Source organism: Aplidium turbinatum, chromosome 13 (assembly GCF_918807975.1).
Source record: "Aplidium turbinatum chromosome 13, kaAplTurb1.1, whole genome shotgun sequence".
In the NCBI taxonomy this organism is placed as follows: Eukaryota; Metazoa; Chordata; class Ascidiacea; order Aplousobranchia; family Polyclinidae; genus Aplidium; species Aplidium turbinatum.
The window spans coordinates 10,746,579-10,885,787 of NC_137484.1; the positions used below are offsets into that span (position 1 = coordinate 10,746,579).

General features: G+C 36.9%; 5 protein-coding genes, 1 non-coding gene and 2 pseudogenes across 9 annotated transcripts; 4 read left to right on the forward strand and 4 right to left on the reverse strand.

The window, feature by feature from the left end:
* Nucleotides 1–9,162: 9,162 nt before the first annotated feature.
* On the reverse strand, nucleotides 9,163–9,268 carry LOC145782652 (U6 spliceosomal RNA). Its single transcript, XR_014290877.1, has one exon. It is a non-coding gene; the product is annotated as a U6 spliceosomal RNA (small nuclear RNA).
* Nucleotides 9,269–22,528: 13,260 nt separating this feature from the next.
* Nucleotides 22,529–35,740, forward strand: LOC145782128 (MAM and LDL-receptor class A domain-containing protein 1-like). The gene is made up of 31 exons (XM_082593880.1): nucleotides 22,529–22,719; nucleotides 24,311–24,551; nucleotides 24,859–25,055; nucleotides 25,135–25,178; nucleotides 25,514–25,610; nucleotides 25,704–25,821; nucleotides 25,990–26,171; nucleotides 26,276–26,400; nucleotides 26,597–26,690; nucleotides 27,135–27,305; nucleotides 27,398–27,592; nucleotides 27,792–27,998; nucleotides 28,148–28,419; nucleotides 28,503–28,749; nucleotides 28,837–28,971; nucleotides 29,186–29,325; nucleotides 29,466–29,609; nucleotides 29,719–29,772; nucleotides 30,063–30,099; nucleotides 30,287–30,409; nucleotides 30,494–30,669; nucleotides 30,816–30,968; nucleotides 31,125–31,947; nucleotides 32,101–32,275; nucleotides 32,386–32,603; nucleotides 32,731–32,970; nucleotides 33,102–33,338; nucleotides 33,608–33,726; nucleotides 33,883–34,029; nucleotides 34,143–34,233; nucleotides 34,514–35,740. Exons 1-31 carry the CDS (start codon nucleotides 22,662–22,664, stop codon nucleotides 34,714–34,716), a joined length of 5,463 nt encoding a protein of 1,820 aa, XP_082450006.1. The 5' UTR covers nucleotides 22,529–22,661; the 3' UTR covers nucleotides 34,717–35,740.
* A 29,430-nt stretch (nucleotides 35,741–65,170) lies between these two features.
* Nucleotides 65,171–76,254, forward strand: LOC145782106 (uncharacterized). Its single transcript, XM_082593852.1, has 13 exons — nucleotides 65,171–65,274; nucleotides 66,146–66,309; nucleotides 66,614–66,688; nucleotides 67,786–67,873; nucleotides 68,236–68,357; nucleotides 68,609–68,705; nucleotides 69,134–69,261; nucleotides 69,509–69,643; nucleotides 70,210–70,337; nucleotides 70,606–70,811; nucleotides 70,922–71,287; nucleotides 71,559–71,644; nucleotides 72,742–76,254. The coding sequence occupies exons 1-13, from the start codon at nucleotides 65,172–65,174 to the stop codon at nucleotides 73,054–73,056; spliced, it is 2,013 nt and encodes a 670-aa protein (XP_082449978.1). The 5' UTR covers nucleotide 65,171; the 3' UTR covers nucleotides 73,057–76,254.
* A 1,470-nt stretch (nucleotides 76,255–77,724) lies between these two features.
* LOC145782245 (transmembrane protein 26-like) lies at nucleotides 77,725–86,530 on the reverse strand. Of its 2 annotated transcripts, none has more exons than XM_082594028.1 (6): nucleotides 86,118–86,530; nucleotides 83,248–83,389; nucleotides 81,007–81,204; nucleotides 79,307–79,452; nucleotides 78,771–78,886; nucleotides 77,725–78,624 (listed from the first exon to the last, which is right to left on the reverse strand). In XM_082594028.1, exons 1-6 carry the CDS (start codon nucleotides 86,324–86,326, stop codon nucleotides 78,179–78,181), a joined length of 1,257 nt encoding a protein of 418 aa, XP_082450154.1. In that variant the 5' UTR covers nucleotides 86,327–86,530; the 3' UTR covers nucleotides 77,725–78,178. The 2 variants fall into 2 exon arrangements, with proteins under 2 accessions (XP_082450154.1, XP_082450153.1); XM_082594027.1 differs by having other exon boundaries at nucleotides 78,771–78,889.
* A 2,039-nt stretch (nucleotides 86,531–88,569) lies between these two features.
* LOC145782503 (uncharacterized) lies at nucleotides 88,570–100,507 on the reverse strand. 3 transcript variants are annotated; one of them, XM_082594302.1, is made up of 6 exons: nucleotides 100,293–100,507; nucleotides 94,655–94,786; nucleotides 93,184–93,368; nucleotides 90,433–90,622; nucleotides 89,836–89,976; nucleotides 88,570–89,482 (listed from the first exon to the last, which is right to left on the reverse strand). In XM_082594302.1, the coding sequence occupies exons 2-6, from the start codon at nucleotides 94,761–94,763 to the stop codon at nucleotides 89,076–89,078; spliced, it is 1,032 nt and encodes a 343-aa protein (XP_082450428.1). In that variant the 5' UTR covers nucleotides 94,764–94,786; nucleotides 100,293–100,507; the 3' UTR covers nucleotides 88,570–89,075. The 3 variants fall into 3 exon arrangements, with proteins under 3 accessions (XP_082450428.1, XP_082450429.1, XP_082450427.1); XM_082594303.1 differs by lacking the exon at nucleotides 100,293–100,507 and adding an exon at nucleotides 96,530–96,623; XM_082594301.1 differs by lacking the exon at nucleotides 100,293–100,507 and adding an exon at nucleotides 95,085–95,342.
* Nucleotides 100,508–115,867: 15,360 nt separating this feature from the next.
* LOC145781594 (uncharacterized) lies at nucleotides 115,868–137,268 on the reverse strand. The gene is made up of 5 exons (XM_082593265.1): nucleotides 137,144–137,268; nucleotides 134,338–134,531; nucleotides 124,419–124,608; nucleotides 123,522–123,662; nucleotides 115,868–116,313 (listed from the first exon to the last, which is right to left on the reverse strand). The coding sequence occupies exons 1-5, from the start codon at nucleotides 137,241–137,243 to the stop codon at nucleotides 116,012–116,014; spliced, it is 927 nt and encodes a 308-aa protein (XP_082449391.1). The 5' UTR covers nucleotides 137,244–137,268; the 3' UTR covers nucleotides 115,868–116,011.
* On the forward strand, nucleotides 116,341–119,730 carry LOC145782339 (uncharacterized; annotated as a pseudogene).
* On the forward strand, nucleotides 131,214–132,748 carry LOC145782664 (large subunit ribosomal RNA; annotated as a pseudogene).
* Nucleotides 137,269–139,209: the final 1,941 nt, after the last annotated feature.

The window sequence follows — 139,209 nt, forward strand, 5'->3', positions numbered from 1 at the left end:
TGCTACAACTTTGCAAACAATTTACCTTCTTCTTTAAACTGCTTTATGGCTTTAGCAATTTTTAAACTCAAGTCTTCTATTGCTGTCTACAGTAGTTGAAATCACAAAAATATTTAGATTGATCAAAATCATACAGCAATTTCAATGTGTCCCTAATCAAACACTTTCTGAATATTTCGGGTTGCTTCTTTGAGGTTTTCAAATAAGAACTCTTACATGACAGGGAGCTAATGTTAAAAAGATGCCTGGAATAAAATAAGTTACGCTTATAATGGTATGATACCATTGTTGTAATTATATGGCCCTAACTTCCAAAAGCTGGGCTTAGTGATACTTTACGTTCCTTGTTTTTGTTTTTTTTGCATAAATTGACAAAAATTCATGAAATCTTGGCTGGAATTTAGGAAAGGTGACAATTCGGTTACATTTTTCTGGAACTTCTAAGTCATAACAACCTCTAAAAAAACAAAGAAACAACAACAACTAAGAAGAGGCAAACAATTAAGTTGACGATTCAACCTTGCAGCAGAGCATGTAAGGGTCGCCAGAAGAACGTCAGTTTAGAGCAGTGTTTCCCAAACTTTTTTTTAATAGCGCCCCCCTGGACAACAAACAGAGTATCAAACGCCTCCTCGACAAAAAAGTAAAACCAAAGTTATTTTCCATTCAAGTCCAACTCTAATGAGACAGATGAGGTTGGTGCAATGTCATCAGCCTCTTGACATCGGGCTCCAGTTTGGATAGGAACAATCTTAAGTCTCCCTCTATCTAAGTATGTCAAGACGGTTTCTTTTATTATCCAGAAGCGTTGTCACGGCACTGAAAGCACGCTCCACCAAGTATGAGCCGGGAAAGACTATGATAAAAAATTTGACCCGATTTCACACGTGAGGGTATTTCTCTTTGATTTGGTTCTGTAACCAGAACGATTGGTGCGAGATATTGAACTTCGGTTTGAGTGCAAAATCGCCTTGCAATGTTATCAGTTCCTTCTCAAGAATTCCATGTTCGGAAAGGTGCACGGTCGTTTGGTCGACAGACATTTGGTTGACAGGACGTTTGGTCGACAAGACATTTGGTCGACAGGACGTTAGGTCGACAGAACGATTCATTTTTGGGTTAGGGTTAGTGTCACGGTTAGATTAGGGTTATGGTTAGTTAACTAACCATAACCCTAAAATAAATCGTTCTGTCGACCTAACGTCCTGTCGACCAAACGTCCTGTCGACCAAATGTCTGTCGACCAAACGTCCTGTCGACCAAATGACCGGGTACCGTTCGGAAATATCACAGAATGGGTCGATTATCCAGTCAGAGATTATCCAGTCAGACTCACCAGCAGTGGCCGAGTGGTTAGCGTGTTGGGCTCGCAGTCGAGAGCCTGCATGTTCGACTCCAGCCAGTGCCGGTCTTTGGGATGTGCAAACCGTGCGATCGCACAGGGCCCGCAAATTAGGGGGCCCGCACTTTACTCAGAAAATGCAGTAATTTTGTCATTTTCAAAGGAAAAATTCAACAAGTGAATTCAGCAAAGGAATTAGCAACAAGAAAACATAGAGACTCAACGAATACAACCTATTTCGTCACCTGAATATTTCGTACCTTGAAAAGATCGAGAAAAAAAAACGACATAGCCGAAGTCGCTGATCGGAGTTGCTGCAAACATTTCAAAATATCTCGATCTTTTCAGGGGACGAAATAGGTCGAAATTTAATTTTGTTGCACGATTTCAGGGGACGAAACAGGTTGTATCCAGACTCAACATACTGTAGAGACTTAGCTTTATTTCCGAAAAATGCCAAAGAAAGCATGATCTTATCCTTTTGCTATGCCACCAGACAGCACCATTTCACAGTAATATTTATACTGTACCTAAATTTTTGTTGAACATGCTCTCAGAATGTCCCAAATTCAAAGTAATTTTTCAAAATTTTTTGGGGGAGACCCCCACCGCTGGTTGTCGTTTTTGGCGATCACGCTGCCACCGCCGCCCCCTTTCAAAGTACCTAGCTACGCCACTGAATTGGATTATTGTCATTGGGGCCCGCAAAGCATATTCCGCACAGGGCCCGAAATACCCTAAGACCGGCACTGCTCCAGCCACCCGCACTTGCTGTTGTTTCTCTGGGCAAGAAACTTTACGATAATTGCCTCTACCCAGTGATCGATTTCGAGTAATGGGTAGTACCAAATTTAAGTCATAAGTAGAGTAGACAACCGGAAACAGACATTGCCGTCGGCTGCAGCGTGGGTCAGGTGTACGTCGGAAGGCGTACACCGATGCATAGCGCTCAAGTCCGCTTTCCCGCAATGCAGGATAAAGATCAAACAAACAACTGAAATACATCATGGAATCGAACTCCCATGTCTTTGTGTACTTCTTGAAGATGATTGCTGTACGTCTCTTCATCAACATCAGATATGCCTCTATCACTGGTATCAAGTTGATGCAAGCTTGAGATTTGGAAAAATTCTCGTCTAGCTAAATTTCGCTGATAGAACGCGAGCTTATCACTGAACCCAGACAGTGCCGATTTCACCTTGATTAGATTTACTTCGTTACCGTGAAGGGATAGACTCATTAAATTTGGAAAATATGTCTGACAAGTAGGCGATATCATTTCTCACAACCAAGACGTCATTCGCAAGGCCAGGGTCACAACTCTATGGAAATTCCACGACAGTTTCAAACAGCGATTAAAATCGTGCAAGGCAATTTCCCTTGGAAAGCCATCGTACTTCGGTGTGGAGCAGTAAGCGCTCAAAAGATCGGGTTTGCATATTCGCAGTGCTTCAAAGTAAGTCATGCGTTACGACCTCAACAAACTTGTAAGGCACTGCAAAGCGACGTTGCCAACATGATTGCATGACAAAAAATCCTTTGCAAACTTTTTCTTGTAACTGCCCTGATTTACTCCCAGCGCCCCCCAATCGCCCAATTTATAGCCAGCGCCCCCTTCATGGTCACCAACGCCCCCAGGGGGGCGCTGGCGCCCACTTTGGGAACCACTGGTTTAGAGCAAGATTGCCAGATGTTTTTAAAAATTTCCAGCCCAATTGCTACTGAACAGTAGCCCAGTCGTCACAACTAATGAAACAAGCTCAAAACATAACAAATTCGTGCAAAATCGAAAGAAATTGTGTGAAAATGGAACGAAACCAAACCAAATAAAACGCTACAGCTAACATTCTCGCGAAACGTCAAAACAAAACTATAGCCCAATTTCGAGGGGAAAACCGCAGAACTGACAACCCTGGAAGCAATTGGTAGCCACTGATTTACTGTATGAAAACAGAGCATAAGAAACAAGACAAAATGAAACATGGGTTTTCATTTTTCTCTAAAATATTTTTCAAAACAACAAAAAGGATGTGGCGACTGTTCAGCTATTAAGTTTGCTGGATGTAGGCTACTTTATAACGGCATTGCTTTAGATTCAGTTCGCTTCAATTTTAGTTTTATTGAGTAGGCTATATCTTTATTTTAGCTTCAGACAAAAATAAAAAATTGGTTATGTAAAAATCGCATAGGCAAAGGATGAAATTTACAGTAGCATGTCCATAAAAATGAAATTTTATAAACTATCGAAATGTCAAGATGATCATCAATGAAACAAAATGCTTTTAATTTCTTAGTTTAGAAATCTCCCAGACAATAGCTCTTGAGATCTGTCAGACAGCGTGCTGTTTATTTTGATGCAGTCGTAGGCCTAATGATTTGCTAGCAACAGTATTGCTTTATAAGCAGTTTCATTTAAAGGCATCCCAGCCGACAAGGCCGCTGTTTTTTACAATTACTTTAACATCTGTAAGCGTTGTATCAATGTAAAAAGAATAATTATATCGGCAATGTTCATGCCTAAAACCCCAAACCAAACAATTTCATAGAAATTGGCAAACTTGATATTTGGTTTGAAAATCGTTTTTGTCAGATGACATTCCAGCCGTTTCAGACGACCAATACCAAGCCAAAACAAAAATAACAAAAATTGCTAAGATTTTTAAAGGCATGAAACATTCGTGATTCTTCAACCGTTCATTAAACATCACAAAAATACACACAAAAACGTCTTCCTCTCTTAATCCAACTGTCTGACGCAGATCGCGTAACAACATTTCACGTCGCTAAAATTTAAACACGTTTTACGTTAATTTTTGATAAAAAAAAAGTCTAGTGAGTAGCCAAAGTTATATAGAACGATAAAGATTTGGCAATGATATCTGAATTTCAGCCAAGTCCAAATAACGACTCAATTTGTTCTTATTTTGAGATAAGATTTGAACGGATAATAGAACTGCTGCATAGAATGAGAATGAATAAACGAATGATTATTGTGATTTTTTGCTTCGATCATATTCATTAGGAGATATCCGCTATCTGCTTGTGCGTTTGAGTAGGAAAGAGTTAATAAATACTTCCTTTCAAATACCATTGGATTGAGCATTATAGCTGCAATGCGTTTGTTTCAATTTAGTGCTTTTATTATTTCTTAACATCTTTTAAAGTCCAATTGCTCTAGCCTTTAAACTGCACAGGGGTCAAACTTGTGTGATGCAGTAGGCTACCTGTCTTTAGACTTGATGCATTGCGGCAACTATACAGCGTAAAATGTAATCAAAGAATTCGAAAAAAACTTTTTGCAGAGTATCGATTTACAGTAATTTCTTTGAAGACGATAAGCAGGCCATCAAATAATAACCAAAACATTCTTCCCAACACATTGATATATTGAATATTTTGAAATAAAGCAAACCACGCTGCTGATAAAAAAAAAAAGAAAGAAAAAAGGATACTGCTGAAATAAAGCAAACCACGCTGCTATACGAGGTGCAGGAGTTGTAATAGACATTAGTTTTTAGGCAATGTACTGTGTAGTTTTTAGGCAATGTACAATGTAGTTTTTAGGCAATGTACTGTGGTGCTGCAAAGTTCAAACTTTCAGAAATAAGATCACCAACTCACTGGCCGAGTGGTTTCGCCTTCGGCTCTGGAGCTGGTAGATCTGAGATCGATTCCAGGTCGGGTCAAACCGTAGACTTTAAAAACGGTACCGACTGTGTCCTTTCTTGTATAAAGCATTGAGAATAAGTCGGGCAATAACGTGATGACATCGTAAATCTGACATAAAATTAAAATGAACGCTGTGATAAAAAGACCTTAGCTGTTGTAAAGCGACAATAAATAAAAACCATAACATTATTATTAAAAGTAATATCCATAACAAATTTCCATAGCCTAATGTATAGCCTTCTCACTGTATGCATCTGCATTATGTTACATAAATTTTTCAATGCAATAAAGTAAACAACTGCTACGGTTTCGTTTTTTGCTGTTCAAAACGTTTGAAAGGATTTTGTAGAGGTAGAAGCTTATGAATAGATTTGCGTGACTTTAATTATTATATAGAGCTGAACCACTCTTTTAAATCCAATTAAGATACTTTTATGCACATTGCACACATATCACTATTTTGTTTTCACAAAAACCTAAGTTGCACGAAAACGTGTTCTTTGTTGAGTAACAACTCTTTGATAGATTTTATTCATACGAAAAGTGCCAAAAGATATGTCTGTTGAAATGGCAGCAAAAAGTAAAATTGCCCCACTTTTTTTGCTTTTAACCCTCGTGCAACGCAAATAGGCTCAACCGTGTCCTGTGTCTTAATTTGATCTAAACAACTGGAATCGTTTTTTGCAATACCCTTTTACACTTTATCCTTGCATATCCTTTTAAATTCCAACTAGAAGAAAACACTTGACAATTTTGTCATTACTGTGAACCATATCCCACAGTGACGTAGTTGTCCTAGTAAGTCATGTTTGTTGATCGAAAGAAATGAGCAACTTCTTCCGTTGACGTAAAAGGGTAAGGAAAGCATAACTTGTTTTGATTTCCTTCCTTAAGAAAAGCGATCAAATGTCGATCAAAGAGTAGAGGAAGAAATTGCTCAACGATGTTTCAACCTACTGCATGTCGTCAGCTCATAACACTAATTTCGTTTGTTAATTTAAATTTCACTAACTAAAGTCATCAGAGTCTGAAGTAGATTTTTCAGAAAAAAAGCGCGTAATAAAGTGGATTAGTTCCTTTATTTCCTGGATCAATATCAGGCGGAGAAAGGCAATCGAATATCTCAAACAGTTTTATGTAGTTTTAACCTTTTTTTTTCATTTCCCCTTGTTTCATCGTCGCATTACTGACACCTATTCCATGATCACGCTGTTTAGAATCAATCTAAGAGCACCAATCAGCGTGAAAATAAAAACCAATATGGCTTAAAAGTGATAACGACATGAAGGAAAGAAGCATGCCAATTATTTCCACTTGCCTCAGTGTTGTAAACCGAATCACAGCAACATTTTTCCCCGTCGCAGCGATCTGTAACCTGAGGCACATGGCATTACCCGTAATGAGATCGCATCAACCTACAATTTAGCGAAAATTGCTGTAGTCTAATCTTGATCAAATCATTTCCTTGCAAGTTCTCTTATCAATATACTTTCGTGCAAGGTTGATCGTGTTGCAAATTTCAATCCCACATTTTTGAATTTATTCTGCTTCAACAAGTCGAAGCAAAACGTGTTGGTGAACAGGGCCATAATGATCATGTTTGGAAAAGAAGAGAATGTCAAATTGAAGTGGTTCTTCACAAACACTCAAATAACAAAAGAAAGATGTTTGGCGTTTTGACATATCAGATTAACAAAAATTAAAAAATAATTTTAATTAAAGATTTTTTTTAATCAATTGAAAGGACTTCTTGTGTAGCAACGATTTTTATTTCTTCATTATCATTTTGCTAGAAAAAAGTGGGAGGTTGTCGTAATAAGATTGACTCAAAGTATGACTTGCATAACTGTACGAACGTCAATTAGCTGAGGTCTTGGTGTCACTTAATCACACTAAAAACGTAGCGTAGTTTAAGATAAGCAATATGCTCACTGCAGTTTTAGTTAAAAAGCAAAACTTTTGTAGCATTATTATGTTTATGATTGACAAAAACAACGCACTATAATTGTTCAAAAAATGTAAGTGCTTACATGCAGCGGTGTGACGTCAGAGTCGTTGAGACGTTTGCATCTCTTGTGTCGGGGTCAATCATTAAACTTTGCAGAATTGGAGCTAAGTACTTCTGATGAGCTTTCCCAGCATTCTTTATCACTATTGAAGTTACGTGGCACAATGAACAGGCGTGAAGCCAGCACGGATATCCAGACAATTATTAAATGCATATTTTATTGGATTTACGAGTTGCGACCACTTTTTTTGCGTCCTTTTAGCTGCCAACAACTGAATTTCTTCAAAACAATTTCATGATTGAAGTGGTTCTCATTAGGGCTGGGCTAAATAGCACAAACAATGTTGTTGAAACCAGAATTGCTGCAAGGAAATTGCAAGTTGTAACGGACAGTGCCTCTTCAAACACACATTTCGGGAAGATGTCCCATTTCCTATCAAACAAGTTTTTTGTTGATTTAACCTTACGAAATGTTAAGCAGAGGTAATAATATACCACTTCTCGGAAATCTCGTTACCGGTTTTTAAGCATCGATACCAAATTTTGGTTTGCAGGAGATGCTTTCAATTGGAATAGGTATTTGCCATTTCTGCAAAAACACTAATTAATCTGAATTTGAAAACAACTTAAGAAACATTTTGTGGAAATTAATTTATCTCCAAAAAATGTTGTACAACGCTCAATGCATGTCCCATGCAAAACTTGATTTAAAAAGCAGCTTAACTTTGCTACAACACACGTTAGTGTTTACATAAAAACAAAAGATTTAGCAACTTTGAAAAACTTTGACTTGCTTTTCTCAAAAGTTGTATTTTGTGACTTTAATTAATTTTTTAACTCAGATCTTCAATTTATCAGCGTTTTACTGCTTCTCACCTGATGCCATTTAAGACAAAGTGTTTCAAAAAAGACACGTTGCATACAATGTAGCCTACAAAGCAACTTAGTCTCAATGGGACTTGAGATAATGCATGTATGCATTTTAAATAGCCTAATACCTTCCAAATATCGCTCTTAAAAGATTGTGTTGCGATACGCAAAAAATTAACCATGTCACACACATGAAGCAGTGGCGGATTCAGAACGTAATTTATGGGTGGGCCTAGGAAATATCTTGGTGGGCCTTCACCAATAATGCCACGGCGGGCCAGCATTCAAAAACTTACTGTTACCGGAGCTTCTACAGTCTACACAAGGCGGAATCTCCTAGGTTTCGAGTTAAAAAAACTTGATTATGTCATCATAATCTGAACTGTCAATGAGTTAGATGTCTTTCGTTATGGCGTTAGAAAACGTTATGAAACTAAACTAAAAAAAAAACTGAAAACTAAGCACAGCAGTTTACTGAAACTACAGTAATAAGTAAACTGCTGTACTGGCTTAGGTAGGCGCGTAGGCCTACTGGTATCCAAAATTTATAAATATGCTGACTAGGATGCTAACTACACGTTCGAAATTCAAAACCACGGAATACAAATTTCGACTGAGCTAAAACTGACTGAAATGGAACACTATACAGGCTACACAAAAACTGTTTTTATGAATGAAAAGGAATGAACGAGCCGTTTGTAAAACAAGTTCGTCTATCTATGATGTAGACCAGGGGTCACCAAATGGCGGCCCGCGGGCCGCATGCGGCCCGCCACGCTGCATCGCTGCGGCCCGCGGAAGGTATCAGCGTACAAGTATAACAAAAAATAATTTTCTTGAGGAGTTAATGAGCACGAAGGCAAAAAATACTTTCCGGGAAGCATATTTTCGCTTTGCATACGATTCCACCGACCGACCAATCAGATTATAGTTTTAGGTGGGGGTTGCTTAAAGTTATTCCAATGCGATGTCCAGCCACACTGTCCCAGTGGTTGATTAAAACGTTTTTTTTCGAATTTCGAAATTGTCTGTGAGCATAGGGTTGCTTATTTTAAGTTTGCAAATGTCATGTAAACACTAGTGTGCGTTTCACCGTTATTGTGTTTCATGAGCAGTATTCCCTGTATGCAAGTTTTTGTTGGCAAAATAGGTCGGTGTGCCAACTCAATTTATAATAAATTGGCAAAATATTATATATACTGTAGATTTAAAGACTTTTTCTGATTGTATTATAAAAATATTTAGCTTAGTACTGCAAAACGTTTTTTTTTGAAGAAATATGGAACGTTTCACGATTTTGCGTGTCACCCTTGCGCGGGGCCATGCTAATTTTCTCTGTATCGTTCCAATTTTAGTATATGTTCTGCCGAAGCAAGTACTGCAAAATGTTGTTAATCAACAATTCTTGCCATGCTGATAAGCACCGTAAGTGAGAGTTGTCAATAATAAAATAAAGACGGTTTTTATTGACTCTCACAAAAAGGATGAAAAACTAACTTATTGCTTTTTTAGAGGGAAGACTGTTCATGAATTACGATAAAATTACGATTTTTTGGTGATTTCCACAAGCGTTTGTTTCATGGTACATGGTTTCTTTTTCCCTGTTATTGGAGCCTATTTTTCGCTGATATGTTTGCAGGTCACTATTGTTGCCTGTATTGCGATGTGTCAAACATTTCCTTTTTCACTGAAAGTCTGAAACTGTTAATTGCAAGATATCTTTTGCGAAGTAAAGTAACAACACCACTCTTGCTTGGCGATGAATATTCTGATGAAACCGCTCGCCTCGCTATAAGTGCACAAAACAGGTGGCCTCGTTTATTAGGCATTGTTAAAAAAGTCAAAAGTGTTGTAAAAGGAGCTTGGCCTGGCAGTAGCGTTGTTCGATTAATTTTGTTGCTGCGGTATTCGAACATAAGTATGAACAACATGTAACGCTGGATACTGGGAACAAAGTGCGTTCTTTTCTAGCATAAGAGTCAACCTACCTATCATTTTATTAGTGCGGCCCGCCACAGCTCTCCTTAGTACCAAAGTGGCCCGCATGCAAAAAAGGTTGGTGACCCCTGATGTAGACTAACAATGCATGGCAATTGAGCTAGCGTGATAAAGATGTGGCAAGTTTGTGAATGTTTATGGGCTGTTAATATCATGCTGTAAAATATTGATGCCACAGACAATTCAGTGCCACTTGGTTGTTCTAGTGTTAAACATTAATATGTTTTTTTTTAATTAATCTGATTTTGGGTGGGCCCACTGTCAATCTGGGTGAGCCTGTGCTAATCTGGCCCACCCGGTAGATCCACCCCTGACATGAAGTGCAAGATTTTTTATTAAAACAAAAATTAAAGTCGGCTATAATTTAAAAGCACGAGCGCCTAATTTCTCACTCCGCTTTTTTTCCTGAATCAACCAGTTTCCTTTTATTTTCAAAGTTGTCAACAATAATAACACAGCTTTAATTAGTAGTTGTAGCAACTGAACAAAAAAAGGAAAATTTTCTAATGCCGGAGATATCTCAACGGTTTTGAAATATTTCGGGGGCACTGAATCCGAATCACTGACCAGTGTAACCAGTGTAATCACTTTTATCAAAGGTATTTGGGAAATGAGAATTTAAAGCTACAATGCAATCTAATCACAGCAAAATTTTGTTTAAAGAGTTGAAGATGAGTTATACATGCAACAGGTTTTGGATTTCGCTATAAGCAAATCATCTTTTTCTTTCTCAGACGCAAGAGGAAGATGGTGTACGAGAGGTGTGCAAAAGGAAGATGAAGATGATGGTAGTCACTCTATAACTACTAAGGTCTTTTAGCGATAGAGCTCATTTTTAATGTTTGTATCGTATTGTCATCACATTGTCACCCTACTTATTTTCACGGCATTATGCAAGATAAAACACGATCGGTAGCGTTTTGAAAGTCTTCAGTTTGGTCCGACCTGGAATCGATCTCAGATTTACCAGCACGAGAGCCGAAGATGAAACCACTCGGCCACTGAACTGCTTTGGGTTTCACAATTGGATTACTTGAAAATGTCAGCATGTCGTAAATTAAAGGTGGGATGTAGACTGAGGGCATAGCTTTTAGATAAGCAGTTGTGCGTAATTACTTGCATTGTTCCTCTAATTACCATCGTTTCAAGGATAATAATACAATGCAATATTGATACAAAACACTTTACAAAAAGAAAAGCGTGTGCATGAAAGCAATTTTAACACAACATTTTTCACTGAGGTTTGAAAGGTATCCATTTTCATTTGCCAGCTAAGAAACAAGCTATTGAAGTAATTTTGAAAATACGTTTAAACATATCTAGGCTAGGTGTATACTGTATAGTCGTAGGCAGGCCCGGATTAAGGTCAAATGGGGCCCCTGTGCTAATGCATTTTATGGGGGCCCTTACCAGCTTACGTGGAGCGTAATGGAAGTAGCCTAAGCTGGTTTCGCTTGCAGAGGAAACCGAGCCTTGCTTAGGTACAAGTTAGATAACTTTGAAATAGCACGTGATCGATGATTAAATAAGCATATGTGCAAATTAAGTCAACAATGTTTACGGTATAATGGATGCAAAATCACACACATTAAATCAACGAAACCGTGCAAGGGAAAACATTGTGGCAAGGGACCACTGTTAGTACTGCACACTACACTGCAAATTGCAATGAAAGGTTATTCTGAATTTTTATTCTAAAGTGCTCTTTCATTCACTACTAACTACCAATAGGATTTAGAAAACTAACATGAAATTCAGCCGAATGACTTTTTTCTGGCTTTCTTTGCTGCAAAGTCTGTAAGGATAGCATCAAAATTGAGAAGTCGCAGTTTATCACACTCTATGCTGAGAAGGCTCAGATTAGCCAACCGCTTTTGTGTCATTGTAGACCGATGTACGTTTTTGATTCTTTTCAGCTTAGAGAATGATCTTTCTCCAGAACAGTTAGTGACCATCATACAAAGAAACAATCTAAGAATTGTTTCTACATTAGGGAAAGCAGCTTCAACTTTATTATTCTCTATTATCTGGTACATGGTTTCATGACTAAAACTTGCTTCATTTCCATAAGCCTTTTTGAGATAATATTTTAAGTATAATATTTTTAGATTAATATTTTATTTTATTTATTTCATTTTCAGGAAAAGTGGGGCCCTCTGTCTGCGGGGCCCCTGTGCTTTAGCACACCCTAGCACAATGGTTAATCCAGGCCTGGTCGTAGGCTATCAGTTTTACTGATTTTGAAGCTTAATTAATGAAGAAAGTGCAGTGGGTGCTGTATTGAATGAGCTATCCGCTCATACCAGGCATCGAAGTTGAGAGAAAGGAATAAATAACATGCAGTTTGATAAAGATTTCAAACTTTTCTGTTTATAAGTTTCAGTTTTCATCTGATTATTGTTTCGGCAAGAATCCGAAGCTAAAGCGTTACTTTTCTGCGTTTGACTTTTAATACTGCTGTGGCATGCAGTTTTGCACTCATGCATTGTAAATAATTGTTGAACTGGTTTAGGCTAAGAGCAACATCTGATGCTAGAACACCACCAAATATTTTTCGATTACCACACAAGAAAGTTGTTTAAAGTATTTTTTTTTTTTGTTAAACTGAAGTATTTCTGTTATAGATTTGATAGATTTCAATAGAATCATAAATTTTGGGAAAGAAAATACATTTTTTATCTACTGTATCGTAGCGAGGGTACAGTTATTGTTAGGCTATTGTTTGGTTTTTGCTTGATTAATTATCAGACAGCCAGTGCTAATTTACAAAACTGAGTCAATAGACTTAGATTAGTTTTTAATGGATATCAAAATTTGCGAAATTTTGTGATTGTTGTTTTTGTTGTCAAAAACTCATAAATACACGAAAAAAAATCAAGTTTTGGAAACTTTATGGTATCCTCAGTGAAGCTTGCTAAAAAAAGTTCTTTTGTTTTATAAGAATAGTTCTATTCTAATAGTCTACCGAAATGTGTCAAATACTTTTTTAATTTTTACTTTAAAAAATGCAAACAAGATCGCCATTGTCTTTGCTCTTCCATTTCTTTCATCGTCATGTCATGTACATTTTACAGTGCAATTACGTAATGCTAACTTGCAATGTGTAGCCTATTAGTCATTGGAAAACTCATAGATCTAAATATATTCCATGAAGATTTATGGCCATTTATAGAATACATTCTCAACCATGAAGGAGGAAGCCATAATATCACTGTTGTCGTCGCACGAACAGCAATCACATGTTTAGGAACAAGAATTTTGCTAGAATTGTAAAGGGAATATTACAGGATACTTGGTATCCGAATACCTAAAGGTCACTATATGCCATATCGCATTCACACGGTCAATTCATTGGTTGCTTTCGGTATTATTTGACCTTTATTCGCTTTTCGTAGCAAAATTCAGGCCTTATATGTTTGCATTTTCACGTGTAGCACTATAGAGGTCTGCACAGTTATTTCATGTTATAGATTCTTGTTCTATGGTAGGAAAAATTGAAAAGGAAATTTGACTCAATAGTTGATTATGACCGGTGCAAGTCAGGCCAAATCGGAATTCGATGAAACACACTTGATTTCTGGTTAAAATTAGGACAAGTAGGAATTTTCGGAAAGTTCTAAGCTATGCCGGCTATTAAGCCATAAAAGTAAACCTGCCGGATAAAATTGTACAGAAATACCGGGAAGCGCAGTAGTTTTAAGCCATATGCAGGCCATTAAACTAAAAAAATAAATGTGACGGATGAAATTTTACAAAAGCACCGGGCAGCGCTGGAGAGGTCATCCAGGTGAAAACCAAGCTGATGGCTTGCTGAGGTCACGTCACTGGCTGGTGGCCATGTCGAGGCATGATGACAAAAATTGTTTATTGCGTTGTTTTTTTAAGTAGTTATTCATGCAGACCAAGGTAATCCCCATCATGCTGCATACAGCCATTTCATCAAGTGTTCCTCTGCACAAAGACCATTAATGTGCCACTGTTTATTTTGTGCGTGATCGAGTGTTCAAAATCTCCTAGACAATGAAGTCATTGTAGTCATGTCCTGTCGATGCAATTAGTGGGCGTCGTGCAGTGTATCACGTGACCAGGTTCACCACATCAACTGCATCCTTTTCTCTAGTTCAGTGGTTCCCAATCTTTTTGTTGTCACAGACCCCTTTAGACAAATTATTAATTCTGCGGACCCCTACCTAAATTTTGTCTGAAACTCAATTAACATACTATTGACTATTGCAAAGAAATTTATTTTCACACGAGTCAGTTCAATCACAGTAGGCTACTATTGACTATTGTAATAATTATGCTACTCAACTAGTCTACTGTACGGTGTCATATTGCATTGCCGCTGTGACTCCTGCGGCAAGTATCAGGTTAAACAGTTGCTCAAATAAGAAAATGAATGGATTGTTCAAGAAATGTCAGCAGCATTTGAATATTAAGGTGACCCTAAGTGCCATGCCGAAACTTTTTCAACGTAAGCAATTTTAATGAAATGGTTGTTGTTGCCTTTCTTGAACTAAACGACTGAACTGCGGTTGAGTTTTTGACAATGCAACACGCATGTCATCTTCAACGTCCACTGTCCAGGCGATTTCGATGTTGTTATTGTAACAAGAGCTGAGAACCCTGCCTCGCAAAGGTAAGTGGTTATGAATGGTAACAAAACAATATTCGCTTGCTTTGCCAAGAATGGGTAGGTTTACAGTTGTGAGCACCGAAATTCTTCCGCAGTTTTTGAATGAAATTCAATGCGTAATAACTCTTTTGATCTCAAATCAATTAGGTCATCTTTACTGAGGTCGTCATCGTTAATGCTGTTCAAGTCAAAAAGAAAAGGATTTCGAATCCATGTTTCAACTTCGTTCGGCAGGTGTTCTAAATTAAAATAACGTTGAAATGAGATTTGCAGTGTTTCAATTGTGCGCAAAATTTTTCTTTCATAGAAATCAAAAGAGTACATTCTCTTTGAGCTTCATCCATCAAGATAAGATCTTCTAACATTGGAAAGTTAGCGTAATTACCTGCTTCCAATGTGCGTTTCCAACCCGACAACTTGGCTAAAAACGCTTTCAGCTGCATCAATTATTGTCATACCTGGTCCTTAAATGCCATGAGTAACATTGTTAATATGACCGAAAATATCGGCTAAGTAGGCCATGCCGTATAGAAAACTTTTACTTTCGAACAATTTTTAAGAGGGAACCTTCTTTTGCTTTCAAATGAGTTGATACCTCATTTTTTAGCTGCTGCAGTCGTTTTAAAACTTCTCTAGATAACCAACGTACCTCAGAATGATACAAAAGTACTCCGTCATCTGACCCTACTTCTTGACAGAGCGCTTTAAAAGTACGGTGGTTTACAGCTCTGCTTTTGATGAAATTAACGACTTTCACGCAATTCGTCAGAATTTCTTTGAGACTTGCCAGTAAAGTTTTTGCTGCTAAGGCGTACCTGTACAAGAAGCAATGAGTAACAACTACACGAGGAGCTTCGTTTTTTACTAAAGCAGCAAATCCGGATTTGTTCCCGAGCATAGCTCGTGCTCCATCCATGCATATAGAACAAAGTTGTTTTATTTCCAAATTTCATCAAGGTAATCACGGACCCCCAAATGCTTTCTCACGAACCCCCAAGGCAGTAGCGTAGCCAGGAATTTTGAAAGGGGGGTTTTGACCACCCAGCGGTGGGGGGTCTGGGGGGCCTCCCCCAGAAAATTTTGAAAAATTACTTTAAATTTGGTGCATTTTCAGAGCATTTTCAACAAAAATGTGGGTACGAATATTCCTGTAAAATGGTGCTGTCCGGTAGCATAGCAAAAGGATAAGATCATGTTTTCTTCGGCATTTTTCGGAAATGAAGCTAAGTCTCTATGTTTTCTTGTTGCTAATTCCTGGCTGTGATGTTTGGTATTGGCAAAGCTCGCTCTTTTAATGCAATTTTTTTTTAAATTGGGCAATTTTTTTTTAGACTGAAAGCATCATTCTCAATATCGTGACGTCACAGGCGTGCCAAAGGGGGGGGTTGTAACCCCCAAAACCCCCCCCTTGGCTACGCCACTGCCCCAAGGGGTCCGAGAACTCCAGGTTGGGAACCACTGCTCTAGTTGTTCGGTAAGAACACGAGACTGATAAAAGAAGAGGAAAACTGCCAAGAAGTTTGATGAATTGAATGAACACAAGCTCAAGTTAAGAAAAAAAGTTAAGTTTTTTGCTTGAAAACAATAAGAGTGTTTTTGCACGGTATAAAAGTACAGGAATACACCTTTGAAACTCAAACTAATTTGACTTCGTTTGTTTATGTCCAAAGCTCAAGCCTCAATTGAATATAAACGTAAATCCAGTGTAGCCTACTTTTCTTTCAACTGCAGAGCTTTCAGATGAAACGAAACAATTGCACGTATGTAAATACGAAGACTATCCAGGCTTCATTCTCACTCCCATTGTTTGCCTTATTTGTAGTTGGAAAGATGATGAAAACGGCATATCAATTTCAGGTAATATGTTCGTGTTATGTTGTGAGCAGTTTATTCACAAAAAAATAAGTTGAATCATGTTTGTCGTACACGAAAGCAAGTTATCACAGACACCAGACAATCAATAAGTCTTTGAACGTTCATTTGTGGAATGAAGCATTGTGTCTACTTGTCGACATCAGGCCTACTTTTCAGACTTGTCGTAATGTATACAGACACGAGCGTTAACGTTGCTTACAACACTCAAGCTTGTTGTTTGATTCATAAATTGTGACAATGTTTATATCCATGCACATGACGCGTTTTTGACGTGATAACTTACAACGTCACAAGTCGTTCAATCAACGTCATTTTTATGGTGTAGTCTGTTTGTATCCATTCCTTAATTGGCCCACTTTACTTGTTTACTTACAAAGTAAGTATTGATCCTTTTTTACAGTTGTTTTATTTTTACAAATGTAACTTATTTTTTATACTTTAAATTTATTGTTTGATTGTTCCAGCTAGTTGGTTGAGTGATGCTACGAAGCGAATAGACATGAAACCAGGAATCTCAAAATTGTGTTCTTAGAAGGGATCTACAGAGCTCTGACAGTCCTGCAAAAGAGGACTAAAACGAGTAGAGGTTGAACTCGGTACAGAGTCTAAGTTCAGAAGGCCTGACTCAAAACTCTTTCTGAAGGGTTCCTCTCACTTATGGAAAATTGTTATCACGACCGCGAAGCTATTTTTCCTCAGCAAGAAATTGTGAAAAAAAGTATGTTTTTTTAAAGGTATAAACAAGAAACTTGCAAGTCTTGAAAAGCTGTATGAAGCTTTGTTTACAATCTAGCCCACTTCAGTGATGCAAAAGATCTTTTTCAGCCATTAGACTATTTGTCACGAAACCGATAAAGTGCATGCTGAAGTTTTTCACGCTTGCATTTTCATGAGCTTATAAAAATTACTGATAAAACGTGTTTTGCGAGTAACGTTTAGTAAAAGTGTAATTGCTGTTGTCTTAGTAGTTTTTGCTCAACCAGTTTTGTAGTTTTACTTTTTATTGTCTGTGTCTACTTTGGTGTCGCCTACATTATTTATATTTTGTATGTGGTTATTTTGCAGCAGGCATTCAAATTAGCCAGCTTGCCATATGCCACTGATGATCTAGAACAGCCTGGTCCAATTTCTTTTCATCGCAGCCCAAAAAATTTTTTTTATCTTGCGGCCCAATTTTTTAAATAGCGATTCATAGGCTTATTGGTGGCAAATTATGCATAGCCTATGGCAATAGCTACTCCTCTCTAAAACCTCTCCAGCTTGTTTCACCCTAAAAGGGGGATCATCTTGAACTTTATCAACTTTAGATTTTAATTTTAGACAATAGCGTTGGTATCCACGAGAATCGTAGTTGTGGCCATGCGAACACAAGCGTAAAGAGCCTCGTTTCCAAGTTGATTTCGATTTTTGGTTTTAATATTGTTCATTGCCAAAAACGTACATTTGCAAATGTAGGCTATACTTCCCAACATCGAGTGGCATACAGGTTCAGAACATCTTTTAAAAGGGGAAACTTCTCCTTTGACACTAACTTCCAAAAGCTTGCAGGATTTTCCATTTACTTTGACAACAAAAACGGATCGTTCCGAAGTTCACATAATTGGAGTTGAAGCTCTGGGGGCTGTGTACTAACTCTCATGCCCATGTGAACATTTTTTGAACAAAGTGGTATTGTTATACATCACAAAGGATCATTTACAAAGTTTTTTTGTCAATTACAATAACAAAGAAACAAAAATTGAAGTGATATTGCTAGAATAAAGCAAAGATGACTATCAGTTCGTGCGCCAAAAAACGGAGCTCGCGGCCAGGTTCGGACCGCGGGCCTGCAGTTGGAACACGCTGATCTAGAAGGCCGTTTCGCGTCTACTTGTTTTGTGCTTCCCGCAATTATAAAGAACTAAAAATGTATAATCATTAGACGATTAGACATTTACGATTAGACGATTAGACGATTACGACATTAGACTTCATACACTGAAATGAAGATCCCACCATCAGAGTCCCTCCCCCCAGGAGCAAACGCTCCTTGGGCAAAGTGGAAAACATTAAATCGACTCCGAACCGGTGTTGGACGTACTAAGTCTGCAATGGTGGAGTGGGGCTACGACACGGGCCCTGCTGTATGTATCTGTGGCACCGAGCCCCAAACAGCGGACCACCTTCTTGTTTGCCCTCGGCTTGCCACCCGGTGCAGTAGGTGGGACCTGTCAGTGTACAACTCCGTTGCGGAAGAATGTGTCAATCTGTGGTGTATCAACAAACTTTAGAAGACTCGATAGAAGAAGAAGATTAGACGATTGAATAGTAAAAGTATTTTTAACGTAATAAAAAGTTTAATATCGTGCCAAATTGCATGTTTTTCAAAACACTGAAAATCCTAGGTCTTGCGGGTTTTTTGTTCTTCAAGTACTCAAAACCAGAATTTTTTTAACATTATTTTTATTTGATTTGTTTCATAGACAATACAATAATTTTTAGTTTCGTTAACCAAAATTGTAGTTTTTTTGTCATAAGTTTATTACATTCAACGCGTTTATAAAATTTTGAAAAGCTTCCAAATTTTTTCATTTTTTTTTGTATTATTTATATCATACATAGAGAACACAATAAATTTGAGTTTTGTAAACAAATCGTCATAAATAAGAATTCTTAGAATTTTTATTCCGTCATATTAAAAACAGCTATAAATTTAATGTATTTAGATGCATTTAGCTTCTTCGATGCACTCCCACTTTCTATAGTATAGTCTATATAGCCAATAAAAGCTTAATATTGATAAAAAAAATGTTTTTTTAGGTCTTGTTCGGACGCTCTATTTTGTCACTGCACAATAAAACTGACGAAAGCTTAAACCAAAGTCTAACTTTCTTAGTTTATCTTCATAAACGAAAGTAAATTTTCACAACAGACTATATTTTAGAATGGTCATGTCTGAGCTGTTTCTGCACGAAAGTATAAATAGAAAATAAAATATAATCTTTCGTGTTTTAGAGTTTTAAAATTATATGGTAGAGTTTTGAAAAGGGGTTTACTTTGTTATGGCACAAAATAGAAAAATATATCACACGATTAGTGCAATTATTGGCTTCCTGACGAAGGCTCTGTGAGTTGCCGAAAACGTTCGATTTACTTCTTTATTTTTGCATATGTAAATAAAATAATGTTAGATCTAGTTGATTGCTTATTTTTACATGTTTGCGCTACAAACAAAGCTATGCATGAATAAAAGACTTCTTCAAATATTTTTAAATTACGCCTCTGATTACCCTGTGGAAAGAGGTTAATTGAGTATAATTGTTTTCACGCATTCTTGGAAAAACAAACTTTAGACACCGTTTTCTCATTTTATAGATTTTTTGAAAAGTATTGCCGATTAAACTTTACAACTAAAATTTTTTACTGCACGTTTTTTTGACGCTTTGGCCGAGTTAAAAACACAGTTCCGCTACAGTAGCAATTCCGAAATGTTTGCGCCTCTTTTGCCCTTTTAAGGCATTACAGTCTTGACTGGAATTTCGACATCATTAAGAACTAGTCCTCAGCCGGAGAACCAGCCAAAAATTCCTATTTTTCTTGTAAAACGGATATTGCGTATCACCTATCATAAAATTGAAACCCATGTTTTGAAACTTAGCCTTCGTATCTCGTACGTTCGAAACGCTGAGCAAGGCTCGTCGAAACAAATGTCCAATTCAGCCACGATTATCCATAAAGTATTGTCGAGCAGGCGAGGACAGATTTCAGCTCCAAATATGTCTATAAAAAAGAAGAGAATAAAGTTTTTCGTTAATGTTTTAGTATTTCTGTCTGTACAGCTTCCGAAAGGACCATGCTTTAAAGTTACAACTGACAGCGTTTTCTATTCGTTGTTTCGTGGCTAATTGTTCATTCATTTTGAGAAGGCAATCATGCTAAACCGACATTTAACATCAGACAATGCCAAATAGTTTGATCGATGTCATCGTGACAATACAGTGGGCTTAATTCATCAAATGCAGAGCTACAAATCCTTGTTTGTGCTTTTTTGTAACTTAACGACTTGTTACAGGTCTCTTGCAAGTTTTGTATGCAAATTTACTCATTCACTACCAAGATGAGATTAAAGTTGCTGTCAATATCGGCAGATGTCGATCGCCTATGACCACTTGCAATGCGTTGTACATTTTACAGTATAGGAATACACAAATATTATAAAATTAAGTTCTTGCTATGGCGATTTGTAGCAAAAAACAAAGCACTAAACTTTTCAACCTGGTTTATGAAGATTTTCTGATTAATTGGTTGTAGCTGTCGCATGCTGCTCTCTGACTGTCACTTTCAAGATCCATCATATTTTGTCATCTGATCATGACAATTTCTTTTTCCTGAATTTTTAATTTGCCTTTGGCAAATTTTTTGGAATCCGCATCCTTGAAAAACTAGTTTATTGATATGAGGTTCACACAGCTTACAATAGATCACATCACGACTGAATTTAATCAGCTCACATAAACTACTAAGCATGATGAACCTCGTTGTCTTCGAAATCACCTATCAGACATGTTAGTTTTTCTAAAGCCGATGTCTTATCAGCTCCATTCATATTTGTTTGCAGCTTTCAAAGGCAAAACAGTTCTGTTTTTGAACTTTTCTGATTTGTAAGCGCTCGTCTTTGTTTAGGCAATAACTTTAATTAATCTCATGTCAAGAGGAATTGATCAGTTTCAAATGTACAGCGTTGTTTACGCTTTCTAGTATGATCGCTTTTATCCAATGGTAGCTTTCAACGTACCATTTTTACAAAATGTATTTAGATCACATCAGATTTACCGAAAGACGTTGTTGTTTTCTGTATTTATGGTACAATTTTAGTATATTTTGTTCTGGTCACCATGCTGGAACCACTCTCAAGCCAGAGACGTAGGCCTGAGATATGCACACGTTTGTACAAGCGCGGAAACAAGTTCTGACATGTTGTCGTTTTTGTTCGTGTGTTTCTTCATAGTTGCTCAATTTCAAATCATAACAGTTTAAACAAATAGCAAATTTTATTCACGAATACTCAGTTAAAAAAAACTTCCGTAACTTCGACAGTGCGTGATGGTGGTCATTCGATTTTCAACAGCACAGTCGTTTTGTTAGTGAAGTAGTAACACGCACATCACTTGGTACAATCGATGAATGACCGATACCGTTACAAACAATGCGCTTAATCACAAAACGCTCTAAGCTACGTTGATTTTTATTGTTCTGAAAACAGTTGCTTTTTTGTAAACTTTATGATTTTATTCACGTTTGTTGGAATAGCATTTCACAATAGTGGAATCAATCAAACTGTGGTCGTTAAGACAATAAGACAATGCTTAATCAAGGCATATATTCTATGATCACAAACTTTCATCAGACCAAGATCAATTTCTCGATACGTTTTTAGGATGGTATACGTCTATTCTATAAGTTACGTTTTTTCATCATTGGTGATAAAGATAGTTAAAGACCAAAGAAACACACATTGCCACATTTCTTCATTTTGTCAGGTGCAACGACAAAGCAATGCTGTACAACGGATGAGCAAAAAAAAGACAAAACTTTAATTAATACAGTAATTGTTACCATCATGTAGCTCGAGTTTGCCCGGCACCAATCTCCCAAACGCCACTGAAAATTTAAAACGTGTTTATATCACCGGGTAGTCTATCTAGAGTAAACAGCCGATGTACAAAGAATTCAAAAGCAAACAACGAGATAAAAGTTTTGAGTGTTTTTGCAAAGAAAAACGCTTCTCAGAGCAATACTAAAAACTACGTTTTAGCTCCAGGCAGGGCTGAGAATCCTTTTTTCTTTTTCCTTTTTTCCTTTTTTTTTTTGGTTTCATCTTTTTTTGTTCGCTTCATATATATGGAGTATAAAAAGGAAACGGTCCCATTGAGATCAAACAAAACGCTTACTTGCTTTAGAAAAGGCCCAGAGTGAAATAAAGGAATATCAACCAGAAGACATCTGTTTTAAAAGTTATCTGCATCAAGAAAATAAATGAAATCTTGCTGTGATAAGATTTTGAAAACTTTTTGCATTCAAACAAAATGCAGATAATGTTTTGAGCATTCGAGATCAGTGTAAAACAAACGTTCTGTTTTTACAGGCGAACTTGGATATTAATATAGGCTGATTATTAAAAGTTTAAAAACATTTCTTACCCCGTTCGCCAGTGATAAAGATTTTATATTTGCTCTAAAAGAAAGGAATTTATTTATTCATCTATATATTTAATAGAAGCAAAAATGCTTCTAAAACGACATGTTCTTGCTTTTGCACTTTTTACTATTTTGATCCCTACAGGTAAGCAAATTTATATTGTTGTAGATTGTTTAGTTATTTATCTTCTTGTAGATTACTTTGGCATATTTTGTGTTTTCATGTAGGCAATGTATTGGCAGTTTCAATAACAAAAGGTCTTCTTAGGTTGTTTTTGCTTTTGTGAATGATTAGCCTACTCATTTTTGGCTAATTGTAATGTACACTCATGTTTTGATCCTATTTTCAGTAAACCTTATAAACTCATCTGTCAACAAGAAGTGGTTGAAACTGAGTTTGGATTAGCTTCTTCCTTTAATTTTCCATTGGTGAAAACAGCTAGCAATCTTTGTGCTTGTTGTTGAACTAGATTTGCACCCACTGCCGACATGTTTATATCAGGAAGAGCATTCTTTTAAGCGATTATTCATTAAAAACGAAAAGTGTAAGCAAATAAGATTAGGACGCACCCCTCCACGTTTTCAAGAGACTGGTTTGACAAGCTTAACTTTTTTAAAAAGGAAGTTCATTTTTTCTCGAAAACAGTTACAAAAAAATGATAAGCTACTATTAGACTTCATCATGTCCATATCAGTTTAAACAGCAAACTAAAAGGAGGAAAGCATTAGCTGATTCTTTGAATGACTGTTGAGAGATTATAGTTCCGTTGCAGATTATCATGTAAAAACGTGAAACGTATAAAGCTGCTATAGAATTTGTTGAGCGATTTTCGTCTGCAAACCCAAAGCACGGTCTAACTTTGTGAAAACTTGTGACGCATGTGTCAAGCAAGTGCGTAAAAACACTGATTTTAATCACAAAATCTGCCGCTTTTTGCAAGCAGCAGCAATTAATTGATAAGATAGTTTTGTCCACGTAAAAAGTTTTCGTTAGTGTGAGCACGTACACGTTTGTGAGAGCTTAGCCCTTAACTCCATCGTTCATCGTTTATCTATCGTAATCACATGTCCTGACAGAATATTGTTTGTAAAAAAAAATTGGAGTTGATTCAGCGTTCACAAAGCTGATGAAGTAAAGTTAGAAAAAAATGGCGTTGCTACATTTGAAGTCTCTAAAAAATTAAATCCTTTACTCGATTTAGCAAAGGTTGTTTTTCGAATACAACGGTATTCAAAAAGAAAAAGTTAAATAGAGAATTGCATAACACGTCTAGCATGTAATGTTATGGAAAAAGCTCGTGAAGAGGCTACGTTTGATTTTAATTATCTTCATTGAATTATTGCTTCAGTACGGCGTTTGTCAATTGCCAAACATCCATTTTTGGTAGCGCTACCACTCTTGCGGGACTTTTACATAAAGAGTGAACTTTTAAAGAAAAATATTTTGCACGATTGGAAGGACTGTAACTAATTGAGACTAAATGATTGGCAAATTAGTTAGTGGCACAAAAATCTGTCCGGAAAATAACCAAAATTGTTAAATCAGTCTGGTACAGCAACCTTTTAAGATAATTGGCAATAAAGGATTGATACCAATACTCCAAAAACCAAGTTGAAAAATTTTGAATACCCAGCAACTTTGTGTCTGCTATTTCAAAGTTTAAATCAATGTATAGGGACTAACCTTGTCAATCATCAAAAATTATGTCTTCCAATTATCAAAAACTTTTTTACAGTGTTATCGTTGATCCACAATGATCCACTAAAAATAAGAAATGAATTGGATCTTGAAAGGGATCTGGAAGCCAACATTATAAAACCAGGTTCCAGAGGGAGGTATAACACTCGTGACATCTTCAACGCAATTGCACGTAAACCTATCGTAGTAGTAAAGAAATCTCCTGACCATAATAACTCTGAAAAGGAAACGGAAACGGGTATACAAGTGACAACACCCCAATTACCAGTCTCAGAAACGTGAGTTACTAAAGTTTACGTTCTTATTAAAGATTTAAACAGATGCTGTGTTTTCTTAAACTTTCAAAAAGCGATCTTGTGTAGTTTTGCATTCCCTGCCTATACGTTTTTATGTGATCACGTGTTTTGTAGGACTAATAGTATTTGATTAATTTCTGCGCTGTACAGTATGTTTGAGTACTGTATATAAGTATTGTCTCAAGTTTTGCTATACAAGATTAAAGACACGACCTTACTACAATAAATTTCAAGGCAGGTTCATGCCTATATTGTTATGACCATGGTATTAACTTCACATTTTTTACAGAACTATTGCTTCAGAAGCAGGAAATGAGACCGATGATATTTTTGTGGACACAAGTGTTGGAGTACATATCGATTCCGTAGAAAAAGCTGAAAATACATCAGATGAGGTCGATTCTAATGATCCTGAAGAAATATCTCGCCGAGAATTTTACGAAAATCACAAAGAGACTTTTCAAACAATTCTTGGCATAAACGAAAGTAAGAATTTAATTTCTTTGCATTTTTGTCGGCTTCAAGTTCATGCACCAAACATAAACGATTTGTTTGTGTTTTGCAGATGTACACCCTGATGGAATGGTGGAAGGAGACATAAAGCCTCTCGTGAGTAAAATTTGCTGTGTGACTTGTTTTTAATATATCACTAACAGTGATGGATTACTATAAATGTAGCAACTGCGTTTTTACTCTTTTCAATAGTGATTTTGTCATGTGAGTTGTGTTCTGGGCAAACGCCAAACGCTTATAAGGCAAAAAGCCGCAAGTTGGCACCAAAATGTTTCCCTGTTCATTATACGAACGATGATATTTAGAATAAGCAATTCTCAAGTCGCTTCATGCCCATGTTAGGTTGATCCTGTTATTAGCATAATTTTATTCTAAAAAGTTTAATTACTTCTCCAGTACAGATAATTATTAATATTATTTTGTTGTTGCAGCATTTAAGAAATGCAGGGGGCTCGAAATGGCCAAAAACCACCTCGGGAATCCACAGAGGGCTCGTCCGTATTCCTTACAAAATTTCCAGCAAATACAGTAAGTAGGCTACTGTAACTTAGTCTAATAAGCTTGTTTAAATATCAACAATAATGCTCGGATGTGATGTTAATGCTGTTTCCATTTACTTAGATGGAACACACAGGCGAACTATCAGAAATGCGATGGCTGCCTATGCAAAATACACTTGCATCCGATTTGTCCCAAGACGAACAGAAATTTCTTATCTTTTCATCAATGATGCCAAGGGGTATGTTTATAATAAATGTCAATTTTAATTTAATGCCACATTGATCATAATTGTTTGAAGAAAATAAATAAGCAATCGGCTGCATGTTTTTTAAACTTATTAGCTCATGAAGATCTTGAGTTGTACAACATTAAAAGTAATGTCTGACACGATGTGTATCATCCACAGATGCTGGGCTTATGTTGGAAAAACCGGATTTTCTGCACAAACTGTTTCCCTTGGAATCCCAGGGTGCGTTTCAAAAGGAATCGCTATGCACGAGCTTATGCATGCCGTGGGATTCCAACACGAACATTCGAGAAGCGACAGAGACCAATACGTGGAAATTCTTCAAGACAATATTGCTGGAGGTAGGTTTGTTGAAAAAATATTGTTGCTATTTTTGAAGTACAATTTTCTGTCTGTTGTACAAAATGAACAGAAAAAAGTAAACTAAATGATTATTTTCATTCAGATGGAACTAATTCCAATTTCGACAAGCTGGATCACACAAACAATCTTGTCGTTTATGACTACAACAGCATAATGCATTACAGCAAAAACTCCTTTGCAAAAAAGCCTTACCTTCCATCAATCTTGGTAAGAAGCTTTGCACTTTGAAAAATGTTTTCTATGGCCTTAGGACAAGACATAATTTAGATTGATCTGCAAACTTGCAAGTCTAATATTCCTACTCCACTTTACTTAAACCAAAATTTGAAGCAGGAGATCGCTATCTTGTTTGCTAAATTACCAACCCCCACATGGAATTTGTGATGACCTTTATTATCCTCAGGTTACACCCCGGCGCAAACCGGAACCATACATAGGACAACGAAGACGTTTGAGCCCTTACGATATTGAAGAACTTAAATATCTTTATGAATGTGGTAAGTCAACTAAATCAAACGTTTTTCAATTGATAAGTTCTACATTTTATTTTAAATCTGCTTGACATCTTATATAAATTCGCCATCGAAAGGTCAACGATATACATTATAAAATATTTTTTTGCCCATACTGAAACATGATTTTACTTCGCTTTTTCATTTTTTAAGTAAGGTAATCTGACATTACCAATTCAAGATATTTTTAAACATTGGTGTTTTTATGACTCATCCCCTTTAAGGTCAATGCCATTAGTGCAGTAGAAAAAGTGTATTGTTGCAGCTTTCTTGTCGGTGTTTGAACCCAAAATAATTTTGCGACTTCCTGTCAGTTACGTGACAAGGTCTTTGCAAAGTATCACTACGTTTTTTTAAAGCAAAATATCTTGCTTCATTTTTTCAACCATCTTCAACAGTATGATTGATTTATGTCGTTCTGTTGTTAAGGTGATGGCAGTTTCAAGAGATGTGGTCGGGATTTTGTCCGACAAAGAAGAGGCTCCTTTGAAAGTCCTTCGTTTCCAAAACCTTATCCGAAAGAAGCTCATTGTACTTGGAGTATAACTGTCAAACGCGGAAAATATGTGAAAGTTACATTTAAGGATATTGATCTTAAAGGTAAAAAGTTGTGGTAAATAAGCGATCTAAAACAGCTTGAGGTTTGCATAAAATAGGAGAAACCTGTTTACGACAATGTGTTGTTTTTACAGACTCAAATGTCTGCCAAGATGATGCGATTTACATTCATGATGGAAAAAACGCGGCAGCACCTGTTTTGAAAACTATATGCGGAAAACACAGAAGAGACATTGAAATAACTTCCACTGGAAGCAGATTATTCGTCATATTTTCATCTGATTCAGCCAAAGGCACAAACAAAGGGTTTCGTGCCGTTTTTGCAGAAGGTAAGTGTCCTTTATTTGCATGTTATCAAATGCAGTGTTTATTTCAAAATATATGATGTGTCCATTATTGGATCCTTTTTGCGTCGTGCATCAATCTGACTAATCTAAGAAGACACAGTGTACGTTTTATCTTGATTTTTTCGGAAGTTCTTTTGCTCATTTTAAATCAGAAATAAAATCTAAAAAACATTTTTTTTAGCAACCACAAAGGGATCTCCCGCTCCTCGCTTGGTGACTCCCCAGCTGCCTCCAATAAAGCAAACTGCCAAGAGATTTTCATGCGATTTTGATACTGACATGTGCAACATGGAACAAGATGATTTGGACTCTACTGATTGGATTCGCATACAAGGTGCCACTCCTAGCCGTGATACAGGACCCGTTGCTGATCACACCACTGGCAGAGGTATTAGAGTTAATAATATATCAATTTCATTACTCAGTACGTAGCCTATGCAACATTGTGTTTATTTCGGACTTACACTATTGGAGTACTTAGGCTACCTCGTTTATCATAAAGTATAATTCTTAAAATCATCTCTTGTATTTTAACAGGACACTACATATTTGTTGAATCTTCCTTACCAGCAGTGGCTGGAGATAATGCCATCATCAAATCTCCATGGTTCGTTCGCAAGTATAGATTCTGTGTCTCCTTCAGTTATCACATGCGTGGATTTTACATGGGTGGTTTGCGATTATATGCATACGAGAAGAGACGTGGAAGTAAATACGGCCATGAAGTTTTACTGTGGGAAAAGTTTGGAAATCAAGGAAGAAGTTGGAAAACAAAAGAACTTTCTTACGCTCCTAAACCAAATGTCGAGGTAAGTTGGGTGGAGATTTATCCCTCACGAAATGTGTTAACAAACCGAAGTAAAAGACTAAGAAAGGCCATTATTTGTTGCAGCATGTACAATTTTATTGGGAAACATATATTTTCTACTACCAATCGGACTGTGCTTTGGATGACCTTCTCATCACGCCTGGAACTTGTAATGCCCAAAAAAGGCCTGCTACTACCCGTAAACCACGTAGACCAACATCAACAACAGCAAGACCAGGAACTAGACGTCCTGTTCGACGAACTACTACTCCCAAGATCACAACTACCCAAACAACTTCGACAGCTCCTCCAGTTGTTGCTCCGATTCCAAGTAAGTACTTCATCAAAAACTTTCATAAATTTTGCGAAAAGTCGTACGCTTAACATGTTGTGCTAAGACGTTTTTTATTTTCGTTAGGGTTAAACTGCACATTTGACAACGATCTATGCGGATTTCAACAATCCACTGATGACAACTTTGATTGGATCCGTCACACAGGCGAAACACCCAGTGCATCCACTGGACCATCTGGGGATCACACTACTGGAAATGGTATGCAAACTATCTTGTTAGTTATAGTTTATAATTTTTTTACTGATTAAAGCTATCTATTTTTTTTATTTAAAAAAAAAAATTACTGATTAAAGCGTACTGATTAAAGCACTATAGCATCAAGCTATGCGATGTAATGATGAGCCAAATTGTTGTCTACTCTAGAACATCAAATTTCTCTAAAGCTTATCGCATATTCTTGTTTCTGTTCCAGGTCATTACATGTTCATTGAAGCCTCTTCCCCTCGACGGGAAGGCCACAATGCTCTCTTGCTATCACCTCCACTAACCCCCACTAAACATTGCCTTCGAATGTGGTACAACATGTATGGAAAGCAAACTGGAAAACTGACGGTAAGTGGCTACGTTGAATTTCACCTTTAAGGTTATATGGTTAGAGAAATGCTAAAAATTAAAAAAATTCAAGTTTTGTCTTTTGAAGTTCGTCCTCAAACATGTACAGTATCTCACGCAAGAAATATTTTGACTTACAGATCACTCAAGTTGTCAATGGAGTTTCTGTCATACTTGCCGAGAAACTGGGAGACAGTGGTACAAGATGGCTCCCACTGACAGTGGAAGTCAACTCTGGAAATGTGCGAAAATCTATCCGAACTAGACAAGACGCGGTTCCACAGGTATATACCCAAACCTACATTGTGCGTTGTTTATTCTATTTCATGTTCACTTGCATTCGTGCAATAAGTATAGAGCTTGGATTAAAATTTGTATTTTTATCATTTTCAGCCGACACCATCAAGACCTCCAATTGAAGATGAGGAAGAAACAGAAGAAGAAGAGGTAATAACATCGTCATATTCTTCAGTTATTATCAGAAACATTTAATTACATCATTCTTGCATATAAAATCAATTTACTTGTGCATTATCATATGCTTTTGGTTTCATACATCGCCAACCAGTATTAGATAGTTGCTTCAAAAGCTTTTTTGAGCTGCTTAAATAATTAAAATTGGCGTTTTGAAAAAGATTTCTGCAAGAATTTTCATTTATATAAATTAAATAAACTGTATTGCAATTGTATTAGTATCTAACAACTATCTAAACATGTACCGTATGTTAATTTGCCAGGGTGGACAGCAAACAGCTGATGATTTCCTAATAATGGGTAAGTAGACATGTGGCTACAGTTTTTGTGAATAAAAACTTGCGTTGGCTTACAATAGTCTTTTCACACCTAATAAATGTGCTCAACGTATTATAGAATGAATGCGGTTTGTTAAAAATTTCATATTGTAATGCACCACACCTAAACAAGAATTGCTAAAAAACATTTTTTTTATGTTCGTATGAAGGTAACCCTGTTCAAGCTGCCCAATCATCTATTAATCCGCAAATCATAATCGAAGCTACAACTGGAAAAGGCTATGCCGGCGATATTGCGATTGATGACGTCGTGATAACTGACTCAGCATGTGGTAAGCATAATGTTCTTTTAATGTTTTTGTGAGATTTTGGTTTGATTATGATGTTTAAACGACATTTTCTTTTTTTATACACAGAACAAGCAGTGACACCACCGGTCAGTACTTCGCTGGAAGACCATTTTTCGTGCGATTTCGAAATACAACGTGATCTTTGTGGTTTTCTGCAATCTGATAGTGACGATTTTGATTGGCTACCAAACAGTGGCGTCACTGGAAGTTCGGGTACAGGCCCATCTGCAGATAATACCAAGGTAAAAGTTGTAATGACTTAAAAATATTTCTTTTTTTCTACAGTAGCCTATATACTTGTACTTCAAAAAGTGGTGAAAATCTGCAATTACTGTAGGTCGATGAATTTTTTATTACTTTATATTAAACTATTTTTTATACTTTTCAGAAAACTGAAGAAGGAATTTATATGTACGTTGAATCTTCATCACCTCGCCGGGTCAATGATATTGCTGAATTGGTTACTCCTAAGCTTTCACCAGGACGTTATTGCGTTCGTTTTGCTTCTCATTTGTACGGGACTGCAACAGGCGAATTGAAGGTAAGACAACTCTGTAAATCATGTAGTTATCGGTCAAGGTGATTGGTTATTGGTTAACTATGTCTACTGATCCATGTAATTGATAAACTGTTTACTTGCATATGTTCTAAACTCTAAATCTTTGTACAAGCACTAATGTTTTTTTTATTTAATTAGGTATTCTCGTTAGAAGAACCCAGTGATTCAAGTCCTGCTGCTCCTGTCAGAAGATGGAGAGAGTTTGGAGATCAAGGAGATCAATGGCAGAGTCAATCCTTTGAATTTGAATCGGACAGAAGCTCTCGATCAGTGATGTTCATATTTCAAGGCATGATTGGTTCTAGTTTCACCAGCGATATTGCCATTGATGATGTCGAAATTACACAAGGTGGCTGCTCGTCTGTTGTTACGCCTCCAAACACTACTCCAAGGACTACTACACAAAGCTCAACAACTACTACTACAACTACTACTCGAAAGCCTAGGACTACAAGACCCCCTACCACTACTCGAAAACCTAGGACTACAAGACCCCCTACCACTACTCGAAAACCTAAAACTACAAAACCTCCCACCACTACTAGAAAGCCTAGAACTACAAGACCAACTACCACTACACGAAGACCTAAAACTACTCGAAAGCCAAGAACCACAAGACCAACTACTACTACTAAAAGGCCCAGAACAACTAGGCGCCCGAGAACAACTCGACGCCCAACAACTCGTAGGACCACTACTACACGTGCAACTACTACACAAAAGAAAATAACCACGACCTCAAGCACTTCAGCACCAACAACCAAAACAATTCGTCCAACAACTATTCATTTGCCAACATCTGATTTTCCCGAAGCATTTGCTTGTGACTTTGAGGATGGTACTCTTTGTGGCATTACTCAGGAACAGAGTGACGATTTTGACTGGATACGCGGTAAAGATAACACACCGAGTGGAGGAACTGGTCCAACTCATGATCATACAACCGGCTTAAGTGGCAAAGGTATGATGATTTAAATAGTGCTCATTTAACACAGTAGTCTAAATGTTTCTGTTAGTTATGTTGTTGTAGTAGCCTACTGCTTAAAAGACCAACCTAAACTTCGATTAAGTTTTCTTTTGAATCACAACATCAAAAAATGTTTGATTTGTTTAGGTTATTACTTGTTCTTGGAATCCAGCAGTCCAAGAAAGCGAGGAGATGTTGCAGAACTGACAACTCCAAAGCTGGCTCTTGAATCTCCACAACGATGCGTGACTTTCTGGTACCACATGTGGGGAAGCGGAATTGGTACATTGCGAGTGTTTGCCGATATGAACCCATCAGACAGGTTAATAATTTTACAATATGTTTTATGTGTGTTAATTCTGTTAATGCTTGCAATAAAGACTACAATCTTATTTCTGTGTTATTTATTCAAAAACTTTACTTCATTTGCAGAGTTAGAAAAACTGACGGAAGTCTATCACCAAAAAGCCCCATGGTTTTCCAAGAACGTCAAAACCAGGGACAAGGTTGGAAAATGGCCAGATTTGTGGTCAACCAAGATGCTGATTTTTATGGCGGATACATACAGTTTAAGATAGCTGGTGTAAGAGGCCAGACATTCCAAGGAGACATAGCTATTGATGACCTATGCATTGCTGATGGACCTTGCGGTAAATATCCACTTATTTGAAAATTGATTTTGGTAAAACTTGTAATTCAGTTTTCTTGTTAAGTACTATGTGATCTGCTTACATATCGTGTTAACATAAAGTAATTTTGTTTGTTTATTTTCAATAGACGCTGGAAGTCAATGCAGCCCATCTGGTGTGTTAAGCGGAACGACATCTCCTCCTCCAGTAACCCCACGAACACGACGACCGCCACCACCAGTAACGACTACAACACAAAAACCAACCACACGACCGAGACCCATCAGAACAAAACCAGTTAAAGTAACAACTACCACTCCTCCAGCAACCACTGTCAGGCCTGCACCTTCCCGGACATCAGGACCAGCTCTCTGGTCTGGCATGCCTTGTAAGTATGAACACTTGTTTGTGACAGTACAGCGCTTTTTGACTTTACCAGATAAAGTCTCAGACATTGAACCTGTGTTGCTTCTTTTAAGAGAATGTGCTTTTTATTCACATTCTGCCTTGTCTCAACAGTGTGCACTTTTGAAAGCAACAGAAGAAACCGAAATCCAAATCCTACTCCTGCAAACATTCCTGGCGATTCTTCTCAAGATCTTGGTGATTACACATATCCTAACAATATCGCCAATGGCCGAATGTGTGGCTGGAGACAATTAGCTCGATCTCAAGACCAGTTTGACTGGGCCCGACAGTCCGGTCCCACAAAAAGTTCTGGAACGGGACCATCAGGAGACCATACCACAAAGACCGGTACGTTGCAAAACAATCTCTATGCTGCAACTGCTTCACATATAGTCTACATTCATTAAATTCAATAAGTTTTCCCAAAGAAATGAATAATTTTCAGACAAAAATAAACGCAGACAAAATTATGTCAGTTAACGATCTTTTTCAGTTTAGTTAATCTGCTTAAATAATATCAAGATATTTATTCGAAAACGAGCCAAACAAACAGATGTGATGTTAGGTGAGCAAGAAATCGCTTAAAATAAATTTAAATCATGTTTTTGTTTTTCCAGGTAACTACATGTACATTGAAGCTTCTGCGCCACAAAAGCTCAATGACATTGCATTGCTACAAACCTACCCTATGCCACCAACGGATTATTGCGTGGACTTTTATTACCACATGTATGGGGTAAGTAAGATGAACAACATTGTGAAAAACTAAAAAGTTGAATCATTTTAATGATCTAACAGGAAGTTGTCAAAAGACAAAAAAAGAAAAAAACTACTCATTCTACCGTAGATGATGTGTATTGCGTGTATTTTATAAGTGTATTTATTTGTACAGGCTTTTGTTGGTCGTTTATCGGTTCGGGCTGTTCAAAAGCTAACCAACGGAAGACACTTACTTTCTACTTTAAGCGTCAAAGCTGGTAATCAAAGAAACGTTTGGAAAAATCAAAGAGTCGACTATAGACCTCGCAATAACGCCATGGTAAGTCTTAAAGAAAACTTGTCTTAAAGTGTTAGGAATTTCAACAGAACGGATGAATGTAACTTAATTGCGATTCTTAGCAATATGTACATAACCTCTCGTTTATTTCACAGCATGTTTCATTCCGATTGGAAGGAGCGATTGGTAAAGATTACCGGGGAGATATTGCTGTCGATGATATTGCAATACTTCCAGGGAACTGCGGTAAGTGAAAACCTATTCACTGAATGGTGGTTTAGCGTCATAAACACAGATGACTGTCTCAAGACTGTAATCATAGCAATAAGAAATAATCAATAAAAAATCAACCAGGTTTGGTAACTACAAAAATTTATTGGTAGAGCTTTCGCTGCCGTAAAGGCGGCTTCATCAGTACTCTTGATTACAAATAGAAACTGAGGTTAAGAGTCTGCAGAAACCTTTTATTACCAATAAGAAATAACTTTGTTTATTAGTTTTTTTAATGTCTTGTTTTCTTTTGCAGATGCCTGCAGAAACCCAACAAAACGTTACACAAATGAGCTAAACCAAAGACAAACATTTACAACTGGGTGTGTCAATACGAAACTATTCTGGGTCAGATGCTGCAGCCTAAACAAAGAAAAGGCTATTTATCGTCGTGTATCGCGCTGTGACGCAAACATGTTTAGTCCTGCGCGCTTAAACTGGTACTGTAAACACTTGTAAGACTGGTCTAGTCGGTTTTACGCCGTAGGTGCATGCACTTCTTTGTTTTCTGAGCTATCTTCCGTCTCAATGCAACAAAACAAGAAGCAGTAAAAGAGTAGCACAAGTTTCTGTTCTTGTTTTCGGTTTGCTGTTGGGGTCTTGTCCAATTCATTCCAATGACAAATCAATTCCGATTTCTTTCTTTCGAGCACGAGAAAGTCACAATTATAATAATGTCGACAAAAACGTGCTAAGATTACGGTTTTGATATTTTTACTGTGACGTGTGTAGAAAATAATGGTTTTTAGTCTGCACTTAGATATTAAAGCGGGGAAAGTACCAGTTAATAAAAATAGTTATTACTACGTCATTTGGTGCACCCTGCTGTAATTACTAGGTAACGAACCGTCCGTGAAAGCACTTTATTTGGTACGTTTCCTACTAAGTTTGATTTATATGGTATAAACAGATAAAAGTTCTATTACAGTTTGCACAGAGTTACCGAATTTTCGTATTTATTACATATTACTGAAACAGCCATAGATCGAAAAAGCATGCAATGTTGGTATTACTAAAAACAACTAGGCTTTTGTTTTGCAGTTTGCAGTGTTGGGTGTAACATACAGAATTACTAACCACAAGTTAGTTCAGCCGTTAAAGAGATTATTATTACGTGTTATTTTCTTTTCTCTATCTCATATGTGACAGCTTACTTATTTATGACCAAACTCAACTTAAATATTTTCGTTCTGTTACTTGGTTTATTGTCGAATGACTTTAAATTGAAGTTCAATAAAAAGATATACGAACTTAAGATTGCTGACATTTTAGTACCGTACATTGTATGTTTGTTATGTTTTGTTACTTTTGAGTCTTTCTTTTGTTTGTTTCAGCTTTGTAGCGATCAATAGAAATGTTTTAATTTCTTTTGAGATTGTTCATGGTCAGGATTATCCATGATTAAAAAATTTATTTCAATGTTATAAATTTATTTTATTTTTCGCTATTTTTGTTCTTAATACAATGACTATTTAACAAGTTCCATTATTGCTAATGCTATATGTTCAACAAGCGCAGACTGATGAGATTTAGGCGTAGCAGTGTATCTAAGGAAGCACGTAGAAAGTTGTAAGAAAGCGGTTGCTTCGAGAATCGATTAAGCTAAGTATCTTGCTGCCAAACCTTTCATATACAGCAATTGTTTTGTTTTTTCAAGTTTAATTTCTAATTTTGCTTGTGTGTACATAAAGGCAGGTATTGAAAGTTTATCTAAACGAGTTACTGTCAGTGTTTGGTTCGGTGAATCATGGTTGAGTTTAAAATTAAATTTCAAAAACTGTAGTGAAGCCATTTCTTCAAAACATTGTTTTTGCAAAAACACCCGTTCGAATAATCAAGTTTAAACACCACCTTTTAAAGAAAAAGTGAATCATGATAAAAAATAAATAAACATAAACCAGGGCTATCAATTCTACCGCGCTTCCCACACAGTCAGTCATCGCGGGTACTTGATATAGATTTTAATTTGAGAAATACATTGACCTGTTTTCAATACAAAGCGTTGAGAGAAACAGCCGGTCTAGCACTGTGAGTTTACTCATCAAAGATTTGAATCACAATTGACTATAACAGTGAATAATCAAAGTATAACGTGCTCTTGACGTTTGAGACTCAAGAATTTGTAAATATGATTACATAAACACAAACTTAATATTGTAAGAGCCATTAAGAGCCAAGGCGATGGAAGTATTTCAAGAAAATGTTACATGAAAATCTTACGCCTAATTTTCTCAAAAAGTTGATGTTGAATTGCATAATTCAGTGCTTGCTAAGGCTAGTGGTTTAGCGGTATACCATTACGTCACAAATTGATACGGTTCTCAGCATTCGGCATTCTAATACATGTTGTATTGCAGAAAAATAATTAAACAATTGTAAAAGGAACTGTAGTGGTTACACTGCTGTTTCACACACATTTACATTTTCAAAGTTATTAACCACAGCGTACAGGCTTTTAATTTCAGCTCATGGGATTTGCATTAGGATGTAAGTGACACAACCAAAGCATAATTACTGCCCTTAAACAAAGCCTAACCCAACAAGCACAGGAACGTTGTTTAAATGCCATCGCTTCACTTGATCATGTTGCTGTAGTCTCAACTATGATGCTTTTGAAAGAATCTCAATTGTTGAAAACAATAGACCAAGCTTATCCAGGACATCTTCATCGTGCAACCGCTTGAAGCAAATTAGTTCAAAACACAGGGTTGTTTGGGCGTGATGAGTCATGACGAGTTCTGAGCTCATCAGATCAGGAACAGGGTCAATCGTAAAGGGTTTTTATAAAAGTTTAAAATTAGCCCGCTTGCCAACTACCTCAGAATATCACAATGATTTCTCTGTTATTCAGTGGAATGTTTGCACGGATTAGGTCCCCGATATATAAAGCGTGTTTTCTGTAGGGTCGAGTTTACAGTTGCAACAAAAGCTTTTACATCTCTTGATTAATTGCATTGAAAGCTTCTTATTATAAAAAAAGACAAGATTTTCTTTGGTGCACTGAAGTTTTTTGTGTTTGAAATTTTGTGACAAGATAAGAAAACAGGCATAGGCCTAACTCAGCAACAGCAGTACATTTAACATTACAAAAAAAAAGCAATGAGCGAACGGTTAGCACTTGGTTTTTCAATAAGGTTTTTAGAGGGTTTTTGAATTCGGTTTCCACTACGTCTCCAGTTGAGGAGCCTGGTTTCAGGAACTTTCTCTCAATCCCGTTTATTGGTAAGGAATCCAAACGTTTTGCCACAAGTTAGTTCAGATTTATTGCCTTGAAATTTAACGTCAAGAATTTTCCTGTCTATAAAACATTTAAAGCTATTTTTAGTTGAAGTTTAAAACTCCTTTCCGCTTATGTTCAAACGTCCTGTATAAGTTCACTTGCTCGCATGATGCGAGTTCGACATACATTGGTATGACCACGTGACATTTGGCGACGAGAATGGGACAGCATTTGAATTTAACTAATTTTAACAAAAACAGTGCAATTAAAGATCATATTAGAAAACTGCCAATCGTATTCAAATAATAAACCCTCATTGAAGTACTTTAAATTGTTCGTAAGTGTTTGTCCGAGTTCGACACGAAGATTCACGAAACATTGATCATCAAATCTTTCAACCAGGACTTAACATGCAATTATTTGCTAGAGGAACCTTCTATTTTTTAAATGTTTTTAATTGAATTGTTATGTATTGTGCTTCTCGTATTTTACCACCACCATGTCGTGTTGTGCTTCTATCCATCTTGTGTAATCTGCTTGTCCTTCTCTGAACAATTAATTTTACTTATGAAATACTCGACCCGTTGTGCAGTGTAACTTTTCAGTTATCACTTTGTGAGCAAGTTTAAGCAGTTTCTCAAATGTTTAGATTTGACCGTATTTTTTGCTGTGACTGTACGATTCTTTCGAATCCTCTTAAAATATTTTTCTTATAGGTTTGAAAAGGGCTGTATGACTAGCCGAAAAGGTTCGTTTATTGTTTTTATTTTGTTTTTATAATGTTAAATGTAGTGTTGCTGCTAAGTTATATCTGTTTATGGTTTAAAATGTTACCTCTCTACCCAAATTGTAAGGGGAAAAATTGATTATAAATTTTTGTGTATGGAAAAGTACAACAAACGTCAAATTCTGTCTCAGTTTTCATTTCGTGGCCTAGTAATAAACAGTGTTTGTAATGGTATTCAATCACATTTCAGTGTTGACATTTTCCTCCCAGGAATGTTCACGATTTCTTGAAACAAACAAAATATGGTTCGCACAATCAACAACAGTATCCACTTGCTGTGTAGTCTATTATAAATTTTGTTACTGAAATAGTGTAGCTAGCAAAAACAAAACTGTGCTGTGGAAGGTAAAAAAAATACTCGTTTTATATTTTGAAATCTTTCGGGTTATCATGCAAAAACAAATCTGCGACTCAAAATCGTTTTCTATGTCAAAGGATATTTTCCAAGAAGTTTTTTGAAAAATTCTTTTGATTATACAAAGAAATTACAAACATACCTTCCGGGTAAAACAGCTCATACGAGTTTTTGTTAGATCCTTATCAACCTACACCGTTCGTTCTGGTATTTAAACTACAGTGGGTTGAAAGTGTTGCTGAGCATGCAAGGAAACCTAACCAAATAATTTAATTTACATCTTTTAAACGTTATTTACTGTAATATTTTAATTTGAGAAAAAATTCAAAAACGCAGAAGAAACTCGTCAAATCTTTAATTATGTATTGGTAGATTTTACGTGGCATGAAGTTTAGCAAAGTAAGACAGTTCGATGTTCTTTATCCTTTTATCGGAGTAACATCAAAATGATGTAAGTTTACGAGTTGAAAAGTTTTCCTACAACTTGCAACAAAATGTTATTTGATAGTTGCAAGATTAATTGGAAATGTCGAATCATTTGACATTGTAATCAAATTCTAATCTATCAGTAAACTGCTTTGCTCGAACAGAATTCCTTTTAAACATTTCTTTGCAATGTCAACTGGTGGATCGTGTTTGTTATTTTCAGAGTTGTTACTCAGACCAGAGTTTTCGTATAGAGTTTTGTTTAAGCAAACGATTGACAAAACCAGGACCTAAATTTTGAAGCTTTCATACATGTTTAGAATTATACAAACTTACTTTTCAAAACTTGATCTACACAGGCAAGTTGACTTATGGTCTTTTGATCCTTCACATAAACTTTAAGTTTTAGTCCTCTCCGTTCGTTTACAATATGAGCTTTGTTTGATTGATCTTTTGTTCAATCTTCAATGTGTGAATGAGTAAGATTGTATAATAATCAGCGATGATCTATGCAGGTGTACCAAAGTAGGTTACCGAGTGTCATGTTATAGCTATTTTTTTCTGACCGTTTTTTACCCTGAAAGGGACACTCATGATGGAATATCAATTTCAGCACCGCTCTTAATAAATTGATCAAAAAATGTGTTTAACTTGTAGAAATCTCAACATATTATACATCTTTGGAAAAAGCATAAAAATTGCAAACAAAATATGGCACTTAAATAGATGAAAAATGTTTCTGTAAAAAAAAGTGTCAAAGAAATGCAAGAGCTTTTCCATTTTTTTACCACCGGTAAAAAATTTAATAAGTCTTGGGAGAACTTATATCAATCCTAAATTTTTGCTAGCATTGTCGCCATCCCTTACTCATATAATGAGAGATTTTCTTTTACAGGTGTAAATTTAAAAACAAATAAATTTTGAACTTGTGTACTAGAAAAACTTGGTAGATTTGCAATTGTTTTTTAATTTTAAGTAAAGTTACACAGAAATAGAAAAATATCTCTCATATATCATTTCTCCGGTGTATATTGCTAATGCCTGCAAAATTTCATGCCATTCTGACCTGAAAAAAATGAGTAGTTGTAAATGGAGTGGTTGAAAACATCAAAAAATGACTTTCGAAGAAAACAGCATTTGAAAAAACACCCATTAAAACACAATCTATACAGAGTTCTTTATTTCTAAGTAAGTTTTGACACACAACGACATTGAATAGAGTCAAAATTTTACCATTGTCAGAATCCTGATGAAATTTATTGCTTTTTAGGTACAAAAATGTAAACAAAGTGGGACAGTTTCGTAAAATGAAAAATGCATCAACATTCAACCAACTGCATTACCGAACACGATATGGGAAAGTAAATTGTAAACTTCTGTGGAAAACATGACAAATTTTTTACAATTATTGTTGATTTTAAGCTGCTTAATTTAAACAAAAACTCAAAAGACTTGATTTCTGAAAGGCATAAGTTCACAATCGGATTTTAATCTTTGTGTTAGACGGATTTTATTTTGAGGAAAACTTCTTAAAGAGCTAAATAAGGACAATTCCTTGACAAAAATATACTAAGAAGACTATCTCGATTCGGTGGCCGGTCGATTGGTCGAAAGACATTTGGTCGACAGTCATTTGGTCGACAGACATTTGGTCGACAGGACGTTTGGTCGACAGACAATTGGTCGACAGACATTTGGTCGACAGGACATTTGGTCGACAAGACATTTGGTCGACAAGACATTTGGTCGACAAGACATTTGGTCGACAGACATTTGGTCGACAGACATTTGGTCGACAAGACATTTGGTCGACAGGACATTTGGGTTACAGTTAGGGTTAGGGTAGGGTTAGGGTTAGGTTAGGTTAGAGTTAGGGCTAGGGTTAGGGTTAGGATTAGGGTTAGGTTAGGGTTAGGTTAGGGTTAGGTTAGGGTTAGGTTAGGGTTAGTTAACCCTAACCTAACCCTAAAATGAATAAGGTAGTTAACCCTAACCCTAAAATGAATCGTTCTGTCGACCGAATGTCCTGTCGACGAAATATCTTGTCGACCAAATGTCTGTCGACCAATTGTCTGTCGACCAAACGTCCTGTCGACCAAATGTCTGTCGACCAAATGTCTGTCGACCAAACGTCCTGTCGACCAAATGTCCTGTCGACCAAATGTCTTGTCGACCAAATGTCTGTCGACCAAACGTCCTGTCGACCAAATGTCTGTCGACCAAATGACTGTCGACCAATTGTCTTTCGACCAATTGACCGGGTACCCTCGATTCAATATCTATTGTCGCCAACACCAAAGTTCTTAGAAATATTTATGGTCTTTGAACCTCTGTTTATTTTTCTTGCCGGTCATATGTAGGATAGCAAGTTGAATTCAAGTTATGCAAACACCTCTTACCGAGCTGAGGCATAAAATTGCAGTTTTTAATCACATGCATTTCTTTCTTAAACCAAATTGGTTGCTATTGTATTCGGATTGCTTAGTCATTGACTCTGAGGCAATCTTTAAAACATCTAAGTAGAAAAACATAAAAAGTTATACTGCTCTTACATTTTTTATCGATTTACAAAATTCACTGAACCGTTTCTAAACATCATACAAACGACCTGAGTCACGCGTTCGAAGTAAATGCTTATGACATATACATTAACTTAGTGACGTCAGTGGTTTTAACATATTTATTATTCAGGCGAAAAAAATCAATACGTAAAAAACATACATGAACGAGAAAAGTGTTTACATATCTTTTTTTTTGAGCAAATAAAAAATATGTTAAAATCGACTTACTAACTTTTATATGCTAAATACTTATAAAATCACAAAAATATTCCCTATCAGGTAAGTAGGATGAATCTGCGACTGCATTTTTAAGTATTAGTAAGAATCAATTCAGAAGATGTTGAAAGTTGAACTTTTGACATGGTTTGTTCTATGTCTTACACTCTAACGCAATCAACTCATTTCATTTCAGCTTTCACCTGTTACAAAGGGTTTTTATTTTATAATAATCAATGAAGTGCAACAGCTGTAAGAACAAGGCAAGCAATTTCGGCTACTACAGTATATACGTATGGGTGTTCTACTCAAGGGTGCAACAAGCGGAACCAGATGGAGAATTGAACCCATAACCCTTGGATAGCTCTGCCTTTGGCCAACTCGTAAACTTCGATCGTTCTACAAAAACTAGACTATCATCATTCATCATAGCTTATAAGCTTTTGTCAAGGGCTTGAAATTACTTCCACAATAATCATCATTTTTCGCGATTGTAATTTTGTTATAACTAAATATATAGAAAGTAAGGAAATGATTGAGTGATTACAAAATTTAAACAGAAAAGAAAACAAGAAAAAGAAGACTCTTTATAACAAAAAGCACATAATAGGTAAAACGAGTCAAAATAAACAAGTTGAAGAGATCTTGTGAAATATTCATCCTAACTCTAACTATCTTCCTCTCATTAAACATAATGTTGGCTGGCACAGAATACCGTTTTACCGTTTATCGGGAAGATCTTCAATCTACATTTAAGTGAAGGTGACATCAGAACCATGAGTGTGACTCAGGACCATATGACAAACACAGAAAACAACAGACGTTATCTTTACGAAAAGTTATGATGTTTGCAAGATAACAAAGCTGGTGTGTTATGAAACGTAGGCTACCGTCTCGCAAATGAAAAAATATTTTATCTAATCCATGAAAAATCTATAGGCTCTACGCAAATCTATACAAATAAGAAGCCTGAAGTAAAATGGTAATAGCAGGTTCTTAATCTTGTTTTCCTAAATTTTACACCTAATCGTATTGCGATTTTGCACCTAAGAGTAATGCCATAACATAAAGTTCAAAGAGATTTTTAGAGAGGAATTGACAAAGATTCGACGATTCGAATAAACACAAACACCTTGCTAATATGATAACACACGATTAATGGTTTCGGTCTCGAAACAAAATTTGGTAAAATTTTCTCACATATTGAGCAGATTGTGAGATGATCTGCTGTAAGGACAGAAAAACTTTTTCATAACACTTGCAAATATCTATTCTACAAGTTTGACATCTCAAGTTTCAATCAGCAATATTTCAACAATCAATCAAGACAATAATTATGCGCATATAAGCCTTTAGAAGGCAAGGATTGCAAAGTCTAAAAGTGGCTTCAAAATGTTTTTTTTTTCTTAATTTATTACATGTTTCAACTTGAGTTCTAGAAATTCCAACAAAGACAAGAGTAATTTTCTTTCTCTGGAGAAAACGCTCTTTGGCTTCTTCAGATTTATACCTTCCAAACTTGAATAAATCTTACTTTGGCTTGGAAAAAGTTATTTAGTTTTTTAATTGTAATTTTTTCAATCATATCTAACTTACAAGGACAAGCTTGATTGATTTTTTGCTCACTGGTGATAACGCAGCAGAGCAAACAATATTTTTGTTTTGTCTTCTGCCTCTCGTGTGCAAAATCCCGCAGCGGACATCACGGTTTTACTTTTCCTCTTCAACATTTAGAACGTCCAAAAAAATTGGCCTAACACCATTTTAATTTACAGTGGTTTAAACAAAATCTTAAAATGTCTACAGAGATCTTTCATCGTTCTTGAATATTGTAACAACGGAACACAAACTTATATAGAAAGGAGTGTTCTTCATGACAGCCAGCACCAAGCTATGGCTTCCACGCTAGCCATTGAAACTGCCAAATCCCAATCAACTGGACTATGTTTCTCGGCAGCAGATTGTAGCAAGAATTGACAGCGATAGACACAGATGTTTCGCTGTCAATTCTTGCTGCAATCGGACGCCCAAAAACGGATGGTAGCCTACTACAAGCTGTTGACATGGTTGGTAGAATCAAGAGAACTGTACGTCGCTTGTTGCGAAATGTGTTTGTTGGAAGTTCAGCAAGTACGTCAATACGTGCTATATCGCACGGACAGTAATCATGCCACAGCCATTCAGACCGTGCCTTATAGGGAGTTAAAAAGCGTCCGATTGTATAACATCCATAAATCATTGAGAACATGACAAGCAATTATCTCGCTTCTTTAATGTGATAGCGTTACAATGTTCAAATGTTTAATTACTTTTTTATTTATTTGCCTTCAGATATGCCACGATTTTTACGATGCAAAAAGCAAATTTTTGAAGGCAGTTCTACAGTAAATTACAAGAAAAAGAACAAGAAATTATCTATAGTCCTAACAAGTGAATTGTCATACTTGTATATTGTGCGACACAGCTCATTTTTGTTGTTTGAGCTCAAATTCAAGTAGGCCACTTGAACCACATTTCATTTTGCTGTAGATGCTATAAATATGTAACCCTAACCTTATCATCCATAAACAGCTGAAAACCTTGTCAGTATTCTCTTAATCTGACACCTATACTTAGTTCTTTAGTGGACATGCGATTAATTGCAACATTTTGCACCTTCAAACGCGTCACAAATTGGTTACTTTGATTCCCTTGCATGCGACCTTGATGCTGAGCTTTATTGAAGGAATAGGCTCTCTTCTGCCTACTTGTGGTCAGGGCGAACGATAATAACTACTACTACAGTATCATAGCCGATGCGGCCTTTGATGAACTAGATGCTCAGTTCGTAAATTCTTCAAATGTTTCCTTTGTCGTGCAGTGTCCCAAAGTGTTCTTGGTTGGCTGATTGATGCATTTCGTGAAAATTAGATAGAAATGTTGTTCTTTGCCTGCCGCGAGCACGTCTCCCGAGAAGGTGACCGCTTAGACAAAGATTTTCGAATTCTTGTTTTCTGATCATATGACCGAGAAATTTAAGTTGCCTTTGAGTTACAGTATGTTGTTCAATAGTTCCTTATCTTGATGTACCTGGTTTAAAACTTCTGCTTTTGTGATGTGATCAGTATATGAAATCCTGAGCATTCTTCTGTAAAACCACATTTCAGCTGCTTCAACGTTACGCCTAGTTTCTATGTTGAAGGCCGATGTTTCACAACCATACTGGAGAACAGACCACATCAACACTTTGAGAAGTCGCACCTTCAGAGGAATAGAAAGCTTGCGATCCAATAGAATAGGTCGTAGTCTATTAAATGCGTCTTTGGCTAGGCCTATTCTTCGTATCTCTTTTTTACATCGTGCGTCCACTGTTAAAAGAGCATCAAGATAGTTAAAAAAAAGACACTTGTTCAATCATATAAACTAAAAAATCAGAAAATGAAAAATTGAAAACCACTGCAGCATTACTGGGACAAGGTTAGCGGTCTAAATGTGAGTAGTGGGACCACAACGGATTGTGATGCGACGTTCCTATCAAACTGCGTGCTAAAAGGCAAGAAGTTCAATATTTCGTCATCAAGCACTTATTTTATTCAATCAAATAAACTATAATACACTATAAGTTACCGAATCGACAGGTACATAAATTTATTTACAAAGTATATTACATATAAAAAATTGATATATACCTACTGTATAAACAGCAGTCATAATTTATTTGGTCACAATCGATCACGATAAACTAATTTCGTACCGTTTTACATCGAAGTGCTTTTTTGCATTAATTTGTTTTAAGCTAGAATCATATTTGTTTTTAATGTTGCAACCGTAAGTTCGAAAATTCAAGCTGAATAAATTGCTCAAAGCATCTATGTTAGTTATTTAAAAAAATATGTATATATTGCTAAATGGCTTTAATATATGTCGAAATGTCGAATAAATCATTAAATCATTTTGTCTTTGTGCTGGCAAGAATACAGGGATTTGACTTGAAAAAAAATGAACAAAGCTTTGATTGTTAATTTTACGGAAATGTATTCTTAGAAACTGGCTTCTTTAGCTCCGTGTGATAATAGACTTTTACTCCGTTTGTTTGAATTAATCGCCATATTTGCATTTGTTTGCGTGGCCAAGCAAGAAATGGCAAGAAATTCGTTAGTGGAAAATCATCGACTAAAATTAGGTGTAAAATTATCACGAACATCTAAAACCAAACCATCATTATCAATCACAGCATTTCTTTCTGACTTGAATCAAGAGAAAAAAATTATATTCTACATTAAATTTCGGAATTTTGTTTAGAACCGAAAGGTACATGGAATCTAGAAGATTTTCTTATTATTTTTTATGTTTTCTAACTGTCTAACTGAATAGACCTGCATTATATACAGCATAATTTAGATTATACTTTAAAAAAATTTGTAATTTGCATTCAAAATTCTCATGCAGCATATTATGACTATTGGTTTGTCTATCATGGCGAGAAACTCAAACTTCAATTCAAACTGACAAACACCCAACTGATGACATGAGAAATGCATGCAGCCTATTGTACAAAACCATGATAGCAACAGCAAAAATGTCTCTCTCTTGAATGAACTGGGAATAAAACGATAAAAATGAACTTGTAAAGGACATCGATGTCATAGCCATGGAAATCAAAATGCAACTTTAAGCATTTAAAAATTTGTATTGTCTACAATTGATTAATTGATTTGATCTTTATTCTCGGACTGGGAAAGCTTCTATGAGAGCTTAATCCTGGCAGTTTTGTATACTTGTAGAGGTTTTGAATCACTGACACAAGCCCGGTCACCGAGATGGACAGAGTAGAGTTTCCCATGGTCGTTGAAGTGTTGTTGCCGGAGAAGTATTTCATGCACAAGGTGCCGCTGAATGGAGAGCAGTCCTGAAGGGCACTGCTCAAGTGCACACCTCAAAAGTCGGACCAGCATCGCTTGATCTTAAACCGGGCGCGTTACCACTAACAGTGCCGGTCTTAGGGTATTTCGGGCTCTGTGCAGAATATACTTTGCGGGCCCCAATGACAATGATCCAATTCAGTAGCGTAGCTAGGTATTTTGAAAGGGGAAAGGGGGTGGTTTGACGGTCGGCGGACGAAGCCTGGCGGTGTGTTTGCCGAAGGCGACACCTAGCGGCGGAGGGTCTGGGGGGTCTCCCCAGGAAATTTTGAAAAATTACTTTGAATTTGGGGCATTCTGAGAGCTTGTTCAACAAAAATTTGGGTATGAATATTACTGTAAAATGGTGCTGTCCGGTGGCATAGCAAAAGGATAAGATCATGTTTTCTTCGGCATTTTTCAGAAATAAAGCTATATGTCTCTATGTTGAGTCTGGATGCAACCTCTTTCGTCCCTTGAACAATTCGCACCCCGATTTCGTACCCTAACCCTGTTGACATTTCTAACCCTGACGTGATTGCATAGCACGAACAATTGTTGAGAGAATATAATTTCCAACACATTCTAGGGCGCATCTAGAAAATGCTAATACTGTATCCTTTAGCTTCCATTTAAGCAGAAAAACTTTGGATTTTTAGGTTGCTTCAACGTTTGATGACATTAAATCAGCATAATAACGGTGAATTCTTCGCTAAAAATGGATGGGAGTAGGCTACCTACTTCTACACTAATCAGGGCAATTTAGTGCAAATGTTAGCCTACATCACAATGTCTGGCTTTGATCTCCGAGTAATATTGATAAGACAAGATTGGTTACAAAATTAAATTATACGAGTAGGCTAAGTTTTGGTATTACAGTAAGACAGAAAAGGCCCAGGAAAAATTTTATAAGTGAAAATGAATACGATGAACCTACAGTAGGCTACTTGCTCTCCATCACTTTCGCTCACATGACATGCAAAAATAAACCTAAGGATAAAAGCCTATTGAAACTTTGCACAGCAGAAAACAGTAACATTAGTGCAGAAGTTTTCCGACTCCTGCCAAGAGCATTGTGACGCAAGAAGCCACACGACCTCATTCGGTGGAAGTTAATCAGTTATGTTGTGTATTGGGCAGCTACAGGGTGCTTTGACTCTTCAATGGTCTGGTCTGATGAAGGCCTTTCAGAGTGAAGAATTAGGCTATCAACATAAAGTGATTAAGCATGACGATCGAAGTTAAATCTCGGGTGTCCGCCGTGAGACTTAATTTGTCCGCCGAGATAGCTGCTCAGACTGGACAGGTTTGTCCGCTATCAACAAAATCTAATTTCGACCTATTTCGTCCCTTGAAAAGATCGGGAAAAGTTTTAAAATATTGGCGGCAACTCCGATCAGCGATTTCGGCTAAAAGTTGTTTTTTTTCTCGATCTTTTCAGGGTACGAAATTTTCATGGGACGAAATAGGTTGTTTTTCTATGTTTTTTTGTTGCTAATTCCTTTGTTGAATTCACTTGTTGAATTTTTCCATTGGAAATGACAAAAATTACTGCATTTCTGAGTAAATTGCGGGCCCCCTAATTTGCGGGCCCTGTGCGATCGCACTGTTCGCACACCCCAAAGACCAGCACTGCCACTAAGCAATTGAAAAAAACGTGCTTTTTTACAAAAGCACAATATTTGATATTGTTGAAGTATGGCTGTTTAACCGAATACATAGACTATGTAGGGAACTAACTTATGTGGTACATAAGCCTACTGTAGTAAGTGTTGAGAATTGAGAAGCATTTAGTTTCAATTTGCATCATTTTTTTTTTTTTTTTTTTATTTGCATCGTTTTGCTGCAATCTATGTTTGGAAAATGGGGGATTTATGTAGGCTACATTCTGTGTTCTTTTAATGTGATGAAACTTGCCAGTTAATTTGAAAAGAAAACTAACTAAAGCGTTTTATTTACCAATAAGGCTAATGTCAATAAAACTCACTTCTCTACTTCAAGAAACATTAAGGAAATACGTCACAGTTGTGGTTTGAATATCGTTGAGACAATTATGAGAAAATCACTTAACTACTTTGGACTGAAGTTGTCTAAAAATGAAGATTTAGGTACTCTATCAATTTCAATAAGCTACTCCATCAAATTACTTTCTGATAAATGAACAATCGTGTTCAATTGAGTATATGCGAGCCGAAACTGTGTTGCACAGCTTCATACCTAAAAAAGTATTGACTTGCAAGATAGGTTTTCAAGCAAATGTCATGCAAATAAATCAAGTTTTTTGACTCTGACATTTGCTAATAAAAAGAAAAAATATATAGGAAAATTTTTCAGCAAATATAATGTAGTTGCTTTTCTCCTAAAAAACGTTATAATTTCACCTTTATTGGGATCCTCAGAAGATTCTTGTTCAAACAAAATCTTAGTATTTCTGTTTTAATAAAAACCTGTTGACCATAGCCTATCTTTTGACTATAAGAAACTAATAAGCGTACCAGAACTTATGGTCATGAAAACGGTAGTGTGTAAGGCCAATGCCATTGTAACCTGATGAAGTATAAGTCACTCCGAAGACTCCTTATGCGATGAAACTTCTTTACTGTAGATCTTGGCTTTTAGTTCATTAGCTGTCAAATACCCAAGAAGTTATTGTGAAGGGATGTAATCTTTGTTACAACTTATTACATTTGTTACAGTGTTTGTTACAACTATAACTAGATATTATAACTAGAACTCCACTTCGAACATCGAATTTAATACACTCGCAATGAAAAGGACTCAAGTAATGTTGCATCGTTCGGTATGAATATGATGATAAGTGAGCGACCAATGCTAAAAATTTCCAGTTATACTGTAGTTTTGTGCTTAATTCAATGTAAGCCATAAAATCGATCAATCGGTCAGGTTTATTTCAATAAGTTATAGCTTCACATACAATACAAAGGTAGGCTACATTGTACAAAAGTATCATTTCAAACATATAACTTTTATCCATGTGAAAGCTGCATTTTTGTGGAACCAAAAAAACTCATGCGGTTATCAGAGCAAATGTAGCCCATTAATTTAAATACAATTTAAGCAATGGTAAGGTAATACCCGATAGAAGAGAGTAGCGAGAAAGGATGTAGCCAGAAGTAATAAAAAATATACCCAACAATTCTTTTTGTTAAGTTCTTTAAATTCTTCAATACTTTTTTGAATTGCATTTCTGTGCCAAACGTGACAGAAAATACCCTAGCTACTCAGAATTAACTACGACTGCGTGTTAAAGGTCACCTAATGCATTCAACAGATGTCTGCCAAAATTAATGATTACCTAGAAAACGAGCGCGTTATGTTAACATTTGCTAGGATGTAAATGCGTTTTTAAATTAAAACAAAACGGTGTAGAGTGAATTGTAGTCTTAGAAAGACTATCTGTGGCTTCCGATGCAAAAATCTAAATGAGCAAAGCGATCAGAGGAAAATTAGCAAAGTGGTGCTTTTCTGAAATTCTTTCATGGAAAATTCCAAGAGCAACATTCATGAAAGAAACCTGGGTTTGTGAAATCAATCATTCCCAAGCGTGAATCAATCAGTTTGACGCATGGACGTACTGTCGAACACGTCAAACTCACTTGACCGCAACTTGACTTTTGCAATGGCCACACGTCTCAAAAACTACCAAATGACGTGTGATTGCACATGTTTTTACGCTGATGCAAAAACTCAATTATCTTTTGTTTTGTGAAAAAGCTGAAACAGCTCCCATCTCCAACCCATGTCGGCCACACTGACAAAGTTACTGTTTAGTGGCGTGTGCAACAGTTGTCAAGAACGGGATACAAAGCATTATTTTTAACTTTGTGTAAAAATAAACTAATAATTAATATAGCATCTTGTTGTAGACTTCTAATGAATAACAAGCTGGGATATAAGTTTGACTCAAATTATGCACGAACTCCAAAAACTGCCGGGTCTAAGCTGAATGGTTTGAATCAACTGAATTAACAAAGGAATCTGCGTGTATCCGAGATATAGATCTCCTTGAAAGCATGAAGTTTGCAAGGCTTGAAAATTATTTGCAAACTTCATTCTTTAGCGCCACTGGTGGTAAAATTTAGGCATGTATCATTAGTTTTGTTATGGTTTGGTTTTGAATTTTGATTCTCAGATTGACAAGCCTTTGGTAGGTTATTCCTGGTAGTTCCGCGTACTTGTAGAGACATTGAAGCACTGACGCAAGGCCGGTTACCGAGATTGGCAAAGTAAACTTTCTGTAGCTGTTGTTGAAGTGCTGTTTTGTGTGAGCTATTCCATCCATTAGGTGCCGCTGAATGAAGAGCAGTTCTGACATGCGTTGATCAAGTGCACACCTCGAGAGTCGAATCAACGTCGCTAGATCATTAGCAGAGTTAGATCAATTACATAGTTTCAAGTTCGATTACACTACAATTACCCTTCTGAAATTGCAATTATAATTACAATTACTTTCAAATATGATTAATTGCACGCTTCAATGAAAAAAATAGTTGGATAATATCAAAGACAGTAGAATTGCATTTAATAAAAATTTGGCTGAGAAAATTGTTTGCAAAAATGTTTTGCAATTACAATTATAATTACAATTACATAAAAATGTGTAATTAATTGCATTGTAATTGATTCAACTTTGATCTTGAGTCAAGCCCTTAACCACTGAGCTAAAGAGAAGGATTGATTCAAATTTGTGCAGTGCTTGACAAGTTACTTGCCTTGTCAACAAAGCTTCAATGTTTTCAGGAGTTCATTGGATGTAAAAAATATTTAGCTTTATTGAGTGGGTGTGCCTAACTCACGTGGTCAGTGGCGTAAGCAAGGGAGGTAGGCTAATTTGACATAATATGACTTATTTGTTGTTATTAGTAAATGCATGTTTTCTCAATCCGTTTTCGTTTCAATTCGAAAAAAATGCGAATGCCCCCTTTAGGAAAATCCTGCGTACGCCACAGCACATGGTTAACTGTTCTGCCTTTGAAAATAAAACCGTATTTTTTTAGGCCTACACATTTGATCACAGTAGTATCAGGTTCAGACGATTCATTCAATATTTAATAAATATTTTTAAAGCTTGGAAGATAGCCGAAAAAATACAAAGGCTCAGCCTAAAACGTGAAAATGCAATTCGACAAATCTGTCTCTCAGATCCCAAGTGGAAAATCTGTCTCTGTTTGTCAACTAGAACAAAATTTTGAACGCCGGAAGCAAGTCTGAGATCAAAATGTTTTTAATCAAGCCACAAAAATTTGCATGGATACGCCAGGTCATATAAGTCCTTGATCGCAAAATAAAGCCAAAATATAATTATGCAACTCTTCAATACGTCAATGTAAATCACAACAAATCTTGCTTGAACAATTTACAAGTGATTAAACCCCATTCAACTTTGACCTAATTCAAAATTTGACCAATTGTAATAGAGTGACCTGCTTGATTTTTGCAACAAATTTAAATCATTAAAACACTCATTTTGTTTAATTTTGCGATAAAGCAGTGGCCGAGTGGTTAGGACGTTGGGCTCGCAGTTAAAAGTCTGCATGTTCGACTCCAGTCACCCGCACTTGCTGTTGTTTCTCTGGGCAAGAAACTTTACGATAATTGCCTCTAACCAAAGATCGATTTCGAGTAATGGGTAGTACCAAATTTAAGTCGTAAGTAGAGTAGACAACCCGAAACAGAAATTGCCGTCGGCTGCAGCGTGGGTCAGGTGCAGTGGCGCGGGAACTATTTTTCTCTAGGGGGGGCTGAAGCTGCCATTAGTGTTGTGAGCTTCTGGGAGGCTTCGCCCCCCAGACCCCCCTTATGTACGAGAACGTTTAAAACTGGTAGCAAGTTTTATAGGTCCCTCCTGTGTGTAAAACGACGCCAAAACACACACATTGTAAGTTGTAAGAAACGAAGAACGGCAACAACAAAGCAGCTGTTCAGAGAATTAAAAAGAAAACGAACAAATTAGAAAGTGATGTGAAAACGACAGTTTGTGGAAATGAGTTCTCACACTCTTCCGAAGATTGCTTTTCGCTCAGGTTTTTCTCTATGAATTGTGTCATGAGCTTTTTGACATCGACAATGTTCAAAATGTTTTGGTGGACATACATCAACGCAAGATGAGTAAGTCTGTATTGTGTCATTGAGCTTCTTAACCACGTTTTCAGGCGTCTTAGAGCAGAAAAAGAACTTTCTGATGATGCATCTGAAACCGGGAGGCAAAGGCAGAGCTCCACGAATTTTCACGTTTCTTTGAAAAGATCAGTGTTGGAGGGTTTAGTTGCGACAGTATCTCAGCAACCTTTTGAACGGAGTTTGCGGTTTTTCCACTTATACAGCATCGCTGAGCAAGGTAAGTTCCGTTTTAGGCGATCTTTTCTGATGGCATCTGGTAAGCTGATCTCAGTATCAGATCCTTCCTCACCGTTTGCACAGCTCAGAAGGACCTTTTCTCTGGTGGCTGCTGTGAGCAGATCCACCTGGTCGAATCTTCGATCATGCTCAGCTTGAACAACTCAAGGGCTTTGATGTATTGCCGTTTCCACGCTCCTTCTCCCGCAGACGACAAAGCATCCGATTCCTCTGTGTTTCAAAATTTTGCTGAAGTTTTGCTCACTCGGAGATCCTTTGGCGTCTTTAGGTTATTGGCAGACGCTGGGACGTTCGCTGCTTCCACAAGTTTGGAAACGGATTCATCTTTTCTGAGATTTTTGATCCGTTTGCGGAAACTGGTGATGGATCCAAAGCTGAAGAAGCGGAGATCTTCTTGTTTTGGAGCTGTCTAGCGACGGCTTCTGCGGGCTGAAAAACTTCACCTCTGCAAGTAATCGCAAAATAAAGCCGCATCGTGTGTGCTTTTTTTACCAAGCTGAATAGGCTATCTTTGCACGTGCGTCTCCTTCCATTGCACTATCTTCTGTCATGTCGGTCAGACATTGCAACAGGGTAGGGTAGCACTTAACAACACGAACGAGGGCAGAAGCACGAACGCACCAACGAGTAGGACACAAACCCAGAAAATTGCAGGCAACTTCATCGGAACCAAAAAACGACATGAATAAAGATTTACGTTTAGACGATTCACGAATTACAACTGCAACACCTTGAACGAAGTTTAAGGCATCGGCAATAAGCCTCACCTCCTTTACAACGTCTTGCAAAATCAAATCGAGAGCATGATTACTGCAGTGAATGTATAACGATCCAAGGCATAATGCTTTAAGTTTGGCCCGCACTCCGTTATAACAACCACATCTCTTGCTGTTCTATGCTGTAAGTGTAAAGTGAATATTGCAGAATGATGTCCAATAAACGATGGAGCGCCGTGTTAGTAGGGAGGGTGGCTGGAACCGCTACTGCGAGGTATAGTTCCCTGTGATTGACGACTCTTTATTTTGAATGATGAGCACGATTACACGTAATAGGAACTCGATCGATTCATCGTAGCAATTATTGTTCGAATAATTTTCTGAAAATATGTTATGTACCTTCAATTATCAGAATTTTCTAGGAGGGCTGAAGCAATTATCCAAAATTCCAGGGGGGGCTGAATTAGCTCTAGGGGGGGCTGAAGCCCCTTGAGCACCCCTACTTCCCGCGCCCTTGGTCAGGTGTACGTCGGAAGGCGTACACCGATGCATAGCGCTCAAGTCCGCTTTCCAGCAATGCAGGATAAAGATATGCAAAACAAACACATACAAGAAAACATTTGTAAACGTAGGCTCTACAGTTCAATGATTTAAACACTCATGATGAAAAGTTATAATGCTGAAATCGCAATTGCTTTACACTAAAGCTTTTTTTACTCTATAGCGCTAAAATAGCTGAAATGTTTTACGTGCTGCTATAAAAATTCAACCAATACAATTGTTTTGAACAACAATGATCCATTTCTGTTCCGATACAGATCCAGTTCCAAAACAAATGTAGAATAAAAGTAAATTCGCGTGCCTCCTACTAAAACGAAAAAAAAATGTAGGCCATATGTTTCCCAGAGTTTCCAAACTTTTTTAAACTAGCTCAATCACGTTTTATTTTGTTTGTCGTATCCAGGCTTACACCCGGTGGTTGAAGATTTAGATTGAGTGAACGGGAAGGCAAGGAAGCCAATCTTCGTGTCCACCTTCAGGCATGCCTTTAAGTGTCCTGCCACAGACACAGCCGCATGCTCTATGCAGCCGACATTTATTAATCCTAACTGTTGCATAGGAGCAAGAGTGTTACATCAAATCTATTTAAGTTTTTGGAAAAAAAGCTTCTGCTTTTTGAGAAAGAACTTTGCCTCTTTCATCGATGTGTTTGCTAGTGATTCATTTTTTAGCCGTGAAACAAACCGTATCACCGTTTGCCTGTTTTTACCTACTGAGTTTTTAGGTTCATTGAAAGCACTTGACCGAGTGGACCATTCGGTCTTGTTTCTTAAGCCTGTTGAACGATCTGTGCCCATAATATTGTGGGCTACGATTGTCGTAATGCTAGCATGCAAATCAATCAATGGCCGTGAGGTGGGGCTGTTACTATTTCCATTATTTCATGTAACCTATCATCATACGAGGTAAGACAAGTGTACGGTCGTTGAAAAGGATAATTTGGATTCGGTACGATAGAGACCCCGGGCCCAAATCACACATATTTAAGAAAAGCACACTACTTCTAAAGAATAGGCGGTGGTTTTTTCAATTTTTCCTGCCACTTGGAAAGATTATGGGCCCCTAGAATCATTTCGGGTCCGGGTCTACATGTACCCCCTTGACCTCGTAATGCTACTGGGTAAGGCAAGAGGAGGCAAGCTATTAGGCTTCACTTTTTTACATCCTATGGCTATCACTATGTAAATGATGTATCATCTAAATTGAACAAATTTTAATTTGGAGATTTGGCTGCAGCCTTGGCAGTGTTCGCCTGAACCCTGTAGCTGCCACGGGCTGTTTAAATCTCAAGCCCTAAAATTAACACTGATTGCAATCACCATAACTCTAGCTTTTATTTTACAAAATGCATGGGTCTAACTTTTTTAAAAAGAAGAAAAAATATATTTTCAAAAAGTTGAAAACAGTTACTAAGTTTGTATTTAAAATTTGTTTGCAATTTTCAATCATTTACAAAAAATTTTCTTGCAAAATAAAGTTCATTCTTTGGGCTGCGCCCACCTTGACGTCACTTGAAATATAATATAACATAATGAACACCACTGTCACGGCATATTTGTGGAAAGCCTGATACTTGCCTGACACCTAGTGGTTAAGTTTAATGCAGTTTAAAGATTTTTTTAGATGCTCAAACGTAAATAAAAGAAATAAAAAATGCAAAATTTTTGTAGTTTAAACAACATGATACGTTCTAGCCTACTGGTGAAAATTAAGCTAAACTATCACACGATGTGTAAAGAGATTTCCAAGGAAAAATGCACCAAATTTGTAAATATATTTGAAAAGACCTTTAAAAATACAATAACTTTTATGTTTTGATTTTTTCTGCCAGTTACCATTCTCAAATATAGCAGTTCAGAATCGCAGCCTTGCTGGAACAAAATTCTGAAAAATGCATTGAAAAAATGTATTAAGGGGTTTACAGATCATATTCGAATCTAAAAGTTGAGTTCAATTGATATAGCCTACTTTCATTGGAGTTTTTTTGAGATTGTTCTTAAGTGTTTGTCCGAGTTCGACAGCAAGATTCACGAGGCACTGATTACTATTCTCTAACCCAGAGCTTAACAGGCAATTGTTTGCCGGCGGAGCTTCCTATCTCTTTAACAGTCTTTGAATAAATTGTCACCTGTTGTGCTTCACATATTGTGCTTTGTTCATGCAATTATCTCGTGGTGTGCTTCCGCCTGTCTCGCATAATCTGCTTGGACATTTCGTTTTTGAACAATTAATTTTTCCTCTTTCTAATACAAGTAAGTTAGGCCTAGTTCATTTGTAAATCTTTCAGTGATCATTTCGTGTGTGCGCAAGATAAGCAGTTTCTCAAATGTTAGATTAGAATTAGATCATCTTTTTGTTGTTAAGCGGTAGCCTAGTAAAATTATAGGTAAGTAGGTAAAATTATTTTTCGTTTTAGGCTTAATAAAGGTTATATTATGCACAGCAGAAAATGTTTGGTGTTTTGTTTTTATAATGTTAAGTGTTGTGTTGTTTCTCAGTTATTTATGTTTACGATTAAAAATTAGCTTACTTAAATTGTGTTTCCTATTGCCTATTAGTCTTGTAATTAACCTAGGAATTTCAAGTTTTTATTTTACTGTATTCATATGGAAAGTTAGAACGGTCACTGTCTACAAAGACGGGGTACGTCAGTTGTTGTATTGCGACATTTCGGCAGAAAACCACCTCCCATAAAGAGGAACGTTATTTATTTCAACCGTTAATTACACGTTATCAAAATAGTTTACTCAATACAATTAGCGCAAACAGCTGCTGTTTGCATTGAGTTGTACGAGATAGCCTAATCCTACAATAGTTTTCCAGCTGAGAAAGATGAACGTTTTTATTCGACTTTTGGGAAAAAAGGAAATGCATGGATTCCAGGCTGGAGATCTGCAGTCACTAAGAAAAGTGCAATGCAGTAGCCTAGTACCTAGTTAGTTATATCATGTGTTGGTCAAGTAGTTCAAGATAAGCGAACTGTGGTGAAATGCATAGCTAAGCATTGCCTGTCACGGTAGTTTAACGAAAAGTATAGCCTACTATAGAGTTTGAAGTTGATCTAATTTATTTGCTGATTTTTCAATCTCAGTAGGCTACTTGTAAAAAGAACAAGAAAAAAACTCTATAATAAAATGTCCAACCAGAGATTTTCAGTAATAAGGAGGGCATTATATTTATAGGAATATACATGCTTCAAGGAAAAGATAGATCAAAATGGCAAAGGATTGCTATATGTCATCTACTCATCTGCTACTCGAGGCCGGTTACAATCTCTTAATATTCTTCGATTTCGACCTGGGCGAACATATTATTCAACCAGTCGCATAGGTTTTGGTAGCCTAGTTTAGTTTCATCATTCTGAATAGTGTTGGATGAACCAATGTTGAGGAACATTAGAAAATGTGTAGTTTCAGAAAAGCAAAGAAAAACTGGAGATCAGGTTTGGGATGTAGCCTAACTCATAAACTTGGAAAATTTATTGACTTGGTGGTTGCTCGTGGCGTGATAGAGTACGTAGTAATAGGCTACGCAACTTCCCTGTGAAGAGTTTGTGGGAGACATCATCATGGGGATGTTCAATTGTTCAGTGTCTTTTCGAACCATGCCAAGGGACAGGTTTTTGGAAATTATAAAACTCCAACCGCCTATATGACAAGTTTGCAGTCGCTTTACAACTTTGGAACAGTTTTATTTTTAACTGCCAAAAAACATTCGTAGCGGTAGCCTACCACAATGAACTATTAGGCTACAGTGAATGAGCAACTGCTGCCATGCAAAGCACGCTGCAAGTTCATACAGTATTTGATCAATAAACCAGATAAGTTAGCTAAGTTAATAATCCAGCTAAGATCCAGCTGAGAAGTTTGATAAGATTAATAAACAAGATAAGTTACACTAAACAGTGTGAAATTCTGACTGGCTGACATTTAATGTTGAAAAAAAATTATTCAACGGTAGCCTATTACTTATGTTGCCTAGAAAAGTTATAGGCTACAAGGACCCAAATGTGAGTGTGCCAAGTGAGTTTTGCCCTTGTAAAATTTGAAAATTGCTTTTGAATGAATCACCCTCTGTATCGAGTTGTTTAACAAACTGTTCTATTAGACCGAGTTTTGTGTGAAAAAGTAGCCTACCGTAGCCTACTTCTGTTGCATCTAGGCTACCAATAGTTGTTGCTTTACATTAAAAGTGTCAATCTCATAGCTAGTTCTTGGAGGCCAATTCTCCTTCTTGTAGTAGTGAACAAGTATAACTTATTTTTGCAGTCCCAGAGACAAAGAATTAAAGCATTGGAACTTGATAAAGCTACTTGAAGTCCCTTTAAAAAAGACTACACTTTTTGCGACCCCTGTAGTTCGTACACGACCCCTTGCAGGGTCGCAACCCCCAGTTTAGGAATCCCTGGGCTATGCAACCAATGTGCGGACGATCTGCTTCGAAAACATGCTAAATGCGTGAATAACAAAATTTTTGTTTAAGTAAAAACCTAGCCTACTTATTATTTCAATCTGACACCTGTCTATAATTGAATGTGTGTCTTTCATTCATTTTCTGAAAAAAGCCTACGCAAAACATTTGTTGAAAGCTGTTTTTAGAATAAAATTTAGGCTAACCTACAGCCATGGGAATTTAATGCTTTAAATTTGACCTGTCCATTGTCCAATGTTCTAGCCTACTGTAGGTACCATAGCCTAGGCTACTGCGGTCAGGGCCTCTGAGAGAAATTTTCACTAGGGGGTACGACGAGTCATTCCGGACCCCCCTCTCACTCCGGGCCCCTTTTGTCTTGGGAAAAACATGTGATGTTTGCTTAGGCGTACTGCACTTGCACACCATACAACATTTGTGCGCAATAGTAGTATCAAGCTGCAATAAAACTATTTTTTAATTTTGATAGGCTATGCACCATAATACTGAATATGAAAGAGGATAAATATGTCATTTCACTCATGTGATATAATCCTACCCCGTAGCCGGTCGTTTGGTCGACAGGACATTTGGTTGACAAGACATTTGGTCGACAGGACATTTGGTCAACAAGACATTTGGTCGACAGGACATTCGAGTTAGGGTTAGGCTAGGGTTAAGGTTAGTTAACTAACCCTAAAATAAATCGTTCTGTTGACCTAACGTCCTGTCGATCAAATGTCTTGTCGACCAACCAAATGACCGGGTACCGGCCTACCCTGCCCTGCTGCCAGATAAGATTAGACTGAGCATCATAAAATACAAGTTTGTAACAACAGAGAAGGGCATTGGCCTACCCTAGATTAAATTCTATCCCATGCATCTGAATAATGACACAATGTAAGGTTTAAGTCGCCCCGATAGCTCAGTTGGTTAGCAAGTGACTTCGTGAACGAAGAAGCTTTAAGATCAAGCGGTGCTGGTTCGACTTTCGGGGTGTGCGCTTGAGCAACGCATTCTAAGAACTGCTCTCCATTTAGTGGCACCTAATAGATGTAATAATTCCCAGGTAACAAGACTTCAACAATCGGAAATTTCACTCTGCCAATCTCCGTAACCGGCCTTGCTACAAGAGCCTGAATAAACTGAACTTATTGGTGCGGCCCGCTTCAGCTCTCCTTAGTGCTAAAGTGGCCCGCATGCAAAAAAGGTTGGTGACCCCTGCTGTAGACTAGGGGAAGGTCGGGACCTGCGAGCCACTTTTTTCTTTTAGATGCATATCTTCTAGGTTTCTCAATATTTTTCTCTAAAAATTAGTTTTGCAATGCCTTGTATTGCTACCTACTCTACAACAAAAGCACAAGTTATTATTTCAGCGAATGTTTAATTTACGCTCAAAAACATAAACACGCGCCAAGCGGCTTATCGCGATAAGCGATAAGCGATAAGCCACAATTGCGACAAGCCAAAAAATGTGGTATTTTAGCAAAGAAATCACTTCGCCATATCAAAAATACAATTCTAAAACATAGTTGTATTATTTATATGTGAAATCAATCTTCAAGCCAGCTTCCAAGCTTTAAATTTTGAAATAAACGATGGAGAATTTTCAAATGATTCCTTGGGATGAGTTGTCAGAATTTTCATGTGAAATAGCATAATTAATAGTTGCAAACGAAACAAAAGTCAGAATTGTGATATATCCCAATGGAAAGGTGTAAAAACAAAAAAATGATGTCATATGACACTTTAACATCTACTATCACAGGCACTTGTCATGGCTTGTAGGTCCCAACATAAGGTGACTCAAGGCTCCCTACCTGATCGTTCAAAAATGAAACAACAGCTGAAAAAAAACTAACATTGCTATCTAAAAAACTTTCAGCTTAATCTCATCATAAATACATCACCTACCACTATAAAAAAGTTCATGAACATTTCTTGCATAACAAATGAGTTATTTTAAAACACATTCAGCCAAAAAAAAATTACTTTTTTAACCCAAAACCTATAAATCCTCTTTGCACCTTCATTTTTAGTACAATTTTGACCAAAGGATTGTGGGAAAGTTATCCAAGCATAAAAAATATAATGACGTCAAAAAATGCAAAAAGAGCACTTTATATTAAAAAAAACGGGGGTGGATTATGGCTCTCACCATGATCATGGGTCCCGACCTTCCCCTACTAGGCTATAGCATAGATTTGTTACAATGAGGCGACAGAGGTGCACGAAATCAAATTTTTGGAGCCTATATCTATTCATGCTCCACTACGACTCCAAAGTTTGTCACTTCGAACTCCACTCCGGTTGGGGATATTGATTTCAAACTCAACTCTCACTCGGAGCGCAAACCATAAATCACAATCCAGTTTTTTTAAATAAGTTAGGCTTACTATATCTTGATTGATTGTGGGAATCTTTACTCTTGTTTGAAAGCTTAATCCTTGTTGTTTCGCATAGCCTTTTTGGTTTAGTTTTGAATCTTTATCCTCGGACTGACAAAGCCTTGATAGGTTAGCCTATTCCTGGTAGTACTTATTTGTTTGTGTACTTATTTGCACCACTTATTTGTGTAAACAAAGTTTTTTTACTTTGGTAGTGTTCAAAAACGATAAAAGATCCTGCAAGAAATTGCTGGTAAACTTCGAGTTGTTTTTTCAAATATTGAGCTGAACATACAACGACTGTGCTTTCTGAAACAAGCGCAAATATCTCATTAAAATAAATTATAATTTTCTTTTTACATTTTGAAAATGTGTCGGCAGAATTCTGCCGCAGAACTTTAAATTTTTAAGTGTGGTGTGAGTAAATAAAGGTTGCGGAGCACTAGCCTACATGCTGAGAGTCGAACCAGCGCTGCTACATCTTGCGATTTCTCAGTTCAGTTCAGTTGTTTTTATTTCTGACCATCATATCAAAACAATACACGTCAACATAGCAAAGGTCGAGAAAAGGGTAGAAGCGACAAAACGCGAACGTTAAAACGTGCTTGAGACCGAAGTAAGTTGATGATTTGAAAGAAATTTGGCACGGTCGCAACACTTTGTTCTTTTTGAACAAAGTCGGACACTCCACTAACTGAGTTATCTAGGCGAAGTTGCATTCCTAATCTTTTCTCATAAAAAAAAATATATATATATGAGCTTCTGAAACTTTTTAGCTTATATTAATCTATATGATCTACGAATATTCATTCAATGATAACAATTTTTGCCGTTTTTTTCCTTTATTCCGTATTTTTTTATTCCTTTGTTTCCGCTATAAATTTGAGTGAAAGCGTAATTTCCAATTTGTGATTGTGATTGTGAGTTGAAGAAAAGATCAGGACAAGTTGGTATGAGGTGTTGTTGCGATTGTGCCATATTTTAAACTGATTGTCCTGCTTTGGTATCATGCACGTTATAACGTCCATGTTTTGTCGCTCCTACCTTTTTCTAGACCTCTGCTATGTTTGTCATGTATTGTTTTTTCGTTGTGATGGTCAAAAATAAAAACAAACTGAACTGAATATGGTACTAGATAGGCATATCAGCTCAGGGGCGCCGGAGCGATTTTTGACTGTGGACAGGACTATAAAAAAGGGCACTTTTGTTGCTGAAAGGCCAATTTCTTTTTATGTTTTAAGATAAGATGTAACGATAATGCTCATCTATCAGCTCACTATCGAGTACGGTAATGATACAAGGGTCCGGTATACAAAGAAGGGCATCATTCTATGTTATAATGATGTAACCTACTGTGTTCCAGAATTTTGTGCTGTGAATATTATTTTAAGGCAAAAATAAAAGATTATAATTAGGCTAAAAGCGAACAGCAGAAGTTGTTATATTGCAAAATGTTCAGTTCAGTTTATTGTTTTGTTGGCGATAAACAAACAAAAAGTACATACTACAAATCGAGTGTCTATCAGCACAACAGGATGGCAATGAAAGACCTGTAAGGTCAGCTGCAGTAGTGTACATGACCTTAAAAGGGCACCATTGCCCCTCTTCCTCGCTTCCGGCGCCCCTGTACCAGCTAAGAGATTTTGGTTATTAGGAGTAAAAATTTTAATTCACAAACATGTAGAGATCTATCAGCAAGTTAAGTTTTCCCGATTTTTGCTTGTTTTTTTAAGTCTTTTTTTAAAGAGAATCTAGAGTAGAGAATACCTACAGTATTAGTCTTGCTTATATCAAGTATTGATGTTTGTAGGCCATACAACTTCAAAAACATGTTAGCTTTATGCTGCTGGTATAATTATTTAAATTAGCTGATTGTCTAAAGTCTTTTTTTGCAGTGACTATGGGTACCATATTTGGTAGCCTACTGTATATATATATACTGTAGTAGTTTGTCCTTGAAAAGTTTGAAATAAAGAATAAAGCAGCACCTAAGTCACTGATTGGAGTTTCCATGATATTTTTTTGAAAAAAGTTAGAAAACCTTTAGTCATCCAATATGGTTTGTGGTGCCAAATACCAATTCAATGTTTGACTTCCAACAAATTCCAGCTTCAACGAGTGACTTTGGTGCTGCCAAACTCTTATCAACAAAATGGAAAATTTTGCAAGTAAAGTTTGATCAGTAACCTTTTTGCTGCTCCATTTTTTATCTCAATTTTTTTTAGGAGAAATTAGTTGTCATCCCTCTGAAGCTACGGTATGGTCCCCTAGTCACTTGAGCGTGAAATTGTTTTTTTCTTTCTCTGACTCTTCAACAACAAAGAAATAACAAACATTGTTAACCTCATAACTCTTCAGTTTTTGTATCAATGTACATAACTTATCCATAGTATCTGTAGACATAATTTTGAATGACCTTGGTTGAAAGCTCAAAAATCCTGCAAAAATCCTTGCAAGCTCAAAAATCTCAGAAATTTTTTGCAATTTTGTTTCAAATTTTAAGAGAAAGTTTTACAGTTACTTTAGAAAAATTTAGTTGTAGTGTCAAGCAAAACTGATTCATGGTTTAGCCTAGTGGGTTTCAAACTTTTTTTCTTGTAACGTTCTCAAAACTTTTATTGGTTTTGTTACTCACCGATAAAGAATATCTTAAAACTCATATATTTGCAATCATTCCATATTCAAACCACAGTAAAGAACACACTAAACAATAAACACTCTAATGTGATGTGTAAGTTTTCTTTGCTTTAATAAGATATATATCTACCGTACTTAACGATATATCATTTTAATCACAGGGATAGAAAAAAAATCAGACAAAAAGGAGAGTGTATTTAGCACTCTTTTAGCCAGAGAAGTCTTAGGAAGCATTATTGTTATAGTTTTATTTTCATTTGAAAAATGCAGCCTACATGGCATTCAATTTTAAGACTTCTTTTTTTTTTTAAGAAAAACCCACAAATTTAAGATTTGCTAGAAAAATTAGTTAGATATGAGCTATATATAAGTTTAATAAAGGCCACAGTGATATGAGGTTTTTTAACTCAAAATTAGCTTAATTTTTTCTGAAAAAATTAATAAACAACTTTGTTGTCGATTTGAGTGGCTTTATAGACTACTTTCATTATATATATATATGCAAGAATACTAATGGAACTTAAACTAGAAACTGATGACATACGTTAATTAAAAGCTAATTAAAGGTTTTAGCTAATCGAAATAATTATTTTTGAAAGCAAACTATTTTATTAGGCTTATTGTTAGTTCAAAATCAAATTAACTTGTTCAACAATTTAGTTTACATTACAATGAACAAAGACTTACTATACCGAAAAGAGTGTTGTCCATATGTTCAAACAAGTGTGTTTCAGCGCATGTTTAGCCTGAAATCAGTGAAAATTCTTCAGAATAATGCTTTTAAAGATTTAAAAAGATGTGTTAAAGATTTATATATATATATATAGCCGCAATTTTTTTCAAAATTACTTATTTCAAAATGACAATGAAATACTTGAAGTTTCATGTTTCATAAAGTCTTACCATTATTGGCTACTCTTGTGCTGTTTGATAATTGCAAACTGTTGAGAGCAACGCATATGTCTGTGGTGGAGACAGTGCCATATACAAACATTATATATATATAATTATTAATTATGATGGAAACAGTTGAATGTAAAAAAAAATTTTAATGAATATTAAAAAAATTTACCGCTTCAATATGTTAAGGCATTTCACCAGCTATTTCATAATTGTCACAATGGCTGCAAAATTTAATTCATTTGAAAGCCCAACCAAACCAAACTTTGCAAAAAATTATATTATGCAATGATTTTGCTAATTGTTTTTACAAATAAATAACTTTTTTCTTTTTCAAAACCAGATCCTATACAACACATATAAAAGCATGATATTTTTGCAGGTTTTTTGTAAACAGCAATGATGGATGATATTGACATAGGCTTAAATCCTGTCAGTGAAAACAAGAACATGACTGAAGATAGTAATGACGTATCACATATGAATGTGGGAGTTGACAAACATATTGTGTCAAACCAGAACAATCAAGATGCTGAAAATCTCACTTGTCAGATATCAAGTAGCAATGTTCTTGATCTGCAAGGTATTGATGATTTGTAGTTGGCTGGTTTCTTACGTTGCAGTACAGTGTGTGTGGCTAATTTTTCCTGTTATGTATTTAATATCATTTGCATTTACTTTCAATGTAATAAAACGTGTTACCACTTAAAGTTGTTATCAAACTATTGCAATGAAAGTTGCAGTAAATAGTTATTTTATAGATTTTTTTGTCTGCCTTTTGAGCAAATGGTTTAATCATGTAGTGATTAATGAATTTAGAGATCATTACTACTACTGTTTTGATTTGGAACTCTGTACTCCGTAGGTGTTTAATTCTTGACTAAGGCTTTTCAGGCTTATACTGTATAACAAGACAAAGTTTTCATATATCAATATCATCATAGCCTGAAAATTCCTGTTTTGCTGCTAGTTTGCAAAGCATTGCTCAAGTCAAGTTTTGTTTTCAATATATCACACAAAGCAAGTTTTTTTTTAGTTATGTTGTGTAACACAAACAATGATGTGCATGAGAGGATTCACATGCAGTAGCTTTGAAAATTTGTTATATGTATATGGTGCTCACGTCCATGTAATTAAGAGCAGTTTTTATTCTAAAAATAAGTTTTTAGAGCTTCTTATGGGGATCACATCGTAATCAACAAGATATCTAGTGTAGTTCTACTGCAGCTTTTAATAGTTGTTAATTTTTAATACAATTATCTTGTCTGGATATATATTTGAATAAGACCTTCTGATGATCCGTTAGGTGAAACAATTTGTAAAGGCTTCAGATAGTAATAACTATATTTGATTTAATTTGCTCTGCTTTGCTTTTTTGCTTAGCATTGAGCACTTTTTTGTAGTATTGATAGTTTTCATTGTTTTACATTTTTTTATGTGTTTATTCATAACAGACAACAAGACATCTGCTGAGGAACCCAGTTGTTCAAGATCGAGTGAAGATCAAGAGTTTGATTATCAAGTGGATGAGAGAGACACTGATGATGAAGAGACTATTGATGAGGAAGAAAAGGAAGACCCTGTTGGAGATGAAAAAGAACTTAACGACCTCGCCAAGGTTTTCATATCGCATATTTACTTCATGTTTTCTTGTAAATACTATACCATTGCTCCAGAGAGCATTTGTTTGATTTATTCTGCTTTTGTGTTTTAACTATTCCAAGCTTTTTGCAGTTGTTGCTACAAATCATGCATAGCAAAGAACTCAATAACTTATTAGAAGTTCTATGAAACTTGATTAAATCGTTTGTAATTTGCTATTTTGAACAACGCAAAATTTTCAAGTACCGTAGGCTAATTTTAAAAGCATTTAAAAAAATTATCTGTTCACTAAGTGGATAATATTCTTGTTAATATTTCAGGAGGGAGAGATGCCTTTAGATGATTTACTTGCACTCTATTACAACAAACCTGACAGCTCTCCTGCGGAAGACAACGTAAATATATATATATAATTGTATTAAATTATAAATATTCTTAATACTACAAAAAGGGCTCAATGCCAAGCAAAAAAGCCAAGAAGAGCAACTTATATACATCAAATATAGGCTAGTTATTACGTTCTAAAACCTCTACAGCCTGTTTCACCCTAAAGGGAAAACAGGTTGTACTAAGATCATCAGAGGGTTATTCTATTGAAATGTGGACCTTCTGATGATCTCCCTTTTAGGGTGAAACAGACTGTAGAGTGTAGAAGTTTTAGAATAGAATAACTATGTTTAATGTAATTGTATTAAATTATCATACAGAAAATATACATTTATGATAAAGATTTTATTTAATAATCGTGTAAAATGCATCGTTGTAGTTTGAATAATTATACAGTCTTTCAAAGGGATGTATATAATTTTCATTGCAAATTATTTGCAATATTTATTGCATGGTAATCTAATTTAAAACATTTTCACCCAACTTTCTGATTAATTATTATATTACCTTTACAGTTTTTCGAATACATTGTACAGGGTGATGCATGGCCACCTAAAAATACGGCCTGATTTGTCATATTTTGCAGAAATTTACAGGTTTTTCTAACTTTGGGCAAACGTTTAAATAAATTTTTCTAAAAATTAGATTTTTACGCTTTCTTTATTCTTTTCCCCAGATGACACAATAGGTTTTAACATCCTCACATGTTGAAAAACAAAGAAAATTTGATTTTGTGGATTTTAGTCAGACTGTTAATTTTCAATAACAGTCTGATTTTGCGTTTTTCAACTTACTTTTTCTCATTTGCTATTGCTTCCCCAAGGCAACAAATAAGTTTTTTGTCATTAGGAAACCGCAAAAAGTAAAAACATCTCAAAAAATGTCAGTCAAGAACTAGCAGTAGCTGTAATCAAAATCTGCAAAATGTGACGAATCGGGCCGCATCTCCAGGTGGCCATGGGTGATGGTATCAGGCTGGTAAATATCATAATAAATGTCCTTTGCATTACGACCTCAAAAGTCAAAATATCGTAGGTTTTGTTATATTTTATCAAAACAACTAATATTAAAGACGTTGCGAATGTCTCTACTTTTCATTTTTCAGAATTCTGATAATGACAATGAAGACAAAGCCAGCAAGAACGAAGAAAACGAAAGCTGTGACAATGACGAAGAAAGCAGACAGCTACGATGTAATAAATCTAGTTTCCAAAAAAATGACCTAAATTTACCATGTAGTCTGAAACACGCAAAGGAACTCATGCTTTGAAGTAAAAGAAACAGCACTTCTACACTATGTTGTCGATGACTATAGAAATCAACAATGTTATTGGTTAAATTTAAAATCAGGAAGTGTTTAATTCTAATCAGCCTTTTAATGAAATGGAAATGTTTTCCTTCGAGTAAACTTACAATATGCGTTTCAGTCACTCAAATGACAATCCTAATAACTCAATCTGTTTTTACACTTCGTGACAAGTAAGTTTAAAATGTGGTTCAATTTTATTGTCTTCTGAAAATCTGAAACGTGATGTAGATGTTTTGTGTCTTGCAGCCACCGCGTCATTGCTAAGTCCATCTCGACCAGATTCAGGTGATGAAGAAAATGATCGAGATTATGTTCCTCCTGCTCCAGAGGACTGGAAGAAAGCCCCTCGTGTTGGAAACGAGTACCAGGTGAAAAAAGATGACTTTTTCAAAGCAAAACCTGTAATTTTTTTGCATAAAACAACATCGCAAGTTTCTAACTTGATTAAAAAACTTTTTTTTATCGTATTCATCGTTCTTCGTTACGTTCGCTTTTCATTTCAATTAAGTTTTAGGTAAAGTATAACACCATTTACTAAATTTGCAAAATAAAAAAGCAACATGCGCAGTTCATGATGCCATGTCTTTCGCGTATAACAATTGTCACCACTTATACTTAGGTCAACGTCATCCCCACACAAGAACAACAAACCCCTGACTACGATGATTCGACAGATCAAATGATTTGGTGCCCATCCAAGATAGATAACGAAAAAGGTAGTTATGTTGCGACTTGCTACTGTGGCATGGCCGATTGGCCGTCCAACCAATGTTGTACATTGGATGATTGATTTCTCGGATAGAAATTTCTTTGTAAGGTTGTTCATAGCGGTTTCCCATACTTTGAACAACTGACGCAGGCCCGGTCACCGAGATTGACAGAGTAAAGTTTCCGTTTGTTGAAGTGTTGTTGCCTGTAGATTATTTAACTTACTAGTTGCTACTGAAAGGAAATATGCTCTTAAGTGCTTCGCTCAACCGCACATGCTGAGAATCGAACCGTCATCGTTTAACCTTGCTGTTCCTTCATTCGCAAAGTCGTATGCTTATCCCCTAAGCGATGGGGACGAAGTTGTTGTTACCTGCTCTGTGGTATAAGGTACTTTTTCTTTCGTGATTTGTGATCTTCCATGTTTTGTTTTCAGTTGAAAATTACTTGCTATCTGTTGGCGGAACACCCTCCACATCCGCAGCTGCCTCTACCAGCGGCAACGTACGAGATAATGAGGACGCGTTGTTTTTACTTACCCAGTGCGATCATGATGTCACCGAGGTAAGTTGGTGGTTTATTTCATCCGGCTTTCGTCTTATTCGTTAATGTTACGCCAACTTGACGTTCTGGTCTTGACGTGACTACGTCCATTGCGTCATTTTTTATTAACTTAAACAAGCTCAAATAGTAAGGAAGTATCTCCTAAAGACTTTCCCATGTTTTTTGTGATGATTTTTCTTCTTAGTGAAAGTATGACGAAAGCTTTTGAAAAGTCGATTTCATATCAAACCAACCGTTCTCTTTCCAGGCCATCCGGCGCTATAAGCGAAAACCTCCGCCACTGGCGAGTGAGCTGGCCGTGTGGACCGCCGAGGAATGTCGTCAGTTCGAGGACGGCCTCTCTATGTACGGGAAGGACTTTCACGTCATTCATCACAACAAAGTGAGTGTCATCCCCACGGCCGTGCGCCGGGTGGTGCAGCTCGCGCATCGGATTTGTAGAATTTCTAGACAAATTCCAAGTCTGATTTATTTGATCAAAAGTCTTTTAGAGAATTTTACTCATAATTAGTAAACGATTTCAAGCTTTGAGGGAAAGACGAATCGCCGAGCGGCAACTACTTGCTTATTGCAGTCTTGCTGCGACAAAAATAGCCCTACCGGTACCTTAATAATATAAGGATTGAGAAAATTTTGTAACATCAAGACATGCAGGCTAGATTGCCTAGCGGCCTGATTCAATCAAAATTAAGATACAATGCATCGAACTGGTTTTGTCTGCCCAAATCATTGAAGTTCGAGGAGAAATTACCGAGTTTCAAAACAAACCTAGTCAACAAATTATTCTTTTTTTACGTTTAGACGTGGAATGAATGTGAAAAGAACCTATTTTGCTGTGTTATTTTTGTTGAGCTTTTTCTCATGCATTCTCACGCAATGGCTAAAACTGGAGCACTTTTACTTTTGGATTCGGCTTTTTTTTAACTTAAACTTTTTAACAAAATTAAGGTCAAGACAAAAAGTGTTGGCGAAATTGTGAAATTTTACTACATTTGGAAGAAATCTCGACGGTACGACAATTTTAGCGCCAAGACCCGCTTGGGAAAGAAAAAAGATCCCTTGCATCCTGGCGTCACGTGAGTGGTTTTCACTTTTCTGTTAGAAACAAATGTAGGTGGAAGAGAAGGAAATTTGAACAATTTTTCATTGCTTCATGATGTTACTTTTATGAACAGAGTGTGTGAAATATAATGAATGCTTGTCAGCGTTTGTCGTGTCAAAAGTTTTAAAAATGTTTTAAAACCAATTCGTAAGCTTCATGCATTGCTTAGTGATAAGGAATTGTTTTGGGACGCTCTATATTTGTCTGTTATTGAAGTGCGCTGCATAAACATCTTCCTCCAGTGATTACATGGATCGTCTTCTGGATGAGACTGATATCTCAATCAACCAGCAAGGTTTCCATGGCAACACGTCCGCTTCCTCCCATCCTCCTCTTTCCCACAGCGCAGCCTTACAGCAACATCTTCTTGATCTTCACTTCGCACGGAAGCAACATCAGGAGCAACATCCGCATGATGCATACGCATCTGGAGCCCACACCTATTCAGGTACGTTGACACTTTTCGTGTAAGATTTTTGACTTAGCGGATTTGGGAAATTCTTCTATCATCCTAGCCTAGCTAAATTAGTTCTGAATTACAATCAATGTTCTTCTCAGAAATAAACGGACTCCTGGACGAAGAATACATTGACGATATGGAAATGTTCGACAACATCGTACCAACGTTGCCTGCGAATCACGTCTTTCCTCCTGTGCCTTTCTCCTCCGTGGATCCCGGGATCCATGTCGGTTACTCTGATCCGGGCCACTTTGCTCCCATATCAACGACCACCATCCATCCTGAAGTATCTGTCCCCATCAGTTTGGGAGCAGCCAACCAGAACAACAACTGTCACGTGGCACCTCTTTCCGCTGACGTCAGCAGCTCACTGAGCGATCCGCAGACCTTCCAATCATTCGAACATGCTGACCTCATCTCTGGGTTTTCTTCTGAAATGACCCGGAACACGACTCTACCACCAGGTTCCTTGCCTCATTTCAGCTCGCTTTTTTATTTCATAACCAAGTCTCTTCAGAATGATTCTACTCGAAACATTTTCTGTTGGAGACAAATTTCTGCCTCCAGTTTTCTGTTCGTAACCAGCAGACTCAAACTTAGCGTGGTCCAATTTGTGTTATGATATGATATGCCATAAATTTTTACGGTATATCCTGTACTTGAAAGTGTAGCTGTAATTGGAAAAGAATGTATTTTTGCCCTGAAACTTGAGCTAATTGTTGTCGTTGCTTTCAGACGTCCTGTCATCCATAGACGAATTAGAAACGGCTTACTGCGGTCCCTCCAGCAGCGATGCTTCCATCTCTTACTCGTCATCACAGGTCAGTACACATACCAGTACTCTTATCAAATATAATAGCAGCCTATTTACGTATCTTCGGAAACGTTTTGTCAGTTTGGTCCAAGATTTATATTCAAATTGTTTATGTTTTTCTTGGTCAAAAAATACATTTCAGTAGCGGTCATGGTTTAAAAGTTCCACAACAATCAACAGAATTTTTTTTACTGTCGGATTGTAACCGAAACTTTCGATTATTCAAGTCGAGCTCATCCGGTTGTGAACAAACTACCTGCCCGTCGTTAAAACAATAGTACTGCACTTGGCCAGTTCACTTGTAATCGGTGCCGCGGTGGTGATGCTCCCGAACACGACAAACCGACATCGGTGCCGCTGACTGGCGTCGGATGTTTTGAAAACTCGTTGCTTTAAATCTTATGCATAATATGAAGATTGGTCAGAAAATGTTTTTATTTTTATCAGACTATAATTCACTGCCACATTAGAGTGGCAGAACGAACTATGGTTGATTAATAAATAGTTTTTGTTTAACCCTGCTAATGGATTAGACATAATGTGCATGTAATCCATAATATAGGAACTGCGGCTTCCATGTAAAAGCACTGACCACGAAGCGACAGTTGTTGTTAACGATTAACGGGTCGCTCGAATATAAACTTTCGTGCAACTTTTCACATTTCATATCATTTAACCAACGCTGTTTGTCTCACCAGCAGCCTTGTTAAGTATTCTTGCTTTAATCGCACTTCTGTAGGATCTAAAGTACAAATTTTTCTTTCCTGTAAAACTCCATCTTGCCCGACGGCGACCCCCTTTTGCAACCAATCTCATTCATGTCTTTATGATTTTTAACAGGTGCTTTTGAATAATAATTACTTTTACTAGACAACGCAGAGCGAATAACTTAACATCAACGGGTTACGCATATTAGATTGTTTTCGGTAAAAAAAAAACGAAATGCTGTGTGGTGTTTTATTTAGAAAAATTATGTTGAGACTTTATTCTGGCAGTTGCGCTAGCTTTGTGCCACCAAAATATGCCTGGCCGTCGTTACTGACAATGTGAAGGTTTTTTTTCCATGCAAAGCGTCGTTTTTTCAGTTATCTTCTTTTTCTCCAGAGCATGCCGCTTGACAACATTTCAGTGGACTCTCCATCAGAACCAAAAGAGTCTCTCAACCTGAAGCGCTTCCACTCCAATCCCGCCTCCGAATCCCACAACGATGACGCGAAGCGAAGAAAAACGGACGCTGCTCAGGTCTTTGACGACAAAACACAAGGGGAAAGTCCCTGCGCGTCACAACCGTCGCGTCCCCACGACGATGACGTCATGAGCAAAGCGATGCCGGATCCATCCATAACCTACCAAGCGACCTCTCAGAGCAACATGTCGCATGAAAATATGTCCGATGTTCCCAGGATCGCCAGTTGCTGACTGGCGTAGAAAACGTGTCGTTGCTCCCTCCACCTCTACTCCAAATCTCATTTGAGACTTGTTATGTCCAGGAGAAGCTGGAGGTTTATAAAGAGAATTTGTGTTTAAACTTTTTTATAGGTAAAAAATCTTGATACATCTGAAATGCCATTTAAGAAATTTGTAACCGCTAGACGATGCTACTGATCATCTTTGCAGTTCTACGCAGCCATTCATTACGAGTTGACCAATTTGTATCTCTCTAAATTGGCAACACGTCATGCTACGTCTTTTAAACGCTAAAATCGATCCAGTCTGTAAATCATCGAAAAGCGTTTGTGACTTCAAGAGCTCAATTTTAAAAACCTGGTAATAGTTCGACTACATTTGATTTGTTTTAAAGAAACACTTTCAGTTTCCTTGCATTGGACAATTTTAAGTAAAGGTGAGTTGTTTTGTAATCGATTTCAATTTCTTTGGAGAACCAAGGTGTTCAGTCGCTCTTCTCTCTGCGACACTGCTTTTATGTCATTCTTTGAAAGCACAACATGACCAATAGCATACAACGCAGGTTTTGATGTTCTGGTAAAACAAATTTAAAAACTCCAAGTTTAAAACGTGTAACCAAATTTCTGCTTCAACTTGATCAAAGACGTTGAGTTCTTTTCTTTAAAGAAAAAGAAATAGTTTGATTTTAAGTATCTTTTTTGCTTCTGGTGTCAACGAATATAATATGGTTATATTCTCACAACAGCAAAATCTCGACTTTGTCTGCTTGCCGTTTTTGTCACGCTTCGATGCGTTGACGGTCACGTGCGAAAAAAACAGTATTTTCATTGGTTCGTTTTTGTTTGACAATCGAGATGTCATGATAGGTTGTTTTATGTGTGTCTCGCTTTCACTGCCTCCGTTTTTAGTTTGATTTTTTATGAACTGTTCAAAAGTATTTGCATGAACCGACAGCGCAACCTTCAACCGAAAAAGTTTGAAGAGAATTCTCTTCCCATTGTGAGAAGCTGTATATATACGAGAACTACCACTCACACAGCAAATTAACCGTTTTTTACATTGATTAAACGTTTGCGGACGTTGAATTAATGTAAAAAACGGTTGATTTGCTGTCTGGTTAAATGTGAGTCTGCCTTTTCACAAACGCAGAAACGCATTCTCTAAGTCTAGATAATAATCTTTCTTACTGCGACAATTTTAAAATCTACCTTTAAGTGTCCTGTTTGCCAGGGCATAGAGCTGAATATCGTGATGCATTGTGGTTTATAAAACACTTGATCAACTGCTTGTGCTCAACACACATTTTGGGCTAGAAGTTAAAATACATGGGCGGAAACTTTATTTAGTATTTGAATTAGTATCGTTCATAGATCCAATGTGTGTTTGGCCTTACCCAGTGCAGTGAACTATCCCTTAGTTAAGCGCGGATTTAGCAAGAAAACTCTATAATTGGCGTATGTTGTATACGTAATGTGATTCGTAGATATGGTTACGATCACTGGTAGTATAATGTAATTCGAATTTTTTCGTTTTTCTTTGGGTTTTTGCCTCGGCGTTATTTACGCATTAAATCAACAAAAAAGGCAACACCCGTTTTGCAAATTTTGAACCTATTCTTAGCACAAGACCACGTCTTCGTACCTTAGTGTAACACCAGTAGACAATGTAAGAAGGTAAAAAAAACTATTTCTAATTCATTTTGGTGTTGTACATACTAACATATAGTCTTAGGCTCATTGTGTACTGTTGGGCGATTTATTTTTCTATCTTTGCAATATGTTTTATAACTGACAATAATCGTTTTATAGCGTCACAACAACGTCTTGTGATGATGTATCAACTTAACCGGGTGGAAATAGAAGCAAAAATTCAGTTAAGCAAACGTCTCAGGGGTGTGCAGTTGAATGTCTTGCTCGTTGTAGAGTTTAAATTAACCCCTTTTTTCCTTAACAAAAGTGACTGATTTGACTCAGGAAAGGAAAATAAAGGCGTGACGTATGTGTGTCACGTGGTCTGACGTTGTACGTCATCCACCACTACTATAGGCACATTTTTCATCAGCATGAGGTAAATGTTTACATCTCTTATGTAATAATTCACGAAAAATCACCCTCAAAGCAATTCGATTCTTTATCAATACGATACCAAACTTTAGCTCATGCTTTTTATTATTTCTACTTGTTTTTTTGTGACGTTTCGTACAATCTACTCTTTTGATAGTTTTGCTTTCTCATACGGCGAAAGACGTCGCCAGACGTTGAAAATATGTAAAAATGGCAACTTTTTCTTACTGGAAAAGTGCTGAGTGACGTCAGTTGCGTTATTTTTGCGACACGCAAAACTTGTTAGTGAATTGTTTTATTCAATTATTGTACACGTACCCAGACACCAAAATCCATCATTTTTACATTGATTTAACGTCTGCAGACGTTAAATCAATGTAAAAACGATAGATTTTGCTCTCTGGGTAGTCACAGAAATTTTTACGGTTGATGTTGAAAGTATTCTTGTGTGTATTTCCTTGAGATTCTCTTTTTTGTGCAAGTTTTTACTAACCGTTGCTTCACCTTTCAACTCTTGCCCTCTTAGCCAGATGGTGATCAGTTCATTTTTTGCATGATTCGACATCTGCAGACGTTTAATCAATGCAAAATTAACTGATTGCGGGCCAAGTCTTTACGCCAAGCCGTGCCGACATTTCAGATCATTATGGAAATAACGCTTTTAAACTAAAATTCAACAATTTTGATTTCAATCGTCTCAATTGTATTAATTCAACAAGATCTACCTTTTGACGATTTTTTTTTTCAAATTTGCCGAAGCGTTCATGCCAACGATTCATCAGCAAGAACAGGGTAAAGTTATTCAATTTCTTTTCTTCCTGGTCGCTGGCTTTGTCTCATTATGTGGAGCCCAGCAGAAAAATCCATCTTTTTGTTTGCAGACATTGAATTTACGTAAATAATGACGGGTTTTCTTAGCTGGTAGTGTGGGTCTTCCTGCTCAGCCAGCGACCAAAATAAAGAGTCAATTTTCAAGACTCCTATCTGTCGGCGCCTGCTTACATTGGCTGACGTTGTTATGACTTGGTGTATTGAGTTTAGGCTTAATGTTTAACTTTTACGCTGTTTTAACGTCAGTTCACGGCGTTTTATTGAAATATTTCAGCAAAAATGTGACATTGAATTTTATAGAAATACATTTTCTGAAAAGTGATTTTTGATGAATTTTTATTGACCATCAGTGTGCTGAGACACTGCACAGATCCTAAGCACTCATGTCCACCAGAAGTCAATAAGTAGAAATTGTCGTCAAGGTATTCTTCGATTTCTGTTCTTGTCGGTAGCTAAAAGTTAACTTGTTTTAACCCGGAGAATTTACTAGGATTATAACCAAGCAGCAACACTATTCTGAGAGGGTTCGTTTTGGTTGCTGATGCACCAGGCAGATAAAAACTCGCTGCTTTTTCCAACCATGCAGCGCAGCAGGATAACTAACTTCAAAAAGCGTTTATTTTGCAACTCTTGAGATCAAAATTCTTAAGAATTAGGGTTAAGCTGTTAGTATCACGAAACTTTGCGTTGCTAAAACCTTTCCATACGTGAGAAATCCGTAAAAAAACTTCAGAAAAAAGCGTGTTTTACCTTTCATGAAGTTATTAGGTCCCTAAGTAGCAAAAACCTCCCTTTTTGCATCGTTTCAACGTCTTCAAATAGCACAAACATAAAAACATTTCAGGTTTCGTTACAACACATTGTCGATAGACCGTGGTACATTTGTCATCGCTTTATGGTTTTTTGGTTCTGCGTTTCGTCTGTATGGTTGAGCCTTTTGAAGAGATTTTACCGACAAGTGAACTTTACGTCAAACTAGCATACTGGATGCCTGAATTTATTATGCCAAATACATGAGGTCAAACAACGAAAACATTCACTGTTGCCACCTGATGGCAAAGAATGTTACTTTGGGCAGCCGAAATTGTTGCTATTATGTCTACAAAAATTCAATAAGTTAGATAGCCTTTATTTAAATCCTTTTTTTTTACTTTGTTTTTAGTGTATTTTTATTATCATCATGTATGATCGTCATGAAAGGTATAGTTTTACGCCAAGCGATCAATTGTCTGTCTTGCGCATTGCTGATGTGCGCATGCGCAGTTTTATCACCTCTATAGTTTCCGTTTGGCATCAGTGGATCTATTGAAGGTTCTATGCACCAACAGTGGATCATCCACGGATTAAGAAAATCGACCGATCATAATTCACGAACTGTTTTTTTTCCTTTTGCAACAACCGTAATCTGCTGATTTAAATCGTCGATTACCTATGAACTTCGCACAGACTGATTCTCGATTAACTAATCAGCTGCTTGAAAAATCCAACTGTTGGTGCATTCAACCCTGAGAACAACAGCGACGGTCAATGAGTTTGCTTTCTTGCAAAATGATCATTGTTCAGTTGTCGACACCTTGTTTGTTTAACAGTTGTCTTCATAAGCAAAGATTCCAGCTAAAAAGATGTCAAAATGACAACTTTTACCAGCAAGGATGACAAAGCTCGCTTTCAAATGAATTGACTACTTCTCGTGGTTGTGTGGTTTGTATCGGTTCGTTGCCAGAGACTCTGTCTTCACAAGTCAATAAAATATAATCATGTTGATCACATTTCATTCAAAGCAAGCTGTAAATGAAGCAAGTGCTACACACGCAAAATCAACAACAAATACAAGAATTAAAAAGTTACAACATAGCATTTTGATTTAATTCAAAATAAAGCAATCATATTTATGATGACCGACACAAAGCTTATACTGTAGATTTAAGCACTGACACAGAAAACATCATATCGCTATCTTCTTAAAGATTTGTGAAACATGTAGTCATTGACTGATCCAACAATTTTGTTTAAGTTTTTATACTTCAAGCTGGTTATAACTGCATTTATTTATATCATTTTCGTTTTACAGTTTTCAGACGTGTCTGGAGCACTAAAGGTAAATAAAAAAGAAGCAAGCAAGATAGGCTATCTTACAGCAAGGCGTGGAAGGGCATGGCGAATGTTCAGCATCTCTCGGGCATTATGAATCCTGTAGCTTAACCAGCAGCAAGTTCGTTGCAAACTACTGATGACTACTTTCAAGAAACACCGTTGGAGTTTTCAGTAGAATGTGGATGCTTGGCTTCAGTATCATTTTCTTCCCAAGAACGACGCGCTTGCTGTAAGCCTGGCGGATCTAATTGTTGTGAGCTTTTTTTAGTAGCAGGAGCTACTTTGCTCTTCTTTGGACGTATTACTTTATCTTCTTCATGGTCAAGTGCAACTTGATTGCTTTGGGCTGTACGCTTGTCAGGTTTGTCATCCCTTTTCTGCACCTCTCTGTCTTCTACTACAGAAGAAAATGATGCCTGGGCAGTTCGTTGTTCTTCAAAGGAATTGTCACTCTCACTAAACTGATTTTCTTCATCTTCTTTGTCGGTTTCCACTTCAAGATAAATCACCGCCAGTCGATATATTTGAAGAAGGATAACCAAGATATTTTTGCAAGTGAAAAAAACCATCATTTGGCTGAGTACATTCAAACCTATAAAAAAAATAAGGAATAACATTGCTGTCATAATAAGAGTTTTTACAAGGCAAAAACAAATAGACTATTAGAATATCTAACTTTATAGGTTAAAGGCTCACAGTAATTTTCATAACCTACACTACAGTATCAACACTTCTTACCCACAAGTAGATATAATCTATAACAAAGAAAAGGTCCATCTTGCATCAAAATGGATGACATAATTCCTATGACATCAACACTTTTTGAATCAAGCCCACACTGGGTTGACCAGCAGCTTCTAGAGGGAAATAGAAAGTTTAAGTTTTTGGATGTGGATACCTATTGCCTACCAACAACTTTAATTTGCGACAAAATGCAGTTCCATGTGTTAGACGAAAACCAATAAACAGCTAAAGACTATCCAGTCATCGAGTCAGTAGCTCCCTTTTGGCATGCGATGGAGTGTTTACCAAGACACAGGTTTTTGATAGAAATTAAAGGAACAACCTGTGAATAACTAACAGGTATTACTGACTTTATCTTGGAAATAGAATACTTCTCCATACGTAAAGGCTACCTTTTTATAGTAGGCCTAACACATCTCGTAAATTTTCGAATTTTCAATAAACAAAAACTCCTTTTTTTCAAGAAGTGAAAAACATGCTCTATGAAATGTAGCTTTTAAATTCCTTTGTGTTTCATAAATAATGCTTACTTTTTCGATTCTCCGTTATCACTGTCGTCAAGTCCATCGTAGCGAGGCTTTTTTGATTTGGTGGAGCTAATTGTGAGGGTGTATTGAAGGAGAGCCAATGACCATAAACCCAAAGTGGGATATGTCAGATAAAGTGAAAGAGCAATCTGAAAGATGTTGCGTATTTTTTAAGCTACACAAACAAGTTCAAAACAAACGTGCACTCACCGACCTCAGCAGTTGGCAGATGTTTGAATGCAAAGAAATTTATTCTCACAGGAGTCAGTTCAATCATATAAGTTTATAGCTAAATATCGAAATCGATATTTAGCTATATATGATTGAACTGACTCGTGTGAGAATAAATTCTTTGCATTACAAGACATGTAACCGAGTCGTTCATATCAAGCATTGTTGTGGATTTGACACCTGTCAGAAGATACTTCATTTTCTTGATTGTTTTAATATGATTTTTATATTATATAATAATGTGTCATGCCACATACGTTATTGTTAGCCTACATTTCTTATCCAATTTTCCACTCTCATTTGCTAAACCCTGTAGACTTCAAGATGTGTGTATGCTGTATGCGAAAAATTGCGAAACAGTTTAACTCAATTTTTACCCAATTTTATTGAACAAGATTGAAATTACGGATCTTTACATTCAACGGGCAAATGTGTTTTGTTTGCTGCATTTCCTGGTTTCAGCAGTATTGTCAAAACTGCATAGCCGAGTGGTGAGAGCCCTAGTTCGACATTCGAAAGGGCGCTGGTTCGACACCGCCCATGTGTCTTTGGCATGACACAAGACACAGAAAGTGAACAAAAAAAATTGGCTTCCATGCCTTTGCATCCACTTAATCCAAATCTTTAAATGCCGGGCGTAAGCGTAGATACAACAACAAAGAGCAGTATTAACTTCATAAGCCTTTGATGTTTGCTAGTAAGACATTGGCGCTACAAGACATGCTGTTTGTACTGTTTATAGGCTACAATAGAAGTATTACTGGATTAGGGATAAGTTTGTTATTTTAAAACTTTTTTCGATTCCTTTCCGTGTTTTGACACGAGCCTCCCCACCATAATATACGTCATGACTGAAATGTACTTACATAACCCAAATGCAATGACCCATAAAACGGTGCCCGAAAACAAGAGACTTTTCGTCACGAAATGTATCGACTAACCTATAAAATGTCAACTACTGATAAAATATCGAGTTTCATTTGCAAAAGAAGTTTGATGGTATACGTGCTTCACTGTTTATTATCGATCTTAGCTGAAAACAGCCACTGTTTTCTTAACTTCATGGAGGTTCATTTATAACTAGACAACCATTTACAAACAAAGTTAAAGTGTTGTCAAGCACTTGGATATGCTCTGTCATACAAATCAACTTAACGTTGCTGTTTCCGTTTATGGTCTTTGAAAAATCCCACACTCAAATGAATTTGATAAACTTCATTGAACTTTATCCGACAATAGTTGACATTATCATCGATGTGGGTGGAGATGGTATTTCGCTTTTAGATTAGTTTAAAGCCCGGATGGATTAGGTTTTTAGAATGTCTCTTAGAATCTTTGATTCACAAAGCATTGGAGTTTTACTTTAAAAGCACATAATTCTTAAACACGTTTTTGGGGCGCATTGCTAACGTGAAGTCCATTTTGTTTTCTTCTTGTTCAGTTTCATTATTGCATAACCTACTTTTACTTACTTGATCTTCTTTGAAAACTTCAAACAACTCCATAATGTCTGCTGCCATTCCAATGTAAACTAAAAGCAACTGCGAAAGTTCATTTCTTGATATGTTTCCTTTCGGCATGAACCATCGGCCAAGAATCAATATGAAAAGCAACGCCTGTTCCATCGCCAATGCCCATCCAGCAAGGTCTAATCGGATTCCAAGATCAATCTAAAACCTTGGCTCATCAATAAGTTGTTTGTAAATCATATCATGCAATTTCATATAGTCATAATTTGGTATTGGTATTACTATTTCAAATCAACGAAACCAGCAAATCTATGCTACTACGTTTACATGAGTTTATAGAAGAGCAAACACTTTAATTGCCTATTATTTATGAAATTGAAGTTAAGTTTCACATAGTTTTTTATGACTAATGTTATTGCTCTGTTGACGTTGTAAGCCTATATAAAACATTTTCTTGCAAACATTGAATCTGAAAAGTATCTTTAATTTTTTAAATGAAAAAAGTTAGATGCCTTGTAATGTAGAAGTGAATATCTTTTGTATTAGCCTACAACCCGGGCGTTGGCAAAATTGTTTCATACAGATTTCACTACCAGTAAAATTGCCTTCAAAGATGATTTCAAACCGCGCTGCTTAGGTCATTGCAATGTCCTATTGAAATCAAAAGTTGGCTAGAGATACAGTAGATCATAGGAGTTGTTTTCCGCTACCGTATTAATGTTGCTTTCATTAACCTATTGTTTTATGTTTCACAAGTCATAGAGTCTATAGGCTACAGCGTAGCCTTATTTTTGATGTGTTTTAGCAATAAACCTGTATTGTACTTTAATTGTTTAAATTTGCTATAACACACTGATTTTTGTGGCCGGCTAGCTGCCAAGCTTTTTCCTCTTTTTTCGTTCACGTCGCTATCGTGCGAGAGATGATTGTTTTATTTACGTTTAGGCTACGTTTAGTTTTATGAGTTGTTAGTGATTCTCTTTTCGAACTTGTTAACAACAAAACGTAGCCTACAATTTTATAGTGTGAAATAACTTTGTTGGTGCGTGCCGTATATGGTATAAGTTTGCTTGGAATTAAAGTAGCCTAGGTTTTATCATTTTTTGGGTCTGGTGTAATAATACGTATTATGCGGGGCCTACAAACTAAGCCATTTTAAACTTTACTTGCTATAGTCACTTTGTTGTAAGTCCGTGTAGTAGGTTTACTTTCTGAAAAAATGCCAAATTGTCTTAAGACAGTTTCAAAATTAAATTAATCTTACAGTAGTAATAATCCAAGCAATTATAATAAATTTTTTATAGCCCATCCGCCATAACTAACTTATTTGGATGACACTGTTTTGGGGGCCCTATACAAATGCATGGCTTGCTCAACTACAAGACCGCTTCTGCTAGAATAGCCTACGTTTTCGACTGCTGGATCATATTTCTTTCATCAAAAAAGGGCCGTAAATCAAAAATGAAAAGTAGCCTAGTTGTCTGCTACCAGTGATGTACGCGCATACAAAAAATATTGACGCCGTCAGCGTAAACCATTCGCCGTATTGAAAAACCATTCGCCGTATGCGTCAACGTAATTTGTAAAAAAGTTGGCGGCGTCAGCGTCAGCGCATACACTAGCGTAAACTAATTTTGTTTGCTAGGTGCCAAACATTTACACGGTATAAACCACTTGAAATAAACCAGTTTTATTTTGAATTTCCACGAAGAAACACAAGCATCTGAAAGTGTTCATCTGACATTTTGCTGCGTTTTGGTTTCAATATGTCTTTGCCCATTGAAAACATTCTTTCAACTGCAGCGCTGGAAGATATTGGCGTGTTGTGGCGATAAAAAGACTTTAAAAAGTATGCGTTGACGCTATGCGCTAAAAAACGCGAAAACTTTACGGCGTAACCTCAAGCGACAACTATCCAAAAAAATGTGGCCGTAAGCGTTATCGTAAGAATTTGCGGCGTATACGTGCATCTCTGTCTGCTACTAATGACTTAAACACCTCTAACAATATGCAAAGGTAAAAGCCTAAATAGGCTAAACGATGCTTATAAAAGTAGTTATACCCTACAATAATATTAAACCATCCAACAGCAGTAAGAACGTTATAGCTGTTGTTTTACTCATGGTGTAAGAGTGGCCCACTAACGCTGGAATGCTTTTGCTTTAGTTAACCCTTTACAAACTAAATTATATATAAGAGAAGTCAAATTATTAGTATCTGTATGATTAGTAGCTATACTCTTACAGATGCATCAGAAGCTTCTGTATCCGTCGAATTGATGTTATTTATTGCAACGCTCTGTACTCTGGTGGTGCTTAATTGAATCTCGAGAAGCCATATTGGAGGCACAGCTGTGGCCAAGTAAAAAAATATAGCCGGAGAAAACCTGAAATAAAAAATAAGGTCCGAGTTGCAATATGAATTTTGAGGACAAATATCACCCATGACAATCAACCCTCAACTGCAGCAATTTTATAGGATAGGCTACACTGTATTTTCTATTAGAAAGGCTTTTGTACAGGAAACTCTACATAGTTAAATCACTGTTTAAGTTCAAAGCAGGGTCTTTAACTTTTTTTGTCAAAGAGCCATGTCCTATCTATGGACTACACCACACATATTGGAAAATCTAGATCTTGACAAATAGCCTACAAATCTAGAATACAAAATGTAAGCCTAACTTTTATTCTCTTTGCTTTCGTGCGCAGCCCTGCACTAAAATTGCAAATGGAATAATTATTTCGGAAAACTCGTTCTTTGAATTCAAAGATTTAAGCTGTTTTGTTACTTTGATTTTTGGATCAATGTTTTTGATAAAATTTCGGAAATCTTTGAGCAAAAAAGTAGCTACCTCACGATTTGAAAAAAACGTTGAAAAAACATTGATTATATTTGAAAATAACGTTGGTTTGAATCCAATTGTACGGCTCAATGGAAGCGCGATCAAATTCGTAGACAGTGTCAATTATTTGGGTGTTTTTCTTGACACGGCAATGTGTGACGACAAGGATATAAATTGACAAGTGCGATCAATCTACTGTTCTGCCAACAAATTAAAATCAAAATTTTACAAGTGCTCCAGTGTTATTAAAAATGTTCTATTCCGTTCATATTGTACTCCAATGTATGCATGTCATCTGTGGGAAAATTATCATCAACGTGACATTAATCGCCTGCGTGTTGTCTTCAATAACGCATTTAGAATTATACACAATTTGCCTAAACATTATAACGCACGTGAACATCAAGTCTTGTGCAACATTATAACATTTGATGCATTACTTCGGAAATCTGTTTTTTCTTTTGTTGGAAGATGCGAATTATCGTTTAACTCTATTGTTGCCTAAACATTATAACGCACGTGAACATCAAGTCTTGTGCAACATTATAACATTTGATGCATTACTTCGGAAATCTGTTTTTTCTTTTGTTGGAAGATGCGAATTATCGTTTAACTCTATTGTTGCTTCCCTGATGAAGTCCGACTGCCATTGTAAATCAAATTACCGTCTTCATTACAATAATACTATGTAGGCTATGCTGTTACTTAGTCTTGATGGCTGCCATGGCTCAAAGATATCAATACCGGGTATTCATCGTTTGATAATGTTAAATTTTACTGGTTGGTTGTCTGATCAAAATGAGCTCGCAATTTCATTTTGAATGCTTTTGCGTTGCTGCTGTTTGTATGCCTCTTATTTTTATACTTTCTTTGTGTTGTTTCTTTTTGTGATTCGAATATAGGCATTCTTGTCTGATACAAATAAATAAAATTTAAACCTAAATAAACACTAATTTTGTATCACTTGTTGAAACCGATCGTCTCTTCAAATTTTACAGTAGACTGGGTAAATATTTCACCAGTGAAAACAAAAATTGTGTTAAAATGGTGACATCTTTGATGCATTGTTATGCTTGGTCCAACATTGAAATACCGTGTAGTGCGTGTTAAATCAATTTTCTCTAATAGTGTAAGCGGGCCTGCACAACTCAAAATGGTCCCGTAGTAGGGTTACAAATAGAAAAATTATACTTCTCGGGCCGTATACTAACGTTGTTGTAACGTTTCTATGAAGTGATTATTAAACTACAGATATCCTTGAGATAGAAAAACATGAAGCCAATGGTCTTAAAATTAACCGCCGAAGAGGCATGCCAAGCCATCTCATTTTTTATTTCAAAAAGTTAACTCGTAGCCTACTTAGTTAAAATCGCGTTAATAAGCCAAAATTGGTATTACGGTATTGTGAAAATATATTTAAATCATCTCGCCGGTCGCATGAAAAAAGTTACCGGGCCGAATGTGGTCGCGGGCCGTCGGCATTGTTGGGCTACACGTTTATACTTCTCTTTGATTTTGTTTTTGAGACGTTTGCAAATTATAGAGTGATGGTAGGCCTAGTAGACTACTGATTTCGGAGTTTTTAGTTGGTGATGTCGAAGTCCTAATCCTAATTCTATCGTTGTTGCACATCATTTTGGCAAGTCAAAATAAATTCAGCTGTATTGACCCCTGTCCTGACGAAACTTTTTCAGAAACAACCTCTTAGGCTATAATTTTTGGAAATTGTTGCACTTGAATTGATCAAATATAAAAATATGTCAGTAGTGACAGTAAGCTTATTCTGTATTTTGTTTTTACAAAACTTGGGGTTTTGGTCGGTAGCCTAATGATCTTGCGGTAGACGTCTTGCCTGTAGAGAAATGCACGAACATACAATAACATCCAACAAAAATATTTTGACTTGGCTTAAGCTGCCTACTTTTACTACCAGATCTTTAAGTCTACGTTTCAACAGACTTGGCTAAAAATGAACAGACGATAGATGACAAAGTAATTGAGTTGAATCATTCAAGCACACAACAAAACAGGCAATCAAAAAGCTTCGAACGATTTTGACGCAACTCGTGTTTTCGTCAGAAAAAACAGCAACTAGGCCTACATCTGCATAAAACAAAAGATAGCTTTTACGCCGAAACTGTTTAGAGTTTTTCTACTGTTAAGTTTTTCATTTACCTAATCGTAATACAAAATTACTGCTATTTCAAAGTTTCACCAAATTATTTTATTATTTACGCAAAAGGAATCGTTTTACCAACTGCAAAGCTCTTACCATGACCACTCTTTGCCTGATCTTTTCAAAAGAGTGACAGTTGTTTCGACCACCAGCCCAATAAGAGGAATCAGTAAGAGCCAATAGATGGAGTTTTTGTAGGCTTCAACCACTCTGCTGACTATGAGGAAACAATGTGTCGCAAAAACTAGCCTCACTAACAAAGCTTTGAATGGTGCCAAACGAATTTTTTTGAAAATTTTCAACATTCCTCGGTTGCAGTGTTAGCAAATCTTCTGGCCTTGTATTCTTCAGTTGGGATTTCAGGTTTTAAAGGTCGTCGCGTCTTAATAATTCGAAACTTTTAAATTTTTTATTTTTTGATCTGCCCACGAAAATTTGCTTTATAAATTATAAGATCTGATGTTTATGCTTGATGTCAATAGCTGCCTACCGTTGCTTGTTAAAAATCACTGAAACCAAACAGGGTCTAAATGGAGCTTGCTGTAACCTAAAAACTCTTCTCCTCAGCCTATACAATATACTAGCTTTTTTTCTTTTTACGGCAATGCGCAATAAACATGCTTATTTAATATTGCATCGCCACCTAATGGCCGAATGCAAGACGCCTAAAAAAGTTGATTTTGACAACTTACCCTTTAATAATTATGCTTATAGTTTCGCAGTCTATATAGATACGAGAAGTAGCACTGACAAGAGGTTTAGGAGGTGCTTTTGGACACGGCCCGAGATAATTTTAGAAGCCCGCAAACATGAAGAAACCATAGCGTATTGTTTAGAAAAAGTGAGTTTTTTTTTACAAAATGTTTTGGTTTGGGGCCCAGGATCTCTTGTTACCAGGCCCCAAATATCTTCTCAACGGCCCTAGCAAATGTTGTGTGACGCAAATCAGACATACATTGGTATGTCAACCAAACATTTGTTGACAAGGGCAGGGGAGCACTTAAACATAAACTTAACAACCAAAAGTGCAATTGAAAAGCACATCGCCTCTTGTGAAACGTGCACTGACAATGTCTCGATCGAACAATTTAAAATCATCTCTCAAGGCAGATCTGAATTTCAGACTAAGATCATGGAAGCCTTAAGAATCAAACGTAATAATCCGTCGCTCAACCGCCAGTTATTCGCCTGTGGCGCATCGTTCCTCTTGTGTGTGTTCTAATTGTTTGTCAAATGCCTGTAGTTTACATCTCATGTGATCTGTTTTCCACCGTATAATTTACTTGTAATCATTCATGTGTCACTCGTTCAGTTGTGCTTTTCAGTCTGTAGTGTCGTTAGTATACAGTTATAGTGCAAACTAAAATTTACCTTACAATTTTCATTTTATGTATATTGCAGATATGTAATTCCTGATGAGGACACACGTACGTGTCGAAAACGTTAGAGTTTATTTTTAATTATGTTATATTTGTGTAATGTGTATGTAATACATCATGTTAAACCCACTGAAGTTATTTTGTTTTATTCCTCTATATACTCTTTCTTTGACAAAAACACTGATTCAAACAAAACTGGTCATGTGACCTTGATTACGTTATAAGTCGTAGGCGGATGTGAATGAGCTAAAGTTTGTATTTGATTGTTATTTATAGAACACATTATTTTTTATTTTTATGATGGACTGCAAGAAGTCGCAGGCGTTTAAGTGACATATTAGCAACGTTATCAAAGTTTGAAATGTACCCTAAACCCCCATATAAGCCTATAAAAATAATGCTGAAAACCGACAATCAACACAACCCTAATAGCTTAAATAATTAAAAAAATTTCATGCAATTTTTGCAATCTCTAGTTTTTGAAGAGTTCACTGTTTTGTACCACAGACAGGCAAGGCACAACAACAAAACAGGGTTGAGCATTATAAGATAAGTTCTATTTTATATAATAATAATTATTTATATATAATTTTAACAATCGACTTTTTTCTTGAAAGTGGAAATCTAATATTTAAAAATAAAAGCATAGTGGTGATTTTGATTAAGAAACCATCAACCACCGACGCAAGAAAACATCAACCACCGACGCAAGAAACCATCAACCACCGACGCAAGCTCCTCCGCTACCATTGTTTTTCAAGATTTTTCTTCAAGTCAGGATATTTTTTACTTGTGACAATTAAAGCACAAACTACACGTGCCTTAACATTATTGATTATTATTCTATTCACCTTCATCGTAAGTGCAGCTACGTTGCAAATGTTTTGCTGAACTGCAGAAGAAACTAAAGGTCTTGGGCTGTATCTAAGGGGGGTGATCACCCCCTACTCATTGGAGTGGTTGCAATGACTAAAACGAGTTGAAATTTGTTGCTGAAATGACTATGACCATTTTAGCTCTCTGTCCAAAAATTACCCCCCTCCCCGAATTCTAAAAGTGGATAGAGCCCTTGCTAAAGCCGCTGCTTTTCCGCATATTTTCATTATAGTCTATAAAGTGTTGAGCTACACAGATTTTGTTATTATGCTACACACACACTTATTGCTTCATGTAGTTTATTATAGCAATTCAAACGTACTACAATATTCTAAGAACCTCATAGGGACTGCTCAAACATCTCATATGACGACACCGGTTTTTCTTTTCATATCCATCATATGACGTTGATCAACATATCACGATATCGAGGCTCTTGTAACTTCTCCAGCAGACCTCAACAAAAGAAAATTGCACGCAACCTGAAGGTAATGAACGACTTGCAACATTGCTACTTACAAGCCAAGACAATATTTTTATTCTCAAAAAGTCATAACAGACAAGCAGTTTAGTCTACTACCAGTATAGCTCTTTTGAATAGTTGAATATATGTTTAAAAATTGGAAGATTTCAAACTTCAAATATAACTACTTCAATAATAAATTTCACAATTGATAAAGTATAAGAAGGAGACTATTTTGTGAGATCTTAAACTCTTGACTGGAACTAGTTTAACAACAACCTTCAGTTTACTAGAAGTAAGCAAAATTTTCAACAGGATGGCTTTGAAAACTCAAAGTCATTGGTACAGATATTGCAACGTTATGGGAGCTGATTTTATGGGCGCTCTCAGAGAGCGAGATGGCGAATTCCTCCTGAAAGCTGGGGCAGATACAGCCAGTAGTTCTTGCATCTGTGCTGCCACACGACTAGTTTTTTTTTTATAAACAAAAGCAAGAATACGAAACATAAAAGCGAATGAGCAAAATCCCAAAAGAGCTGATATCAAAATAAGATTCCCATAAGACTTGAGATAATAGAGCTTCGCAATTAATCCACATAAAAGAACAATCAGGCCAGGAAAAACCGTAAAGGTGTATCGAAAATATTTCTCAATAACAAAGTTCTCCAAAATGAACCACACAACTACACAAGCAAAAAGTACGGAAAGAACCGTCGATGAAACATCTTGTACAGAAGCACCCCCTGCAATGCAAAATATTTTAGTTATGGGCGCCGAAGATTAGAGCTGACCTACTTTTATTTACAAGAGTATAACCGAATAATTTTAGGTGGAAAAAAATCAGGTTGTCAATTAATGTTTCATGTCGCTGGTTTCCGCTAGGTTAGGCCGAATAGCCTAGATTTTTAAAAAGTCGAAGCATTTTAAACTAAACCATCTTGTCGTTAACCAAGAAAACGATGCTTTACCAACCACCTATTTTAGATAACGTGAAAAATCATATTGACTCTAGATCGTTAATACTTTAGATTGTTATCATTTCTCATGAAACCAAAAATGTAGGTCAATTGTGTTCATAGCAAAGACCTACACTAACCTCGTAAAGTAGCACTTGTTTTCCAGCCTCTGTCTTCATAAATGGCAAAGACAGTAAGGTGGCGAAAACAATGATAAACCAAAAGTGTAGCAAACAAGACAAGGCCGTTATGTATAAATATTCGAACTGCCACGAGAAGCGCTGCAAAAGTTTTATAAATTCAACAGACAAAAAAAAACATAAACTTTTCAAATGTAGTTCAGGCTACTTTTTTTCTCGACACAGTGTTAAAATTTGTTCTGTGTTTGGTTAGTTCATAATGCTTGAATGCAGTTGTTTAGTTCAAATATTATGCAGTCAAACATAGCCTATGTTTATTGTGCAGCAAAATATCTTCTCATTCTAATTGACTTATACTGTATTGTACTTTAATATGATGAGCTTTGTTCAAACGCTAGGGATCAATTTGTACTTTTCTCGTTTTTCAAGTTTATCCACTAAAGAGGCCAATGTAGGCCACAGACTGACTTAATTATCGTATGTGGCGCTTTGCGCCGACAATTTAACAAAAAAATATAATTAAGCTGATAAGTTGTTTTTTTATTATTATGCGATACACAATATAAATCATAACACCCATGAAAAACCTAAGCTTACTTCTAGTTTCTTCGTGTTCCAAGAAAGTGATATTGTCAAAAACGCGCTTATGTGAAATGGCAACAGCAATGCAAATAAAAATTGTTGATGCTATTACGAAGACAACAGTCAGTTTCAACGCTTGAACATGCATACAAAATTGAGCTCCAATGACAAATCCATAGCCGGAAATATAAAAAATGAGAAATTGCTGTAAAGAAAAAACAACAAACTTGATGTTATTGTTACCTCAGTGCACGTGACGCAAGTTTAAAACCTCGAATTTACTTTTGAAATTACTTACTTATGACTTTTAACTAGATCAGGGGTCACAAACTAGCGACCGGCGGGCCGCATGCGCCCGCCACGCTATTATGTGCTGCCCTGGAAGGCATCAATATACAAGTATAACCCAAAATACTAATCAGATATTACTTTTAGTTGGGTTTCTCAATTCTCTCTATCCCTTAGAGACCTTGGATAGATTGATGACGTGGTTTAATTGAATATCAAACGTTAAACAGTCAACTAAATTATCGACGAGTTCTATTTATAGGGATTACAGATAGAAATCCTTCAAGGACTAAGAATGGTTCAGCACTTCCAACAGATAAACAAATCAAATTTCAAATAGCAATGACTCCGTAGAGGTCGAACAGATACACGCTAATTGTGACAGCAACTTCTCAATCGACAGCAACTACAACAGCTTTTAGAATCACTATTTTTCCACTTTTACAATCAGCTCTTACTACAATAATACTATACGGTACTTAATTTGGCCATGTGCTTTCAATAACTAAGTAAAAATGTACCATTTCGAAGTGAAAGCATTGCTTACCTAGATACCAAATAAATTGACCTACTCCAGTGTTAATAGAGTAATAAGATGAAGTGAGCCGTGTATATTGTATGGAAGGTGAGATACCTTGGGAGGATTTTCGAATTGCACGTAAAAGTCATAAAAAAAAACACAGACAAAAGTTTCTGCGCATTGTGTTGCAAATTTTTGTAAAAAATAGTAAAAGAAGTCATTGCAGATGCCCAAAAAAATTTTACATACAAAAATAGACAAGTGTGTCATGTGTTTGAAGTCTCCCTCTATTCAAAAACCGTACCCACTTTACTTCATTGGAACAAAGGCTACTCAAAACGTCGTCAAAGCGCAAATTACAGTATTAACATCCTTCCGACATTACAAAAAATGGTTTTCAGTTTAACTTCAATTATAAACCAACTTTTTTCATTATAAACTTCTATAGAATTCTAGAATTGAATAAACTTTTCATGAATATTGTCAAATTAAAAGTGTAAATCTGAAATAAACGTTAATTATTGGGCCACAAATACTGCTAAAAAAAGGTTAAAGTGAATCATGATTTTATGGAAGGTAATCTTACAGACCACCAATTCCAATATTGCTTTTTTGGAACCAGTTTTGGATTGTCCATTCTAGCTAACAGAGGAGGGCACCCGCTACTTTTAAAGTAGCGCGCTACCCGCTACCGCTACTTGGACCAAAATAGCGCCCGCTACCACTACCCGCTACCAATTTACAAAAGTAGCGCGCTACCTGCTACCGCTACTCGGAACAAAGTAGCGCGCGCTACCGCTACTTTTGTCTAACATGACACTAGAAAACATTCTTCAAGTCTCTAGTGACGCAAAAATGACCTTGAAAACGAAAGTTATCATTTGTTTACACTGTCATTGTAACGTCGTTATAGAAAACACATTCTAAGGGAAGTTTGTTGTTACGCATTTTTCAAAAACAAGAGCATTTCACAATGAGAGTCACTAAGTCCTGCCCGCTTAGGCTTAAGCACATCTTTTCCAACAGAGAAAAGTCTCTCCGTCGCAGCACTGGAAGGAATGGGGGTGTAGTATGTAATGAATATTGAACAGATGTTTTACTGTAACTCGGTATTCGAAAAGCTCAAAGACTTGCTCCAGTCCGAAAAAAAGGCTTCCACAATTGCTGTTTCCTTCTGCACCGACGTTTCACGGGATGGCGCAAACACACCAAAAAATTCATCCTCGGAGCTGTGACAAGATTCCCAAAAAACCGAAACTTTGCAACCAATCCGATCATATAGCTGCTTGACCACGTTATTGTTGCCAAACAAACGAGTATTGTTTTTTCACTTTAAATTAAAAAGCAGCGGGTAGCGAAAGTGCGACTGAAAAAAAGTAGCGCCTCTTCCGCTACTTTGAAAAAAAAACACTACCGCTACTACCCAAGCCACTACCGCTACTTTTACCAAAAAAGTAGCGCTGCTACAAAAGTAGCGCGCTACTGCCCACCACTGCTAGCTAACTGTAAAACTTCTGATTCTTCGGAAACAATGATGTACACTAATCTTTTTTCAAGATTTTTTACTGGGTACATGCTAGTGATGCATAATTTCAAGCAGCCTAATTGTAATCGCAGAAAAAGCAAGTAATTGTAATCGACTATGGTAACCTACCACTGCAATCACACCAACCCTGCTGGTGGCTTCAAATGTGAGTTATATGAAAACACAATAACACGCTGGTGTTGACGATATTAGTAATACTGTATAGTGTATAGCCTGTTTATTGGTACGAATCATAATAATCAACTGCTTTAAATGCAGTTTGCTGGAGCTAGGCTTATAGACTAGTAGCCCATCAGAAAAGCTTTCTTAAAAATTTTTTTATCCTTAATTATTTTATCATCATTAATTAACACATAGAAGTCAGGGATATCTCTTTCATAATTTTAGTTAGTTTTTTGAATAAGACACTTACTGCTGGAACCAAAGTTGGTTCGACATTGACTGGGCTTTTATGTTGATCAAGAAACACAGAAACAACAATGTAAACAATTGCCGCCAAGTTCCATAGGACCACTGCAGGCCATAAAACCAGGAATGTACTCAGAGTAGGTGACACTTGGTCAAAGTATTTGACTATAGATGATTCGTCACTGGCGCCTAAAAAAATTTACATTAAGGTTTGCTTTTTGTCAAATGGTGGACAAATAACGTTATGACATCGTTGCTTTGTCATTGGCGTTGTTGACCAAATTTCTTCTCTCCTAATTGTCGTTAAATATGAGGACACCTATTGGTTAGTCACTGCTTGGTATCATCATCAAAGGAAACTAGATTGCCTATTCCATAGGGTAATCTGTGATACAGCCAGCAGCCCTTGAATCAATATCAGCAGTTCTTGAATAATATATAGGCCTGCCTTCTGCATCTCACAGCTCTCACAGGCAGCACCATCTGTCAGGTTCCAACGCAACATATCTGTACTAAAGCGTCCAATACCAGTGAGCAGGCGGTTTTTAAGCCTTAACAAGGCAATTGATTGAAATAACTCTTTTTGATTAGTCAAAATAATACATTTTACGTGTATAGTCTGTAGCGGAATGGCCCGTTTCGGTGAGTCCGATTTGGTGAGTCCGATCCCTATTCAGTGATTTTAAAAAATTTTTTTTTTAATTATCGGGTACCGTAGCCTAATTATCATTGCCGTTTTAAGGTTAAGGGTTAGGCGTTAGGGATAGGGGTTAGAGGTTAGGAACTCACCGAATCGGACTCACCGAATAGTAGCAGACCCCACATAGCTGTGCGGTGCGGCTGAGGTTTGAAAGAAGCGAATTCCCTACAATTTGCTAAACTTTCAGGTCGAGGATGCAGTTTGACAATCCGTTTTGCATTTTTATATTATTTACAGGGGGGACCATGTAAAGGCAACTACCTCTTCTTTACTGTGCTTTATGTTTAGTATGCAAAACGGATTGTCAAACTGCATCCTCGACCTGAAAGTTTAGAAAATTGTAGGGAATTCGCTTCTTTCAAAACTCAGCCGCACCGCACAGCTAAGTACAGTCATTTCACGTCGTCACGATCTTCCAACTTAATATCGGGTTCATCACCGAGCAAGAACGAAATGGTTTAGCAACTTGGCTATAAGAACCGGGCAATTGTCATCCCCCTCTAGGAACCATAGTCTATTGCTTTTTGCAAATAAGCTGTGATCCTAATCCAAAGTAGACGCTTGTAAGTTCTATTGATGCCGAAATAGAAAAAAAAGCGATGAAAAGACACAACGAACATCAGGAAAGTAATGTGATGAAATCACTTCCAAAGATTGCAACGAGAATCATAAATTAGAAAACGCAGCCTGACATTACTAAAAAGCTTTGGTAGTTGTAGACCGATAAAAGATAAACCAACTAAAATTATTGTTAACATACGGTAACTAGACTTACTTCTTAAATTTAAAACTCCCAATACAACAATGCTGGAAATTTGGAGCACAAATGCGACGCCGATAAGACACAATTGAAATACCCTGTTCCAGTTGCAAGTGTCTGTCATTTTGTAATTTCATCATCTATATGCTACAAAAATACAAGAGCATTTGTTAAGTACATTTAACGTTATCATAACAAACAAGTACGTTATCATTAGATTAAGTAACAAGCGTTATCACTATACGTAACGTTAACATTACGTTATCATTATATAAATTAGGTAACCAACAAAGCCGTACGAGACCAAATCATTTTGGGGGGGCAGAACGTAAATTTGCCCAAATCTGCATGCTTTTATAGAAATTGCCCAAATAGAATGTATGCAGTGCATGATAACAGTGAAAAACTAACATAACAAGATCACCAGCTAGCTAGAATTTCTTACCCAAGTAATCAAGATAGAACAACTGAATTCATCTTTGAATATACCTTGCTTGTGCATTGTTTGAAAAAGTACTGTAACCTCTCCACCCGAATTGTTTTATAAAAGTATTCACAAGATTAATATAAATTCATATTTTGTAGTTGCCCAAATCAAGATGATGCATTTATGGATATTACGCCTATGAAAAAAATTAAAGACTTTGTAAATCTTGATGCCGAGGCAACTGCATCATGCCAATTTGGGCAGTTTTATAAATAGACTATGATCAAATAGATTTCATATTTTTTTGTTGCCCAAATCAAAGCGATACAGTTATGTAAATGGGAAAAATTAATGAATTTGTTCATTTTGGGGAAACTGCCTCACGCTAATTTGGGCAGTTGCATAAACAGACTAATCAGATAATGTCATGTTTTCAGCTGCCCAAATCAACACGATGCATTTGTGAAAATTAATAAAATTAGCTATACTGTATAGCAAATTTTGTGTTGTGATTTGGGCAGATTCACAAAAGTATTAGAGACATATTTTGGTGGCTGCTCAAATTGGCATGATGCAGTTGGTTAAATGCATTTCGTACTACAGTTTGATCACTATACAATACATCAATACGGGTGCGCCAAATGAAAATTTTGCGGCACATTTCTTGTGCAAATAAGAGGCTGTACCATACTTAGTTTGATTGGTAAAAGATATTAATTTGTAGTTTTTCTTAATTCATGCAATTTTGAAGCTTTTCATATGACAATTTTTGCCCTAATAATTGCAAGATTTTGCCCGAATTTGTGACGTTTTGAAACAACAGGGGGGCAGCTGCCCCCCCTGCCCCCCTGGCTCGTACGGCTATGAGTCCAACAATAACGTTATTATTACATACAAGTAAGTAGGGATGGGCAAATAAAAATAATTAGCTATTCTATAATTATTCTAGAATAATTTTTCTAATTTAGAATTTCGAATATCTATTCTAGAATAAATTTGTTTAATTTCAGAAAATGTCAAAAAGCTTCGTTTTTATTCTGGTTTTATTGAAGACACATAATGGAAAAGTGGCAACGAAACGGAAAACAACAGTAACTGCCTAGGAGAGCAAGTCTTTGTTGCAGTGAAGAATGTTTAAAGCTTCTAACTGCTCGCCAGTGAGCCGCAATCGCAGTTTTGGTGCTGCTAATCCCACACTCAATCGAGAAGGATCTTTCTGAGGATATTCGCTAGAGCGAATAGCTATCGCTGAGCCGAATGTAATTGATCGGCGAAAAATCGATAAACAATTTTGGTAGTCGGAAAAGGGGATAGCTTCATTTCGGTTTGGAAAATTCCATTAGAAATGTAATTTCAATTCGAATAATTAGATATTCGGATTGTAACTATTCGAAATTCTATATTGCCCATCACTACAAGTAAGATTTAACAAAATGCCTAACAACTCGCGGATAATTTGTTACTTTACATAGAAGCGGCAGGACATGGTAATATTTTTTCGAAACAAGTGGCAAAGTATCACGTCACAATGAATTGTTCTAGCCAAGGAATGGGATGGGAGGCAGATTTTACGATGGATAACGGAAGTGTCAAGAAGGGAACATCCATCCGATCCCAACTCCATCAAGACATATAAAATTTCTAAAATAAGCTGAATAAAAGTCTCCGTGTGAGTACATTTCTTAAACAGAAATAATTTCAATTCATTTGTGCGAAATGACTTGAAAAAATTCGGTCAATTTTATTTCTCTTGATCATTTTTAGTCATTTTTGGTCATATAAGACAAGTAGTCAATTGACTAAAACAATGAAAACTATTAATACTACAAAAAGTGCTCAATGCTAAGCAAAAAAGCAGAGCGAATTAAATCAAATATAGTTATTTTATTACTATCTGAATCCTAAACAGCCTGTTTCACCTATACGGATCAGTCAATTGACTATACAGTATGACCACATTTTTTTCGAACATTTTGCTAAAAAATTGGTTAATGACCGAAAAAAAACAGTTCGTAGGCTACTGAACCAATGCGACCATTTCCCGGACAATTGTTCGAGAAGAAAAGTCGACAATTTCACAAAAGTTCCATCGTCATTATCTATTGCCCCTTTTTAATGCATGAGACCCGGCTAGGGCTGTAACTACCGCAGGTGCAAGGCACCGGGGCTCCAGAGCAAGAGACCCCCCGACATTTTTACTGTAATATAGTTAAGTTAAAAAACTGAAGTTAACGTGTTATTATTTTGTTATGCATCTACGCGTAGCCTAATATTCTTTTTCGTACAAGATTTTCGTTTATTCCTTATGGTTTGGTCGTAGCTTGGACTACTTAGGGCCCCGTTTTAGCCACTCAATGTTTTTTGTGTGGCTCGGCTCATTTTGCTGTTATAGAATGGACGTGTTGATTCCGAATCAAACATCATTTTTATTTTTTGTAATTATTGTGTTGTGAAAATAATTTCAATTCTTACAAAACCTACGCTTTTATTTCGTATTTGATGGCTGCGCAAATGGAATCACTGAAAGTGAACCTAGACTGCTTTTTTTGGTTACAGTTTTATCAACTTTTAATTTCATTTTTAATTACAAATTTATTTACTTATTTAACAGTTGGAAACACCAGTATGGTTAACAAAACACAATGCTCGCTGTTTTGTAATGAGTATGATGCTCAGCCTTGCGTATTACATACCAGGTAGATTGCTCCTACATAGGCTGTAGCCTATGATTTTTTTTTGCATTAGAAAATAAAACATTCAACAACATTATCTGACAATGACACTTTTTTGTTGATCGACTCGCTTGAAATAAGATTTGGCATTTTCTTTATGATTTTTCAGTTTTTGAGGTACATTTGGCATTTTTTAAAATTTGGCTATGGCAGCCCTGTTCAGTGGCTGTGCCGTGACAGAATTTTTTATTGTTATTCAAACGGCTACCAACAGCCAGCGTAATCATCAGTGTTGCCAGATGTTTTTCAACTGTTCATTAAAAACCTTTCTCAAAAGTAGTTTAACTTTAATCCTTGCATCAGGAAGGAATCCCAAACATTACAAAATATAGCAGTCTGTTAATTATTATTACTTAACCTGAATTTCTTCGTTCAAATAACACGAAAATACTTCTATTGTTTACGACCTTGCTAAATTTTCGAAAATATACACTTGTTTTGACCTCGGCAGCTGCTTACGTTTACAAAATTGTCGTATTATGAACTTTGTCTATTTCTGCATTTCACTCCATGTTTGCATATAGAAAGTCTATTCTCTGTGACAAATATTTAACTAGATTTTTCTGAAATCCCAGAGCGTCTGGCAACACTGGAAATAAGGAAAAATTGTCATCTTTTCGTGATTCTGTGTCAGTGATCACACTTTGGCAATTTAGATTCTCAAAACTATTATTTCAAAAGGATATAAAGTAAATTTAACTTAGAGTTCAAATCGACATTAAATCGGCCTCTAAGTTCCAAGGCCTATGTATAGGGTATGCTTCAGGACTAGGTCTGCCCCATCAGTAACTATTGTTGCGAAATGACAGTTTGCACTGCCCATAAGTTAGTAGGCTTTTCAATTACTAATTTGAAAAGTTTTGATAATATGCAGCTTGTCTTGCTCAAAGCAATAGGCTGCACGTAGGATAGTGATAAATGTGGTAGCCTATTTTTCTGCCAAAAAAAATAATGTTACGTCCACAGCCTAACTACTAAAACTATAAATAGCCTATAACCCAAGGTTTTACCCATTTACACTGAAGTTATAACTACTTACTGTGAGGCTATACTTTAAATTAAAAACCGAAAACTTAGTTTAAGTTGATTTGTATATACCTACTTCATAGCCTATGGTATTTCTAGACCTTTTATTACAATTATGTTTTTTTTTACAACCAGCCACCTTGGTCCTTGAATATAGGCCTACACAGCTCAGTTTTAGATTTCTGACCACTAATAATCAACAATACAATAGTAGCCCACTTGCCATAACCAGTGCTGTGTTAAGGGGGGGGCCAAGGGGGGCCCGGCCCCCGGGCCCACCATCTCAGGGGGCCCACAAATAATAGACTTTCGCGCTTCAGTAAAGTTTTTTTTTAGTTGCTAAAGTTTACTGCGTGTAGGCTACTTGTCAATTAGGACGATTTAGGTCTAATTATACTAAAACATCTCAAATTTGGCCCCTTTACTACACTGAAACATCTCTAAAAACACCATTACTATCTTAAAAGAAAGTTAAAATGCGATAAAGCTAGTATCATGATCTGCAGAAGTGTATTTAACATATAACAGGTGGGTTGCAATTGAATATATGAATCCAAGAAGGGCCCAATTGCCACAAAGTGTTTTTGCACACCCGTTTTAATTATTTTGGTTATTTACTTTTGTGGTAAAACTTCGATTATGATTACATGCTTAAGCATACTGATTAGAAGCATCATACGTAAAAAGTTCACTTGGTGAAGATTCTGTGCAGAAACAATGGAGAAATTGAAGTGTAATTGCTGTAGTTGGGCCCATTTCAAAATCAAAAGAAATATTGATAGGTTTTTTTTTATGTGTTTACTGATATGTTTGAAACATTTAGCCATTTTTTTAAAAGTATCATTTAGAAGACATTGGAAAGCACAAATAGTGAAATGAAAAAAAACTGGAGGCCTCTTTGTGAATTCGCATATTCAATTTGTTTTCATCGAAAGAAATCAGAAAGCACAAAAAGTGAAATGAAAAAAGTGGAGTTGGGCCCTTTGTGAATTTACAATTCACATATAGCTTATAATTCAATTTATTTTTATCAATAAAAGTGTTTTGTTTTTAAAAATTGTGAGGTGTTGGCAAAATAACATTTCTGATAGTTTAATTATCATTTTATTTTTAACATTTACAATACCGTAATTTTAAATATCTTTGACGAGTGATGTCGCGAGCAGGAAAATCTGTCCGCTGCCGCACTGCACATGTCTCCCCGTACAGTGCTCCTGCACCACAAAAAATAAGACTGCACTTGCACAAGTGCAGAGCAAATGCAAGAGAATTTATTAAATGAAAGCAAATTTTGGAAAAAATTTAAGGCCTATTTAGGAGATTGAGTAACTTGCAGCACTTAGTATCTACCTTTGATAGCTCATCTGAGTTGCCTTTTATTGAATGCTGTGGGTACTTTTAGCAGAAACCTTCTATGTTTACTTTTTTTAAAACATATGCACATGAAATTGCTCTTATCTTCAAATACCTTATAGACCTGGCATATCACATGTTGTATGGTGGCCTACTGAAATTGCTTTGATCCAAAACAAAAATCATTCTTATCACAAGTGACCTGTGTATTCTTGCCACTAACCTAGGCTACCATACCCTAAAAACATTAATTAACTTGAATGCCTGCATAAAATAATGAAAGCTTTGCCTTGGAATGAAATAATGTTAAATAAAAATAATTACACCTGATTCTCAAAACTCTTGACACTGCTTTTGTTTACAAATTAAACTTTACAATCACAATGTTTTTACAATGGTTGACTGAACAAGTAGTGTTGCCAGATAAACCATAAAAATGGTGAAAAACAATAATGTTACCAGATGACCAAATCTGAATGAAAATTAATAATTTCTTCAGTTTTGGTTTTATTCTCAGATTTTATCACGGTACTGCGACGCAAAGTTCAAACAGTCAAAATTCCGCGCGGTACAGTGGTATTCACGCGTCGTGACCATACTCTATTTCCAGTGTTTATTTATTAGAAATTTTTAACACTTTTGGCTTTCATTCTGAACAAAGGTGTAGTTAAGAAATGGTAGACCTGTGTTTGTGTTCACTTACATTTGTGTTGTTATTTAAACTGGTGAGAAAGTTTATTGAAGTGAACCACATTTCCATATCGGTGCAGTAAAAATATACACAATACTATAGGCCTGCTTGACGATAGGGGGCCCAAAATTATTCTGGCCCCGGGGCCCACAAAAGGTTTAACACAGCACTGGCCATAACATAGCAAGGGTCTAGAAAAAAGTAGAAGCGACTCATACTGGCTATGTCAAATCTTTTCGTTATTATCTTGCAGAGGTGTGGGCTACAATCCGGCAATTTCTGGACTTCTCAGATCCGAATTAGGCTAATTTTATTTCAGAAATCTTATTAAAAAATTATTTCACCACATGACAGATTCATAATTTTTTCTAAAAGAAGTTTCTCAAATTCTCAGTAGGTTACCGGTACTTAGACAACTTAGTAGCTCAAAACTAGCCTATTATCAAAGTTGCAAAGTTATTAAAGTGCCGTCTGTTGTGGAATCTAGATTGTTATGGTAGCTACTATTTTATTCCCATTGTTTATAATTGTATCGTATGCTATTCTCGCAACAGACGAAATAAAAGGTTACTCTCTTTCTCTCTCTTGCCAAATATTTTTTAATTTCCAGCCCAATTGCTACTGAAAAATAAACCAATCTTCACAAGTGAAGAAATAAGCAAAAATATAATAAATTCACCCAAACTGTAGCCAAAATCGAAAACGTTTCGGTGAAAATGGAACGAAACACACCGTAACGAAGAAAAACTGTGACTTCTAAATTTTCTCACAACTCCAAAACAAAACTGCAGCAGCCTAATTTCGCTGAAAAACCGCTAAACTGGAAGCCCTGCGTATGGTTTTCCTACATCAACTTTGACCTAGTGTTTCCAATCTGGGTTTACCCGAACCCGAAACTTGTTTTTTTACATAATTATTTTTCGCTTACCTTATTAAGTCGGTGTATTCAGACAGATTGTGAAAAAGATTTTTATCTGAAAAGGTTTAAAGGATTCAGTCAAGTTGTAGACTATTCCGGTATTCATACTGTTTTTGTACTTATTTGTCGCGTTCAGCCATGTAACGTCATACCACTCTACCAGTGCCGGTCTTAGGGTATTTCGGTGTCTGTGCGGAATATGCTTTGCGGGCCCCAATGACAATGATGCAATTCAGTAGCGTAGCTAGGTATTTTGAAAGGGAAGGGGGCTGTGGTAGTGGCGGCGTGATCGGCGAAGGCGACACCTAGCGGCAGGGGGTTTGGGGGCCTCCCCCAGAAAACTTTGAAAGATTATATTGAATTTGGGGCATTCTAAGAGCATGTTCAACAAAAATTTGGGTATGAATATCACTGTAAAATGGTGCTGTCCGGTGGCATAGCAAAAAGAAAAGATCATGCTTTCTTTGGCATTGTTTGGAAATAAAGCTTTGTCTCTATGTTGAGTCTGGATGCAACCTATTTCGTCCCCTGGAAAATTCGTACCCCGATTTAGTACCCTGAAATCGTAACAAAGTCAAATTTCGATCCATTTCGTTCCCTGAAAAGATCGAGAAAAATTTTGAAATGTTTGCGGCAACTCGTTCGTTTCGTTTGTTATTCTATTAATTTGTAGTTCTGCACAATTTTGAAGTAACCAGCTAGGTCAACTGGTCAAGACTGCCGAATATTTTTTTTTCTAAGTTTCATACTTTGTGACGTAATAATAATATTTTTGAAATCTTTACCTATTCCGACATTGATCGATATCATAAACCGACTAAATTAGGCTACGTCTACGTAATCCTCGCCAGGCTTAATTCTCTTTTTGAGCTGCATATTTTTAATCAGGTATCATTTTAACTCAATTCATTCGATTTTATATCACTGCTTGACGCAATTTTGCCCTGAGTTACCTTTCATCAACTAAAATAAGTATCGTAATTTAATTTAGTTCCTAGTTTCAAATTTAAATTATTACTTGCAGTGCCTAGTCAATCTTCAAAATCCTTGCTAAATTAAATATTTCATAACTCAATAATAATGTTTTGTTTATTTTCCAAAGTATTTCTCGCATGCTCACACCACTTAAACCAGACCTGTTCTTTGTTCTTTTTCGACGCTTATTGGTCGCCGTCCTATTTCGTTACACAAAAGTGGATTCTATTTCTTTGATTATCCTGACTACAAGTTATAAATGCAGGTGTAGGTGATTTTTCTTTTTATTTGTTTTGTTGCAAAGTCATTTTGTAACCTTTCGTGTCCTGCGTTATTGGTTGTGTATTCATCTGTTGGTCATACTTTGTTTGTTGCAATGTCTGCGGATTGTAAAAATTTGTATTCAAAAAACTCCTTTTCTTTGACTAACAATATTAATAGGAACCAGCTATCGATTTTACATGTAAACATGAGAAGCCTAGTTGGCAACTTTGAAAAATTAGAATCACTATATGTCGAAATGCAAGAAGCACCGGACCTTATTTGCTGTGTCAGAAACCTGGCTGAATGAAAATCGATTGCAATTTGTTAGTTTGCAAGGCTATAATTTTGTCCACTTTAATAACAAACGAACTGATGCTAAAATACAAGCAGGCGGTGTCGGGCTATACGTAAGCAGTTCAACAAAGTATAATCAAGTTAATAATTTAAGATTAAACTTACAGGAATGTGAAGATCTCTGGGTGGATATTACTTTATCAAACAGTAGACAATGCACAGTTGGTGTAGTATACAGGCATCCCCAAAATAAGCTAATTGAGTTTCAAAACAAATTCTGTGAGTGCATTGATTCGTTAAACAATTTCAAAAAGGAATATTACATATGTGGTGATTTCAATATTGATATTCTAGCCAAGACAAAAAATTCTGCTGTAAAAAATTACTGTGATGCATTTCTCTCTTTAGGCTGCAATCAATTAGTACAATCCCCAACCCGTGTAACTTCCACAAGTTCAACTTTAATCGATCATGTAGGCCTATAGCCTACAGCAATGACCAAACTAATAAAATTCAATGCCATGTTCTTATACATGATGTTTCTGATCACTTTCCGATTGTAGTTGTGATAAACTCTATAAAACCAAAACAAGAAAAGTACACACAAAAAATAAGGAATATGAAAAACTTTGTTGCTGATGAATTCGTTTGTGACCTGGAAAATAGCTTGACCAACCAAAACACAGAAAGGAATGATTCAGTTCATAACAAATTCAATCATTTCATCGACACTTTTAATGAAACTTTAAACAAGCATGCACCTTTACGATTGTTGTCTCGAAGAGAAAGAAAACTCAAGACCAAACCATGGCTAACAAAAGGAATTTTGAACTCCATCGAAACTAAAAACAGACTATATCACTTAAAAATAAAAGACCCAACAAACACTTCTGCACAAGCAACATACAAAAAGTACAGAAATGTACTTACTCATACCAAAGAGCAAGCAAAAAAATGCATTACAGTTTTCTTATTACGCAAAGCAAGCACAACACTGGAAAAATATGGAAAACCATAAATGACATCATCAGGTACAAACATAAGCACACAGCTCACATACCAGAAGAAATAATTAGCACTGACAATGAAAAAATATCTGACCCTGCACAAATAAGTAACTGCTTTAATGATTATTTCACAGACATTGGTCCTTCCATGGCATCTAAAATCCCTCTGCCGTCTCCTGGCTCATTACTGAAATTGCAAAGTGTTCCATTCACCTTTTTCCTAAAACCTGTCACTCAAGAAGAAGTATTAAAACATCTTAATAATCTTTCTGTCTCTAAAAGTACAGGACACGATGGAATACCTATAAAATTTGTCAAACTATCCTCACCAATAATCGCCCCTTTCCTCACCAACTTATTCAATGAGTGTATCGATAAAGGTGTATATCCTGATGTACTAAAGGTAGCTCAAGTTACCCCAATCTTCAAAAGTGGTTCCAGGAAAAATTGTTCCAACTACAGGCCCATATCACTATTGTCCCCTTTCACCAAAATATTCGAAAAATGCCTGTATGAACAAATGTACAATTATCTAACAAAAAAAGACCTGATCACACCACATCAGTATGGATTTAGACCACAATATTCCACTTCGTTAGCTGTGTCAAACGTTTGTGATAACATCTTAACTAACCTAGATAATAAAAATACAACTTGCTCTGTGTTTCTTGATTTAGCTAAAGCCTTCGACACAGTTGATCACACCATTCTCATACAGAAACTGCAAACATATGGTTTTCGAGGCCTTCCATTACAATTGTTAAAAAGCTATATCAGCAATCGTCTACAACACACGGTCGTCAATGGAATCTCTTCAAACTCAAGACAGGTTACCTGCGGTGTGCCCCAAGGATCGACATTGGGACCCCTTCTTTTCTTACTTTATATAAATGACTTACCAAATTCAACAAACATGAATGTTAAACTATTTGCTGACGACACCAATCTTACCATGAGCGACAAATGTGAAATAAATTTGCAGAACAATGTGAATGCCGAAATGCAAAAAGTTTACAACTGGTTGAAGCTTAATAGATTATCGTTAAATTTCTCAAAAACTGAATACATGCTAATAACAAATAAAAAACACATAAAAAATTTTAACATTAACATTGGTAACACAAGCATTCAACAAAAAGACCAAATAAAATACCTTGGCGTTTACATAGATAACAAATTAACATGGAAATATCACATAGATAAAATTTGTGGAAAAGTAGCAAAAGGTTCATGGGCGTTGCTTAAATTCAGAAATTATGTCAACACAGACACTTTAAAAGATGTGCATCACGCTTTGATTTACTGTCATTTGCAATATTGTATTTCAAGTTGGGGAAAGGCCTGTGACAGTGCACTGGATCCATTAATAAAATTACAAAAAAAGGTTATAAGAATAATTACGAAACAAAATTACTATGCTCACACTAATTTTTTATTTTTCAAAATGAACATCTTGAAACTAAAAGACATACATAACATTGAAATAAAAAAACATATGTACAAAGTTCATATGAATCAGTATCCGTCTACGTATTGTGATTTATTTACAAATGCTTCATCTATTCATCAGCATAACACAAGATATCAAACAAGCAACAACTATTTTATAAATAGATCTAACACAGAATATGGCAAAAAGTCCATGCAGGTATTGGGACCAATGCTCTGGTCAGAGGTTCCAAGTAGGCTAAAAAACTTATCATTTCATTGTTTCAAAAAAGAGATCAAAACGTTAATTTTACAAAGCTACAGTGCATCGTAAGTGATATGTTATGGAAACCAACTTGTCAGTTTCTTCGGAAACTTGATTATTCTCTGCTTGCTTCATGGAATTTTGTGTTTAGGCCTACGTTATCATCAATACGTTTTGTTTTTTTTCTGCGTATGTTGTTGTTGAAGCGCGGGAACGTTTCAACGTTTTATTTTATCTCTTGTAAGCTTACTTTAAATGGCAAAATCGTAATTTCCGTAGGGTGGCAATTGACAAGTAGACCGTATGGTCGTCTCGTTGTCTCCCTGTCGGTATGGGAACTTGTGTAACTTTTGTATTGTGTATATTGCATATTTCAAACATGTACCTATGTTCCTGTTACTGACAAATAAAACATTGATTGATTGATTGAACTCCGATCATCGACTTTGGCTCTGTTGTTTTTTTCTCTCGATCTTTTCAGGGTACGAAATGTTTAGGGGACGAAATAGGTTGCATTCATTGAGTTTTTATGTCAGGCATGGCCAAATGGCGGATCGCAATCCGGTTCCGAATCTTTTCAAATTTTTTTTGTAGATCTTTCAAGTTGGCTCTGAAAAAACAACCATAGAACACGACTTACAGATAGCCTACCTACCGTAGCCTACTCATCTTCATGAACTTGTAAGAATCGCAGTAAGTAGCAGGAAACCACGTTTCGATAGTATTGTGAAACCAAAGCCCACTCATAATTTTTCTCACTAATATCAAACACCGAGTAGCCTAAAGGTTATTTCAAATTATTAGTGTCAAAAACAGATTTAAATTGAAACGCAAAAAGAAAACATGCAGTAAGTTAGAAATAAAATAGCCCACAACAAAAGAAAAGGGTTGCAAAACCGTATTGGCTAAGACGTGCATTTGGGTGCATCATCTGCCCTTTTTCGTTTAAATTTTGTTCTGCAGTTGTCAGAAGTGTTCCTTTTGTCAAAGTAAACACACCTGTGAAGTTTTATGCGAAAAGATTTGGATCTAGGGGTACCACATCGCGAATGAATTTTTGACATATAGACGTCAAGCGAAAAATCGAAAAGCCTAGTTTCAGATGGCATGTCTGTGGTACACATATGTACCGTTAGTCCAAAAGCGTTAAATCATTCATTTTAGGGTTTTTCTCTCTAAACTGCACACCTTTTGATCATTTTATTGCAAAAACATATTCGCTGAACTTTATCTAAACTTTAACATTCACTGTTTTGGTCACAAAACACCAATAAATGCACATTGTTTTGCTGAATTTGCAAAATTCTGTATTTTTCGAATTGAAATAACTCAGTTAGAAAAGGCACAGTTTCCTGCTCAACAAAATATGCAGTATCCATTAAACATTGTTGTTCATTTCCTTCTTCCGTAAATTCGGACACTGCCGATAGCTGCCTTCAACAGACTGCAGAACAGTTGGGAATCTCTGTTCAGACTTTGCCGATGAAAGATAGTCGCATCCAAGCTTGACGCCCCATTCAGCTGCATCATTCACTACTCTCAGCTGCCTTACAACTCTGCAGCAAGCTGCATATGAGGGACAGCTGTCTCACTGAAGAACATCTTCATCCATGAAACTTGTACAATGGCCAAGCTTTAGTGCTGCAAAAATGAACCAGGAATCTTCATTGATTAGATCAACCAACTTGGTGGCTGGCAACATTGGAATCAACCTTGGTTTTCCAAAACCTTCTACAAATTTTTTTAATGGCTATCTAAAACTTTTCATTTTCTTTAGTATTGCTCTTGCCATTGCTGCTTTCTCAGCTGGCAGTGTCTTGGTGCTGAAAAGGGCAAAGGGAGCAAGTTCTCCAGACAAGTACCATGTGTGTAGCATGAAATACTTGAGCGCTACCTCTGCAACCAGCTTGTCTTCTTTGTATTGGTGTGAGACTTCAATAAAGCGCAAGTCGTTTGTTGGTGCATTGACTTGGCACAGTGCTAAAAACCAGTAGCCTACCAGCCATAGCACGACAAGATAAATTTGACAAGACGTTGAAACTTTGCAATTTGAATGTAATACACCATTTGCACGTCATGAACCAGTATGTATCATAGAATGCAAAGGGATAAGTGTTCAACCATGTCGGAGTCGGTGTTTTTGTGATAGCAAAATACTGGATGCACAGTTGCTTGGGCATGTGTCCAGTGAAAGCCCTGGATTTCATTTTGCACATGAAAGGAATAATTCTCTGAAAAGTCCATTGCAATCAAAACTTCACCTTCTTGCAAATTTTCTTTTCTGGACTTGTAATAATTTGATTGTGCTTTGGACACACAACTATGTGAAAGAAGTTAGACCAGCTTCTCAATCAAGGTTTCTATGAAATCTGAAACACTCATGATCAACTGATCATCGTAACAATTTCTGCTCTATCAACTGTTGTCCACTGTTTAAAAGTGATGTTTTCATCATGATTCTCAAACAGCGAGTTAAGGTGGCTTCTCAAAACTTCTGAAGATGGACAGTGGTCACACTTGCAAAACATGCATTCTCTTGAGGTAATATCACAGACCATTAAAGAATGCAAGTCTGTAAGATTCTGCCAACTTTTCCGCCTCTATCAGTAACTTGGGATTCTCATGAATTAGACAAACACAAACTGAATGGGTTCCGGAAGCTCCTGCCAAAACGCACCATTTTGGCCTTAATGTGCAAAATTTTGACAAAACAATCTTCATATCTGGTTGTCTCTTTTTAAACTCCTGATACAATTCACTTAGTGTCAGCAAAACCAATCTGTTTTGTTGATAGCATTTTTTGCCCACAGACACTTCATCCTTTTGACCTGGAAGTAACCTACTAAATTCATCATCTTCATAGAACTTCAACACAGAATCAATAATCTCTTGAGGGAAAGTCCTTTGTCGACGTGGTTGAGGTTTTGGAAGATTGGTTTTGGTGACACTAAATGAGTTGTATCAGGAGTTGAAAAAGAGACAACCAGATATGAAGATTGGTTTGTCAAAATTTTGCACATTAAGGCCAAAATGGTGCGTTTTGGCAAGAGCTTCCGGAACCCATTCAGTTTGTGTTTGTCTAATTCATGAGAATCCCAATTTAACGTTGTAACTGTTGTATAACAGTATAAGACGTTGTAACCGGCCACGGAATTGGTTTTAACGTCTCCCCTCAGTCAGTTGTTTAAACTGTGCTACCCATCCTTCTTTCACTTTTAAAAATACATGGTACACTTACTACAGCAAACTACCTCATTTCTACTCAATTATCCCACTTCATATTTGGAAGCTAGAAAGCCAATGAAAGTATCTTTCATTTAAGCCAAGTTGCAGAAAAATTGAAGTAGAGCGTTTTTTGCTATAAGCGATCAAAGTTTCGTCATGCATGACTGATCACAAATAGTCATGTGTGAAACTAGCCACTTGGTGGCCTGTAGTAATATAACAACAAACAAAAAATATATCTTTTCAGAACTTCCTTACTTTGGATAACTCATATGCATTGGAATTTTCAAGTTACCATTTGAAACACCTTCATAATAGCCTAGCCCTAATAGGTCAAACAAAATTTGCAGTTAATTTTTACGCATGAGCGATCACGAAAAGGGCCAATTTTCAATCATCGATATCTCAAAAAGTACTGGGCCGATTTTGGTAAAATTGGTATCACTTTTCTCAGAATTGCACAGAAATTCTACATATGAAATTTCATAAAAATGTACGACATATGGTTCCACAACCGTACCAGTAGCCATGAAATGACCCCAAAATAACAAAAAACGACGTAATTTAATCCAATTGTGGTACCCCTAGATGTTAATGAATTCCATTGAAAAGTTGCACATCTTGAACAATCATAAAAAGGAACATTTTAATCCACTGCAGAAAATCAAAGAAAAAAATGAGGGGCAGATGATGCACCCTAACGTGCATGCAAAAGATCTAATTTTATGGTAGCCTATAATGTATTAATTAATGAATATAATTAGGCACGGCCATCAAACCTGATAGTTACAGGCCAGCAAATAGCTTAGATCAGGGGTGGCCAACTTCTCATCGATTGGAAATTCCTTAATTAAGCTTACTGGCGATCGACTGGTTGGAAATAAAGTCACTAAGTAGGCCAAACTGTTTTTTTTCTATGACACCTTTAGCCTACTGCAAAGTTCATCATTTATCACACATTTACGATCGTGAACCGTCGTCGTAGGCTCCAGCTCGTGTCCGAACATTAGTTTTGTCTTGAAGCTGTCAGATGTGACTTTGGATGATTATGTTGGATGTGGCTTTGGAGGCCCAGTCTATGATGAAAAAGATATAGGCGAAAGTCACATTGTAGCCTATGGAGGGTGGGGAACGTAGTTTTTTGTTGTTTTTTTTGAAAAAATCCGTAGGCTACCATCACTAGTTTTCTTTTTCCAGATTCATCTGTCACTGCCAAAATGTTTCTACAATTCCAGACCAACGTTAACTTGATTCAAAGATATCCTACTTTTAGTTGAACTTTATATTGAATTTCTGGTCTTCCAAGAGGTCTTTTCCTGTCTTCAGTTTCCCATAGATTCTATGCGAAAAACGCTATTCGGGAAAACTTCGTTATGTCCATCCGTACGATCTTACTTTGGTAAGCTACATTTCTGCTATTTTGTGATTTTCTGAACAAGAAAGATATGGGCTATTAAATTTCTCTCAAGATATTATATAGTTTTCTGGGACAAATTATTTAAGAACCAAAGACACGAAATGAAATTTATTTTGTATCAAGCACACCTTCAAAATAACGACTGCTTATTGCAATATCGCTTCTACCGCAAACTAAATTGAAACGATTGGAATATAGCCAAAATTGTAGCTTGTTCGCGTTCACATCACACAAACAGGCACAAAATATATCGTATCATTAATTCTTTGCCACATAAAGTTTACAACCAGGGTCTTCAATTTTGTTGTTTTCAATAATTTTCATAAAAAGGTCGGATTTACAGTAGGCTACAGGCTTATTTTTAGCAATTAATTAAATAGGACTAGTGGTATTGCAAAAGGGTGTTAAGAACGAAAGACTGCTTAACCAATGTAGCCTAAATACCTCAGGCTTTATTGCTTAATTTTCAGCTCAAAGCATGGAGCACTTGAGTCTTACAAGTCAGCAGTCGTGAATTGAGCATACAGAAGTTGAGCAAGCGACAACTGGGCCAAAAGCATTTCATCAAGTGGCTGAAGTTGGCAAGTGATGAAACAGAAAACAATTGAGCAAGCCTAAGCTTGGCATGTCACAAGTCAGAAAAATGACAAGCGATGGTCAAGCAAGTAAATCTCATTTGCTGACTTGACAGTAGCTGAAATGTAGCTGAGTTGAAGCACTTGTCGAGTGGGCACCTCTGGTCTGAAGGCATGCAAGGCATGGGATGAACGGCAGATTTTGATGGTATGATGGAAGACATCTGCAACACCAGTGGTGTTGAGGGTAAGTTACATGAAGCATCATTGCAGAGGGTTGTCTGTTGATAGGCTACACAGTAGGCTACACAACGATAGCATAGCGTGTCGCTAAAGCAGACTCGATGAAGGCTGCTAGCATTGATAAGTCTCATTGACATCAAGAAGGCTTTATTTATGTACCTCGATGAACACGTGATAACAATACCAAATTGAACAGAAATTGATACCGCTTCAGTGAAATTAGAAAAAATATGATGCTTTCTGCCCCGATAGCTCATTTGGTTAGCGCGTGACTTCGTGAACGAAGAAGCTTCAAGGTCAAGCGGCGCAGGTTCGACTCTCACGATGTGCGCTTGAGCAACGCATTCTAAGAACTGCTCTCCATTCAGCGGCACCTAATGGATGGAACAATTCCTCGGCAACAACACTTCAACAATCGGAAAACTTTACTCTGTCAATATCGGTAACCGGCCCTGCGTCAAAAGCCCCCACAAGTAGGTTTAATAGAAACTACCAGCAATAGTACAATTTTGGTAAAGAAGGGGATTTTCTAGAACCATAGACAAATAAAACCTAACAACCACAGTACCGGTATTCAACATAATATAATAACATGAAAATAAACTAAAAATTACAAACGTTTTCGGCCATGCTCATGTTAGCCCTTATCAAGTAACCAACTGACTGATGTTCCACATAAATTGAAATTACAAAACTGATCTACATACTGTAGGCTACTGTACACAAAATCGAGAAAAAAAAATAAACGCATAAGAATGAAACGGCGAGGCAGAGGAGAGGCAAAATCACATGACACTTAATTGCGGATGGAAAAAACGCACATTAATGATGCAAAGTTACGTAAAAGACATTTAGCAGATGGAAAGCGTTTGCGGCGAACAACTGCCTATTGAGGCGAGGATTGCTCATAAAATCTTGTTTACAGAATCGAGATCTTACAGGATCACTTAACATTGGCAAGGTCAGGACAGAATTTTGATTTTCGCAGAAAATCAGGACAAGATACAAAGGTCCGCCACGTCCGATAGCTCACTTGGTTAGCGCATGAATTCGTGAACGAAGAAGCTTCAAGATCAAGTAACGCTAGTTTGACTCACGGGGTGTGCGCTTGAGCAACGCATTCTAAGGACTGCTCTTCATTCAGCGGCACCTAATGGATAGAATAATTCCCCGGCAACAACACTTGAACAATCGGAAGCTTTACTCTGTCGATCTCTGTAACCGGCCCTGTGTCAAAAGCCTCTACAGTCTACACTACAAGTATGCGAAACTACCAGGAATAACCAATCAAGGCTTTGTCAGTCCGAGGATAAAGGTTCAAAACTAACCAACCAAGGTTTTTGCAATGACATTGACACGGATTCTATTGTAGCCTAAAGCACATTCACACATCATTTTGAATTTAATCAAGTTTTTTTTTTTTTGCGAAGGTTTAAAACTGTGCAATGTGCATTAGGATTTCCAGGAAGCTGTATATTTACAGGATCATTGAAAATTGGCAGGATCAGAACAGGATCTTTCAAATTTACAAAACCATCGAATCAGGAAAGGATCTTGTAAAAGGTAGATCTGAGCATCTTTGGAACATAGGCTATACAGAGGAGAACGATGGAAGTGTTTTATCTTTAAGCAAAGCCTAAGCCTACCATACTTTTATCACCCAAGAAGAGGACATGCTTTATAAGAAAGTAAAATGCAAGTGAACTTTGACGTTTGAAAATTTTTTCACGTTTTCTCGGAAATTATTGGCCTATGCAACAATTAAGTCACAGCGAAAAAAACTATTCGCCACATTCCGCCTATGAATATTTGACTGTTCCATTAACTTTTTTCAATGAAGAAGGTTCGGCTTTGACGAGTTCATAAAATTGTTTACACGAAATATAATTGAAATGTTGTTGCCGGGGAAATATTCCATCCATTAGGTGCCGCTGAACGGAGAGCAGTCCTTAGAATGGGTCGCTCAAGCGCACACCCCGTGAGTCAAACTAGCGCTACTTGATCTTGAAGCTTCTTCGCACTAGAAACCACGCGCTAACCAACTGAGCGATCGGGGCGGACAAGTGAAGTACCGGTAGTCTATTCAATATTCAACGAAGCAGGCAATAGGCTACAAGAGTCGTAGCCTTGTGACAAGATCATCGAGACTAACACTGCCTTAGTTTGCCACCCAAGTAAATGTAGACTTATTATAGTCTATGCAGAGGCGCCGGAACGATTTTTGACTGGGGGGAGAGGCAGGGTTATGGAAAAGGGGGACTTTTGTCGCTGAAAAGTCAAGAATTTTTTTAAAATTTAAAGATAAAATATAGCGATAAAATGCTCATTATCGAGTAATGATACAAGTGTCCGGTATACAAAGAACAATGGTGTGGCGTTACCCTTTAAAATACTGCCTGCGTCTGAAGAGTGTTGGTCTGCCAGAGGTCGCCAAGGCTGGAACCTGTCTCGGGGAAGAATCTAAGCAGTACACTTTTAACAACGGCGAATCGGCAGCAGGACGTAAAGGAAAACGACCCAAAAAGGCATGTCATCAAAGAAAGAAATGACGGTCTGAACATTAATTCAAAATTAAACCTGAACTTTGACTCGGAACATTGAATCTTTTCTAATATTATTATTACTGTTGAGTTGGTCGACCCTGGTTCAAATTGTATTAGGCTAACTTATACAAAGCTTATGTTGTGTGGTGTTAATACGAGCACCCCCGTCGACTGAAATCAAGACACCCATTTGTGCCAGCCGCTCAACTTCTTATCAACGAAGCTGTTGTACAAGACATCTCTGCGGCTGCTTGGGCGGACCATAAATGGAGTTCTGAATGGAAGTCAACCGCCACCAGACTCTACTCGTTCATCCCCGACGCCGACACACGCCCCATCGGTCTAACACTACCAAGACAGGCATGGGTGCGTCTTAACCGTCTCCGTACGGGCGTCGGGCTTTTTCCGCTCAACCATGCACCAATGGGGAATGGCCTCTTCCTCCTCCTGTAAATGTGGTGCCGAGGAACAGACCGCAAACCACATCATTAATGACTGCTTCATCTTCAAGCCACCTAACGGAGTGGAAGGTCTGCGTGTCATGGATGATGAAACCAAAGACTGGCTGCTCTCTAGTAGCCTTACAGTGTAGTGCGGGAACATCGTGAATCTGGGGTGGTAAAAGGATAGACTCTCGGCCCCAGACGCTCACACGACGACGAATAGGCTGTGCATTCTAGAAGACATAAAGTTATAACTTCGCTCCTTCTGAGTTAAGGAGTCGTAGCCTACATTGGTAGTGCTTAGCGAACACTATATCCGACCATAAGAACCCAGTCACGCCAAAATGGCACGGAATGGCATCATGTTATGTTATAATGATGTAACCTACTGTGATACAGAATATTGTGTCGTAAATATTATTTTGAGGCAAAAATGAAAGATGATAATTAGGCTAAAAGCGAATAGTAGAAATTGTTATATCGCAAAATGTGCAGTAGCTTACTGACCTTAAAAGGGTACCATTACCCCCTTCCACAGAAAATTGAAGGCAGGGGGCCCCCTGCGCCCCTGAGTCTATATCCCAAAGTAATAAATTCAACTTCAAAGGCAATTATTGCTTAGCCTTCTTTGGCTGTCACCGAAAAGTCACACAAAAATAAGATACATAAATAAAACAATAATTTAAAAAAATAAGATCCTGTCGAAAATATACGTAACAATATTAAAAATGCAAAAGAGAATACATGCATTTTCGCGTGTCCTCCGACAATTCAATTTTTTTTAAGAAAGAGCAGATTCTCAAAAAAAAAGATATATGTTAGCCTCATTTAGGCTCTCTGGTAAGGGCTGCTGTCAGGGCTTCTGCGAGCTGTTGTGCGTCGTCTGATCAAGGTGTTGCTTGTTGATTTCTTGTGCAGTGAATCCAGGTGTAAGAAGAAGTAAGCAAAGATAGCTGTTTCACATAGCAACGATGTTCGTCTACTCGGCTCGAAAGGGCATTGTTTCGCAGTTAGTACAGTAGGTTACCGTCGACAGGGGATACTTTAGAACCCAGGATGATACTAGGGGCACATAACCTTTTCAAAGGCCTGAAAACTTGAACACCGCGTATTTTTTCATAAACTGCGTTTTTAGAAGTATCCTTCAGCCTCAGGAAACAACGAAAGCGCTACAATGCAATTACGAAACTTGTATAACAATAGAAAATTTGAATGTTACTACCATAGCCGATACTCCTACGAATGGCAGTCTACTTATTGAACATGCTGTCTAAAGTTTAGCAACCATTGTCATAAAAGCCAAACTTTGCAAATAAATCATTTAAAATATCGACTTTTATGTTTCAATGGCACTCAGTTATAAAAATTAAACCATCTAATTATTACATGGCAAAGTTGAAGGTCAAAAGCAGTAGCTTACATCATAAAATAAGCAACCTGCTTCAATCGTCTTGTAGAAAAAAATCTTATAGAAAGACATACCCTTCTTTTGGACAACATAGACATTGCTGGCTTGTTATAAACACATGGCAGTCTGGCCTACGATTAAACTACAGCTGCAGCAGCAATTCTAATTTTTTTGCGACGAAAAAATAAAACAACTCGTAATATTACTGCTAAGATACACAACGCCAAAACTACGACAGCAAAAGCGTAGTTGCGAGTTCCTTCAACATCACGCAGCCTTGAGACAAGACCAGATTGCATTACTATCATTGTTGGAAACACGGTAAACGTGTATCGACAGTAAATTTCCACTAAAAAGTTCTCCATTATTAACCATACAATTGCAGACACCAACACAAGTGCTAATACCATCGACGAACCGTCTTCTACCGTGATGTTGTCTGAAACACAAATAAAAGTGTGAAATTATGGGGTCTGCTACTATTCGGTGAGTCCGATTCGGTGAGTCCGATTCGGTGAGTCTGATTCGGTGAGTTCCTAACTTCTAACCCCTAACCTTAACTCCTAACCCCTAACCCTAAAACGGCAATGATAATTAGGCTACGGTACCCGATAATTAAAAAAAAAAAATTGAAAAAATCCCCTGTTAAGGGATCGGACTCACCGAATCGGACTAACCGAATCGGACTCACCGAATCGGACTCACCGAAACGGGCCGTTCCGGAAATTATGAATAACAACTGTGGGAAATCAGTAAATGACTCGAAAAGTTATTTAGGCATTGGCTAAATAAGCCTAGTCTACAACGCTTACAATGTCCTTCACGTGCTGCTGGTAGTAGGAACTAGGAGTATGCTGAGCAAATGATAGGTCGTGGCAAAGTTTTAGTAGCCGGACATATAGTTTTTGTGTTTACTGTGTTACAAATGAGGATGTGAGTCGTTTTTCTTTTTTGAAAATAAAAACATGTTTTTTAAACAAAAACAAAAAAAAACATTTTTTTTTTTGCGCATAGAATCTAGTTAAAATTCAAATGCTGAAACATAGTTTGCACTTTTCTTCTCTGAAATATCTGTTCTGAAATAATCAAGGCATGGATAAGTGAACCTGTATCAGTCGACTATAGACAAGTGGTTCTTAACCGTTCAACAATGCCAAACAGGTAAAACACAATCCTAATAAACAGGTAAATAACAATCCTAGTCAGGACCGGTAAGCAGAGTGTCGAAAGCACGATTATATTTTTGTTAGAGGTGCGCGAGAAAGTTAAACAAATCTCATGTAAAACCAGGGTTGCAAGTATCGGTTTCAAATCGCTATTCGATAGCGCTAATCTCTACTTTTTCAATATCGATTACGTCCAAGTCTTTTCTTTTTTCCGCCAATATCGTTTATGGTTTTTTCTTTACTTTTTTTTCACTGAATCGATATTCTTTATTCGTTTGTTTTGCGACTTTTTTCAAGCCTTTCTACTTAATAACATACGACGGACAAAGATATCATAGCATATTTTGACGCTTATGCGAGAAAAACGGTAATTGAACAATAGGCCTAACGATCAAGCGGAGTTGAAAGGATAAGCATTTTGTTTGAAGTTATGCATGATTAAGCAAAAAGGCACTAAGATTGAAATCAAATTTGGAGAAGTTGGGAAATAAACCCAGCCAGGTGATTGTCTCCCTAGCTAAATTCTTAGAGATAATACTGGTAGGCAGTAAAAAATCAGATACTTGATTTGTATTTTTTTGAATTGCGTTTGATATCGATTAGCCTATTCCCAACATGACCTAGCCTACCACTTCGGAATTTTAATTAATTTTTTTAGTACAAAATTCACACCTTTTATATCTACAGTCGGCTACTGCAGAAAACACGCTATTGTGATACCGCTTGTTAAGTCAATGAAATGTGAATGAGCGAAGGAGAGAATTTTGTAAAAACGTAGAAAAATAACGTTTTCTTTCTAGATTTTCGGAAAGGTGGTTGATTTATCGAGCAAACTCAATAAATAAAGCCGACTTTTTGATAGACCGGCTCAAACATTATAGACGACTGGCACTTGATAGACGACTGGCAGTTAAGAATCACTGGACTAGACTGTAGATTCATGAGTTTGGGTGGCCACATTTAAAGTCGGTAAAATCCTTATCAATAATATCACTTTTAGTTTCATGACACAATAATTTTATGCAAGTTAGCCAATTTTTATATTGCGATATTTTTAACTGAAGACGTAGAAACTCTCAATTTGCAGCGCTTCAATTTTTTTTTCTCTAAGTTAAGAAAAAAAAGGCGTACCCCAAATAATATTCATAGTACGGTATGCATAAAATAAAAATTAATTTCATTTATTTTGAGTCCAGATGTCAATGTGTCCTTGTAAAAATGTTTCAAGTGATCTTGCAACCTTATCCTGGTATCCATGGTTCAAGCCATAGTGACCACCTATAATATAGGGGTAAAACCAAATGGTGTTATGTCCAAAATCATCAAACTGGGATAAACGGAAAAAAACATTTATTTTTTTGAATATTTTTGATATCTCAAATGGATCAAACACCAGTGCCACAATCTTACAACCATACCATGCTCTCCTTGATTTGCACACAACTAGATGTTTTTCAAATTTGTGTGGCACCCCCCATTTTTTACACCCCTTTTTTGGACATAGCCCAGTGAGGTTCTCAAAGTAACAACCGGTTGTAAAACACAAACTGGACATAGCCCGTTACACTGCCAGGATTGGATTTGATGTGGTGCTTTTGAAAGAGCATGGCATTGTTTGCAATCATGTAGTCATCTACAAATGGAGTTTTGTAGCCTATTTCAACAATTTGTGTATGTAACTGTAATCCTCGGCAGATTACAATAATTTTGCTTTGTTTTGCATTGGATAAATGATATAGTGATATTATTTTTACAGTGTTTAAATTACAATGGCCAACAAATTTTTTTTTCGAGTGTCAAAGATATTTTAACGGCTTCTGGGCAATTTTTGCCACTGAATCCAAAATTAACATCTGTTTCTTTGAATTGGCTCCAGTTTTTGAGATATCGATATTTTCAAATTTTGGCTAGAGAAAATCTGCTAAGTTTAACGTTTGCTAAGTTTTAAAGTGAAAGTTGGTGACCAAGATATGCCATGGGCACCTCATATTGTCTGCAAAGCATGTGTAGAAAGCCTGAAAAAGTGGACTAAAGGTACACTTAAAAATCTTAATTTTGGTGTACCAATGGTTTGGAGAGAACCAAAAAGCCATTTCAATGACTGCTACGGTACTTCTGTTTGGTAGACATACAGGGGTTTAATCGTCACAAGAAAAGCACTTGGAATTACCCAGATTTAGAATCTGCTCAATGACCTGTGCGTCACCGTGAGGAAGTGCCTGTGCCTGAATTTAGTGATTTACCTGACATAGCCATAGAGTATGATGAGTTTCATGAAGAGGTAGAAAGTTCTGCAAGTAACAGCGGTGGAAGTGTGTTTGAAAGTAGTTCAGCTATTCCAGAGACCTTCAAACAGGGGGGAGCTGATCGAGTGATCTCATCAAGGATCTTAACCTATCCAAAGAAGCAACAGAAATGTTGGCATGTCGACTCAGACAAAAACCTGTCTTGGAATCGGAGCTTCCATAACATTTTACCGTGCTAGAGAAAAAGAATTGCTTCCATATTTTTGCCAACAAGATGAATTTGTTTACTGCAAAGACATCAAAGAGCTTCTGCTGAAAATGGAAGTACCACAATATAGAGCATAAGAGTGGCGCTAGTTCATAGCCACTTCGAAAAGAAAGTGTCGACTGCCTTGCTGTACTAGCTTCTTATCAAGGAGAAACGCAGCTTCTATCAATACCTAAATTGCCATCTGGGAAAGGTGAAGTTTTTAGTGTCAATACCATTTCACAATTGACAAAGAAAAAACTGTTTGATAAATTATATTAAATGTCGCTTTGTATCAGCTAAAGTCTTAATGTACAGTAGCAACAGGTTTTCTGCCACTCTATCACAAGTGTGACTAGAGCAAGAAGCGAACCATGAGCGCAGGAATATCAGTACTGCCCAGTATCAGTACTGCCCACTGCCCAGTTTGGTAGTGACTGTCAACCAGACTGGTCATTAACCACCTGACCAGAAAACGAAGGATTAACTATAACACGAATGCACGATGATACACCAGCAGCAGTTATCCTACCATATTAACTCAGGTGCACTGCACAGTGCACAAGTTATTTTCACACGAATGTTGTTTGGCAATTCAAATAGGTTACAATTCTATAGAAAGGACTGAATCTTTTGCATTTTTTTTTTAATTTGCATCATGACCTGAATGAAAAATTTGACATGGATCTTTGGCACGATTCTATAATAACGGGGTTATGTCCATAATTCATGGTAGCATTAGACATAGACCTATTTATACAATCAGGCTAGAAAAGGGCTATGTCCACACAATTGCAAATAGCCCAGTTTTGCTTTCAAAGTATGCGAGATATTTGGGAGTATGTCCATAGCTTCAGCTTGAATTTGATTACGTACAAGGCTGAAACCGGGAGTGCTGGAAAGAGCTATGTTCAAAAACTGAGAAACTGCAATAAAACAAAAAAAACTAAAAGTGGACATAAACCGGTTTGGTTTTACCTCAACGATATATATACAAGCTTTACCAACGTGAGCCTGGATCCGAATAATGACTGAAGGCTGATGTAATTTTGATCAGGGGTCGCCACTTCGGCTGGATATCTGACAAGCGGAGTGTGAAAATGTTGCCAGATATTTTTTAAATTTTTAGAAAAAAAAATCTCATTTTGGCATTTTTTAAGTAGTAGCTTAGTTGTCCAAAACTTGCCCGTAAATAAACGGACAAGCTTTGGGCGAGCACTACTCTTTAAAAATGCCAAAAACTTAGTTTTTCTAAAAAATTAAAAAATATTTGGCAACACTTTTACATTCCGCTTGTCTGATATCCAGCCGAGTTGGTCATCTCTATACTATGAATCCCTGATTTTAATTCACAACTCCAAGCAAAATAAACTTTATATCTCTTTAAAATGACAGTTATGAGAAACCGGTTCGATAAGTGAGATCATTAAATCTCAATTAAATTGTTGCAAAACTCTTGGCTTCACTCTAAAAATGCCTAAGTCTCTCTGTTATGAATGTATGAAAAACAAAGATATTCAAAAATTTTGCAGACATGTTGATTCAAACTTAGTGAAAGGAATAGTTTTCTTCAACGCAATTTTAAAATAAGTTTTAAACTTGAAAAAGTCTTAAGCCTATTTAAAGCACTACTTTTTGTCGTTGAAAAATTAGATTAAGATAATTGACAAAACAAGAAAGCCAATCTTCGTGTACACCTTCAGGCATGCCTTTATAGAAGAGAGTAATTTTAATTTCAGTCCTTAATTTCAGTCCAGTCCTGATATTAAAATACAACAGTACATTTTATAACCGCTGGCATAATTTTTTGGAAATTTCTCCAAAATTTCAGCTACAAAACGGTAGGCTATCAAATCAATAACTTACTTTTAGGGTGTATGAACTTACCTCCAGAGGAAGGTTAGCTGGTATACAGAGGTGACTTTCTTAACCTTAGTTATAGGCTACTATCCAAAAAGTAAATTGCACTAAAAACCGAAAATAGCTGAAAATATTTCGACAGTGAATCAAAGTTTCATTCAAACCTTGAGTGATTTTTATAGATCAACTAAAATTCTGTCTATGCTAATATGCTATATAGTTGTGAAAGTATTGTGAAAAATTAATTTACGGGGTAGGCAGGCCCGTAGCCAGCCGTGGGCCAGGGGGGGCCTCGCCTCCCCTGAAAAAAATCTCGCCCCCCCTGGCAAAATCCCAACATTCTCGAGCAACAGCTACAGTTATAATGATTATTATAAATTATAATGATTAGCAGATATTGCTACATTTGGATCTAGCATTGCCGTTTGTGAGTGTGGATTCTCAGTGTTAACAAGAGTTGACGCTCTCACTAGACGGAGCATGTTACAACTAAGACAGGCAAACTTGGTGCTTATGGTCTTTGAACATTCTGTATCGAAATCTATCGATTTAGACTTGTTTGTGAGACGGTTTGCATCCAAACATCCGCGACTGCAATTGCAATAGACTAGCTCACGCAGTGGCGTAGCCAAAGAGGGGGTTCGGGGTAGGGACGGTAGATACCGGGACGCGCAACTCCGTTGTTCCGCCAACATTAGAAGGGTCAATTGCCAATTTGATATTTTTTTCACGCTTTGTTGCTCGCTTGTTTTCAACTAAAAACCTTAAATTACTTTAAAACCAACTTCATTCTTCTTATATAACCTATAAAATGTACATTATTTTGTAAATCAGAAAAAATCGTAACCCTTCTAGTGTTGCAGATAAGCCAAAAGCGGATGTAGTTGCGCATCCCGATATTCTACTGTCTCTAGTTCGGGGGTTACAACGCACCCCTTTGGCACGCGTGTGACGTCATGATATTGAAAATGATGCTTTCAGTCTCTATGTCTGTAAAACAAAGTTTGCCTAATTTTAAACGAAACTGCATTAAAAGAGCGAGTTTTGCCAATACCAAATATTCAAATATCTCAGCCAAGAATTAGCAACAAGAAAACACAGAGACTTAGCTTTATTACCGAAAATTGCCTAAGAAAACATGATCTTATCCTTTTGTTATGCCACCGGACAGCACCATTTTACAGTAACATTCATACCCAAATTTTTGTTGAAAATGCTCTCAGAATGCACCAAATTCAAAGCAATTTTTCAAAATTTTCTGCTGGAGGCCCCCCAGACCCCCCGCCGCTGGGTGTCGACGTCGGGCTTCGCCGCTGGCCGTCAAACCCTTTCAAAATTCCAGGCTTCGCTACTGAGCTCACGGGTGTATAGGCGGAATGCAATCATATATATCAAAATCCTTCACTAGCTTCTTCGAGCCAGTTAAAGTTTTTGCTCATGACAAGTAGCCTACCACTATTTATACAAGTCAACAATAGCTGTGTTATGTTGGTCATTGTAATATGGTTGCCGTAATTTAACTAGCAGATAAAATAAGAGACCAGTGTTGGCCTTAATACTAATCTGATATATTGCAATTTTTGTGGATACCAGTATTTAAGAGGTTAAAATGCCAAAATCATTTAAATTTTTTTGGCCCCCGCTAAAAAAAAGTTGGCCCCCCCTTGCTCTGCGGTCTGGCTACGGCCCTGGGGGTAGGGGGGATTTTGGATGAGAATTTCAAAAAAACAGAGATCCTGGAATATACTGTTGTAGACTATCATATAATAATAATAATCAAGGCTAAAGTTGGGCTTGAAAAATTTTGCTAAATACCCCCCTCCCTACTACTTCAAGTATTCTTCCAAACGCACGGCCACATGCTCATAAGAGGTGTCAAACCGGCGCACTTTCGAGTGTCGCACCAGGGTTCTTGCCACTCGGCTATGCCGCAAGGTTGTACTCTATTTCGTTTTGTTAAATTTGTTTCTTGCCCTTAACCTGGAAAACGGGAAGGATGGCTTTCATATTTTAAACCTAAACAAAAGCGCTATTTTATTATTGCATTGGCTGCGAACTAAAGTAGAGTCTAACTTTTTTCCTGCCAAACGAAACAAATAAACAAAAATATTCTTAGACTGTACCTTACCTCGTAGTATTGGAACTTTTACATCGAAGCTATCGTTGTAAATGATCACGTTGGCAAGGTTTTGAAACAGCACATTTGTTAATACTGTTGTTGGTATACTCAATCCATTTTGAATCAAAGTACGAACCATCCATAAAAGTGCTAAAAAATATTTTTATCTTTAACAAATTTTTTATGTTAGGTCTTGCTGCGAAAGATAATAAACATCTGCAGCAATATATGATGGGACTGTGAAGTCTAATGTTAAAATGGTAAGGATCATTGCAAGAACTGAAGTTTTATGGTGTTAGTGATGATGATCACAAGTAGAAAGAATCAAATGGAAAAAAGGGATGCGCTTGGGGTAACTCTAACAGGTGCAATTTTATGTGTTCTGGTTGGACGATGCAGCACTTCCAACAAACAAAGCTAATCCTAGCAACAAACTTTCATCACCTCATTTGAAAAGTTCTAACCTGATGATTCAATGAAGCAGATTTTGCTTCAACTTTAAAAAAAAAATGATCAGCCAGGTCAGTGGCGGACTGGAAAACGCCTTCCCAATGATTAAGGTAATTGGTTTGATATATTATAGATCCGGTACAGACTTTAAACAATGGTGCTGATTGTATCCCTCAAATAAGCCTTATTAGGCCTACATAGATTGAAAACAATATATGATAAAATATCAGTATTAGGCGCTGAGGTGTCAGCTCAATCGATGGTGATGTGGACTTCTATTTGAGTGCAATAACTTTCAAGTCAGCGTGTACCTGTAGCATGAGTACATGAACGTAAGCATAATCTGACATGAAGCACTCACATTATAGCTGGGCTTACTTTGTATCAATCAGTTGGTAACAGATCTATTCAAGCAATTATAAACATAGTGCAATGCTGTAAAATTGTATAGCAAACCTTGTGTCTCTTCATTATCCAGAAAAATCAAATTATCATAGACAAGTTTGTAAGACGTAGCCAGAGCGAAAACAAATCCAAATACTCCAACAAGAAGCAAAGCAAATGCAATTCTTAAAATTTCTCGGTCAAAAGCAAAATAATAACCAATCATTCCTATCATTCCGACTGTCCATCCAAGAAGAAAGTACTGCGTAGAAAGCAACATTTAACAATTAAAATACCTGTCGCAGAATGAAAGGATAGCTTTTGTGTTCCTATTGTAATGCAAGAATATCAAAAACTGACATAAAATACACTATCATGCACCACACTATCAAAAAAGCGTACCCGTCAATACCAATATAATTAAAGTCTAGGGGTGGGCAATCTGGGCAACCTACGGCTTAGGGTGGTCCCCAAAATCGAATTTTTGAAATTGCTATGTCTTACCCTCTGAAAAGTCTCTAAATGACTTAAAACTAAACCTATAAAAAATTGAGACCCATTGGACTACGTTTAGGGGTGCCACAATGAACTTGAAAATCGAGCTGGGGGGTCGCGGGGAATTTTTGCTCAAATTTACATAACTCCAGAACCAGATGAGATAGAGAACTGTGCTTGGTGTCAAAAAATGCAAAGCAACCATATTCCTATTTTTGCTCAAGAGGAAAGTATGCTCTAACTGCTTTAATTTTTGAGAAAATGCAAAAAAACTGAAAATAGGGTTAAAATCAAACTTTTTCGCCCTATGTTGCTTCAGTGAATTATCTATGCTTTACTGCAGGCAGCCTTTATGTGTCTGCCTGTTGCTGTAATTGTATTCATTTATTTAATTGCACCAATGCACCTATTAAAAAAGTAGTTTCCTATATACGGGTTAATCTTCCAATCACAGTATGACACAACCATGTGGCTTCTATTCCTCAGCTTTCCATGACTTTATTTAGTATCAATACAAGGCATAACAGTGGCACTTGTTCACTATTTGGCCAAGAAAGTTGGTGTTTTTGTTACCAAGCAGATATGTTAAGTTCAATGGGCAGTAGAAATTAGAAAGGGTGTTTCAGAAATGGAAATCATTGCTGAAACAGCCTTTCTAATTTCTACTGCCCATTGTTCACTGGAATGGAAAACTCCTTCCAGATATAACTGGTAACAAAAAAAGTTGAACGGTTACCACTAATTGTCACTGAAATGACTACTAACAAATTGCTTGGAGTGCCAAAGTTGCGGTCTTCATCAGGAAGTGCGCAAGCTACTGGACTAATGGTAGGCCTATGTGTTAAAGATTGAGGTGTTGTTGACAATGTAAGAGCAATGTGTTTTGACACGACATCCAGCAACACTGGTGTTTGGTCTGGTGCCTGTATTTGATTGCAAAAGAATTAAACAAGGACTTGCTCCATTTGGCTTGCTGTCACCATATTCTAGAACTTGTGTTGCAAAGAGCGTTCTCAACATTGGGCCATCATCTGGACAGGATATTTTTGTTTTCAGGTGATTTAAAGCAAAGTGGGATAGCCTAGTTTTGACAAAGATCGTTATATCACCTTAGAAAATGATGACTTCTGCTGTGCTGATGAGATCATTAGTTTTTGCAAAGACCAGTTGGAAAAAACTCAATTAAGAGATGACCAAGAGTTCCTTGAATTATCTATCATAATTCTTAATCGAGCACCACCACATGGCATTCGGTTTCGTTATCCCGGCGCCCTTCACCAGACAAGATGGATGGCCACTGCCAGTATATATGCATTGAAGATTTGGCTGTTCAGAATGCAGTTTGATTTGACCAATAAGGAGCAATATGATTTCAAAAAAATTGTCATTTTTGTGTTAAAAGTATACTTCTTTCTTGTATTGCAATGTGCAGACGCATTGCTTATACTTCTAATCTTGGTTTACTGCTTCTCTAACAACGTGCGACCCACGGAATGATCTGCAACCCCAGATAAAAAGACTAAAGGAATATCAGCAACATGATTCAGCGGTAGCCAAAGAAGCAATGAAAACATTCTCAATGCACTGATGGTACATAAGTGAGGATGCAACCTAATTCGTACCCTGAACCATTCGTACCCTCATTTGGTACCCTGAAAAAAATCGAGAAAAAAATTAAAAAAAGCCAAAATAGCACACGGATCGGAGTTTCCGCTTAACCCTAACTTTATGTGAAGAACTCATTGGCCTTGTATTTTTTGATGATGGTGTTTCAAGTATTGAAAAAGAAGCTATGGTTTTTGCCTTGACCCATAAAAGTATGAGTAGTCCACCATTGAAGCGTATTTCTTCATTGCCAGATGATGTCTTTTCAAAAGATTTATCAGACTTTGTCACATCCAACACCATGCGATTGTTCCAGATTCTGGATTTGCCATCTGACTTTGTAAAGCTGGAAGTTGTAGCATGGGATTTGGATGAAAGTAATAAGAGAACAAAAGGCGTTGTTAGTTAGTCTTCATGTGATCACCGATTTTGCTGAAAGAGGTGTTGCATTGGGGTCTGCTACTATTCGGCGAGTCCGATTCGGCGAGTCCGATTCGACTAGTCCGATTCGGCGAGTTCCCTATTCGGCGAGAGCCCTTTTCGGCGAGTGCCCTATTCGGCGAGTTTTTGCAATTTTTGAAAGGAAATTATCGGGTACCGTAGCTTAATTATAATTGCCGTTTTTAGATCGTTTTAACGTCGCTAAACGTTGAAATCGTGCAGAAAGGAATAAAAAGTATATGTTTAAACTATTAAATTAAAATTCGTCATGTCAGTTCAGTTGTTTTTATTTCTGACCATCATATCAAAAACAATACACGTCAACATAGCAAAGGTAGAAGCGACAAAACGCGAACGTTAAAACGTGCTTGAATTCGTCATGTCAGTTCAGTTGTTTTTCTTTCTGATCATGATATCAAAAACAATACACGTCAACATAGCAAAGATGTAGAAAAAGGTAGAAGCGACAAAACGCGAACGTTAAAACGTGCTTGTGACCGAAGTAAGTTATTGAGTTGAAAGAAATTTGGCACGGTCGCAACACTTTCAAAACAATTTAAGATATGAAGGGAAAATAAAACAAAGAAAATGTTCCAAAAAAAAAATAAAATAGATCATGTTTATGTCTATAAGTTAGTACTTTTGAATAGTTAAAATGATTAGTTTGGACCAACAAATGTGTGGCCTACAGCTTGGATTGAAAGGAAATTATCGGGTACCGTAGCCTAGTTATCCCGACCAGCAAAAATTTGTTCCAAGAACACAGTTCATTTTTACATTGTAGTAACAGAATGAAAAGGCTAAACAAATGTGTGGCCTATCGTGTTAACGTCGCTAAACGTTGAAATCGTGTAGAAAAGGGAGCTTTTGCTGACTAGGATACTTTGAAACTGAGAAACATTCACAGAAGCCCTACGATTTGTTCCAAGAACCCATTTAGCATAACATTTCATTTGTACATTGATTCAACGTCTGAATACATTATCTTAAAAATGCAACGTATCGTAGGGCTTCTGTGAATGTTTCTCAGTTTCAACGTATCCTAGTCAGCAAAAGCACCCTTTTCTACACGATTTCAACGTTTAGCGACGTTAAAACGATAGGCCACACATTTGGTTAGCCTTTTCATTCTGTTACTACAATGTAAAAATGAACTGTTAGGCTAACTGAGTTCTTGGAACAAATTTTGCTGGTCGGGATAACTAGGCTACGGTAGCCTACCCGATAATTTCCTTTCAATCTAAGCTGTAGGAGTGTAGGTCGCACATTTGTTGATCCAAACTAATCATTTTAACCATAGGCGCCTAAGCCGTGGGGGCCAGGCCCCCACGCATATTTCCGCGTGGGAGCAACTTTTTATGCGGCATTGATACATAAAACAATAGATGAACTAGCGATCGGCAGCAGAAAAACATTTTTAAATGCAAACCGCAACAGCTTCGCAGTAAATAATCACTAGAACGAGTAGCGATGCTACAATCCCACCCCAGACAAAAAAATCTGTCATTTTTACGTTGATTTAACGTCTGCAGACGTTGAATCAATGTAAAAATGACTGATTTTGCTGCCTGTGACATAGCAAAAATCTACCATTTTGCGTCGATTCAATGTCATCAGATGTTGAATGCACCCAAAAACAACATAATTTGCTACGTTGACGCAGCGTGCGTTTAACTTAATGCGCTTGCAAACAGCCTCGCTGTCGCTTTCGAAAGTCGAAACCTCTGCAGAGAATTGTCGCGGCAGTGAATCGGTTGCTGTGAAAATGAACTTGAAGTCTCGGCCCGAGGTTACCACTAACCAACGTAACAAGGGCTGGTACAAACCGCACTGCCCACAGTCGCACAAGCGGCATAGTCAATACAACAACGGACTCGCGCAAACTGCATGGCGCACACACGACCGTTGCCATAGAAACCCGATCAAAGGCGGGGAATATGCGCATCTTTTGTTTCATCTGCAACACGAAAACGGGCGTATTACAGCGAATTGAAACTTGAAAGCTGGTCAGCCATAAGTTGCGATATTGTGGTGAAAAGGGAGCAATGTCAAGTCGAAAACTTAATCAAACGTCTCTCTGTAACTATTTTTCAAGGGCTGTTTACGGATGTCAGCAACTTTTAAATTTATTAAAGGTGACGTGCTGTTGAATTGATGTAAACATGAATGATTTTGCTTTCAACAGGTATATTTTCAGGCATATGATCAAGTTAGTATTTTCATTCCATTTACAGTATACCTTTTAGTAAACCTTTTCGTCTCTTGTTTCATGCTAATAAATCTAGTTCGTTGCTAAACTTTATGTTGTGCTTAGCTTAAAGAGTCGCAGTCCATCAACCGCTAGCCAACGCAGACGCATAGCATGTGTTTTGGTCGAGCTTTGTTTATAATAATTAACGGTAGGTCGAACGTAGCGATAACTCCGAGTGTGGCAATAAAAGCAATCCTAGTGTGACGACATACTGTAATTACGTCATCCATCTGCGTGACATTTCGCCGAAATTACCTTGCTGCTGATGAAACACGCTTTCGCCCCCATGGCCAAAAAAATAGTTAGGCGCCTATGATTTTAACTATTCAAAAGTACTAACTTATAGACATAAACATTATTTTTTTTGTACATTTTCTTCGTTTTATTTTTCCTTCATATCTTAAATTTTTCTGAAGGTGATGCAACCTTGCCAAATTTCTTTCAACTCAGTAACTTACTTCGGTCACAAGCACGTTTTAACGTTCGCGTTTTGTCGCTTCTACCTTTTTCTACACCTTTGCTATGTTGACGTGAATTGTTTTTGATATCATGATCAGAAATAAAAACAACTGAACTGACATGACGAATTCAAGCACGTTTTAACGTTCGCTTTTTGTCGCTTCTACCTCTGCTATATTGACGTGTATTGTTTTTGATATGATGGTCAAAAATAAAAATAACTGAACTGACATGACGAATTCAAGCACGTTTTAACGCTCGTGTTTTGTCTCTTCTACCTTTGCTATGTTGACGTGTATTGTTTTTGATATGATGGTCAAAAATAAAAACAACTGAACTGACATGACGAATTTTAATTTAATAGTTCAAACATTTTTTTTTTATTCCTTTCTGCACGATTTCAACGTTTAGCGACGTTAAAACGATCTAAAAACGGCAATTGTAATTAGGCTACGGTACCCGATAATTTCCTTTTAAAAATTTCAAAAACTCGCCGAATAGGGCACTCGCCGAAAAAGGCTCTCGCCGAATAAGGAACTCGCCGAATCGGACTAGTCGAATCGGACTCGCCGAAACGGGCTATTCCGGTTGCATTGATGCAAAATTTTAACAATTTGCTGACAAAAGATGAAAATCAAATGCAGTATATTCTGCGTCATCTTCGAAATTGCAATAATAAGAATATTGAGAACCACTTAAAGTCCACAGACTGAATCATATTTGATATACGAGACCTGTAAATGTGTCCACTCTAGGTGGGTGCGATCTAACTTATAAACATATTCAGCATATCATTACAGTATATTTTATAGCCCATTACAGACTGGAGTAGTTGCTACTGCCGGATTTGGCAAGATTGTTGCCTATTTTTCTTCATTTGTGTCTGCACTCTGCAGTGCATTGTATATTGCTGAGGTTTTGTTTTTAAGACATTTATTTAGGCGATTTACCTATTTTGACAAAATTTTCGTATTTTTGTCATTTTTCACTGGTTATGTGGCACCTCTAAACCTTTATCAAAATACTTCAAACTTTTAGTGAACTGTTTTTTAGTGAAATGGAACCAAATGAGAGGGTAAGAACCAAACTTTTCCAACTTTAAAATTTTACCATACATTTGAGGACCACCCTACTACGGCTGCGTACGACTTTCGTGCGCAGGCAACAACATTCTAAACGGCTCCATGTATCCGGTCGGTGACCGCATTACAAACAGTTGTTTTTTTCCCTGGTCGGCTGAATGTAATGTTGTTGGGACAGACTGTAATAAATGTGTTGTTTTGGAACAGACAATTTGCTGGGTTTTTGTGTTAAGTAGTTTTCTTTTTACCTGCGGTGCTATAATACTTGGGCTTAAATGGTTAAGCAAATTCAATTGTCCTTAGATAGAAGATAACAAAGACGCACTTGTGACATTCTTTGATTATGGTTAAATAGGCTACACTTGATACGAGAAAGGGTCTCATATTCAACAAATACGAGTTCACATATTTGAAGTTAAATTAGCCTACTCTGATGTTATTGAATGAGTATTGTTGCGGCCCGCCTCCACATTATAACTAATAAGAGGTTTGGCCTGCACATGTAAAAATCTTCGAGGTGCGCTGCCTCTGGCCGATAAACAATGTAGGTAAGGGAAGTCGGCAAAACGAATCCGTACCTTCGGTAAAAGAATTGGCTCTGAGGCGCTGAAGGTCCGGGCCCCTTCCGAACGGGCCTTCTTTCGGGCAGCGGGCCGGACGCGCACTTTCGGCGTGCCGACGGTCGGCGCGCTGGCTGGAGACCCGGGAGGTCGGGGCTGCTCTCGCCTTCGCGGGCGAGCCCGGGCCTTCGCCGAGGAGCGACCCAGAACTGTCGCCGACAAAGAGGAATCCGACTGTTTAATTAAAACAAAGCTTTGCGATGGCCGTCGGCCGGTGCTGACCCAACGTGATTTCTGCCCAGTGCTCTGAATGTCAAAGTGAAGAAATTCAAGCAACCGCGGGTAAACGGCGGGAGTAACTATGACTTTCTTAAGGTAGCCAAATGCCTCGTCATCTAATTAGTGACGCGCATGAATGGATGAACGAGATTTCCGCTGTCCCTATCTACTATCTAGCGAAACCATAGCCAAGGGAACGGGCTTGGCAGAATTAGCGGGGAAAGAAGACCCTGTTGAGTGATGAGCTTGACTCTAGTCTTAGATCTGTGGCGCGGCGTCGGAGGCGTAGAGTAGGTGGGAGGCCTTTGGCCGCTGTTGAAACACCACTACTTTGACCGCCGCTCCCCTCAGTCGGTAATGCCGGACGGCGGCGTCCTTTGCGGGCGCCGCCCTTGTCGCCTTAATCTCGCGTCGTAAAGACGCGGGAGCCCGCCACCGATCACCTGTTTCAGGCGGGGAGTTTGACTGGGGCAGTACGTCTGCCAAAGAATAACACAGATGTCCCAAGACGGGCTTGGGGAGGACAGAAACCTCCCGCGGAGCGAAAGGGCATTAGCCCGCTCAATCGAGATTTTCAGTACGAATAGCGACCGCGAAAGCGCGGCCTATCGATCCTTTCGTCTGTTCGAGAACGTTGAACGGGAGGTGTCAGAAAAGTTACCACAGGGATAACTGGCTTGCGGTGTCAGAAAAGTTACCACAGGGATACTTGCAGCGCCATGCGTTCATAGCGACATTGCTTTTTGATTTTTTGATGTCGGCTCTTCCTATCATTGCGAAGCAGAATTCACCAAGCGTGGGATTGTTCACCCACCAATAGGGAACGTGAGCTGGGTTTAGACCGTCGTGAGACAGGTTAGTTTTACCCTACTGATGAACACTCGTCTCGCGACCGAGGGTCGTCGCGACAGCAACTCTGCTCAGTACGAGAGGAAACGCAGATTCGGACATTTGGTACATGCGCTTGGCCGATCGGCCAGCGGCGCGAAGCTACCGTCCACGGGCTTACGACTGAACGCATCTAAGTCGGAATCCCTCCTGACAAGCGACGATTTGTTCGCGCCCGGTCCGGAGCGGGCGAAGATAGAGCGATCGTCATTCTTTGATATCGGGCCCGGATCACACTAATAACGTTCCTAGAAAAGAAAGTGATATCGATTCTTCTACCTCTGCTATAAACTAAAGGAAAACTTTTGCTCACTTACGAGTTCATGAGGCAAAATACTGTATTCTTTTTTTGGATCTCATAAAAAAGGGGCCATCCCTGGGTTGAATATGACGCTCCCTCTTTAGTACTTTCTTATTGGCTGTGTCGATAATTTAGTATTATTTCAATTGTCTTAGGGCTGCTGAAAACAAATGTTTCGATACATTTCACTTCAGCGTTACGCTACTTGTCTTGATTTCATGTCCTTTTATAGTAATTTTTCTGGAGGAACTTAGTTTTATTTTTCTTACACCAACATTTCGACTCATTTCCTATAACAAACCAACCATCAACAAAACTTCAACATTTTCAACAACAGGCCTTAATAGGCCTATTGAAATTTTAGTCGAGAAACTTTCGTTCGATAAACTGTCGTGGTATCGTCAATATCTTTTCATGGTACTTATATGAAGAGATATATCTTATTTTTACACAGCATGACACATTTTTACTAAATAGTTGCATTTTAATGTCAATTTCAGTTATTCTGTGGCACGAAGCAGCTAAATCCGTTTTCGGGATTTTGCTGTACTTCGTTACGTACCACAAACCTAAGTTGTTTCTGATAGAACACAAGGGTCGACTTGCCCTCGCTGAGCAACCCAACATCGGGAGCTCCCACTCTCGCATGTAAGGCAATGTCGACCAACGGAGGAGGATTAGCGACCCTCCCCCGCACTGGTGACCCCCGAACGAATTCAGAACAACGCAGGGCACTCTACCTTTGCGTGTCTCGGGCCAACCCAGCCCTCAGACACTGGTGGGGTGTTATGTGGCACGAAGCAGCTAAATCCGTTTTCGGGATTTTGCTGTACTTCGTTACGTACCACAAACCTAAGTTGTTTCTGATAGAACACAAGAGTCGACTTGCCTTCGCTGAGCAACCCAACATCGGGAGCTCCCACTCTCGCATGTAAGGCAACGTCGACAACGGGTGTGAGGAGTAGCGACCCTCCCCCGCAATTCCATCATGTTTGGGGTGCTGCAAAATGTTTCTGAAGAAACAGTTCTTGGTATTTGTATCAATGAACTTACCATTGCAGAAACAAGTTTTCTTTATCGATGACGTAATCTCGATCAGAAGTAGGCCTAACTAAAGATCATAGGGTAGCGGTATCTTGAGAAAGACACTTGTTATAAAGCAGGGTTACTCAACTAATCGTAACAAACGTCCGGTTTGACAAGTTGAATATGTTTAGCGGTCCGGTGCATAAGTTATTTCACAAGCAACCACGAAAGTTAAACTATCTGTACCAAACCACTTTTTTAGGTAAAATGTAACTCGAATTGGATTTCTGAGAAAGTGTTGGAAGTCTGGAAGTGGAAGCCCCCCCAGCAATTAAGCAGATAGTCAGATAATCAGCAGATAATCACAGTAAAAATTGCTCCTCCCAGTAGAAATTTGTTTAAAGAAGCCCTGAAACGTGGCAAATGAGATTATTCTTCCAAAAGCTCAAGGTCCACCATCAACATCCAGAAGGTCCGGATTCGGACCGCGGTCCGCCAGTTGAGTAGCCCTGTTATAAAGCATAAAGCACCCTCACCACTCAGGTAACATGCTTAATGGTTACTGCACGTCACACATTGCAATTATTTTCCATATGATACTTACAACGGAAATTAAAGGTGGTTCCACAGTGACTGGACTCTTTTCTGGTGGAAGACACAATGATACCAAGAGATAAATAATGGTGCAAACGTGCCAGAAAAACATTATGACCCAGAGAGCTTGTATAGTTTTTCTATCTGTTGACACTTCTTGCACATATTTTGCTTGAACGGTACCGAGGGTGGAATAAAATATATCTGAAACAACACGTTAAGAACAGTTTTTGATAGATATTGATAAGAACACTACAGATTAAGTCAATAGCAAGTCAGTATGTACATCAGATCAAACAAACTAAAAAATCTGGCAGAAAAGCGAGTTGGCTCAAAGCAACATAGTTGGGAAACATTGTAAATTGTTAGCATACCCACTACCCAGACTACACAGCATCAGCTTAGCTGTTGGACTTCGATGATTCAATACCCTAACAGCCAAGCAATAGTTTTTAATTTTCCATGTATTACATTGATGGCACCATAGTCTACTCTAAGCAATTCATCTGTTTATGCTTTGAATTACCAATTGCAGTTTGTGGCGTCCATATATTGTTTGATCGTGTGCAATCACTAGAACAAACAAACACAGAACTACAGTAGCTTCTTCCTTCTTTTAAAACAGGGAACCATTCAGGGGTAACACACCCAAATTGCTGCATCCAGTTGAGAATCACAGTGTCATGGTCTGTGGGGTCTATACCCCCAGCATATCCATGGGCAGTGCAATGGATATTGGTTATGAGGTTCACTGAAAGCACAGCCTGATACAGTAAGTCAAGCAATATATTATATTGGAAGTAAGCACCACTGGTAAGGAAGTGGCTAGTCACATTTACCCATTGCTCCCGAGGTAAGGAAGATCAAAACTTTAGAGCCTCTTTAGACAGTAGTTAGAAAAAGAATTGAGACGGCAGTTATGAGTGAAGAGTCACATAGTGGAGAAAATGGATTAAAAACATTTGAGCCATGCAGGTATGAAGTAGGGTAGGCTAATAAGAATATATTTCAGGTAGGGATGGGCAATTTAGAGTATCGAATCCTAAACTATTCGAATAATTTCAATCCTAAATAGGATTCGGTTTATATCTCATTTATTTCATTTACATTATTGATCACTAATGGACTGCGCGCAAGCAGCGGAACAAATATGTTGCACAATCCCCACACGCTGATGGTCAGTTTCGAGGTTTTCCCCACTGAACTGTGATAATATTGTTTAGGAGTAGCAATTATTTGGCCGGGGTTTGGAAAATTTTCTGGCTAATTAAAATTAGAGTAGGCTAGCTGACAGATATTCTCAGCTCAGACATCAACAACACATTTTTCACCTAGGAGATTATCATTTTATATAAATTAGAGCGTTTCGGTTTTCAAAACTTAATGAAAATTAAAAAGCGAGTTGAAATGTGTTTTTAACTATTGATTTACAATGTTTGCTCACATAATTGAATATGTGTTTTGTGTCGCACTCTTTGCCCAAACTTGTCAAGTTTTGTAAAGTTGCACATCTTTAAGTCAGTAGGTTTAATTAATATGTTTATGTAAAAATTACAGAAAGAGACTGTTCACCAGGCATTGATTATGGTATCATTTTTAATATCAGGTCGTAGCCTAGTATGCAGTCACCAGAAGAACGCAAGTCGTTTTATAATATACATTTATTATAATTCTCAGGCTAGATTATTTTGTAACATCAAAATAACAAAAGTTGTGTGTCAAAAAAAATAACCTAAGCTACTATTTTTTGCATTTTAACTTATTTCTCGATTTTCGGATTTCTCGATTTATATTCGATCAACGTTTTCTGTAACGGCTTCTGCAAAATGAGATTCCTACGCTTCTAGCACATAAAGGATAGAAAGTTGTTGAAATTTCAAAACCAAGTTGGTATTTGGGTCAAATTAAATTTTATTTGGAAATAATTGGTGTGAACACTGAACAGGCTTCAGATAAAAACTACGTCCACTTATAAAAGCGTTGAATCAGAACTTTTGCGAGAGCTGCAGGTGAAACAAATAGGCCTAACAGTAGTCAACACACGCGTTTTATTAATTGTCACAATCAATATGCATAGCCCCCCGGCAGGCAACATAACATGTTCTTCAACAAGAGTGCTATTTTAATTGTGTAATTCTTGCGAGATGTTATCGTCCTAAAGTAGCTGTCAATTACGCAATCTTTTATGGCGAAGTTGCTTCTAGAAGATTTCGCGTTCGTGTGATTTTCTAGAAACGCTATTGACTTGATGAGCAGAAGAATGAGTGCTTATGATGTAATATTATCATAGTTTCTGGAAACTTTTAGTCAATGACTCAAAGCAAACCTGTTATAAATAGCCGCGTGATTTGAGTGTGAACTTTAGAGTTAGAGTACACTGTACAAGTTGTGTATTATGATTAGAAGTTGAGAAGTCGTAATGAAATGTACGCAATTAGTAGGGTATACCTATTTTGAAGTCGACGAAAAAGTTTACAATTAGAATTTTACAGTAGCCTATAATCTATACGTTACTAATTTCCAATGCAGACCTAACCGCCAGTAAATTCTAAAAATGTTTCGTAAGCAAGGGTTCAAACAGCCATAAACACTGCCCTACAATAATTTTACCTTTCAATCAGGGATAGATATCCCTGCTTTCAATGAACATAGTTTGTTGCAGCAAACAAAAGCTTAACCTTCTTTTGCGCTTACTTTATTTTTCTTTGCCAAAATATATCGAATCGAAGTCAAATCCTCAACTCTTCGAAAATGCCCATCCCTAACTTCAAGCTATAGCAAAAACTTATAAAAACACATATACCATACACTCTTACCTCCAGATTGTTGGTTATTAGAATACGCCAAATATGCTAATATAACAAAGACGGTAGAAGCGATAACCATCAGAAACTTTTGCAAAAGCCTACCAGACATTTCACAAGAACTATTTCATGATTGGTATCCAACCTTAATTTAGCACTGTTCAAGATAAAGTCTGTTCAATTGCTTTGCAAAATAAGCAGTGTAGGCTAAACTGATTTTGACAGTATTTTAAATTATGTTGTACACCCAGTGTTGGATTATCCATAAAGCTGAACAAACTAAAGCTTTAGGCCAGTGAAAATTCGGCCCAACACAAATAAAAAAGTTATTCGTTGAAAATGGTTAAATATGAAATCTAAAATTCTGTTCTCACGGAACTTAGGTTTGAATTTGCAGCGTTGAAATGCATTTTGCAATTCTGATAAGTTTCGGTTATCTGTTCTCAAAATCTAAATTTGTTAATTAAAAACATGAGTACAATCATGTTACAAATATGTTGAAAATGCTGTTGAAAATGTACTACACCATGCACTATACGTACCTTTTTAAGCTTTGTGGTTACAAACTTCACATTTCGTTTTCAGTTTAAAAAGAATTAAAAACTACTTATTAAGATCAATGTCAAGGCTGTTGACATGATCATACTGAGGATGCTTTGCTAGCGAAATCGATTTATGATTAAAAAATGAAGCTGGTAAACCGTTTGTTGCGTTTAGTAGCAAGACTATACTAAGAACCAGCATGTTTCAAAGCCGTTTGGAAGATTTGGGATTACTTGGAATACAAATTGAAAGTGCAAAATTGCTTGGTCTTAAATACTGTGTAGGCCTAATATTCATGACTCCGCAACTGCAGAAACGAAAAAAGCCACCGTCTTAAAAATTTTATGTAATATTTAAAGTGTTTGACTCTTTTATGACTTATTTCTTTGACTATGACCTAGTATCTATACTCTATAGTAAGCTACCGCAGCCTTCTAGCCTACTGCTTTGAAAAACAAGCTGCTTGTTAGAATTCACTAAATAAAGACAACTGTCAGTGTCATATACTGTTTGTTCAAGAGAACAGTACCTTGATTTATAAAAAAAATTGAACCGAGATGGAAACCACAAAACGGAACTTAACCAGTTACCAAATCTGTGGCCATTCATATATTATCAGCTGAATAGCTTGCAGAGGTTTAGTTGAAATAAGTTTGATACCTTCACTGCTAGCCAAAATAGATCTTCGAAATTTTTATGCAGGTAACATAGGCTCACAAGTGATTTAAGCTGAAGGCTTGCGAGATTCACAACCGACACTGATAACCGACACTGATAACCGACAAAAATCATGCACATAAATTGTTGTCGCACGGGTTGTGTTAATTAATAGAGCCATTTTTATTTTGACTTAAAAAAATTTTTTTTGACTTTATTTTTATCAAATTTTTTTATTTTGACCTAACGAAATTGCTTATTTGTAGAGGCCACATAATTCTTCCTTGAATTGATACAGTACCATTACCCAAACATAATATTTGTCGATTTCACACCCAAACGTAGCATTTTGTCAAAAATTCATGGTGTTTTATGGATTATAAAAAGTGCATTGTGTTTTTTGGTGATAGATTTAGGTAGCTTTTGTTATTTTGTCCTTGTGGAAAGGGCACTTTGCTTCAATTTTCTTCGCATGGTAAATTAAATTCATCAGCAAAATTTCGACAAAGGTCTAAATCTGAAGACAATTTAGCTTGCTTAGTCATTTTTGTATTACAGATTGTCAGTAGGCTATTCCTAAAATTCAAACTGTTGATCTTCGAAAAGACCACGTTTGTGAAGAAGTGTTTTATAAGAATTATTTAAATACGTACCGGTAACAATGTATAAACAATGGACAATTTGCAATAAAAGTTTGTCAAAAGCCATATAATTTGACAAATTTTGACTTTATTGTCAATTTTGACTTTATTTTGACCTATATAAACTTCTTAGAAACACTCTCCTAGGTGCTGAAAACAACTTTATTTCTTGATTTGTGAACAGACGAGGTCCTTACAAATTTTGACTTTATTGACTTTTGCGGGCCTTAGTCATTA

Coding starts and splice junctions, on each gene's coding strand:
- LOC145782245 (XM_082594027.1), bottom strand. CDS start 86,326: ATGTTGAAAATTTTCAAAAAAATTCGTTTGGCACCATTCAAAGCTTTG. Junction 81,205..83,247: donor CAGAAGCTTCTGATGCATCT/GTAAGAGTATAG, acceptor CCAAGGTTTTAG/ATTGATCTTGGAATCCGATT. Junction 79,453..81,006: donor AAGTTTTCAAAGAAGATCAA/GTAAGTAAAAGT, acceptor AACATCTTTCAG/ATTGCTCTTTCACTTTATCT.
- LOC145782106 (XM_082593852.1), top strand. CDS start 65,172: ATGAATGTGGGAGTTGACAAACATATTGTGTCAAACCAGAACAATCAA. Junction 69,644..70,209: donor ACGTCATTCATCACAACAAA/GTGAGTGTCATC, acceptor AACAAAATTAAG/GTCAAGACAAAAAGTGTTGG. Junction 71,288..71,558: donor GAACACGACTCTACCACCAG/GTTCCTTGCCTC, acceptor CGTTGCTTTCAG/ACGTCCTGTCATCCATAGAC.
- LOC145781594 (XM_082593265.1), bottom strand. CDS start 137,243: ATGTCTGGTAGGCTTTTGCAAAAGTTTCTGATGGTTATCGCTTCTACC. Junction 123,663..124,418: donor GGATAATGAAGAGACACAAG/GTTTGCTATACA, acceptor AATATTTTTTAG/CACTTTTATGGATGGTTCGT. Junction 116,314..123,521: donor AAAAGTTCCAATACTACGAG/GTAAGGTACAGT, acceptor TTTGTGTTTCAG/ACAACATCACGGTAGAAGAC.
- LOC145782503 (XM_082594302.1), bottom strand. CDS start 94,763: ATGACAGACACTTGCAACTGGAACAGGGTATTTCAATTGTGTCTTATC. Junction 93,369..94,654: donor GGGAGTTTTAAATTTAAGAA/GTAAGTCTAGTT, acceptor AAATTTTTTTAG/GCGCCAGTGACGAATCATCT. Junction 89,977..90,432: donor GGAACACGAAGAAACTAGAA/GTAAGCTTAGGT, acceptor AAACTTTTGCAG/CGCTTCTCGTGGCAGTTCGA.
- LOC145782128 (XM_082593880.1), top strand. CDS start 22,662: ATGCTTCTAAAACGACATGTTCTTGCTTTTGCACTTTTTACTATTTTG. Junction 27,999..28,147: donor TGATCACACCACTGGCAGAG/GTATTAGAGTTA, acceptor GTATTTTAACAG/GACACTACATATTTGTTGAA. Junction 30,100..30,286: donor TGATGATTTCCTAATAATGG/GTAAGTAGACAT, acceptor GTTCGTATGAAG/GTAACCCTGTTCAAGCTGCC.